Source organism: Mauremys reevesii, linkage group 11, assembly GCF_016161935.1.
Source record: "Mauremys reevesii isolate NIE-2019 linkage group 11, ASM1616193v1, whole genome shotgun sequence".
Classification (NCBI taxonomy): domain Eukaryota; kingdom Metazoa; phylum Chordata; order Testudines; family Geoemydidae; genus Mauremys; species Mauremys reevesii.
In genome coordinates, this window is record NC_052633.1 from 4,718,224 (window position 1) to 4,846,646 (window position 128,423).

General features: G+C 53.0%; 1 protein-coding gene across 2 annotated transcripts; it reads right to left on the reverse strand.

Moving 5' to 3' along the window:
- Window positions 1-51,210: 51,210 nt before the first annotated feature.
- COL6A2 (collagen type VI alpha 2 chain) lies at window positions 51,211-101,672 on the reverse strand. Of its 2 annotated transcripts, none has more exons than XM_039494683.1 (28): window positions 101,473-101,672; window positions 97,081-97,224; window positions 91,926-92,524; window positions 88,100-88,120; window positions 85,685-85,750; window positions 84,886-84,939; window positions 84,735-84,779; window positions 83,580-83,606; window positions 82,806-82,832; window positions 82,670-82,714; window positions 82,032-82,085; window positions 81,616-81,678; window positions 79,151-79,213; window positions 78,004-78,093; window positions 76,102-76,164; window positions 75,358-75,420; window positions 74,249-74,311; window positions 73,656-73,718; window positions 73,072-73,122; window positions 71,872-71,907; window positions 71,072-71,134; window positions 70,471-70,533; window positions 70,190-70,225; window positions 69,839-69,884; window positions 68,861-69,013; window positions 67,255-67,707; window positions 66,909-66,947; window positions 51,211-53,062 (listed from the first exon to the last, which is right to left on the reverse strand). In XM_039494683.1, the coding sequence occupies exons 2-28, from the start codon at window positions 97,193-97,195 to the stop codon at window positions 52,455-52,457; spliced, it is 3,069 nt and encodes a 1,022-aa protein (XP_039350617.1). In that variant the 5' UTR covers window positions 97,196-97,224; window positions 101,473-101,672; the 3' UTR covers window positions 51,211-52,454. The 2 variants fall into 2 exon arrangements, with proteins under 2 accessions (XP_039350617.1, XP_039350618.1); XM_039494684.1 differs by lacking the exon at window positions 51,211-53,062 and adding an exon at window positions 56,709-57,611.
- Between the last annotated feature and the right edge of the window lie 26,751 nt (window positions 101,673-128,423).

A 128,423-nucleotide genomic window follows, 5' to 3' on the forward strand; every position in this document is an offset into this window, starting at 1 on the left:
TGTCCTCCCCCTCCTTAGGCTGGGCCAGGATGCACTTATTAAAGCTCCGCGCAGTCCTGCCCCCCCCACTCACCGCAGCCGGGGGCCCGCTGCCCCTCAGCCTCGCCAGTTCCAGCTCATGATGACGCAGTCTCTCTTTCTCCTCCCGGTCATGTTCCCTCTGTCTCTTACGATCCTCCAGCTCTCTCAGTTTTAGCTCTCTCTCCCATTCCAGCCGCATGCGCTCCACGGATGCCGAGCGTTGCCGGGAGGATCCCCTGCTGGCGGGTGAGCTTTGCTGGGAGGATCCCCTGCTGGCCGGGGGGGTCACGGTGCCCTCGGTATTCGGTGGGCTCCTCCCCGCCCTTCCCCTAGACATAGGAATGGGGGGTCTCGGGAAGCCCTCAGCCGGCTGACCACTCCCATCGGGGACAGATACTGGTGCCTGTGCTGCATCTGCCAGGCTGCTTCCCTCAGAGACAGGGATCAGTTCACTCAAGCGATCTCCCTCCTTCAGCTGGGCAATGAGCTGGTCTTTGGTGAGCCTCCCTCTGCGCAGCCCCCTCTGCTTGCACAGCTCCACCAGGTCGCTCTTAAGCCGCTTGGCAAACCTCTTCCTGCTGGCCACTCACAGGCCTGGGTGCTCACCGCTCCCCATGGTTTCCAGGGAGACCCCTAGCGTGCCAGTCCTTGAGGTCACCACCTCTCTGCCAGGGTCGAGCTGCAGACTCCTCCGCCCCTGGGACCAGTCGCTGCAATCCCCCGGGGACCCTGTTACTGCAAAGTCCTTCGCTCTGGTCACACACTCCCAGGGGTTAATCACCCCTAATATCGTCCCTTCGTTTTACTGCTCCCCAGTCACTTACTGCAGGAAGCGCCGTCCACGGGGTGCAGTAGCTCCCGCCGCTGCCACCAGTTGTCACAGAGTGTGGGGGAGTCCGACTCTGCACCCCTCTTTCTGGGACCCACAGTGACTCTCAGCCAGCCAGTAAAACAGAAGGTTTATTGGACAACAGGAACGAAGGCTACAGCAGAGCTTGTGGGCACAGCCAGGACCCCTCAATCGAGTCCTTCTGGGGGTCAGGAAGCTTAGTCCACAGCTTGGGATTCCCTGAATTCCAACCACCCAGCCCCAAACCGAAACTAAACTAACTAACCCCTCCAGCCGGCCCCTTCCTTTGTCCAGCTTCCCTGGCAAAGGTGCTGACATACCTCCCTCCTCCATGGCTCAGGTTTCAGGCTGAGCACCTGTCCCTCACCGAAAGTCCTCCCCAGTTCTTCCCTCCCCCACACAGACAGTCCCTACTCCATCACAAATGGTAACATAGCTGTTGAATAATAACATGTTTTTTTATTTTAAAACAAAATAGTTGGCCAACTTAGCACATGATATTGTGTTTTTGATTTTTTTTCTTAGTTGTAAAGTCTGAATGTTTATGCTGTGTAAGTAAAGACCGAGCCCAGCACGCTACTAATTAGAAAAGGTCATATATTATAAATAAAAATATAAAGTAACATCCAGACCAGGAGTCTTCCTAATGGCACAGATGTGCCTGCTTCTCCTTGCACCTTTTTTTCCATCTGGGGACATATGTTAGCAAGATTCAGCCTGCTCTCATCTTCAATTTTCAGCCAGGTCAGGGTGGGGGTAGCTAGGGGCTGTGTGTCTCTGATATCCTGGGACCGACATGGCTACAACAACACTGCCTACATTTTGTTGCCCAGTCACCCAGGTTAATGAGCTCCCTTTGTAGCTCTGCACAGTCAGTTTTGGACTTAACTCTCTTGGGTAGTTTTGTATCATCTTCAAACTTTGCCACCCCACTGCTTACCCCTTTCCCAGATGATTTATGAATATGTTGAATAGGACTGGGCCAAGTCCAGACCCCTGGGGACAGGGCCGGCTCCAGCTTTTTTGCCACCCCAAGCGGCGAAGCAGGAAAAAAAAAAAAAGATAAAGCTGCGATCAGCGGCACTTCGGCGGCAGCTCAACCGTGCCGCTTCATTCTTCAGCAGCAATTCGGTGGCACGTCCTTCATTCCCAGAGGGACTGAGGCACCCGCCGCTGAATTGCCGCTGAAGACCCAGATGTGCTGCCTCTTTCCATTGGCCGCCTCAAGCACTTGCTTCCTTTGCTGATCCCTGGAGCTGACTCTGCTTGGGGGACACCATTATTTACCTCTCTCCATTCTGAAAACTGACCATTTATTCCTACCCTTTGTTTCCTATCTTTTAACCAGTTACTGGTCCTGGAGAGAACCTTCCCTCTTATACCATGACAGCTTATTTTGCTTAAGAGCCTTTGGTGAGGGACCTTGTCAAAGTCTTTCTGAAAGTCCAAGTACACAATATCCACTGGCTCACCCTTGTCCACATTTGTTGGCCCCCTCAAAGAATTCTAATAGCTTGGTGAGAGATGATTTCCCTTGACAGAACACCAGGTGAGGCCTTGGCGGGCCAAAGAGATGGGACTGGACATGATCACCTATGTGTGAAGAAACATGTGTTTATCCACGTGTCTGATAATTTTGTTCTTTACTATAGTTTCAGCCAATTTGTCTGGTACTGAAGTTATTCTTACTGGCCTTTAATTGTCGGGATCGCCTCTGGAGCCTTTTTAAAAAATTGGCATCACATTAGCTATCCTTAAGTCACCTGGTACAGAAGCTGATTTAAGGTTACATACCACAGTTAGTAGTTCTGCAATGTCACATTTGCATTCCTTCAGAATTCTTGGGTGAAGCCCATCTGGTCCAGGTGACTTTTCACTGTTTAATGTATCAGTTGTTCCCAAACCTCCTTTACTGATATCTTAGTATGGGACAGTTCCTCAGATTTGTCACCTGAAAAGAATGGCTCAGGTGTGGGAATCTGCCTCACATACTCTGCAATGAAGACTAATGCAAAGACATCATTTAACTTCTCTGCAATGGCCTTATCTTCCTTAAATGTTTCTTTAGCACCTCTATCGACCAGTGGCCTCACTGATTGTTTGACAGGCTTCCTGCTTCAGATGTACTTAATTTTTTTTCTTTTGTTAGGTTTTGTTTCTTTGTCTAATTGCTCTTTAAATTCTTTTCTGGCCTGCCTAATTATACTTTTATTCTTGAATTGCCAGAGTTTATGTTCTTTTCTATTTTCCTTTGACTTACAGTTATTAAAAGATGCCTTTTTTGCTTCTAACCACGTCTTTTATTTTCTTGTTCAGCCATGATGGCGTTTTTGGCCATTTTACTAATTTTTTTTAAATTTGGGGTATGCAGTTAATTTGAGCCTCTATGATGGTGTTTTTAAAAAGTTTCCATGCAGCTTGCAGGCATTTCACTCCTGTGATTGTTCCTTTTCATTTCCATTTATCTAGTTTCCTTGCTTTTGTGTAGCTCCCCTTTTTGAAATTAAATGCTACTGTGCTGAGCTTCTTTTGCATCCCCCTCCTCCACCCCAGGGTGTTAAATTTAATTACATTATGGGTGCTATTGCCAAGTGGTTCGGCTATATTCACCTCTTGGACCAGACCCTGTGCTCCACTTAGGACTAGATCAATAATTGCCCCTCCCCTTGTGGATTCCTGAACTAGCTGCTCTCAGAAGCTGTCATTTAAGGTGTCTAGAAATTGTATCTCTGCATCGCAGCCTGAGGTGACATGTACCCAGTCAATATGGGGTTAGTGGTAATCGCCCATTATTGTTGAGGTTTCTATTTTTATAACCCTGCTAACCTCACTGAACATTTCACAGTCACTATCACCATCCTGGTCAGGTGGTGGGTATATTCCTACTTCTAGTCTCTCATTATTCGAGCATGGAATTACTAGCCATAGAGATTCTGTGGTACAGTTTGAGTAACTTAAGATTTTTGACTATATTTCCTCTATGCTTTCTTTTATATACAGTGCCACTTCCCCACCAGCATGACCTAATCTGTCATTCCAGTATATTTTGTATCCTGGTATTACTGTCTCCCACTGATTGTGAATTACTATGTCTCACTGATTATCAGTATATTTTGTGACAGACCCAGACCAGTGGGGTACAGGAGTCTGGTAGAGGGCAAATATACTGCTCACTGGGTGAGTAGTTTTCTGTTCCCTGAGTGACCAGAGCAGGGGCTGCACTAGAGTAATCAGGAACCCACTAGAACCAATTAAGACAGACAGGCTGATTAGATCACCTGCAGCCAATCAAGGCAGGCTAATCAGGGCACCTGGCTTTAAAAAGGAGCTCACTTCAGTTTGTGGCGCACATGTGAAGAGCTGGGAGCAAGAGGTGCAAGGAGCTGAGAGTGTGCTGCTGGAGGACTAAGGAGTACAAGCATTATCAGACACCAAGAGGAAGGTCCTGTGGTGAGGATACAGAAGGTGTTTGGAGGAGGCCATGGGGAAGTAGCTGTCATGCAGCTGTTACAGGAGGCACTATAGACAGCTGCAATCCACAGGGCCCTGGGCTGGAACCCGGAGTAGAGGGTAGGCCCGGGTTCCCCCCAAACCTCCCAACTCCTGATCAGACACAGGAGGAATTGACCCAGACTGTGGATTCCACCAGAGGGGAAGATCACTGAGGTGAGCAAACCTGCCAATAAGCGCAGGACCCACCAAGGTAGAGGAGGAACTTTGTCACAGTTTTCACAATGTTGTGTTTGAGTAGAGGTGAGCACTAAACATTGAAGACTTCAAGATTGGTAGGTTTTTTTATACATTTTCTTCAGAAATCTCCTAACTCAAAAATAGTTTGTCAGACACCCCCCCGAATCCACTGGCTGGCCTTGAATAAGCAGGTGAAGGGTCATGCAGAAAAGGGCTTGAATCAGAAAGTTGGTGGCTTGTCATGGAAACTTTTGCAAAACTTTAGAATGGGTTGACTCTGGCTGGAGATTGTCAGCCATTTTACTGCTATATACCGCCAGGCATTAGAACACCGTCTGCCCAGCTGGCACCTCTGAACTCCACCTGACCTTCAGGAGGACCCATGCAGGAGTGATTCTGCACTGCTGTTTCCAGGCAATGATCTCAACCACAGCAGTTAGGCACCGAGCCTCTGTCTGATTGGTGGGATGTTTGAAAATCCATTTTATATTGCAGCTGAAAAATCAGTTTCATTCCCTTCCTGCTCTGATAAAAGATTATTGTATAACCTGGGCTAACACAATTTATTATAGAAAACCAGAGGGTGTGTTGTACTGTAGTGACCCCAGGTAACAGTAGTTTGTACATATTTGCCAGCTGTAACTGGCTAGAATCACTCTGGCAGGGTAGATCAGTGGGTGTGTGTGACGAAGTGCAGCTGTTCTTAATGTTTCCTCTGAATACTGTGTGGGTGCCTCAGTTTCTGGCTGACACTGTCTCCATGGCAACTAATGGCCTAGGCCCTCCTCCCCTGCAGGGGGATGCTAAAGATGTGAGAGAACAAAGAGATCGGGTGACCTCCTGGCCTGGGAAAGAGACAAAGTCCAGAAAGGAGGAGGTGGAGGGGGTTTCAGTTGGGGCTGGCTGGGGTCGAGGAGTGAGGGCAGACGTGGGGGTCTGCCTCACTGGGCCCCAGAATGGACCTGGCTGAAGGGTCCTATTCTCTGTACCTACAAGCTCTGTTTTAGACCATGTTCCTGTCATCTAATAAACCTCTGTTTTACTGGCTGGCTGAGAGTCACGTCTGACTGCAAAGTGGGGGGGCAGGACCCGCTGGCTTCCCCAGGACCCCGCCTGGGCGGACTCGCTGTGCGAAGCGCATGGAGGGGCAGAGGATGCTGAATGCTCCCAGGAGAGACCCAGGAAGGTGAAGCCGTATGAGCTTGTGGAAGCAGGGAAAGCTTCAATAAGGATTTGAAGCGGATTTTAATGCGTGTCAGTCAGTTAGCAAGAGTCAGGCCATACTGTAACCCTAATGACGTGAGACTTGTAGGAGCAAAGATAGTGCGAGGCGACAGGACAGGAACTGTGTACAAAGTTATTATGACCTTGCAATCACTAACCAAAATGCAGGCTTGCTTTTCTTAGGAGTGAGACAATAAGATAAGCCTTTCTGCTATGTATAAACAAATGTATTTGTTGCTTTTTACTGTCTCCATTATTGCTAGAAATTGTCTGTAACAAAGGTATAAAGGCTTAATGTAATTGTTTACCAGTTGAGAGACCTGTCCAGGACTGGGGCGACCCTGTGTCCTATGGCACTCTCTCCCTCCATTGTAATTACTGGAGAAATAATAAAGTATTTGATTTTGCTGCACCCAAACAAAAAGCAAGAACTGAGTTTTTCTTCGACAATTTGGGGGCTCGTCCGGGATGGCAACGCCCACGGACCCACAGACAGCTACTACGGATCATTCCCCTTCGAACCCCATGGCGCCACATGAGAGGTATGAGACCTTTTGAAATCTCTATTGGAGTATCGGAGGAGGACTTTCCGTGAGGACGTCTGTCTCTGTTGGGCTCACGCCATCTGAACTTATTGACTGTGCAGCAGGATCAAATGCAGAGTGGTATTGGGGAGAGGCCCCAATAAGGTTAGTTTATAGCAGTACTGGGAACTGCTGAGTTGGCCAACAGGTAAATGCATAGGTAATGCATAAGGTAATGCATAGGTAAATGCATTAGAATGCACCGGTGCTGAGGGGTTTTTACCGCCTCAAGAGGGGTTGTCATACCGCCTCATGGTATTGGTCCGGACCAGATAAAGATGCATCGTGGTTTAAAAAAAAAAAAAATTAAAAAGAAATAAAAAGGTTAAAGGGTTAACAAAAAAGGAAGAAAAGAGGCCTTGGTGTGTGTGTGTGTACACCAGTGTGAGTGATCGTTATCGGAAGACGCCCAGAGTACCCTGTGAAGCGGAAGCTAATGATCAGGACTGCTCTAAGGCAAGCCCGGTAACTAGTGGATCTTTAGGAGATCTGACCCACGGTGGGCTGACTCAGCCTGGCATAGTCTTTGGGTACCAAAGCCGATTTAAAGGACAGGTTACAAACCGTAGTTAATAGTTCCGCAACTTCACATTTGAGTTCTTTCAGAACTCTTGGGTGAATGCCATCTGGTCCCGGTGACTTGTTAATGTTGAGTTTATCAATTAATTCCAAAACTTCCTCTAGTGACACTTCAATCTGTGACAGTTCCTCAGATTTGTCACCTACAAAAGCCAGCTCAGGTTTGGGAATCTCCCTAACATCCTCAGCCGTGAAGACTGAAGCAAAGAATCCATTTAGTTTCTTCGCAATGACTTGATCGTCTTTAAGCGCTCCTTTTGCATTTCGATCGTCAAGGGGCCCCATTGGTTGTTTAGCAGGCTTCCTGCTTCTGATGTACTTAAAAAACATTTTGTTATTACCTTTGGAGTTTTTGGCTAGCCGTTCTTCAAACTCCTCTTTGGCTTTTCTTATTACACTCTTGCACTTAAGTTGGCAGTGTTTATGCTCCTTTCTATTTGCCTCACTAGGATTTGACTTCCACTTTTTAAAGGAAGTCTTTTTATCTCTCACTGCTTCTTTAACATGGTTGTTAAGCCACGGTGGCTCTTTTTCAATTCTTTTACTGTTTTTCTTAATTTGGGGTATACATTAAAGTTGGGCCTCTATTATGGTGTCTTTAAAAAGGGCCCATGCAGCTTGCAGGGATTTCACTTTAGTCACTGTACCTTTTAACTTTTGTTTAACTAACCCCCTCATTTTTGTATAGTGCCCCCTTTTGAAATTAAAGGCCACAGTGTTGGGCTGTTGAGGTGTTCTTCCCACCACAGGGATGTTGAATGCTATTGTATTATGGTCACTATTTCCAAGCGGTCCTGCTATAGTTACCTCTTGGACCAGCTCCTGCGCTCCACTCAGGATTAAATCTAGAGTTGCCTCTCCCCTTGTGGGTTCCCGTACCAGCTGCTCCATGAAGCAGTAATTTAAAGTATCGAGAAATTTTATCTCTGCATTTCGTCCTGAAGTGAAATGTTCCCAGTCAATATGGGGATAATTGAAATCCCCCACTATTATTGGGTTCTTAATTTTGATAGCCTCTCTAATTTCCCTCAGCATTTCATCATCACTATTACTGTCCTGGTCAGGTGGTCGATAATAGATCCCTAATGTTATATTTTTACTAGAGCATGACATTTCTATCCATAGAGATTCTATGGAACATGTGGATTCGCTTAAGATTTTTACTTTGTTTGAATCTACACTTTCTTTCACATATAGTGCCACTCCTCCCCCTGCACGACCTGTTCTGTCCTTCCGATATATTTTGTACCCCGGAATGAGTGTGTCTCATTGATTGCTCTCAGTCCACCAGGTTTCTGTGATGCCTATTATATCAATATCCTCCTTTATCACAAGGCACTCTAGTTCACCCATCTTATTATTTAGACTTCTAGCATTTGTGTACAAGCACTTTAAAAACTTGTCCCTGTTTATTAGTCTGCCTTTTTCTGATGTGCCAGATTCTTTTTTATGTGATTGTTTATCATCTGATCTGGCCCTTACATTATCCTCTTCTGTCCTCTGCTCCTGACTATAACCTGGAGATTCTCTATCATCAGACTCTCCCCTAAGAAAAGTCTCTGTCCGATCCACATGCTCCTCTGCAGCAGTCGACTTTCCCCCATCTCCTAGTTTAAAAACTGCTCTACAACCTTTTTAATGTTAAGTGCCAGCAGTCTAGTTTCACTTTGGTTTAGGTGGAGCCCATCTCTCCTGTATAGGCTCCCTCCATCCCAAACGTTTCCCCAGTTCCTAATGAACGTGAACCCCTCCTCTCTACACCATCGTCTCATCCACGCGTTGAGACTCTGAAGCTCTGCCTGCCTACCTGGCCCTGCGCGTGGAACTGGGAGCATTTCTGAGAATGCCACCATAGAGGTCCTGGATTTCAGTCTCTTCCCTAGCAGCCTAAATTTGGCTTCCAGGACCTCTCTCCTACCCTTCCCTATGTTATTGGTACCTACATGTACCACGACCACCAGCTCCTCCCCAGCACTCCACATAAGTCTGTCTAGATGCCTCGAGAGATCTGCAATCTTCGCACCAGGCAGGCAAGTCACCATACGGTTCTCCCGGTCATCACAAACCCAGCTATCTACATTTCTAATAATCGAATCTCCCATTACTAACACCTGCCTTTTCCTAGAAACTGGAGTTCCCTCCCCCGGAGAGGCAACCTCAGTGCGAGAGGCAACCCCAGCACCCTCCGGAAGGAGGGTCCCAACTACGGGAAGGTTTCCCTCTGCTCCCATTGACTGCTCTGCTTTCCTGGGCCATTCTTCCTCCTCAACAGCACAGGGGCTGTCTGAGTGGAGGTGGGACAATTCTACAGTGTCCCAGAAAGCCTCATCAACATACCTCTCTGCCTCTCTTAGCTCCTCCAGTTCCTCCACCCTGGCCTCCAAAGTCCGTACATGGTATCTGAGGGCCAGGAGCTCCTTGCACTGACTGCACACATACGCCACCTGCCCACAGGGCAGGTAATCATACATGCAACACTCAGTGCAATACACTGGATAGCCCCCACTCTGCTGCTGTGCTTCTGCCTGCATTGTCTCCTAGTTAATGGAAGGGTGGTTTACAGAACGAGGTTATGGAATGTGGTTTGGTTTATCGGTTGTAAGGGGACTACAGAGACAGGGTTAGGGCCTACAAGGGACTCCCACTCCCTTCCCACTCCCCTTCTAAACTCCCTTGCGAAACTCCCTGTTAGCAGCCCCTGGTCGCTTGTGCGCGGCTTTATAAAGCCCTGGCCTGAGTGAATGCCCCGCCCACTGATTAAGGCTCAGCCAATTACCAGAGGCTTCGAGCTTTCAAACCTTCCTTTGAAGCTCACGGCCTCCAACTGCCAGCCACAGCACACGGTCCTTCAGACAACCAAACAGACAGACAAACACAAGCTCAGCACACAGCAAGTAACCCCCAAACACAAACAAACACACACTACAGACAGTCACTTACCCCACAGATGCTGTATTTGCTCCTCCTTCACCTGGAGAACTCCCTTGCGAAACTCCCTGTTAGCAGCCCCTGTTCGCAAAGCAGGAACAGGAAGAGAGATGTGAAATGGTAAAGCAGTTACATACATACAAAGACTTCAGAGTCCATCTGTAACCATTCTGTCCCTCTAAGTTGGGAGCAACACGGGCCGGGTTCAGTATCCAGGGGCTCCATTTCAATAATACAGTGCAAAACCGGCTTGAGCCCCCACCCATTGACCTGGGACAATTACATACCACCCCCCGGGCACCTCTAGGAGGCAATACTTTTCCTCTCACAAGCACGGAGTCTGAGTGTAGCAAAATCCTTTTAATAAAGGAGGGAAACAATGCGGCATTATGTTGGGGAAACACCACAAACAGGATTCATAACACAAAGAATGAGCAAAGGACCCACCCCAAGTAAGTTTAGCACTATCCTTTTTCCCTCAGGGTCTTAAGTACAACACCCCAAAGTCCAACACCCCCAAAGTCTCTGTCCCTGGTCAGTGCCACCCCTGAGTTCAAAATTTCATCTGCAGAGTGTTACCCCCCTCCCCCAGCCTGGGTGGAAATGGGGGGGCACACAGGGTGTAAAGGGGCACCTTATCTGGGCCGAGGCTGACTGCCCCGCCTCTCCTTGGACCTCTGCTGCAGCCTTCACCACAAACGGCTCTGCTCTGCTCCTCCAGCCATCCCCGCAAATTGCTCCACTCTGCTCCACTCACTGTTCTGTGGGCCGCTCCATCTGTCCCACATGCTGCTCCACCCCACCAGCCACGCCATGAACCACTCCAGCTGCCCCCCACAGACTGCTCAGCTCCCCTCTGCTGTGCTCACCACTCCAACCATCCTACAAACTGCTCTGCCAGTGGCTTAGCAATAGATCTTCTGGCTCCCCTACTAGTTAACACAGCGCTCAGTGATCGCAGCTCAGTGATTTCAGTATGGGAACCCCAGTGCTGGTGCACCCTTGGCCCAAAGTGAATTCAGATCAGCAGCCTCCAGCTAGACTCCTAATAGAATCAAAACTAGCTCTGCTATTTAACAGCAGAAAGAGAGACCACAACACAATTCATATAGCAGTACATCAAAAGGGGCCCATACCATCAACTACACACACCTATCCCCAATCTCTCTCAATTCCCATGGGTTTTGGAACTCATGTATCTTGTCTAGCGAATGGTACTTAGTTCATGGTGAGACCCTCTGTCATTAAAACAGTTTCCTAGTTCCTCATTCACATAATCAGGGTAATAACACTTTATTCCTCCTGCCCCAATGACAAAGAAATTGGAGATCCCACAGCTGTCAAAGTAACCATTTTGGGCTGCCATGGTCTATACTAGGTGGGGTGGGTGTGCCTATGCAAACACAATCAGCCCCTGAACCTGGACGGCTGCCTTTGCTACTAATGAGACTGTGGCTCTTGGGCAGTTTGATCGGAGCCTGCGCTCCGGGTTATCTGGCCAGAGCCAGTGCAGCTGCAGAGCGAGTACATGCACAGCCAACATCTGACACAGCAGGCGTGGCAGGGAGAGGAGACTCGAGCCTGAGTGTCCGTTCTGCCCAAGCTGTGCTCAGTGCAGGGCTGGCAGGTGGCTTGCACATGCCTTCATGTGGCTGTGATTGCACTGGCTGCTGGCATGATTAGAGCAGCCTCAGGGCTGCTGTAACCTATGCTCACCTCAGGGGCATGGCAGCAACGAGGAACAGCAAGAGCACAGCAACCTCGGGCCACACCCATCCTCTGCCCAAATAGTGGGCCTGGAAGGGGCCAGTCTAGGGCCATCCTGCCTGTGCTCAGCCTCCTGAGGAAACCCCTGTGCTGGAGTGCTCAATGGGGCATGGGCCTGCTGGATTTACCAGCCCTTCATGCCAGGTTAGGGGGCCAGAGCAGAAAGGAGAGCCTGCCCCCAAGGTCCAGGCCTATGCCCATGGCAGTCATGGGGGCTGGCACTGATGGCAGCGAGGGCACGGGAAAGGCCCATGCCCAAGAGCAATCGCAATAAGTCTGACTCATGTCACTCAGCTGATCGTTAATCACAGCTGAACTGTGAGAGGAAGGCACCGCCCCACCCCTCCAGCCTCTGTGCCAAGCCCAAGGTGACCGTCGCACTTCACCTGGGTGTGCAGTTCATGTTTGTACACAGCGCCAGGGCCTGGCAACAAGGGAGGCAAGAGGTGAGAAGCCAGTTACGCAGCTTTATTGCACTCAGCCCGGCCCACAGCATCTCCGCTGCTCTGCCCCCCGCCTGCTCACTGGCTCAGCCGACGATGAGAGGAGGCGGAGCGTATTTAAGGGCCTTGTGGTCTGTTCTGTCAGTACCTTTAAGCCGAACCGGAGAGAGCGGCCACAAGGAGCAGCGTCTGTGTCACCGTCTCGTGCTGGTAACGTAGGCAGTTTTGTTTAGTAGCTATAGGCTGCTTGCTAGGCTTGAAATAGTATTGCTCCTTGCAGCACTTTCCCCAACCGTGCTGTGACTGTGTGTGTCTGGGGGTGTGGTTTTGTGTGGGAGTCTGTGGGTGGGTGTGGGGGTATGTGGGGGTATGTGTGAGGGTGCAGGCACCTGATCCAATGATATAATGTAAAGCTTCAGACAGAGAAGGCAGTAACGTGCTAATTGTACCGGGAGTTTAGAATTTGGAAGTTGCTGTTTTTAGCAAAGAGCGGGGGTGAGGGTGGGGGGGATTTTTTTTATTTTGGGGCAAATAAAATAGTTGTGTTTGATTTCGGGGTGTTTTTAATAAACGCAAAGGAAATTGGGACGGGGGGGCACCTAGATGCCATTCATGCCGCCGAGGCGTTGGCGCTGCCCCCTTTGTGTCCCCAGCCCCGTGGTTGGGGTCCCCAGCTGGGAGCCCTGCATTTGTTGTGGGTTTGTACCAGGTCTCTCCCCTCCCAGGTGGGGCACTACCCCAGGCACTACTGGGCACAAGGGGACACCACCCACCTCATGTTGCTGACCAGCACCTCGTTCCCCTTGTCAATGCAGATCAACGGAGCTTTTGTTTGGCGCAGGGCCCAATGAACCGTCTCGACATTTCCAAAATACTATTTTAATTGGGAACAATTAGTCGGAATCGACAAATTCACCAATGTTTCCATCAACTGGAATCTGCATTTTTCAATGGAAAAACAGTTTCGGCTGAAACACGTTGCTGAGCTCTAGGCCAGATCCGTACGTGCCACAGCTACTGAGATCAAAGGCAGCTGCACGCACAGAGGGGCTTAAACAAAAACTGGTGGAACTCACGTGACATCTGCCACCTTCCCTTTCTTCCCTCAGCTCATATGTTCGATCCCTTTGGAGCCAATGGCAGTTTTGCCAGGGGAGGGGGCCATGGGCGCAGCTGGCCCTGTGGGTTTTGTGTGGGTTTGCAGCTGGCCCTGTGGGTTCCTGTTCCTTGCGCTGTGTAGTCCAGCAGCCCCTCGAGGCCCCAGCTGAGCTGAGGAGTCCCTGGTGCTGGGTGCTGCACACGCACCGGGACAGGCCGTGCTCTAAGAGCGGCTGCCAAGGCAGACCAAGGTGGCAGGGGAAGTGCCCAAGGTCACCCAGCAGCTTGTGGCAGAGACAGGACGGGAGCCCAGGCTGGCAGCCTGCTGGAGCAGGGCGTGTGTGTGCGGTGCCATCGCACACTGGCAGCACCTCCCCTCGTCGTGCAGGTGGGGGGAGCTGGAGTGCACTGGTGCCTGCCCAGCCCCATGCGGGAGGGACAGCGCAGCTGGGCGGAGCCCCGAGGAGCTGCTCTAACCCTTGGCTGGGCACCCACTGGCCAAGAGGAGACAGGCAATAGCCTGGGCAGGGCCCTGCTGCTGGCTCTGTGCCCTGCACCTGCCTCCTCTGGCCACGGCTTGGCTCTCTGGGAGGGCGTGGGCAAGGGCCAGCAGAACCGGAGCCCCTCCCCTGTGCTGGGGGGGCAGGGCCCGCTCACTCCCTACTGCCCAGGGATGGGGCAGTGCAGGGGGCGCAGGCTGCAGGTCGGGACTGTTCTGCCTCCCTGCTGATGGCGCTTTTCCGCGGTTTGCTGCACTGGTGCAGAGAGCGGCTGCAGGGGCGTGAGGCAGGTGAATGGGGGGCAGGGGGAGAAACCGTCTGACCAGGACTCTCCTTCCCTTGCAGGTGCTGATGAACCCCCCCGGCATGTGGTGTCCGAATGCAGGTGAGACCCCGGCTCAGCACAGGCCGGCCTGCTGGGGGGAGCCGGGACGGGCTGTTTCCAGCTGCTTTGCTTAAAGCTGGGGAACTCGAGGGCTGTTTCCTGGGCCTCAGGCTAAGGCCAGTTCCTCTGTTCTACGGGGACCCAGACGGGTTTCAGGGCTCTCTGTGTGGGGCTATGGCTAAAGCGGGGATTGGCTGGGAGCCAGACAGCAGGGCTGTCTCTGGGAGATTTGCCCGTGTAAGGACTGCAGCACCCAGCCCTCCCGGAGCGTGACGTGTGGACATGTACGTGTGTAGTGTCCATGGCCTGGTTACTGGCCCCATTCTGCCTCCTCGCCTCCCCCAGGCCCCTTACTCTGGAGCTGGCAGGCCACTGAAATCAGGCAATGCCCTACTCAGCGCGAGCCGTCTGGCTGAATCGACTGCAGCATGGACTGGGTCATTGTACCCTGCCTTCCTGGGGGCATTTCCCTTCGAATACACCGTGCCAGGGGGTGTCACCTTGGGGGTTCCCTGCTGCTAATGTAACACTGAAAGACCCCGGTCAGCGGTGAGCAGGATCGATCCTGGGACCTCTGGAGCTAAATGCATGAACATCTACTGCATGAGCTAAAAGCTGACTGGCTCTTAACTAAGGCTGTAGAACAGACTCATTTAACTCTGTCTAAGTGATCTCAGTGCAACTAGCTGGAGGGAACACCACAGCCAGGGGTGGCTCTAGGAATTCCACCACCCCAAGCACGGCGGCATGCCGCAGGGGGCGCGCTGGCGGTCGCCGGTCCCGTGTCTCTGGGGGACCTCTTGCAGACGTGTCTGCGGAGGGTCCGCTGGTCCCGCGGTTCCGGTGGAGCATCCGCAGGCACGTCTGCGGGAGGTCCACCAGAGCTGCGGGACCAGCGCACCCGCCGCAGTCATGTCTGCGGGAGTTCCACCGGAGCCACCTGCCACCCTCCCGGCAAAATGCCGTCCCAAGCGCGCGCTTGGCGCGCTGGGGTCTGGAGCCGGCCCCGACCACACCCAGAAGGTGTGTGGGTTACACAAGTGTCAGCATTGCCCGCACATCAGGGAACCCCTGGGAGGCGGATGGGTGAAGGGGCCTTGCCATGGGCTCTAACATGTCGCCTCTGCTTTCCCTTTGTCTGGCAGGAGCACCTTGTGGGACACCACCACTGAATGCAGGGCATTGCTACCCTCCCCCCAGACCAGCTCACCCTGGGCCTTGCATGCGTCCTTGCAACACTGGTGTCTGTCCTCCTCCCCCTCACTATCTCATCAGACCTCACCCTCATGCACACTACCGTCATGGACACCCGCATGGGCCCCACCCGCATGGACACCCACATGGACCTGGATGCCCTCCGCCTCCGGGGTGTTATCATCACAAGCATTAGAAGCATGGCCATGGTCACCATGGAAACGAGGTATGGAGCCCTGGTCACTGCAGTGTGGGGGCCACATTGCAGAAGATGCACCATTAGCGTCAGCTCTGTGCTGGGACGCTGCGCAGTGCCCACAGCCCAAGGCCTAGCTGGGCTAGGGACTGCTCTGCTCCCAACCCATACGTGGGGCTGTGGGGACATGAGAACCCACCTTCTCCGCTCCCTGTAGCCAGGGGACATTACACCAGTCCCTGGAAACTGTGATACAGCATGGCCAGAGGGCAGCAGGAGAGGGTTAGAAGGGAGCCTTATTCTGCAGTCAGTCACCTGATAAAAAACCCTGCTTCAATCAGACAGTGTGGGACTTGGAGCAGAGAGGATTGGTGTTGGAGCAGAGAACAGTTTGAAGGAGTTGGAGCAGAGAGGATTGGTGCTGGAGCAGAGAACAGTTGGGAGGAGTTGGAGCAGAGAGGATTGGTGTTGGAGCAGAGAACAGTTTGAAGGGAAGCAGAGGACAGTTTGGAGAAGTGCTGTGGTGGGCTAAGAAGTCCAAGACCCTAGGTAAAGGGGCACCTGGCTTGTGCAGAGGGAGAGCAGGAAGCCCCCCCACAAGCTGAAGGGCAGGAGAGGGAAGTGGCCCAGGGGAAGGAAGTGTCAGTTCAAGTGGGTTACCACTATCCTCAGGGCCCCTGGGCTGGGACCAGGTCCCTCCCTCTCCACTCCCCTCCTCTAGGACACTAGTGGGGCAGTTAATATTCCAATTCAGGGGCAAGAAATGGCGCCCTGAACCCCCCTCAAAGAAGAGACAGCGCGAGACCCATCATAATAATGCCGGCAATTTGCCACAAAATATTTTCCTTTCCCTTAAGAGTCGGCTGTTTTCACCGGGTCCCTGGATTCCGGATTAGGGTTTGTATTGGCCAGGGCATCACTGGTTCCTGTATTCAAACCCCAAACCAAACCCACCTGCAGCTACAGGCTACTGCATCGCACCTTGTGCAGCCAAAGCAGTGCAGGACCGGCCCAGCTCTGCTGGGAACCCAGGTGTTCCTACAGTCAGCATCAGAGGGAGCAGGACTAGCACGAGCCACAGCTCAGGGCATTGAGGTGGGATGGAAAACTCAGCTCAGCACAGAATGTCAGAGCCGTGACGTGGCAACTCGACACACCTCACAAGGCAGCCTGGGTTCTGTCAAAGTTAGACTCAGGACTCACAGTTTGTCAGACCACTCTGTTTTATTAGCACAGCGCTCTGCTAATAACACCCAGATAATGTGAGCACCATGCAAGACACAAAGTATCTTATTTATACAGATAAAAGGGTGAGAACTTAACAAGATAACAAAGGAAGCAGAATCTGATAAGTTTACCTGGGCTAGACATGCATATCTTATCTCCTTACTAACTATTACCAATCTTCTGTTAATGTTTCACCATTAGCACCATTGTTTATGCCTAATGTTTCTTTTCCTGACACCTGTATTTCAACATTTCTTATTTCTTCTTAAAGGTACATACAACATTTCTTTAATCCATTCTTATTTTTACAATATAATTCGTTCTACTTTCATAGTTCCCAGGGTCACCCAGCAGCTTTGCGGCAGAAACCTGACCAGGACTCTCCTTCCTTTGCAGGTGCTGACGGACACCCCTGGCATGTGGACTCTGAATGCAGGTGAGACCCCAGCTCAGCACAGGCCGGCCTGCTGGGGGGAGCCAGGACAGGCTGTTTCCGGCTGCTTTGCTTATGTAACCCTTCTGCCCCTCTAAGTTGGCAGCAACAAGGGCCGGGTTCAGTATCCAGGGGTTCCGTTTCAATAACACAATGCAAAACCGGCTCGAGCCCCCACCCAGTGACCTGGGACAATTACCTACCACCCCCCCGGGCGCCTCTAGGAGGCAATACTTCCCCTCTCACAAGCACGAAGTCTGAGTGTAGCAAATTCCTTTTAATAAAGGAGGGAAACAATGCGGCATCACGTTGGAGAGACACCACAAACAGGACTATACACAAACCATAAGCAAAAACCCACCTCCAAGTACATTTGGCACTTCCTTAGGGTCTTAAGCCCAATCACCCCAAAGTCCAACAACCCAAAAGTCTCAGTCTCTGGTCAGTGCCACCCCAGAGTTCAAAAGTTTATCTGCAGAGTTCCCTCCCCCCCAGCCTGGGTGGAAATGGGGGGGGGGGGCACACACAGGGTGCTAAGGGACACCTTACGTGGGCCAGGGCCGACTGCCCCACTTCTCCGTGGAGTTCTGCTGCAGCCTTCACCACGACTGGCTCCACTCCACAAGCTGTGCCGCTCCTCCAGCCAACCCATGAACCGCATCAGCCGTCCCCGCGAACCGCTCCACACTGCTCACTGTTCCACGGGCTGCGCCAACGTGCTGCAGACTGCTCCGCTCTGCCAGCTGCTTAGCAATCAATCTTCAGGCTTCCCCACTCAGTGATCTCAGCTCAGTAAGCTTAGCTCTTTTAGTGATTTCAGCTCTTAGTGATTTTAACTTGTAGTAGGGGAGCCCCAGTGCCACATGGCCCAACATGAATTCAGGTCAGTAGCCTCCAGATGGACTCCTAAAGGATTCAAAATTAGCTCTGCTCTTTAACAGTGGAGAGAGGAGGAAGTGCAATTGGTGTTCCAGGCCCTCAAAGGGGACCCATACAATCAGGTACACACACCAGTCCCCAACCTCTCTCCATTCACTGGGAGTTGGAACCCATGTCCCTTGTCTAGCAAGTACTATTTAATGTAGGTTGAGTCATTTCTGTCATAAAGCAGTCTCATAGTTTCTCATTCACATAATTAAGGTAACAGCACTTTTTTTCCTTCCTGCCCCAATAACAAAGAAATTGAGGATCCCACAGCTGTGAAAATAACCATTCCAGGCTTCTGTGTGTTATGCTAAGTGGAGTGGGTTTACCAATGCAAATGTGCATTCCTGAAATTCCTTTGCCCACTCCTCATAATTTACCACCAGATGTCAGGGTAGGGCTCATCCTGACTCTGCTTACACTTAGAGCCCGGCGCTGGGAGCCCTAGCAGGGCCTGACTCCCTGCTTGAGGCCCCGAGTCCACACAGACACGTGCACATGCTCAGCCTTAGCTTGTAAGCAGCACCTGGAAATCAGCGCTGCTAAGGCCGAGGGACAGTCAGGCATGTGCACACGTCTTCGCAGGGCGGGGCCTTAGCGTCCTGCTGGGGACAGGGTCCCACACGTGCTGCCGCAGCCCCGGGGGTCCTGGGGTGCAGTTAGTGGCTATTCTACTTGGCTGGGCTCAGGCGCGGGGACTGGCCCCTAGAATCACCTGGCGGGTGTAGAGAAGCCCAGCAGCATGGGGGGGTGCAGAGGTTCGGGGCTGAGAACTGGACTCAGAGCTCAGCCTCCCCCCTGCAGTGTCAGGGGTTGCAGGTCGGGCTGTTTCAGTGTCTCCCTGCACAACCTGTCTCTGCCGGAGCGATTCCTTTCCAAGGGGAAGCAGCCTCCTGGCTGGTAACAAATAGTGTGCAGTGGGCTCATTGTTTAGTGTTGTGAGGTGCCCGTCTGCCCGCTGGGCCTGGCCACTGCTTTCTCTGTGCCCAGGGCCTTCTCATCACACTGGGCATGCTCGGGGGCCAGGGCTCCTTCCTGCTGGCTAGGCCTGGCCGGGAGTGTCCCCAAGCCTGCCAGGGCTGTTCCTGAAAGGGAGCTCGTGGGCTTGTGCTTCTCTCAAAGGTCGGACCTTCCACCTTCACACCCCTGCCCATTCCTCAGTGCCTGAGCAGTCCTGCCCCCCCCCACCCCATGCCTGCTGCCGGCCTGGCTAGGAGAGCTGGCATCAGACTCCCTAGCGCTGTCTGCTACGGGCGACCAGAGAAACCAGTTACTAGCCCCGGCCGTCCCTCCGAGGAGCCACCGGAAAATGATGCCAAAGTCTGGGTCAGGAAGTGGAGGGCACCACGTACAGGTGACACGGGAGCAGCCAGAGTGTAACTGGCCCGGCAGCAGGGCCAGCTCCCGTCTTCTGAGACAGGCTGTGGGACGGTAACTGCTGTGAATGCAGACAGCTGTGGGAGAGGGCTATTCTCACGGTATCTAATACACCCCAATCCTTGTCCCTTTCAGCATGGAAGTGGAGCGAGCAGCAGTTCTGACTCGGATTAAGAAAGCACCTCCCACTGGCCTGGCTCACATCTGTGGCACAGCAGCAGCAGAAACCAAATACAATTTAAGAACATCTGTTAGTTCTCTCCAGTTCACTCTTCTGCTGCCCTTTGCTTCCTCTTCTAAATGAACCTCATGTAACTGTGTGACTAGTGATTCTCTTCTGTTTGGTTTGTTCAGTTTCTGTCTGGAAGCATTTTAAGCTCATGACCTGGCTCGTTTCCCCTCTGTCATTGAAGAGATTTCCCCTCTTATGTAGCCCCTCTGCCAGGTGATAGCAGCAGTCACCAGGGCCATGTTGGGGGGTTCCTCTTCACAATGCTCACCAGAACTGGCGTGAGCTCTGTGACGACCTGGGACTGTTCTTAATGTGTTCTTTGAATACTGGCTGGGGAGTATTGACCTGGGAAGGTTGCAGAGGAGTTTTGCTGGGACTGTCTGCATTGGGGGATGGGAGAGTTTCCTTGAGGGAGGATACCTGAGCACACAACATAAGAACCCAGGAAGGGGGTTGGAGGCCAGGTGACACCTCTGCCCGGGAAACTGGACAAAGGGTGGGGGAGGAGCCGGGGGGAGGCTGAGTGAGATGGCTGGAGGGAGTTTCAGTTTGGAGCTGGCTGAGGAAATGGAGGGGAGCCCAGATGGGGCTCTGGCCTCCCTGCACACACCCCCCACCCCCAAGGGGGACCTAACTGAGGGGTCCTGTTGTCTGTATCTGCAAGACCTGTCTTGGACTGTGTTCCTGTCGTCTAAATAAACCTTCTGCTTTACTGGCTGGCTGAGAGTCATGCTGAATCACAGGAAGCCAGGGGTGCAGGTTCTTGTCTCCCCCACACTCTGTGATAAGCCCCAAGCCAGAAATCTGGGAAAACTACACATCACCAGTTCTCTGGCTCCCAATCACCACCTAGGTCCAGTATAGTGAGAAGTTATTTAAAAACTCTACTCACTATACAAAATATTCTCCTGACCCCAAAGGGTCAGCCATGTTACCAGCTCAATATTAGGTTAGAACTTACCCAAAATACCACGCTGCCAGACAGTCCGTTAGCATCTAAACCTAAAGGTTTATTATAAGGACAAAAGCAAGAACAGGAAGAGAGATGTGAAATGGTAAAGCAGTTACATACATACAAAGACTTCATATGTAACCCTTCTGCCCCTCTCAGTTGGCAGCAACCAGGGCCGGGTTCAGTATCCAGGGGCTCCGTTTCAATAATGCAATGCAAAACCAGCTCGAGCCCCCACCCAGTGACCTGGGACAATTACCTACCCCCCCCCGGGCACCTCTAGGAGGCAACACTTCCCCTCTCACAAGCACGGAGTCTGAGTGTAGCAAAATCCTTTTAATGAAGGAGGGAAACAATGCGGCATTATGTTGGGGAATCACCACAAACAGGATTCATAACACAAAGCATGAGCAAAAGACTCACCCCAAGTAAGTTTAGCACTATCCACCCCGCAGCCTGGGTGGAAATGGAGGGGCACACAGGGTGTAAAGGGGCACCTTATGTGGGCGAGGCCGACTGCCCCGCCTCTTCGTGGACCCCTGCTGCAACCTTCACCACAAACGGCTCTGCTCCGCTCCTCCAGCCGTCCCCGCAAATTGCTCCACTCTGCTCCACTCACTGATCCGTGGGCCGCTCCATCCATCCCACATGCTGCTCCACCCCACCAGCCACGCCATGAACCACTCCAGCTGCCCCCCACAAACTGCTCAGCTCCCCTCTGCTGTGCTTACCCCTCCAACCACCCTACAAAATGCTCTGCCAGAGGCTTAGCAATAGATCTTCTGGCTCCCCCACTAGTTAACACAGCGCTCAGTGATCGCAGCTCAGTGATTTCAGTATGGGAACCCCAGTGCTGGTGCACCCTTGGCACAAAGTGAATTCAGATCAGCAGCCTCCAGCTAGATTCCTAATACAATCAAAACTAGCTCTGCTATTTAACAGCAGAAAGAGAGAACACAATTCATATGGCAATCCATTAAAAAAAACCCATACTATCAACTACACCTTTTTTTTTTCTTTTTTTTTCTTCTTCTCCCCATCTTTCCCAATTGACATGGGTTTTGGAACCCATGTCTCTTGTCTAGCGAATGGTACTTAGTTCATGGTGAGACCCTCTGTCATAAAACAGTCTCATAGTTCCTCATTCACATAATCAGGGTAACAACACTTTATTCCTCCTGCCCCAATGACAAAGAAATTGGAGATCCCACAGCTGTCAAAGTAACCATTTTGGGCTGCCATGGCCTATGCTAGGCGGGGTCGGTGTGCCTATGCAACCACAATCAGCCCCTGAACCTGGACGGCTGCCTTTGCTACTAATGAGACTGTGGCTCTTGGGCAGTTCGATCAGAGCCTGCGCTCCGGGTTATCTGGCCAGAGCCAGTGCAGCCGCAGAGCGAGTACATGCGCAGCCAACATCTGACACAGCAGGCGTGGCAGGGAGAGGAGACTCGAGCCTGAGTGTCCGTTCTGCCCAAGCTGTGCTCAGTGCAGGGCTGGCAGGTGGCCCAAGGTGGCGTGCACATGCCTTCATGTGGCTGTGATTGCACTGGCTGCTGGCATGATTAGAGCAGCCTCAGGGCGGCTGTAACCTATGCTCACCTCAGGGGCATGGCAGCAACGAGGAACAGCAAGAGCACAGCAACCTCGGGCCACACCCATCCCCTGCCGAAATAGTGGGCCTGGAAGGGGCCAGTCTAGGGCCATCCTGCCTGTGCTCAGCCTCCTGAGGAAGCCCCTGTGCTGGAGTGCTCAATGGGGCATGGGCCTGCTGGATTTACCAGCCCTTCATGCCAGGTTAGGGGGCCAGAGCAGAAAGGAGAGCCTGCCCCCAAGGTCCAGGCCTATGCCCATGGCAGTCATGGGGGCTGGCACTGATGGCAGAGGGGGCACGGGAAAGGCCTATGCCCAAGAGCAATCGCAATAAGTCTGACTCATGTCACTCAGCTGATCGTTAATCACAGCTGAACTGTGAAAGGAAGGAACAGCCCCACCCCTCCAGCCTCTGTGCCAAGCCCAAGGTGACCGTCGCACTTCACCTGGGTGTGCAGTTCATGTTTGTACACAGCGCCAGGGCCTGGCAACAAGGGAGGCAAGAGGTGAGAAGCCAGTTACGCAGCTTTATTGCACTCAGCCCGGCCCACAGCATCTCCGCTGCTCTGCCCCCCACCTGCTCACTGGCTCAGCCGACGATGGGCGCGGGGGGCGGGGTGGAGCGTATTTAAGGGACTTGTGGTCTGTTCTGTCAGCACCTTTAAGCCGGACCGGAGAGAGCGGCCACAAGGAGCAGCGTCTGTGTCACCGTCTCGTGCTGGTAACGTAGGCAGTTTTGTTTAGTAGCTATAGGCTGCTTGCTAGGCTTGAAATAGTATTGCTCCTTGCAGCACTTTCCCCAACCGTGCTGTGACTGTGTGCGTCTGGGGGTGTGTTTTTGTCTGGGAGTCTGTGAGTGGGTGTGGGGGTATGTGGGGGTATGTGTGAGGGTGCAGGCACCTGATCCAATGATATAATGTAAAGCTTCAGACAAAGAAGGCAGTAACGTGCTAATTGTACCGGGAGTTTGGAATTTGGAAGTTGCTGTTTTTAGCAAAGAGCGGGGGTGAGGGTGGGGGGGATTTTTTTTATTTTGGGGCAAATAAAATAGTTGTGTTTGATTTCGGGGTGTTTTTAATAAACGCAAAGGAAATTGGGACGGGGGGGCACCTAGATGCCATTCATGCCGCCGAGGCGTTGGCGCTGCCCCCTTTGTGTCCCCAGCCCCGTGGTTGGGGTCCCCAGCTGGGAGCCCTGCATTTGTCGTGCGTTTGGACCAGGTCTCTCCCCTCCCAGGTGGGGCCCTACCCCAGGCACTACTGGGCACAAGGCGACACCACCCACCTCATGTTGCTGACCAGCACCTCGTTCCCCTTGTCAATGCAGATCAACGGAGCTTTTGTTTGGCTCAGGGCCCAATGAACCGTCTCGACATTTCCAAAATACTATTTTAATTGGGAACAATTAGTCGGAATCGACAAATTCACCAATGTTTCCATCAACTGGAATCTGCATTTTTCAATGGAAAAACAGTTTTTGCTGAAACACTTTGCTGAGCTCTAGGCCAGATCCGTACGTGCCACAGCTACTGAGATCAAAGGCAGCTGCACGCACAGAGGGGCTTAAAAGAAATGAAAACTGATGGAATTTACATGACATTTGTCACCTTCCCTTTATTTCCTCAGCTCATATGTTCGATCCCTTTCTCCCAGCCTTTGGCTGTCTAGTCTGTTTAGATCCTAAACTCTTTGGGGCAAACACTGTCTCTTAGACAGGTGCAGAGCCTGGCACGGGGGGCGGGGGGGCACTCTTGGTTGGTCCCTGGGCACTGCCACAATGCCAATCATATCTCACCTACTCCACGTCTACGGCCGCAGAGCCATTTCTGCCAGGCCAGCCACACAGTGACATTTCTGAGACTAGCGCTGGTGCTTTGGGATTCTGACTGTTCCTGGCCCAAGGAGAAGCCAAGGGGCTACCTGCTGTGGGCTATAGTTATCCCGAGGGTGCTGGTCCCTTTGCAGGAAGTTGTAGCTGTGTTGCCTCTGCAGTTACATTACGCAGAGGGCCCAACTGGAGCTTATATATGAATAGAGCCAGCGGCGCTACCCCTGGGCTGACTAACGCCCAGTTAGGCGAGGGTGACCAGAGGGCAAGTGTGAAAAAGTGGGGTGGGGGGTAATAGGCACCTATATAAGAAAAAGACCCCAAAATCAGGACTGTCCCTATAAAATCGGGACATCTGGTCCCCCTAAGCTAGGCTAAGAGGACAGGAGAAGAGCACTGGACTTTCAAGCTGTCCTAAAGGCTGCTCTGTGATCTGGAGCTGAGTAGCCACAACCACAGAGCTCGGGGGAGGCTCTGGTTTGAAATGAGGAGTTTATTTCACGCTCTAAGGGCAAACTCTGTAGCCCCAAAACCGGCCTTTAGATGCTGCTGGCTCGTTCCTGAGGCCGGAGTAGTGAATCCGTGCAGAGGAGGTTGGCACTTTACCCTGGTGTGGGCCAGCAGCCAGTTACTAACTTGGGGAGCAGGGAGCGAGTGTGACTCAGAGGGGCGTTGGCGTGACAGTGGCCCTCGGGCGGTGCCACGTATGCACCAGCCAGCGCCCAGGGCTGTTCGCAAACCACAATCTAGCCCAGAGCTGCTGGCTGTGGAGACGCTGGGCTGGAGCCAGCAGGGCTGCTAGCTGCTGTGCTGTAAGGAGCCTGGGGCACACGCTGCAACGGGCGGCAGGAATGCCAGGCTGGCAGAGTGCGGTGGGCATTGCATGCCAGCAGGGCCAGGCTGCACGGGAGTGGCAGCAGGGGCATTCACTGCCTGACACCAGGAGAGCGGGACACACGGTGCTGCTCCGGTGGCTCCGGGCTGGTAGCTCAGAGCCAATCCCCCGTTCCCGTTCCACGGCCCTGCTCCTGGGCGTTCCCGCTGCCGCAGTGTGAGTGGGCACAGCACACGGCAGCATGGGGCCCCACCCCACTGCAGACAGACACGTGCTGTCCAAGCTGCCCCTGCCCCTTTGGAGACAAGGGCGGTTTTGCGGGGGGAGGGGGCAGCTGGCCCTGTGGGTTTGCTGCTCCTGTTCCTGGCGCTGTGTAGTCCAGCAGCCCCTCGAAGCCCCAGCTGAGCTGAGGAGTCCCTGGTGCTGGGTGCTGCACACGCACCGGGACAGGCCGTGCTCTAAGAGCGGCTGCCAAGGCAGACCAAGGTGGCAGGGGAAGTGCCCAAGGTCACCCAGCAGCTTGTGGCAGAGACAGGACGGGAGCCCAGGCTGGCAGCCTGCTGGAGCAGGGCGTGTGTGTGCGGTGCCATCGCACACTGGCAGCACCTCCCCTCGTCGTGCGGGTGGGGGGAGCTGGAGTGCACTGGTGCCTGCCCAGCCCCATGCGGGAGGGACAGTGCAGCCGGGCAGAGCCCCGAGAAGCTGCCCCAACCCTTGGCTGGGCGCCCACTGGCCAAGAGGAGACGGGCAATAGCCTGGGCAGGGCCCTGCTGCTGGCTCTGTGCCCTGCACCTGCCTCCTCTGGCCACGGCTTGGCTCTCTGGGAGGGCGTGGGCAAGGGCCAGCAGAACCAGAGCCCCTCCCCTGTGCTGGGGGGGCAGGGCCCGCTCACTCCCTACTGCCCAGGGATGGGGCAGTGCAGGGGGCGCAGGCTGCAGGTCGGGACTGTTCTGCCTCCCTGCTGATGGCGCTTTTCCGCGGTTTGCTGCACTGGTGCAGAGAGCGGCTGCAGGGGCGTGAGGCAGGTGAATGGAGGGCGGGGGGAGAAACCGTCTGACCAGGACTCTCCTTCCCTTGCAGGTGCTGAGGAACCCCCCCGGCATGTGGTGTCCGAATGCAGGTGAGACCCCGGCTCAGCACAGGCCGGCCTGCTGGGGGGAGCCGGGACGGGCTGTTTCCAGCTGCTTTGCTTAAAGCTGGGGAACTCGAGGGCTGTTTCCTGGGCCTCAGGCTAAGGCCAGTTCCTCTGTTCTACGGGGACCCAGACGGGTTTCAGGGCTCTCTGTGTGGGGCTATGGCTAAAGCGGGGATTGGCTGGGAGCCAGACAGCAGGGCTGTCTCTGGGAGATTTGCCCGTGTAAGGACTGCAGCACCCAGCCCTCCCGGAGCGTGACGTGTGGACATGTACGTGTGTAGTGTCCATGGCCTGGTTACTGGCCCCATTCTGCCTCCTCGCCTCACCCAGGCCCCTTATTCTGGAGCTGGCAGGCCACTGAAATCAGGCAATGCCCTACTCAGCGCGAGCCGTCTTGTTGCCGGCCCAAAGGGCCCGAGGGGGGAAACAGCGGGGTTCGTCGCACTAATTAACACACCAGGGTGGAGAAGCAAACCAAGTTTATTTGAGCCCAAATAAGGTGCAAGGGAGAAATAGCCATCTCAAATCCTGCACACCCGCACGCAGGCGGGGTCCCAGTATTTATATCTTAAGCTGTTTGTGTAAGCCTTTTGTTTTGTTTTCCCCCTCACCCCTCCCTTCCCAACAGCAGTTACTTTAAGCATTACATTTTAGTGTGTTAGAAAAGTTCCCGTCCGCATGCTTATCTTTGGCCTTGTCGGCCCAGGCGCATGTAGACTTTCCCCCTTCCTATCACTACCGCTTTTGCTACTTTGAGCAAAGCTACAGCTGTTAGCTGTTTGCTAGAAAAGCTGACGGTGACATATTCTGCTTTTAGGCTGTTAGCATTTAGGTTGGTTAAAGTTCACAAGATGGAGTTGCTTTGGCTCACTTAGACCCAGAGCAGCGGGGCTTCATCGACACTCGTGGTCTTCCACCCCCCCGAGTTACCTGGTAGCTATGCCTAGTGAGGGAGGCCGAATCAACTGCAGCATGGACTGGGTCATTGTGAGGATGGGTGAAGGGCCCTGGCCCTTCTCTAACGCATCTCCTCTTCTTTCCTTTGGTCTTGCAGGAGTGCCTGGTGGGATGCCCCCACCAAATGCACCATATTGTCCCCCTCCCCCTGGACCATGCCCTGGGCCTGGCATGAATCCATGCCCTCCTGTTGTCTGTCCTCCTCCCCCTCCTGCATGCCCTGGGCCTGGTGGGCCCCACCCGCATGGACACCCGCATGGACACCACCCACATGGACACCCGCATGGACACCACCCGCATGGACACCCGCATGGACACCACCCGCATGGACCCCCGATGCCCGGTGGACCTGGATGCCCTCCTGGATGCCCTCCTCCTCCTGGGTGTCATCCCCCAGGTGGCCCTCACGGGCACCATAAAAAGCACAAGCATAAGAAGCATGGCCATGGTCACCATGGACACAAGGTATGGAGCCCTGGTCACTGGGGCTTGGGGGCCATGGTGCAGAAGATGCACCATTAGCATCAGCTCTGTGCTGGGACGCTGTGCAGGGCCCACAGCCCAAGGCCTAGCTGGGCTGGGGACTGCTCTGCTCCCAACCCATACGTGGGGCTGTGGAGACATGAGAACCCACCCTCTCCGCTCCCTGCAGCCAGGGGACATTACACCAGTCCCTGGAAACATTTTCCTTTCCCTTAAGAGTCAGCTGTTTTCAGCAGGTCCCTGGATTCCATATTAGGGTTTGTATTGGCCAGGGCATCACTGGTTCCTGTATTCATACCCCAAACCAAACCCGCCTGTCGCCTACAGGCTACTGCATCGCACCTTGTGCAGCCAAAGCAGTGCAGGACCGGTCCAGCTCTGCTGGGAACCCAGGTGTTCCTACAGTCAGCATCAGAGGGAGCAGGCCTAGCACGAGCCACAGCTCAGGGCACTCGGGTGGGACGGAGAACTCAGCTCAGCACTAGTGTTGCCAACCCTCCCGGACTGGCTGGGAGTCTCCCGGAGTCGGCCTCCACCTCCCAGATGCTATTGAAAGGAATCGGGGAGATTTGAATAGGCCAAAAGTTCAGTTGGTGGCCCAGTGGGGCTAAGGCAGGCTCGCTACCTGCCCTGGCTCTGTGTGGCTCCCGGAAGTGGCGGCATGTCCCCGTGACTCCTAGGCAGGGGCGGCTCTAGGATTTGCGCCGCCCCAAGCAAGGCGGCACGCCGCGGGGCGCGCTCTGGCGGTCGCCGGTCCCACGGCTCCGGTGGACCTCCCGCAGGCATGCCTACGGATGCTCCACTGGAGCCGCGGGACCAGCAGACCCTCCGCAGGCACGTCTGCGGGAGGTCCACCGGAGCTGCCTGCCACCCTCCGCGGGATGCTGCCCCAAGCGCGCGCTTGGCACGCTGGGGTCTAGAGCCGGCCCTGCTCCTAGGTTCAGGCAGGGGTGGCCAGAGAGTCTCTGTGCGCTCCCTCTGACCCGAGCACTGACTCCGCAGCTCCCATTGGCCGGAAACCATGGCCAATGGCAGCTGCAAAGGCATGGCGCCACTTTTGGGAGCCACCGGAGGTAAGAACTGCCTGGAGGCCGCATGCCTCACTCTCTCATGCACCCCAACCCCCAGCCCAGAGCCCCCTCCCTCACCCAAACTCCCTCCCACGGCTTGCACCCTGCACCCCCCCTCCTGAGCCCCAGCCCCAGCCTGGAGCCCCCTCCCACTCCCAAACTCCCTCCCAGAGCCTTCACCCTGCAACCCCTCCTGAACCCCAGCCCCAGCCCTAGCCCTGAGCCCCCTCCTGCACCCAAACTCCCTCCCAGAGCCTGCACCTCCTCTCGTACCCCAACCCCCTGCCTGAGACTGGAGCTCCCTCCCACAGTCTGCATTCATCGGCCCCACCCCCCAGCCCAGAACCCACACTCCCTCCCACACCCCAACCCCCTGCCCCAGCCCGGTGAAAGTGAGTGGCAGGGGAGAGTGAGCAATAGAGGGACAGGGGATGGAGTGAGTGGGGGGCAGGGCCCCAGAGAAGGGGCAGGTCACAGGTGTGGCTGTGGGTCAGGAAGCAGGGTAAGGGTGCGATTAGACAGCTGGCAATCCTACTCAGCACAGAGTGTCAGAGCCGCGCCGTGGCACCTCGCCACACCTCACAAGGCAGCCGGGATCCCAGCACCTTGCCCAGCGCCGCGCCCAGCCTGCAGCCTGTGGCCAGCCTCACTCATGTACCGGGACACGTGGCTGCAACAAACCAACCCAGCTTGCTGGGCGCGATGCCTTTGTAAACACCCGTCATCCAGCCGGAATATCCCTCTGCCTCAGAGCCCGGCGCTGGGAGCCCTAGCAGGGCCTGACTCCCTGCCTGAGGCCCCGAGTCCGCACAGACACGTGCACATGCTCAGCCTTAGCTTGTAAGCAGTACCTGGAAATCAGCGCTGCTAAGGCCGAGGGACCGTCAGGCATGTGCACACGTCTTCGCAGGGCGGGGCCTTAGCATCCTGCTGGGGACGGGGTCCCGCACGTGCTGCCGCAGCCCCGGGGGTCCTGGGGTGCAGTTAGTGGCTATTCTACTTGGCTGGGCTCTGGCGCGGGGACTGGCCCCTAGAATCACGTGGCGAGTGTAGAGAAGCCCAGCAGCATGGGGGGGTGCAGAGGTTCGGGGCTGAGAACTGGATTCAAAGCCCAGCCTCCCCCCCGCAGTGTCAGGGGTTGCAGGTCGGGCTGTTTCAGTGTCTCCCTGCACAACCTGTCTCTGCCGGAGCGATTCCTTTCCAAGGGGAAGCAGCCTCCTGGCTGGTAACAAATAGTGTGCAGTGGGCTCATTGTTTAGTGTTGTGAGGTGCCCGTCTGCCAACTGGGCCTGGCCACTGCTTTCTCTGTGCCCAGGGCCTTCTCATCACACTGGGCATGCTCGGGGGCCAGGGCTGCAGCCCTCCTGCCTCCTTCCTGCTGGCTAGGCCTGGCCGGGAGTGTCCCCAAGCCTGCCAGGGCTGTTCCTGAAGGGGAGCTCGTGGGCTTGTGCTTCTCTCAAAGGTCGGACCTTCCACCTTCACACCCCTGCCCATTCCTCAGTGCCTCAGCAGTCCTGCCCCCCCCACCCCATGCCTGCTGCAGGCCTGGCTAGGAGAGCTGGCATCAGACTCCCTAGCGCTGTCTGCTACGGGCGAGCAGAGAAACCAGTTACTAGCCCCGGACGTCCCTCTGAAGAGCCACCGGAAAATGATGCCAAAGTCTGGGTCAGGAAGTGGAGGGCACCACGTACAGGTGACACGGGAGCAGCCGGAGTGTAACTGGCCCGGCAGCAGGGCCAGCTCCCGTCTTCTGAGACAGGCTGTGGGACAGTAACTACTGTGAATGCAGACAGCCGTTGGAGAGGGCTATTCTCACGGTATCTAATACACCTCAATCCTTGTCCCTTTCAGCATGGAAGTGGATCCAGCAGCAGTTCTGACTCGGATTAAGAAAGCGCCTCCCACTGACCTGGCTCACATCTGTGGCACAGCAGCTGCAGAAACCAAATACAATTTAAGAACATCTGTTAGTTCTCTCCAGTTCACTCTTCTGCTGCCCTTTGCTTCCTCTTCTAAATGAACCTCATGTAACCGTGTGACTAGTGATTCTCTTCTGTTTGGTTGGTTCAGTTTCCGTCTGGAAGCATTTTAAGCTCATGACCTGGCTCGTTTCCCCTCTGTCATTGAAGAGATTTCCCCTCTTATGTAGCCCCTCTGCCAGGTGATAGCAGCAGTCACCAGGGCCATGTTGGGGGGTTCCTCTTCACAATGCTCATCAGAACCGGCGTGAGCTCTGTGACGACCTGGGACTGTTCTTAATGTGTTCTTTGAATACTGGGTGGGAGTATTGACTGGGAAGGTTGCAGAGGAGTTTTGCTGGGACTGTCTGCATTGGGGGATGGGAGAGTTTCCTTGAGGGAGGATACCTGAGCACATAACATAAGAACCCAGGAAGGGGGTTGGAGGCCAGGTGACACCTCTGCCCGGGAAACTGGACAAAGGGTGGGGGAGGAGCTGGGGGAAGGCTGAGTGAGATAGCTGGAAGGAGTTTCAGTTAGGAACTGGCTGAGGAAATGGAGGGGAGCCCAAACGGGGCTCTGGCCTCCCTTCACACACACCCCACCCCCAAGAGGGACCTAACTGAGGGATCCTGTTGTCTGTACCTGCAAGACCTGTCTTGGACTGTGTTTCTGTCGTCTAAATAAACCTTCTGCTTTACTGGCTGGCTGAGAGTCATGGTGAATTGCAGGAAGCCAGGGGTGCAGGGTCTTGTCTCCCCCACACTCCGTGATAAGCCCTAAGCCAGAAATCTGGGAAAACTACACATCACCAGGTCTCTGGCTCCCAGTCACCACCTAGGTCCAGTATAGTGAGAAGTTATTTAAAAACTCTGCTCGCCATACAAAATGTTCTCCTGACCCCAAAGGGTCAGCCATGTTACCAGATCAATATTAGGTTTAAACTTACCCAAAATACCACGCTGCCGGACAGTCCGTTAGCATCTAAACCTAAAGGTTTATTATAAAGACAACATAAGAATATATGAAGGGCCGTACCGGGTCAGACCAAAGGTCCATCTAGCCCAGTATCTGTTTACCGACAGTGGCCAGTGCCAGGTGCTCCAGAGGGAGTGAACCTAACAGGCAATGATCAAGTGATCTCTCTCCTGCCATCCAACTCCATCCTCTGACAAACAGAGGCTAGGGACACCATTCTTACCCATCCTAGCTAATAGCCATTTATGGACTTAGCCACCATGAATTTATCCAGTTCCCTTTTAAACATTGTTATAGTCCTAGCCTTCACAACCTCCTCAGGTAAGGAGTTCCACAAGTTGACTGTGCGCTGCGTGAAGAAGAACTTCCTTTTATTTGTTTTAAACCTGCTGCCTATTAATTTCATTTGGTGACCCCTAGTTCTTGTATTATGGGAATAAGTAAATAACTTTTCCTTATCCACTTTCTCAACATCACTCATGATTTTATAATACCTCTATCATATCCCCCCTTAGTCTTCTCTTTTCCAAGCTGAAGAGTCCTAGCCTCTTTAATCTTTCCTCGTATGGGACCCTCTCCAAACCCCTAATCATTTTAGTTGCCCTTTTCTGAACCTTTTCTAGTGCTAGAATATCTTTTTTGAGATGAGGAGAGCACATCTGTACACAGTATTCGAGGTGTGGGCGTACCATGGATTTATATAAGGGCAATAATATATTCTCAGTCTTATTCTCTATCCCCTTTTTAATGATTCTTAACATCCTGTTTGCTTTTTTGACCGCCTCTGCACACTGCGTGGACATCTTCAGAGAACTATCCACGATGACTCCAAGATCTTTTTCCTGACTCGTTGTAGCTAAATTAGCCCCCATCATATTGTATGTATAGTTGAGGTTATTTTTTCCAATGTGCATTACTTTACATTTATCCACATTAAATTTCATTTGCCATTTTGTTGCCCAATCACTTAGTTTTGTGAGATCTTTTTGAAGTTCTTCACAATCTGCTTTGGTCTTAACTATCTTGAGCAGCTTAGTATCATCTGCAAACTTTGCCACCTCACTGTTTACCCCTTTCTCCAGATCATTTATGAATAAATTGAATAGGATTGGTCCTAGGACTGACCCTTGGGGAACACCACTAGTTATCCCTCTCCATTCTGAGAATTTACCATTAATTCCTACCCTTTGTTCCCTGTCCTTTAACCAGTTCTCAATCCATGAAAGGACCTTCCCTTTTATCCCATGACAGCTTAATTTACGTAAGAGCCTTTGGTGAGGGACCTTGTCAAAGGCTTTCTGGAAATCTAAGTACACTATGTCCACCGGATCCCCCTTGTCCACATGTTTGTTGACCCCTTCAAAGAACTCTAATAGATTAGTAAGACACGATTTCCCTTTACAGAAACCATGTTGACTATTGCTCAAGAGTTTATGTTTTTCTATGTGTCTGACAATTTTATTCTTAACTATTGTTTCGACTAATTTGCCCGGTACCAACGTTAGACTTACCGGTCTGTAATTGCCGGGATCACCCCTAGAGCCCTTTTTAAATATTGGCGTTACATTAGCTAACTTCCAGTCTTTGGGTACCGAAGCCGATTTAAAGGACAGGTTACAAACCTTGGTTAATAGTTCCGCAACTTCACATTTGAGTTCTTTCAGAACTCTTGGGTGAATGCCATCTGGTCCCGGTGACTTGTTAATGTTGAGTTTATCAATTAATTCCAAAACCTCCTCTAGTGACACTTCAATCTGTGACAGTTCCTCAGATTTGTCACCTACAAAAGCCAGCTCAGGTTTGGGAATCTCCCTAACATCCTCAGCCGTGAAGACTGAAGCAAAGAATCCATTTAGTTTCTCCACAATGACTTTATCGTCTTTAAGCGCTCCTTTTGTATCTCGATCGTCAAGGGGCTCCACTGGTTGTTTAGCAGGCTTCCTGCTTCTGATGTACTTAAAAAACATTTTGTTATTACCTTTGGAGTTTTTGGCTAGCCGTTCTTCAAACTCCTCTTTGGCTTTTCTTATTACACTCTTGCACTTAAGTTGGCAGTGTTTGTGCTCCTTTCTATTTGCCTCACTAGGATTTGACTTCCACTTTTTAAAGGAAGTCTTTTTATCTCTCACTGCTTCTTTTACATGGTTGTTAAGCCACGGTGGCTCTTTTTTAGTTCTTTTACTGTTTTTCTTAATTTGGGGTATACATTGAAGTTGGGCCTCTATTATGGTGTCTTTAAAAAGGGCCCATGCAGCTTGCAGGGATTTCACTTTAGTTCCTGTACCTTTTAACTTCTGTTTAACTAACCCCCTCATTTTTGTATAGTTTCCCCTTTTGAAATTAAATGCCACAGTGTTGGGCTGTTGAGGTGTTCTTCCCACCGCAGGGATGTTGAATGTTATTGTATTATGGTAACTATTTCCAAGCAGTCCTGCTATAGTTACCTCTTGGACCAGCTCCTGCGCTCCACTCAGGATTAAATCTAGAGTTGCCTCTCCCCTTGTGGGTTCCCGTACCAGCTGCTCCATGAAGCAGTCATTTAAAGTATTGAGAAATTTTATCTCTGCATTTCGTCCTGAAGTGAAATGTTCCCAGTCAATATGGGGATAATTGAAATCCCCCACTATTATTGGGTTCTTAATTTTGATAGCCTCTCTAATTTCCCTCAGCATTTCATCATCACTATTACTGTCCTGGTCAGGTGGTCGATAATAGATCCCTAACGTTATATTTTTACTAGAGCATGAAATTTCTATCCATAGAGATTCTATGGAACATGTGGATTCGCTTAAGATTTTTACTTCGTTTGAATCTACACTTTCTTTAACATATAGTGCCACTCCTCCCCCCGCACAACCTGTTCTGTCCTTCCGATATATTTTCTACCCCGGAATGAGTGTGTCCCATTGATTGCGCTCAGTCCACCAGGTTTCTGTGATGCCTATTATATCAATATCCTCCTTTATCACAAGGCACTCTAGTTCACCCATCTTATTATTTAGACTTCTGGCATTTGTGTAAAAGCACTTTAAAAACGTGTCCCTGTTTATTAGCCTGCCTTTTTCTGATGTGACAGTTTCTTTTTTAAGTGACTGTCTATCATCTGATCCGGCCCTTACATTATCCTCTTCTGTCCTCTGCTCCTGACTATAACCTGGAGATTCTCTATCATCAGACTCTCCCCTAAGAGAAGTCTGTGTCCGATCCACATGCTCCTCTGCAGCAGTCGGCTTTCCCCCATCTCCTAGTTTAAAAACTGCTCTACAACCTTTTTAATGTTAAGTGCCAGCAGTCTAGTTCCACTTTGGTTTAGGTGAAGCCCATCTCTCCTGTATAGGCTCCTCCCATCCCAGAAGTTTCCCCAGTTCCTAATGAACGTGAGCCCCTCCTCTCTACACCATCGTCTCATCCACGCGTTGAGACTCTGAAGCTCTGCCTGCCTACCTGGCCCTGCGCATGGAACTGGGAGCATTTCTGAGAATGCCACCATAGAGGTCCTGGATTTCAGTCTCTTCCCTAGCAGCCTAAATTTGGCTTCCAGGACCTCTCTCCTACCCTTCCCTATGTTATTGGTACCTACATGTACCACGACCACCAGCTCCTCCCCAGCACTACACATAAGTCTGTCTAGATGCCTCGAGAGATCTGCAATCTTCGCACCAGGCAGGCAAGTCACCATACGGTTCTCCCAGTCATCACAAACCCAGCTATCTACATTTCTAATAATCGAATCTCCCATTACTAACACCTGCCTTTTCCTAGAAACTGGAGTTCCCTCCCCCAGAGAGGCAACCTCAGTGCGAGAGGCAACCCCAGCACCCTCTGGAAGGAGAGTCCCAACTACGGGAAGGTTTCCCTCTGCTCCCATTGACTGCTCTGCTTCCCTGGGCCTTTTTTCCTCCTCAACAGCGCAGGGGCTGTCTGAGTGGAGGTGGGACAATTCTACAGTGTCCCGGAAAGCCTCATCAACATACCTCTCTGCCTCTCTGAGCTCCTCCAGTTCCTCCACCCTGGCTTCCAAAGTCCGTACATGGTCTCTGAGGGCCAGGAGCTCCTTGCACCGAATGCACACATATGCCACCCACCCACAGGGCAGGTAATCATACATGCAACACTCAGTGCAATACACTGGATAGCCCCCACTCTGCTGCTGGGCTTCTGCCTGCACTGTCTCCTAGTTAATGGAAGGGTGGTTTACAGAACGAGGTTATGGGATGTGGTTTGGTTTATAGGTTTTAAGGGGACTATAGGGACAGGGTTAGGGCCGACAAGGGACTCCCACTCCCTTCCCACTGCCCTTCTAAACTCCCTTGTGAAACTCCCTGTTAGCAGCCGCTGGTCGCTTGTGCGCGGCTTTATAAAGCCCTGACCTGAGTGAATGCCCCGCCCACTGTTTAAGGCTCAGCCAATTACCAGAGGCTTCGAGCTTTCAAACCTTCCTTTGAAGCTCAAGGCCTCCAACTGCCAGCCACAGCACACGGTCCTTCAGACAACCAAACAAACAAACAGACTGACAAACACAAGCTCAGCTCACAGCAAGTAACCCCCAAACACAAACAAACACACACTACAGACAGTCACTTACCCCACAGATGCTGTATTTGCTCCTCCTTCACCTGGAGAACTCCCTTGCGAAACTCCCTGTTAGCAGCCCCTGTTCGCAAAGCAAGAACAGGAAGAGAGATGTGAAATGGTGAAGCAGTTACATACATACAAAGATTTCAGAGTCCATATGTAACCCTTCTGCCCCTCTAAGTTGGGAGCAACAAGGGCCGGGTTCAGTATCCAGGGGCTCTGTTTCAATAATACAGTGCAAAACCGGCTCGAGCCCCCACCCAGTGACCTGGGACAATTACATACCACTCCCCCCCCCCCCCCCGGGGACCTCTAGGAGGCAATACTTTTCCTCTCGCAAGCACAGAGTCTGAGTGTAGCAAAATCCTTTTAATAAAGGAGGGAAACAATGCGGCATTATGTTGGGGAAACACCACAAACAGGATTTATAACACAAAGCATGAGCAAAAGACCCACCCCAAGTAAGTTTAGCACTATCCTTTTTTCCTCAGGGTCTTAAGTCCAACACCCCAAAGTCTCTGTCCCTGGTCAGTGCCACCCCAGAGTTTAAAAGTTCATCTGCAGAGTGTTACCCCCCCCCCAGCCTGGGTGGAAATGGGGGGGCACACAGGGTGTAAAGGGGCACCTTATGTGGGCTGAGGCCAAATGCCCCACCTTTCTGTGGACCTCTGCGGCAGCCTTCACCACGAACGGCTCTGCTCCGCTCCTCCAGCCGTCCCCGCAAATTGCTCCACTCTGCTCTGCTCACTGTTCCGTGGGCTGCTCCATCCGTCCCACATGCTGCTCCACCCCACCAGCCACGCCATGAACCACTCCAGCTGCCCCCCACAAACTGCTCAGCTCCCCTCTGCTGTGCTCACCATGCCAACCATCCTACAAACTGCTCTGCCAGCGGCGTAGCAATATATCTTCTGGCTCCCCCACTAGTTAACACAGCACTCAGTGATCACAGCTCAGTGATTTTAGTATAGGAACCCCAGTGCTGGTGCACCATTGGCCCAAAGTGAATTCAGATCAGCAGCCTGCAGCTAGACTCCTAATAGAATCAAAACTAGCTCTGCTATTTAACAGCAGAAAGAGAGACCACAACACAATTCATATAGCAGTACATCAAAAGGGACCCATACCATCAACTACACACACCTATCCCCAATCTCTCTCAATTCACATGGGTTTTGGATCCCATGTCTCTTGTCTAGTGAGTGGTACTTAGTCCATGGTGAGACCCTCTGTCATAAAACAGTTTCATAGTTCCTCATTCACATAATCAGGGTAACAACACTTTATTCCTCCTGCCCCAATGACAAAGAAATTGGAGATCCCACAGCTGTCAAAGTAACCATTTTAGGCTGCCATGGCCTATGCTAGGCAGGGTGGGTGTGCCTATGCAAACACAATCAGCCCCTGAACCTGGACGGCTGCCTTTGCTACTAATGAGACTGTGGCTCTTGGGCACTTTGATCGGAGCCTGCGCTCCGGGTTATCTGGCCAGAGCCAGTGCAGCTGCAGAGCGAGTACATGCACAGCCAACATCTGACACAGCAGGCGTGGCAGGGAGAGGAGACTCCAGCCTGAGTGTCCGTTCTGCCCAAGCTATGCTCAGTGCAGGGCTGGCAGGTGGCTTGCACATGCCTTCATGTGGCTGTGATTGCACTGGCTGCTGGCATGATTAGAGCAGCCTCAGGGCTGCTGTAACCTATGCTCACCTCAGGGGCATGGCAGCAACGAGGAACAGCAAGAGCACAGCAACCTCGGGCCACACCCATCCTCTGCCCAAATAGTGGGCCTGGAAGGGGCCAGTCTAGGGCCATCCTGCCTGTGCTCAGCCTCCTGAGGAAACCCCTGTGCTGGAGTGCTCAATGGGGCATGGGCCTGCTGGATTTACCAGCCCTTCATGCCAGGTTAGGGGGCCAGAGCAGAAAGGAGAGCCTGCCCCCAAGGTCCAGGCCTATGGCCATGGCAGTCATGGGGGCTGGCACTGATGGCAGCGAGGGCACGGGAAAGGCCCATACCCAAGAGCAATCACAATAAGTCTGACTCATTTCACTCAGCTGATCATTAATCACAGCTGAACTGTGAGAGGAAGGAACCACCCCACCCCTCCAGCCTCTGCGCCAAGCCCAAGGTGACCGTCGCACTTCACCTGGGTGTGCAGTTCATGTTTGTACACAGCGCCAGGGCCTGGCAACAAGGGAGGCAAGAGGTGAGAAGCCAGTTACGCAGCTTTATTGCACTCAGCCCGGCCCACAGCATTTCCGCTGCTCTGCCCCCCGCCTGCTCACTGGCTCAGCCGACGATGGGAGGAGGCGGAGCGTATTTAAGGGACTTGTGGTCTGTTCTGTCAGTACCTTTAAGCCGGACCGGAGAGAGCGGCCACAAGGAGCAGCGTCTGTGTCACCGTCTCGTGCTGGTAACGTAGGCAGTTTTGTTTAGTAGCTATAGGCTGCTTGCTAGGCTTGAAATAGTATTGCTCCTTGCAGCACTTTCCCCAACCGTGCTGTGACTGTGTGTGTCTGGGGGTGTGGTTTTGTGTGGGAGTCTGTGAGTGGGTGTGGGGGTATGTGGGGGTATGTGTGAGGGTGCAGGCACCTGATCCAGTGATATAATGTAAAGCTTCAGACAAAGAAGGCAGTAACATGCTAATTGTACCGGGAGTTTGGAATTTGGAAGTTGCTGTTTTTAGCAAAGGGCGGGGGTGGGGGGGATTTTTTTATTTTGGGGCAAATAAAATAGTTGTGTTTGATTTCAGGGTGTTTTTAATAAAAGCAAAGGAAATTGGGACAGGGGGGCACCTAGATGCCATTCATGCCGCCGAGGCGTTGGCGCTGCCCCCTTTGTGTCCCCAGCCCCGTGGTTGGGGTCCCCAGCTGGGAGCCCTGCATTTGTCGTGCGTTTGGACCAGGTCTCTCCCCTCCCAGGTGGGGCCCTACCCCAGGCACTACTGGGCACAAGGGGACACCACCCACCTCATGTTGCTGACCAGCACCTCCTTCCCCTGGTCAATGCAGATCAACGGAGCTTTTGTTTGGCGCAGGGCCCAATGAACCGTCTCGACATTTCCACACTACTATTTTAATTGGGAACAATTAGTCGGAATCGACAGATTCACCAATGGTTCCATCAACTGGAATCTGCATTTTTCAATGGAAAAACAGTTTTGGCTGAAACACTTTGCTGAGCTCTAGGCCAGATCCGTACGTGCCACAGCTACTGAGATCAAAGGCAGCTGCACGCACAGAGGGGCTTAAAAGAAATGAAAACTGATGGAATTTACATGACATTTGTCACCTTCCCTTTCTTCCCTCAGCTCATATGTTCGATCCCTTTCTCCCAGCCTTTGGCTGTCTAGTCTGTTTAGATCCTAAACTCTTTGGGGCAAACACTGTCTCTTAGACAGGTGCAGAGCCTGGCACGGGGGGCGGGGGGGCACTTTTGGTTGGTCCCTGGGCACTGCCACAATGCCAATCATATCTCACCTACTCCCTGTCTACGGCTGCAGAGCCATTTCTGCCAGGCCAGCCACGCAGTGAGATTTCTGAGACTAGCGCTGGTGCTTTGGGATTCTGACTGTTCCTGGCCCAAGGAGAAGCCAAGGGGCTACCTGCTGTGGGCTATAGGTATCCCGAGGGTGCTGGTCCCTTTGCAGGAAGTTGTAGCTGTGTTGCCTCTGCAGTTACATTATGCAGAGGGCCCAACTGGAGCTTATATATGAATAGAGCCAGCGGCGCTACCCCTGGGCTGACTAAAGCCCAGTTAGGCAAGGGTGACCAGAGGGCAAGTGTGAAAAAGTGAGATGGGGGTGGGGGTGGGGGGTAATAGGCGCCTATATAAGAAAAAGACCCCAAAATCAGGACTGTCCCTATAAAATCGGGACATCTGGTCCCCCTAAGCTAGGCTAAGAGGACAGGAGAAGAGCACTGGACTTTCAAGCTGTCCTAAAGGCTGCTCTGTGACCTGGAGCTGAGTAGCCATAACCACAGAGCTCGGGGGAGGCTCTGGTTTGAAATGAGGAGTTTATTTCACGCTCTAAGGGCAAACTCTGTAGCCCCAAAACCGGCCTTTAGATGCTGCTGGCTCGTTCCTGAGGCCGGAGTAGTGAATCCGTGCAGAGGAGGTTGGCACTTTACCTTGGTGTGGGCCAGCAGCCAGATACTAACTTGGGGAGCAGGGAGCGAGTGTGACTCAGAGGGGCGTTGGCGTGACAGTGGCCCTCGGGCGGTGCCACGTATGCACCAGCCAGCGCCCAGGGCTGTTTGCAAGCCACAATCTAGCCCAGAGCTGCTGGCTGTGGAGACGCTGGGCTGGAGCCAGCAGGGCTGCTAGCTGCTGTGCTGTAAGGAGCCTGGGGCACACGCTGCAACGGGCGGCAGGAATGCCAGGCTGGCAGAGTGCGGTGGGCATTGCGTGCCAGCAGGGCCAGGCTGCACGGGAGTGGCAGCAGGGGCATTCACTGCATGACACCAGGAGAGCGGGACACACGGTGCTGCTCCGGTGGCTCCGGGCTGGTAGCTCAGAGCCAATCCCCCGTTCCCGTTCCACGGCCCTGCTCCTGGGCGTTCCCGCTGCCGCAGTGTGAGTGGGCACAGCACACGGCAGCATGGGGCCCCACCCCACTGCAGACAGACACGTGCTGTCCAAGCTGCCCCTGCCCCTTTGGAGACAAGGGTGGGTTTGCGGGGGGAGGGGGCAGCTGGCCCTGTGGGTTTGCTGCTCCTGTTCCTTGCGCTGTGTAGTCAAGCAGCCCCTCGAGGCCCCAGCTGAGCTGAGGAGTCCCTGGTGCTGGGTGCTGCACACGCACCGGGACAGGCCGTGCTCTAAGAGCGGCTGCCAAGGCAGACCAAGGTGGCAGGGGAAGTGCCCAAGGTCACCCAGCAGCTTGTGGCAGAGACAGGACGGGAGCCCAGGCTGGCAGCCTGCTGGAGCAGGGCGTGTGTGTGCGGTGCCATCGCACACTGGCAGCACCTCCCCTCGTCGTGCGGGTGGGGGGAGCTGGAGTGCACTGGTGCCTGCCCAGCCCCATGCGGGAGGGACAGCGCAGCTGGGCAGAACCCCGAGGAGCCGCCCCAACCCTTGGCTGGGCACCCACTGGCCAAGAGGAGACAGGCAATAGCCTGGGCAGGGCCCTGCTGCTGGCTCTGTGCCCTGCACCTGCCTCCTCTGGCCACGGCTTGGCTCTCTGGGAGGGCGTGGGCAAGGGCCAGCAGAACCGGAGCCCCTCCCCTGTGCTGGGGGGGCAGGGCCCGCTCACTCCCTACTGCCCAGGGATGGGGCAGTGCAGGGGGCGCAGGCTGCAGGTCGGGACTGTTCTGCCTCCCTGCTGATGGCGCTTTTCCGCGGTTTGCTGCACTGGTGCAGAGAGCGGCTGCAGGGGCGTGAGGGAGGTGAATGGAGGGCGGGGGGAGAAACCGTCTGACCAGGACTCTCCTTCCCTTGCAGGTGCTGAGGAACCCCCCCGGCATGTGGTGTCCGAATGCAGGTGAGACCCCGGCTCAGCACAGGCCGGCCTGCTGGGAGGAGCCGGGACGGGCTGTTTCCTGCTGCTTTGCTTAAAGCTGGGGAACTCGAGGGCTGTTTCCTGGGCCTCAGGCTAAGGCCAGTTCCTCTGTTCTACGGGGACCCAGACGGGTTTCAGGGCTCTCTGTGTGGGGCTATGGCTAAAGCGGGGATTGGCTGGGAGCCAGACAGCAGGGCTGTCTCTGGGAGATTTGCCCGTGTAAGGACTGCAGCACCCAGCCCTCCCGGAGCGTGACGTGTGGACATGTATGTGTGTAATGTCCATGGCCTGGTTACTGGCCCCATTCTGCCTCCTCACCTCCCCCAGGCCCCTTACTCTGGAGCTGGCAGGCCACTGAAATCAGGCAATGCCCTACTCAGCGCGAGCCGTCTTGTTGCCGGCCCAAAGGGCCCGAGGGGGGGCAACAGCGGGGTTCGTTGCCCGGTGTGCGTCGCACTAATTAACACACCAGGGTGGAGAAGCAAACCAAGTTTATTTGCGCCCAAATAAGGTGCAAGGGAGAAATAGCCATCTCAAATCCTGCACACCCGCACGCAGGCGGGGTCCCAGTATTTATATCTTAAGCTGTTTGTGTAAGCCTTTTGTTTTGTTTTCCCCCTCACCCCTCCCTTCCCAACAGCAGTTACTTTAAGCATTACATTTTAGTGTGTTAGAAAAGTTCCCGTCCGCATGCTTATCTTTGGCCTTGTCGGCCCAGGCGCATGTAGACTTTCCCCCTTCCTATCACTACCGCTTTTGCTACTTTGAGCAAAGCTACAGCTGTTAGCTGTTTGCTAGAAAAGCTGACTATTACACATTTTGATTTTAGGCTGTTAACATTTAGGTTGGTTAAAGTTCACAAGATGGAGTTGCTTTGGCGCATGTAGACCCAGAGCAGGGGGCTTCATCGACACTCGTGGTCCTCCACCCCCCCCCCGAGTTACCTGGTAGCTATGCCTAGTGACACCAACAGGCTGGCCGAAGCAACTGCAGCATGGACTGGGTCATTGTGAGGATGGGTGAAGGGCCCTGGCCCTTCTCTAACGCATCTCCTCTTCTTTCCTTTGGTCTGGCAGGAGCGCCTGGTGGGATGCCCCCACCAAATGCACCATATTGTCCCCCTCCCCCTGGACCATGCCCTGGGCCTGGCATGAATCCATGCCCTCCTGTTGTCTGTCCTCCTCCCCCTCCTGCATGCCCTGGGCCTGGTGGGCCCCACCTGCATGGACACCCGCATGGACACCACCCACATGGACACCCGCATGGACACCACCCGCATGGACACCCGCATGGACCCCACCCGCATGGACCCCCGATGCCCGGTGGACCTGGATGCCCTCCTGGATGCCCTCCTCCTCCTGGGTGTCATCCCCCAGGTGGCCCTCACGGGCACCATAAAAAGCACAAGCATAAGAAGCATGGCCATGGTCACCATGGACACAAGGTACGGAGCCCTGGTCACTGGGGTTTGGGGGCCACGGTGCAGAAGATGCACCATTAGCGTCAGCTCTGTGCTGGGACGCCGCGCAGGGCCCACAGCCCAAGGCCTAGCTGGGCTAGGGACTGCTCTGCTCCCAACCCCTACGTGGGGCTGTGGAGACATGAGAACCCACCCTCTCCGCTCCCTGCAGCCAGGGGACATTACACCAGTCCCTGGAAACATTTTCCTTTCCCTTAAGAGTCGGCTGTTTTCACCAGGTCCCTGGATTCCAGATTAGGGTTTGTATTGGCCAGGGCATCACTGGTTCCTGTATTCATACCCCAAACCAAACCTGCCTGCAGCTACAGGCTACTGCATCGCACCTTGTGCAGCCAAAGCAGTGCAGGACCGGCCCAGCTCTGCTGGGAACCCAGGTGTTCCTACAGTCAGCATCAGAGGGAGCAGGCCTAGCACGAGCCACAGCTCAGGGCACTCGGGTGGGACGGAGAACTCAGCTCAGCACTAGTGTTGCCAACCCTCCCGGACTGGCTGGGAGTCTCCCGGAGTCGGCCTCCACCTCCCAGATGCTATTGAAAGGAATCGGGGAGATTTGAATAGGCCAAAAGTCCAGTTGGGGGCCCAGTGGGGCTAAGGCAGGCTCGCTACCTGCCCTGGCTCTGTGTGGCTCCCGGAAGTGGCGGCATGTCCCCGTGACTCCTAGGCAGGGGCAGCTCTAGGATTTGCGCTGCCCCAAGCAAGGCGGCACGCCGCGGGGCGCGCTCTGGCGGTCGCCGGTCCCACGGCTCCGGTGGACCTCCCGCAGGTATGCCTACGGATGCTCCACTGGAGCCGCGGGACCAGCAGACCCTCCGCAGGCACGTCTGCGGGAGGTCCACCGGAGCCGCCTGCCGCCCTCCGCGGGATGCTGCCCCAAGTGCGCGCTTGGCGCGCTGGGGTCTAGAGCCGGCCCTGCTCCTAGGTTCAGGCAGGGGTGGCCAGAGAGTCTCTGTGCGCTGCCTCTGACCTGAGCACTGACTCCGCAGCTCCCATTGGCCGGAAAGCATGGCCAATGGCAGCTGCAAAGGCATGGCGCCGCCTTTGGGAGCCACCGGAGGTAAGAACTGCCTGGAGGCCGCATGCCTCACTCTCTCATGCACCCCAGCCCCAGCCCAGAGCCCCATCCCTCACCCAAACTCCCTCCCATGGCTTGCACCCTGCACCCCCTCCTGAACCCCAACCCCAGCCTGGAGCCCCCTCCCACTCCCAAACTCCCTCCCAGAGCCTTCAGCCTGCACCCCCTCCTGAACCCCAGCCCCAGCCCTAGCCCTGAGCCCCCTCCTGCACCCAAACTCCTTCCCAGAGCCTGCACCTCCTCTCGCACCCCAACCCCCTGCCTGAGACTGGAGCTCCCTCCCACAGTCTGCATTCATCGGCCCCACCCCCCAGCCGAGAACCCACACTCCCTCCCACACCCCAACCCCCTGCCCCAGCCCGGTGAAAGTGAGTGGCAGGGGAGAGTGAGCAATAGAGGGACGGGAGATGGAGTGAGTGGGGGGCAGGGCCCCAGAGAAGGGGCAGGGCACAGGTGTGGCTGTGGGTCAGGAAGCAGGGTAAGGTGCGATCAGACAGCTGGCAGTCCTACTCAGCACAGAGTGTCAGAGCCGCGACGTGGCACCTCGCCACACCTCACAAGGCAGCCGGGATCCCAGCACGTTGCCCAGCGCCACGCCCAGCCTGCAGCCTGTGGCCAGCCTCACTCATGTACCGGGACACGTGGCTGCAACAAACCAACCCAGCTTGCTGGGCGCGATGCCTTTGTAAACACCCGTCATCCAGCCGGAATATCCCTCTGCCTCGGAGCCCGGTGCTGGGAGCCCTAGCAGGGCCTGACTCCCTGCCTGAGGCCCCGAGTCCGCACAGACACGTGCACATGCTCAGCCTTAGCTTGTAAGCAGCACCTGGAAATCAGCGCTGCTAAGGCCGAGGGACCGTCAGGCATGTGCACACGTCTTCGCAGGGCAGGGCCTTAGCCTCCTGCTGGGGACAGGGTCCCGCACGTGCTGCCGCAGCCCCAGGGGTCCTGGGGTGCAGTTAGTGGCTATTCTACTTGGCTGGGCTCAGGCGCGGGGACTGGCCCCTAGAATCACGTGGCGGATGTAGAGAAGCCCAGCAGCATGGGGGGGTGCAGAGGTTCGGGGCTGAGAACTGGACTCAAAGCCCAGCCTCCCCCCCCCGCAGTGCCAGGGGTTGCAGGTCGGGCTGTTTCAGTGTCTCCCTGCACAACCTGTCTCTGCCGGAGCGATTCCTTTCCAAGGGGAAGCAGCCTCCTGGCTGGTAACAAATAGTGTGCAGTGGGCTCATTGTTTAGTGTTGTGAGGTGTCCGTCTGCCAACTGGGCCTGGCCACTGCTTTCTCTGTGCCCAGGGCCTTCTCATCACACTGGGCATGCTCGGGGGCCAGGGCTGCAGCCCTCCTGCCTCCTTCCTGCTGGCAAGGCCTGGCCGGGAGTGTCCCCAAGCCTGCCAGGGCTGTTCCTGAAGGGGAGCTCGTGGGCTTGTGCTTCTCTCAAAGGTCGGACCTTCCACCTTCGCACCCCTGCCCATTCCTCAGTGCCTGAGCAGTCCTGCCCCCCCCACCCCATGCCTGCCGCAGGCCTGGCTAGGAGAGCTGGCATCAGACTCCCTAGCGCTGTCTGCTACGGGCGAGCAGAGAAACCAGTTACTAGCCCCGGCCGTCCCTCCGAGGAGCCACCGGAAAATGATGCCGAAGTGGAGGGCACCACGACAGGTGACACGGGAGCAGCCAGAGTGTAACTGGCCCGGCAGCAGGGCCAGCTCCCGTCTTCTGAGACAGGCTGTGGGATGGTAACTGCTGTGAATGCAGACAGCCGTGGGAGAGGGCTATTCTCACAGTATCTAATACACCTCAATCCTTGTCCCTTTCAGCATGGAAGTGGATCGAGCAGCAGTTCTGACTCAGATTAAGAAAGCGCCTCCCACTGGCCTGGCTCACATCTGTGGCACAGCAGCAGCAGAAACCAAATACAATTTAAGAACATCTGTTAGTTCTCTCCAGTTCACTCTTCTGCTGCCCTTTGCTTCCTCTTCTAAATGAACCTCATGTAACCATGTGACTAGTGATTCTCTTCTGTTTGGTTTGTTCAGTTTCTGTCTGGAAGCATTTTAAGCTCATGACCTGGCTCATTTCCCCTCTGTCACTGAAGAGATTTCCCCTCTTTTGGAGCCCCTCTGCCGGGTAGTATCAGCAGCCACTAGGGCTATGGTCGATACCTGGGGGTTCCTCTTCACATTGCTCACCAGAACCGGCGTGATCCCCGAGCCAGATATCTGGGAAAACTGCACACCGCCCCAGTCGCCTCTGCAAGGCAGTTCTTCCCCATGCACAAGCCCGAGTCTGGCACAACAAACAGTGATTTAAGCGGGGTGGGGGCCTCACTGCTGCTGTGTCTGCTCCCCAGTGCTCCCGCCCCTCCCAAGGTCTAAGGCTCAGTGATTTCAATTTTAGTGGTCACTGAGAAGGGACATGGACTCTCTGTTGGGTCTATGCAGCTTCATCTTTAATCGCTGGAGGGGGAGGATCAAATGAAATCTAGGACCCTTAAACAAAGTCCTTCCTCCTCTTGCCCCAGAAACACCTGACTCCACCCTATCTGCCCATGACTTGGGAGTTACTTCACTACCCCTCGCTTAGCGAGGAGGGTGGCCTGTCAATCAGGCTTACTCCTGGGGGGATTCTGCACCAAAAAATTAAAATTTCTGCACGATATCTTAAAATTCTGCAAATTTTTATTTGTCAAAATAACTTTACATAATCACGCCAGTTTCAATTATTTTGGTAATTTATTTCAAAATACCTGTCAGCAGGTATGTCTGTAACAATGCAGACACACACAAATATTCCCCAGGAGTAGAGAGTTAAAGAAACCCCAACAGCCCAGTTCCTGTTTCTCCGCCCCCTTCCCCACCAGAGTCCAGCCACAGTCACTCTCCCTCCTTCCCAGAGCCCAGCCACAGCCCCCCGCCCCCAAGCCCAGACACTCCCCCCAATACCAGTCAGCTCTGTGTTCTTGGGGAACCAGGATGCAGTATCCAGCCTGACTCATGAAAGACACCCCTCCCCCACAGCCTCTGCTTAAACCAAAACCCATGGGAGGAAAAAACTTGCAGAGAGCAGTGAAGGGTGTTGGGAGACACACCTAGACCCCTCCTGACAAGGGTGACAAGATTAAGACCTCTCCATTAGCATACAGAATGGAGAGCAGAGACGACTCCCCTAGCCTCACCTGCATGAAAGATGGGTCAGGGAGACATCTCAATTTGCATACAGAATGGAGAACACACAGGGGCGGCTCTAGGTATTTTGCCGCCCCAAGCACGGCAGGCAGGCTGCCTTCTGCGGCTTGCCTGCGGGAGGTCCCCGTCATCACCAAAGGCAGCCTGGGAGGAGGGGAGGTCGCCCAGGGACCGGACTGACCCTCCTTCTGCAGGCAAGCCGCCGGCTGCCTGCCTGCTGCCCCTGGCGGCAGCACCCCCCCCGTGGCTTGCCACTTGCCACCACCGCTGGTGCGTGGGGCCTGGGCTGCCCTGCAGAACAGAGAACCGCACTGAACTCTAGGACCAGAAAGCAGGGACACACTGCATCATGGGAATCTGCTCAGATCTTAATGTGGAACCTACACCTGCCACACACCTGCCCACCCAGCAGTTCAGCAACCCATGTATCATTCTAGTAATGAATGACCAAAATATATCCAAAATACTTGAGTGGTGAGCTCCTGGAAACATGACCACCCACCATACCCACCATACATCAGTAGAGTGATAGCTAAAATTGTCTAGCCTAAAGAATCAGAGTCAGTCATCACCCTACCCTCAAAACAAATACCATGTTCTTTTCTCACAAAAATCCCCTTTCCTCTCAAAAAATCCTTACCACCCTCCAGTCAGTTCTTCTGCATCTGTATCCAAACTGCCTCTGAGTTGGCAGCAACAGCGCCCTCTGATTCAGCAGCAAGCGCTTTCACAGCAACAATGGCTCCCGCTTCAACACCACAATGCAAAACCAGGCCGAGCCCCCACCCAGTGACCTGGCACCACCTATCACCCCTCCCCGGCAACTCTAGGCACCACGTCCGTCAAGTCTAGACACGGAGTCTGAAAAAAAAAATTCTTTTAATAAAGGAGAAACACAAACACGATCATTGGGAAAAAACAATAAAAAAAAAATTATACAGAAACTCTAAGCAAAAATTTTCCCCTTTTCCCCCTTTGGTCTTGTCCTTAAAGTCCAGGTCTTAAGTCCAATCAAAGTGAAAACTCAAAAGCCCAAGCTCTCTCTCCCAGAGTTCAAATCCCAGAGTTCAAAATCTGCCCCTGGTGGGGTTGGGAGGGGGGTGGAGGGTGGGGGGGGCAGGGGCACAGGGGGTGGCCAGGCCGCTCGCAGGCCCAACTGCTCCGCCTTGCTCCCCTCCACCACAGCCAGCTCCACTACACCAGCTCCAGCCACTCTCCCACTGCCTCCAGCCCTCCCAGCCAGCCGCCTCCCTGCTCCCCCAGCCAACCTGCCCCGCCATCCTGCAAACTGCCCTCCTCTCTCCATAAGCTGCTCCACTTCTCACAGCCCATGCCACTAGTTAACACAGGCTAACACAGTAGTCTCTCCTCTCACCAGTTAAAAAGTGATCTCAGCTTGCAAGCTTTCAGTTAGTCAGCTGCACTTCAGTGAGGCCAGCCACAAGTCAGCCACAGGAGCTCTGAAAATGCTGCTTAATGGAATCAAAATTAGCTCTGCTCTTCAACAGTGGAGAGAGGAGGCCATGCAATTGGTGTTCCAGGCCCTCAAAGGGGACCCCATACCAGGGGCAGACAAGCACACCAAACCCCAACCTCTCTCATTTCACTGGGTTTTGGCGCCCATGTCCCTTGTCTAGCAAGTGCTACTTAATTGATGTTGAGACATCTCTGGCATAAAGCAGTCTCATACTTCCTCATTCACATAATCAGGGTGACAACATTTTATTCCTCCTGCCCCAATAACAAAAAAATTGGGGATCCCAGAGCTGTCAAAATAATAATCCCAGGCTGCCATGGTCTATACTAGGCAGGGTGGGTGTGCCAATGCAAATACCTGAAATTCCTTTCCACACTCTCCATAATTCACCACCAGATGTCAGGGTAGAGCTCATCCTGACTCTGCTTACACATCAGTTCCACTGGGACTCCATATTCTCCTGACTGATTGTGCTGGGGGCTTTGCCTGTCTCCTGCCCTCAGGACCCTGAGCTACCACCATCACGTGGGAACCCCAACTAGTTCAAGCTTCAGGGAACGGTGAGATCCCCCTTCTCTCTCTCTCTCTCTTTTCCTTTCTATCTTAGGTATTAACCTGTAATAATGTAGGTTATATTGGTCTAGCCCTCCTTATGTAGTTATCACTATTATTTAATAAATAACTTTTATGGTTAAGTTGGTTGCTTCTCTCTCTCTTGCTGAACTTTACTCTTTTGTGTTTTTACTTCCCCCCATTCACTCTACAGCAACGCTTCTTTTACCTAAGCTACAGATCCCTGCAGCACCCACAATACTGTGGGGTTTGCTCACCAGGTAGGTTACTGCCAGTACAATTGTGATGTGAGATTGGGGATAGGGACGTGCTGAATCTGGGACGCATAAGGGTAACAGCTTGAAAGTGCTGCTTGACCCAGTCCATGGAGCCCAGGGGCAGATAAGGAGACGTAGCTTGGAAGTGCTGCTTCATCCAGCCCAGTGAGTCCCCAGAGCTCAGCCACGGCCCCCATAGCCCAGACACTCACAACTCCCTTCCCCCTAGCCCAGCTCAGCCACGGCCCCCATAGCCCGCTGGCCTAGACACACACCAGACCCCAGAGAGCCACAGGGAGAAACAGCCTGAAGCTGGATTTCCTGTTCACCGCCCTCTCCTTCCTTCAGGGTGTGCTGGAAACTGCAGCTCCTGGGAACCCTCCAGTTCCCTCCCCATCCCCCCGGCTTTGTCCTGTATTTGTGAGATGGGCTCTGAGGGTCCAATGGCCCCTAGTGGCAGCCAACTTCTCTGCAGCCCATTTCTGTGGGGGGGAAAGGAAATTCTGCTCATCCAACATTAATTTCTGCAAAATTCTGCACTGCGCAGTGGCGCAGAATTCCCATAGAAGTAATCAGGATATGCTACGTTCTGCTGCACGTGACTCATACAATAAGGAGAACAACATTTCATCACCCACCTCCAAGAATTACATGACATTTAACCCAAAACAGCCAAACTTGATCACATTGACAAAGCAGGGCTGTCTGCTGAGCACACTGGAAAAATAGGCATGTCTATGGAAATGTAGTCTGTGCCTCAGCTCCCCTAGTCTATACATAGGTGGCTGGGCATTCAGGGTCACTATGGAATGAGGTAGCCAATCCCCATGAGGTGCTGGGTGGGCAGAGTCATGGAATGACATAGTCAGTCCCTTCAATTCTCTGCAAGTACAATAATCTCCTAGGTTGGTGGAGAGTGTCCCCAGTGAAATCCCTGCCGCTTTTGACTCTGTCCAGCCAGGACTAACATGCTATAATGGCTAGGGAGGGGTCACTGACATTATCTTCCTTATTGGTCTCCCCACAGCACAAAGGTCCTATGGAACAGAGGCTTCTTAGAAAGTAAGTATGCCCAGTGGTCTGTGATGGGATGTTAGATGGGTTGGGATCTGAGTTGCTATAGAGAACTCTTTCCTGGGTGCTGGCTGGTGAGTCTTGCCCACATGCTCAGGATTTAACTGATTGCCATATTTGGGGTTGGGAAGGAATTTTCCTCCAGGGCAGATTGGCAGAGGCATGCTGGGAACTGCAGCTCCTGGGAACCCTCCAGTTCCCTCCCCAGCCTTCCTCTGCAGCATGGGGCACAGGTCACTTGCTGGGGGATTCTCTGCAGCTTGAGGTCTTCAAATCACAATTTGAGGACTTCAATAACTCAGACATAGATTAGGGGTTTGTTACAGGAGTGGGTAGGTGAGATTCTGTGGCCTGCGTTGTGCAGGAGGTCAGACTAGATGATCATAATGGTCCCTTCTGACCTTAAAGTCTATGAATCTATAACCCTCGCCCCCTAGTGCTGCTGGGACTCACTCAGGAATTATAGGGCATGGGACTTCAGTTGTGTGATGGTGATTTGCATCAGCATGGGGGATCTGGCCCTTTGACTCCACTTGAGATGCCCCAATTGACACCAGGTAGAACCTGAGTTCATTTCCCAGGTGCACCAAACACACACACACCACACAATAGTTTTAGGGTGGGGTAGTTTATTTATTGATTTATTTTGCAGAGCACAAGCTGAGTCCAGGGCTGGATGTCATTCAGGCGACCCCAGTCGCATGTGTGCTCTAAGCTGCAATTTCCTGGTTTCACATGCACACCCTTGGGTGCGCTCCAGCTCAGACCACCCCGTCAGGAGCCTGGCTGGGTGCTGCCACCCAGCCTGCACGCTGGTCCTCCCCATGAGGACTCTAATGGAGGTGATAAATGCACAGGCACTCAGGAGAGATGGGTGATGGTAGCAGAAAGAAGCAAGACAAGGAGAGTTGCACAACAGTCTGGATGCAGGAGGCCAGTGAAATGCAAGGCAGATGTAGTGGTGAATGGGTCATATGGGAGCATAAGGAATGGTTCAGAACTTGGGCTAACAGACCAACCCATCATTGCTAAGGAGGGGGACAGGTAACCCCCTGGTATGAACAGGTAACAATGCAATGGAAGTGCACTTTGCTGGTCACATCGAGACATACCATGATGTACCAGAGGCAATGTACCCCCGAAGCCGCTCAGCAAGGGCAGGGGGAGAGGTGAGCGGGAAGAGAAGGTGCTCACCCATGGAACACGTCAAAGCCTGGGAATGCCACTAGGACAATGAAGGATCCAATTATTTTTCTTCTACTCTTTTTAACTATGAATAAACCTGAGGTCCAAGCTCAGTGCACAGGCCCACTTAGAAGCCATTGAGCTTGATCCTGTCAGCAACAGCAGTGGGGATGTACTGCCCCCAGCACGATGCAAGCTCCGCCTAGGAATGCTTGGGAAGGTGGGGGGAGAGGGGCTGTGGGGCGGGTGGCTGGACACATTCTTGGATGCCAGAGATGATTCTTCTTCCTGCTGAATTGGAAAGCTTTGCTGCCCCGCTGTTTAGCACCCATAGGATCACAGCACACACCCTAACGGAGCGTTTAGTTTGCTTAGGGCATGACAAATGACATGGTATGGCTCTGAATACTTCTTTGATCTTGGTTATAATTAGCACCATTAACGTGAGTGACATTGTTGTTCATCATGAAAATAATAAAAAAAAAATCAGCTTCAAACTTTGGTTAAAAAAGAGACAGTCCAGAGGGCAGTTTGTACCCACCACTCTGGGCCTGCTTACAGCCATAGAGTGGCAAGAGAACAAAACAAACCAAGGAATATCATGGGTGTGTGTATTGGCGACGGAGAACGTGCACATTCTCCTGAACTAACATATCCACCTAATGAACCTGTCGAAGAAGCCGGGTTGGGAGAGGCTGACATAGTCCTTCTCCCGGAAGATGGCAGCTCGGTCCCCTAGGCCAATCTTCAGCAGGACATCCATGTTCACATCACTCCCCAGGGCCACCACTGTGGGCATGACATCCTGCTTCTTCATGGAGTTGATGGCCTCATTGAGATTCTTGCTGCCCGTGATGCCGTCGGTGATGAAGACGAAGGAGAGCTCGGCGTTGCGCCGGGCAGCCCTCTGCTGGTTCTGCGGGTTGATGACGATGTTGTTGATGGCATGGATGATGGCCGAGCCGATGTTGGAGGAGGAGTCCAGGTACTTGATATTGGACAGGGCCTCTGAGATGTAGGTCATGTTGTATGTCAGGGGGAAGATCACCTCCTGCTCTCTTTCGCTGCCATACTGCAGGAGGGCGATCCGCGCATTCATGTTGTCGTTGTCACCCCTGGCCAGCGTGAGGCGGTTGGACACCTCCTCCACAAAGTGGTGGGCCCTGCGGAAGTTCACCTCGCCCGTTCGTTCCGAGCCATCCAGCAGGAAGACGATGTCGACAGGGCGCTGTGTGCACTGAGCCACCGCCAGCTCTGTGGGCAGAGGGAAAACAGTCACATCGAGCCTGGGGAAAAGGAGCCAGAGGAGGGCTCCACCATTTCCTCACACTGCCTAGGTTGGATGAGAGTAGTGTGTTTGTGGGGGCAACCCCCGCTGCTTCCCTGGAGCCCCAACCCTCTCCTCTGGGACTCCAATGCAATGGTGCAGTGGGAGGCCACTGGCTCTGCAGCCACCCCAGCCTCTCTGGTGGCAGCCCCTGGCGTGGGGGACAGGCCAGCACACAGGCTGGCAGACAAAGGCCAGGAAGCCCTCTCCTTGCCAAGGTCCAGTGGAAGGAGAAGCCCCAATCAGTGTCAGAACAGGCGAAGAGGGGACTGACTCTCTGCCCTTGCCCGGTCCGCTGCTCCCCGGCAGCTGTCTTGTGAACCCAGTGGTCTGGCCATTCCCTGGGGCACTGCGCTACCTGGGGGAACAGCTGTTCTGCCGGGGGTGTCTTCGCTGAGCTCCTCTCAGAGAGCCCCAGCACCCTCAGGCCGGGGCTGTTGGAAGGGGGAGAGTATAACAAAGCCTTGTAGGGTTTCCCTGACCGCTCCCCCCTGCCAAGCCCCTCTGTCCCAGGGCTGAGAGCTGCCACCAGTCAGTTCCAGCAGGGATCCTGCCCCAGAGCAGTAAGACCAGGAGAGCTGCAGGCACCTACCGATCGTAGGCGCAAGGGATGAAGCCATGGGGGAAAAGGCTGTTTAGACTCTGCCTGGCCTGTCCTCAACAAGTGGGTTTTCCATTGTGCCAGGCCAGGCCCCTGAGCCCAGCTGCTGGCTGAGCAGGGCACAGAGCGCTCGGTCCCAGGGGTGGGGCTAGGGCCAGCGTCAGAAAGGGGCTCACCCGTCACTCACCTCAGCCCCGTGCTGTAACCCGCAGCAGAGAGGTCAGCCTGAGCCTCCTGCCACCCCGTTCAATGGCCGGGCGCCCTCAGAGCCGGTTGGAACATGGGCGTGCTCCCTGCCTGGCATGGAGGGGCACATCTGCGGGCTTCAGGCCCATTCACATCACACCCCCACACCGGCTCCACTCTCAGGGCAGCCGTGGGTGCGGCTGCCCTTTCAGTCAGGGGGATCATGCACCTGCCTGTGTGGGGATGAGCTGCCTCCGAGATCCCTGCTTGGCATGGCCTGATTTCAGGTGCGGGAGGGAAGGGCCCCCCTAGGCAGGAGGCTCCCCCAAGGTGGGGCAGGGGAAGCAGATCTAGACAAGCTCCTCCTCAGCGTTAGTGGTCCCTGGCGTCACGCTGCCACCCATCATTTGTCTTCCCAGCTGCCAGCCAGGCTGAGGGTGCAGCCAGAGGTCGGGCCGACGTTCCTCCTCCCCCGTGAAGGATGGGGGCTGCTACCATCCACTACCCCGCTGGGACTGACAGGAGGGCTGCCAATAAGCTCTGCAAATCTGCCACCCCCACACTGGGAAAGGAGCATCCCTGAGGCCTGCAATAGCCAGCCCCAGGCCGGCAGCCTGTGCTCTTCACAGCCTGCTGCAACTGCAGTACGGGTCCGTCCCCTGCAGCGTACAGAGCGAGGAGGCTACGGCTGCTCCAGGAGCGAGGCGCTGGGCAGCGTGTGATGCAGGTCGAAAGGAGACAGGGGTAAAGCAGATCAACTGAACAAGCACCACCAGTGCTTTGCTGCGGATAACCCGGCCTGTGCCACGCACACTGACACACCCCTAACACCTGATTTTACAGACGGGGAATTCCGAGCTCTGACAGAACCACCCACTGCCCTGTTCGCAATTCCATCCATGTCTTTTTATTGTTTCCCTTCAATGAAGAGCCCCCGCAGCCAGGGAATCCCTTTGCCATTTCAGGGTGGGCAATCTCACGGCAACCTCCTACCCTTCCCCCGCTTGCAACCCCCTCCCCCCCGAGATCATCTGTCCCCTCAATCCCCCCACCTGTCCGCTGTGCCGCGAGACAGAGGGAAAGACGTGGATTCCACGTCAGAGCCTGCCTGGGGGCTGCTAGGGTTCTCCAGGCGCCATCCCCACTCACTGGCTCAGAACTGCGCAGAGATCCTGAGACTGCCCTCGGAGATACTGTTCTCGTGTTCTGGGGACTTAGATTTCTGCTGATTTGTTTTAATCCTTTTCTGGACGAGCTCTGCCAAGGAAACCAAACAACTAGCCGCAACCTGAGGGGGAGGAGGATAAACTCACCTGGCTAAAACAAACTAAACTGTATTGACTTAGGAGCCGGTTCAGCAAAACACGTCAGGCCTCAGGCAGCCCTGCAGAGCCAGACGGGATTCCTCCTGTGCCAACACTTATGTGTCGTTGGCTCAGGCCAAAGCAGCAACAATGCTCTGAGTTTAGTGCTTCTCAGCTGCACCCCAGCAAGCGAAAGCCACAGGCTCTCTTTGCTGTCGCACGCCAAAATGGGGGTGGTGGTGTGAGGGGTTGTTCACTTCACCCCACCGTACTACGCTGATTAGAGCTACAGCCGAACAAATGGAGTCAGCTGCTGGTAGGACCTCGCCCTGCTCCCAACCCTTGCCCAAAGCTCAAGCCAAGCCAAGCCATTCGAAAGCCTGGCCGAGTGCTGTCAGCCCTTTGCTCAATGTTTGCCAGCCCTGGGATTCTCTGAGCTCCCTCCCACTGGGCAGGCTGGCAGCAAAAGCAGAAAATGGCAGATGCCAGCTGAGGATGCCTATTGCCATGCAGTGCTCAGTCTGGTTTCACTGGCCTCAGAGCTCTGGCTCGTTCTAGCCAGAATTTGGGGTGCAGAGTCACAAAACATTTCTGAGGTTTGCAGATTCCCAGTTCCAGCTCCTGGCCCAGTCTAGCGCTCTGGCAAATGTACCCGCTTCAGGCCCTCGAAAGCAGACAGCATTATAGCCCAAACATCATTGCACGATGGGAGGCTGAGTCCAGTTCTGTGTATTTTCATCTGCATAGTAACTAATGACATGCACAAGACAGCTGAAGTCATCGCAATGAAGCAAACTCAATGTCAGGGGGCTAGCAGAATTCACCCACCGGAACCTAATAAGTACGGAGCCCCCGTACTCTTTGGTCTGCTCTTCTGTAGCTATGGGGGAGAATTTTGGAAGCACAGGTAGCAGCATGGTGCCCAACTCTCTTTCAAAGTCAATGGGAGTTAGGTGCCTTTGAAACTCTCCCCATGTGGTCCCTTGGAGCGGGTTATAATGACCATGGCTCACATGATGGGACTGTAATGTCTCTGAATCGCGTACAGAGCTGGTTAGAAACTTCCCAGGCACAGAACTACAGCATATTTACACCTATTGCCTTACACGTGTATGGTACATTATTATACTTCAGAACGGCACGGGCACTGGGTAACAGCTTTTAGCTCCTTGTTCCGACATGTGCTGTATTTTCCTGCCTAGGACTATGCATGTGGCTTGTAGGACAGCGAGAAGAGCAAGTCCAGTATGACACGACATGCAGGCAGAATGACAATCAGACAAAGACACATGGCACGTGTTGAGACTAGGGCGTTTTCCAGCAAAGGCCAAGGGAGACACAAAGGGGGCCCACCCCGAACTGCTCGCACTGCTGTCTTTTCTTTAATAGCACAGGTTACAGCGCAAGTTGAGTGATTAAACATTGTGATTATAGCAAAGGGGGTAGCGTGCTGGGGCTTCTTGTTTGGGAGCCTGGCCTCTCTCGGGGCTGGCATAACCCCAGGAAAGCCCGGTTAGTTAACACAAAAAGAGAACACAGGCACAGGAGAAAATTCGAGGACTATCAGAACAAAAGCTACGTAGGAAAAGACACATGTTAGCACACATCCCTACACCCATCGCTGAGAAAGGGCTCGCTCTGGCCCTCAGGTACACATCAGCAAGCAGCTTCCCTGCTTCCGCCACGGAGCCCAGGGGAGCTATTTGACACGCTAGCCTGTCATTGCGGGCTTGGCATGTTTAGAAGGCCAGAATAAGAGTGTCTCTTCAGGACAGGACAGCTCCTCTGCAAGCACCCAATGTTCCCTTAAAAAGTGCTGCAGAGATAGTGGGTGAAGCAGGAGCATCTCTCCTGGTTTCTGGGAAGATGCACATGGTGCTCTGGCAGCCACGCTGGAGAGAATCACCCCTGCCACTGGCTGGGAGCCACCAAGCTTCTCTGGGCTCCTCCTAAGCTCAATGCGTCCATCATGGGACCCAGCCCTCAGGGGAATTCTCCAGAGGCACTGTTTACAGGGAACATCGCTTTTCCCAAGAGCGCCTGCTCCAGCTCAGCAGCCATTCCTTGTACAGTGTCCCTAGTGCAAAGCTCAGCAGAGCCCCAGCACGGTTTCTGGATCCCCCACAATTTCACTGTGCACTATTTTAAAAGTGTCAATGAACAGGTCAATCCACTCCTGCCGCTCATGTCCAGTGGCAAACTTGGCGTTCTCGGCGGTATAGGCCAAAGTGGCCACCAGCTGGCTGTACATGCCGGGGTCCTGGATTTCCCGCGTAGAGTTTAGGAACTGGGCGATTGACTCTTTGGTGTAGGGGAAATGTATCTTGACCTCCTCTTCCATGGGGCGGAAAATAAGTGGGTTTGCATTCCCAGGGTTCCTGCCATCTGCAAGTGAGCGTCAAAAGAATATTTTCAGGGCTCGCTAGCACCGCTGCTCAGTTCTCTTACGTACCCTGCACTGTAGGAACAACAGCCAGCACGGGAGGGAGAAGCAAAGACCAAAGCCTGGAAGCTCCGCTGCAGCCCAGTCTCACAAAGTGAAGGGAGAGCTGCTCGTTGCCTCCCATGGGGTTTGGATTGGGCCTTTAGACAGTACTCGGAAGAGGATTTGCTGTAAATGTATGAAGCTTCTATACAGCTATTGATGCATGTCTCCTCCTGCACCTCCCGCTATGGGGAGGGCTGCTGAAGAAGGAAACTGTCCGACCTCCCTCCGAGCAAGGGGTCAGCTGGCCAGGTTGTTTCTGGGCAGCTGTCAGAGCATTTCCAGGGCCAACCCATGCAGAACTCAACTGAGTGCATTGGGGCACAGCCATGGGCAGCTAACGAGGCTTTCATGAGAAACCACCCCATGAACACAGGCCACATTCCTGCACTGCACCGAGCCTGCTCCCTGAAACTTCAAGCAGCGCTCGTCTGAAGTGGCCGGTTGCCTGGGTTAGAAGGGGCCCCCCAGACTCACAGAGTTTAACATGGTTTCCACCCCAGCCTTTACCTCAGCTCAGGTGGGCTCTGTGCTCAGCCCCACATGCTGAGCAGGGGCCCCAAAGCAATAAATACATTGTTCTCCAGCAAGCGCAGCCCTGTGCAGGGCCACCCGGGGGGGGGGGCAAGTGGGGCAATTTGCCCCAGGCCCTGGGCCCCGCAGGGGCCCCGCGAGCCACTCCGGGTTTTCAGCGGCACTTCGGTGGCGGGCACCACCCGGTGAGTACAAGCGCCAAAGCTCTACTGCCACCACTTCATTCTTTGGCAGCGGGTCCTTCCCTCCGAGAGGGACCCGCTGCCGAAGACCCGGCCCTGCCCCAGACCCCCTGAATCCTCTGGGCGGCCCTGGCTGGTTCCATGGGCTGCCTCCTCTGGGTGATGTACCCTGAGGGCAGTATGTGGCTAGGCTCCCTACAGGGCTGGCTCCGCAATGCCGAGGGGCTGTGCGCAGGCCGGCCTACCACTTTGGAGACCTGAGTGTAGAGACATGTTTGTGGAAGATTATAATTTCGAGACACTCCCTCATAGGGGACAGTAGGATGAATACAGGAATTTAGAGAGGTGCCCTGGAAGTGGGGGTGGAGAACCCAAGTGTAGGTGTGCCCAGACCTCTCCAGTTTGTTTGATTGAAAGTTTTATTCCTCTCTCATTCCCTGGCTGGTTGTTTAATGAACCCTAGGATCATTACAGGGCGTGAGAAGTGCCCTCACTGCCAGGTTAACTCCTGTGTTTGAAACGGAAAGCAGAGGCAAGGGGAGCAGGTGGAGGAGCAAACAGTGAAGAACCAAGGCCTGTGTATGTATTTTATGAGCACAACAATAGCTCGACTAGCTTAAGAAGGGGATAAGAAGCCAGAAATGGATATGTTGCAACCTCCATCTAGTCTGTCATTGTCCAGCAAAGTTGCAGAGAACGGGAAAAAATTCAGACAGAGATTCAGGCAGTTGAGAAAAGTGATAAAGTGAAATCATCAATCTTTCTGCATGTTGCTGGAGAGGAAGCGTTGGATAGTTATAACGACTTTAAGTTTGGAGACGGTGGAAGTATGAGGTTAAGTAAAATACTGACTACATTTGAGGAACGGTGCAAGCCAAAAAGGAATGAGACCTCTGAGAGAGACATTTTTACATACATGCCAAAACACCCAAACGAAACCAAACCAAACAAACGAAAAAGCCCATGAGGACACTAATAGCCATATGTCACAGAATTAAGGAAACTTTGTTATCTCTGACCAGAGACTGTCTGCTCACCACATTGTCTTTAATGCCCCCAATGATTCTAAGAGAGAGACTTCTCTGTGAAGGAGACTTAACTTTGGAAAAACCTCTCCAGATATACAGGGCAGCAGAAACTGTGAAAGCACAAGCCAGAGAGCTGAATTCACCAGAAGGGGTTCCCCATGTACTATCCAAGTACAAAGGCAGCTAGCCAGAATAGGTCCAATCGAAGAGTGGAACCACTTGCTATGAAAACCACTTCTATCTGAAGGCTGGGTACAGACGGTCACGTGGAAGTTGTGGATCACAGAATGGCCCCAGACAGTTGGGAAACTGTCATAAATGTGGGGAAAATAGTCATTTTGAAAAATGCTGCAGATCCCAACTGCACAAAAGTCAAGTGCATTCAGTTAAAGACAAGCTGGCTGAGGAGTTTTTCCACAGGCATGCTGGGATCTAGCAAGCCTGATGAGAGGGACTGGATACTGACTATGACAGTGAATGGAGCAATTATTCCACTGAAACAGGACCCAGGAGCTCAGGTTAATATTCTGTCCGGACAATATTATGAGAGACTAAAAATAAGACCAGAACTGGGACCAACAAAAATAAAAGTCACTGGTTATTCTGGAACAAATATACCAGTGAAGGGGATGTGAACTGATAGCATCAACCATAAAAACAACATCTACAGGCTCCCTTTCGTTGTAGTGCCAAAGGAGGAGACACCAACTTTAGGCCTGGCTGCTTGTGAGAAACTCAGTCTGTAAAACTACCAGATCAGTAGTTCTCTCTCTACAAGATCACACTGAATTTGATGATGAGGCATTCGTTCGGGAATATTGTGACTTGTTTCAAGGGCTGGATTGCTTGCAAGGTGAACACAGAATCCCAGACAAACATGCAGATCCCTCCAGTTGTCCATCCATGCAGAAAGGCGCCATTTGTACTCTGTGATAAACTCAAGGCTGAGCTTGCAAGGATGGAAGCAATGAAAGTAATACAAAAAATTGAGGAGCCAGCAGAATGGGTGAGCTCCCTAGTCATTGTGGAGAAAAAGTAACAGCCTGTTCTGCATATGCTTAGATCCCAGAGACCTCAACAAGGCTATAAAAAGAGAACATGTCAAACTACCAACCAGAGAAGAGATTATGGCTCAATTTGCAAATGCTCAATATTTTAGTATATTGGATGCATCCTCAGGATTTTGGCAGCTAAAATTAACTAATAAAGCTCAAAACTATGCACATTAAATACCCCAGTTGGAAGATACAGATTCTTATGCTTACCCTTCGGCTTGGCTTCAGCACCAGAAGTGTACCACAAGACCATACAGATGATCTATGGAAACAATGTCATTGACACCTCAATGGACGACATCATCTAGGACTCAACTAGGGAGGAACATGATTATAGACTTCAGGATGTCCTAGATGCAACTAGAGCTGCAAACCTCAAACTAAATAAGGAGAAATGTGTTCTAGGGGTTACAGAACTGACTTTTGTTGGGGATATTATTTCCAGTGAAGGTGTAAAAACTGATCAGAGGAAGATTTCAGCCATTGAAATGATGCCACGTCCCCACACAAAGAAAGATGTCCAATGGTTCCTGGGAATGGTTAATTGTCTTGGAAAATTCATACCTAATCTATCTCCCAAAGTAGCAGCTTTGAGAAAACTCCTAGAGATAAAAATCAGGGTGCAGAACAGGAGGAATCATGGGAAGGTTTAAAAACAAACAAACAAACAAACGATACAAGAGCCGGTGTTGAAGTTCTATGCACCAGGATGACCTATTAAAATTTGAGCAAACGCTTCATAGTCTGGGTTAGGTGCAGTGATTCTATAGAAGCATGAGGAATATTGTTGGGAACCAGCGGCATATTCAGCCAAATCACTGACTGAGGTAGAAACCAGATACACACAGATCCAGAAGGAGCTTTTAGGAATATTGTTTGCCGGTGAGAGATTCAATCAGTATATTTATGGCCAGGCAGCAGAAGTTGAAATGGACCACAAGCCCAGGATAGTGTTATTTAGCAAACTGTTAAATGACTGCACCTTAACGATTCAAAGCATGATGATAAAGCTGCAAAAGTATGATTTGGTTGTGACCTACACTCCCAGTAAATTCATGTTCACTGCAGATGCACTTTCCAGAGCAGTGGCTCCCGCGAAACCAGAGAAGACTTCAGAGATAGAAATGCAAGCCTATGTAGATTTGATTGTGAAGTCAATTCCAATGGCTATCAGGAAACTGCAACAAACAAGAGGGAAAATGGAGAAAGATGAATAATTGGGGATCCTTAAAGACGTGATAATTAAAGCATGGCCTGAAGAAATAAGCGGTTGCTGTCCAAGTATAAGAGACTATTGGAAGTGCAGACATGAACTTTCTGTGATAGATGGGGTGGTTTTCAAGGGCAGTAAGGCTGTAATTCCAGTGAGCTTCTGAAAAGAAATGCCGGAGAAGATCCACGAGGGTCATTTAGGAATTGAGAAGTGCAACACTGAGCACGAGGGGTGCTGTATTGGCTGCGGATCAACCATGACATTACTAATGTGGTAGGAAGCTGCTTTTCATGCTTGAAGAAGCCAAGCCAACAGGCAGAGCCACTGAGACCTCACCCAGTTCCACAAAGGCCTCATGAGAAGGTTCGCGCTGACTTATTTACCTGGCAATCAAAGGATTATTTAATGGTCACAGATTAGTCTCTATTGCCAGAAATGTGCATGCTGCACAGTACTAATAGTAAATCAGTGATAGACGGCATGAAGGTGTCACGGAGTCCCCGGGCGATGCTCTGGAACTGCTCCCCACAAAGCCAGTCAGGACTTTGGGGAGCCCCCTCTCCCTTGGAGCAGACTGTCTTCAGGGCAATAAGCTCATACGGCTTCACCTCCTGGGTCTCTCCTTGGAGCATTCAGCATATGCCCCTCCGTGCGCTTCCCACAGCGAGTCCACCCAGGCAGGGTCCTGGGGAAGCCAAAGGGTCCTGCCCCCCAACTTCGCAGTCAGATGTGACTCTCAGCCAGCCAGTAAAACAGAGGTTTATTAGATGACAGGAACATGGTCTAAAACAGAGCTTGTAGGTACTGAGAATAGGACCCCATCAGCCGGGTCCATTCTGGGGCCCACTGAGGCAGACCCCCACGTCTGCCCTCACTTCCCATCCCCAGCCAGCTCCAAACTGAAACCACCTCCAGCCCCTCCTTTCTGGCCTTTGTCTCTTTCCCAGGCCAGGAGGTCACCTGACCTCTTTGTTCACCTTTAGCTATTCCCTTGCAGGGGGGGAAGGACCCAAGCATTTGTTGTCAGGATACAGAGTGTCGGCCATTTATGCACACTGGAGACTTAAGAAATGCATAGGGGAAACTGAGGCACCCACACAGTATTCAGAGGAAACATTAAGAACATTCCCATTTTGTCACAGAAGGGAATCTTCTCCAGACATGGAATTCCAGATGAAGTCTTTAGTGATAATGAGCTGCAGATTTTAGACAATTTGCCCTAGATTAGGATTTTCATCACAAAACATCAAGTCCGAATTACCCCCAATCAAATGGACTTGTGGAAAAGTCTCTACAAACAGTAAAGGATCTTATGAAAAAGATTTTTGCCAGTGGGATGATTGGTGTAAAGTGTTATTGGTTTACCGAAGTGCACCTCTGGAGAATGACTTTCCTCCAGCTGAGCTGTTAATGGGAAGAAGGCTAAGATCTAATGTACCAACCACTGATAACTTGCTAAAATCTCATATCAATGAAACCATATGAAAATGAAAGAAAAGCAGAAGTGGAAGCAGAAATCTAATTTTGACAAAAGGGCCAGTGAACTCCCATCTCTTAACCCAGGTGATAGCGTGTGCCTGAGGAATCACATCTCTGATACTTGGAGCCAAAGGAGTTCCATTAACGAACAACTGTGTCCAAGGTCTTATGTAGCCTTATGTAGTCGGATAGCCAGGGGGACACATTTTGGCATAACTGAAGGGATCTACGAGTAATCCCAGAAAGTTCCACCACACTGACAGCTAAGGTGGACTCTGGCATTTCCCATCTGACTGATCCTTTATTATTAACAGAGAAAGGAGAAACTGTCAAGGAACAAGAGAACAACTCAGACTCTAGTGAAAGAAAAGACTGATATTGAGAAGATTGGAGAGGGAGTCCTGAAAGACTCAGACATGCTAACCTGCCTGGAGAAGGGGTAGTTGAGAAGAGTGAGTGGTGAAGACTCACTCCAGAGTGGTGTGCTGGTAACCGCTCCTCTCTAGGGAGAGGACACATTGGATTTATGGAAACATACTAGATGGGTTGAGAATTTAATGTATGTGTTACTAGATAGTTGTTAGCTGTTAATAGATATGTATATAAAGAGTTAATTTTTGTTTTCCGTTAAGAGGGACGATATAGAGACATGTTTGTGGAAGATTATAATTTAGAGATGCTCCATCCTAAGGGACAGTATGATAAATACAGGAATTTAGAGAGGTGCCCGGGAGGCTGGGGTGGAGAACCCAGTGTAGCTGTGCCCAGTACATCACCTCAGACGCTCTTTAGTTTGTTTTATTAGAAGTTTTATTTCTCTCTCATTCCCTGGCTGGATGTTTAATGAACCCCAAGATCGTTACACTGAGGCCAATTCCCACCCTGCCACAGACCTGCCTGTGTGACCCTGGGCAAGACACGCGGCCTCTCAGTGCCAGCCCCCACCTGCCCAGGGTCTGCCAGCCCTGCCCTGCCCTGCCCTGGAGCAGGGGGGAAGCCATTAGAGAGTGGGAGTGCGTTGAGGCCTGCTGCTGACATGTGCTCTGTAAGACCCAGGGGTTGGTATTAGTGAGGCCCCGGGCCAGGCCTGTCTGCATTTGGCTCCAGGCCCTGGCTGGCCACTGACTCGTCCGAGGGGCGGGTGGCACATACACATCTCACATACCCCAGGTAACATGCGGCTCCTCAGACCTCAGCACAGACACAGCTTTCAGCTACACGGCAGAGAGGTCAGAGGGGAGCAGAGCCCACCGCATCATTGCAGCCACGTACTACCAAGCCCTCAGCTCGCCTACGCTGCCCGTCGCTGGGCTCCTCTAGCACAGCCTGGCTCCTGCCAGCTTGGCTACGGCCCAGCTTCCCAGGCCAAACCCGGCTGGACATTGCCAGATGTCACACGCAGCCTGGCAGTGAGCCAGCACAGTGCTGGGGGGGCACCTGGGCGCCCCCTAAATCCCACTCACTCCCCAGCCCAGTGGGAATTCCACCCACCCAGAGCAAAGCGACACCACTCGTCACTGCCAGGCCTACGCCTTCTCTGCCACCACTCCCGGGGGAAGTCGTTCTACAGCTGCCGTGTTCTGTGGGTGCAGGCTGAGCCCTGCCCGGGCTAAGGCTGGGTGGGGGAATTCCGCTTTTAGAGTCCCCTGACTCCCCCCAGGCCTCCCCAGGGGGTTTCTGATCCAGCCCTATGCAGCGAAGGAAAAGGGAAGCGGTTCTAAGCGGTGCCATACCTGGCATGGGCAATGAGAATGGCCAAGAGCTGCTGTGTGACGAAGGCCACGTTCGCCTGGGCCTGGGGTCTCCTGATGGACGCTTGGCAGAGACTGAGCAGAACCCGAACATGCTGCTGTTCCAAGCGCCAGTGACGCTGCCCTGCACGGTTCCTCCTTACAAATCAATCCTGCACCCATGGCACTGCTCCCACCCCACTGCCAGTCTGACCTCGCAGCTAAGCACAAGCAGGGCTCTGAGCACAGACGCCTGGCGCAGCCTAAGACAAAGCAGTGGCTGGAAGAGCAGGCTGCTGCATCCTTTGAGATCTGTCCAGATCCAAATTCAAAGCAGCTGGGTACGACTTCATCAGACGTGGGGCTGGAGAGCATCGCCCAGAGCCCCTAATTCAGTGGGAAGGTGCCGCATTCGGGGCTAGCTGTGCAGCTCTGCAGCGCAGGGTTAAACCTGAGTCAGTGAAAGGAGTCAATGGGGTTTGCACGGTCCCGACTGGATATTCGTGCACAACACACCGATTGACACGCCTGCCAGGTGCTGCTCAAGACAGGCGAGGCTGCAGCAGCCGGAGCCCTCAGCGCTGACGCACAGCAGCAGATCAGCAGGAGGGCAGGGTGCCCAGCTAGCCCCTTCTCTGGCCCGGGACAGCAGCTTGGCACTTTCATCACAAGGTGCAAAATTCCACTCTCGTCCCTGCTCGAGGCTTTGCCAGCTGCCACCTCTCCCTCCCCCTGGCCGTCCTTGGCCAGCCTGCCCCAGAGAGGGAGGCTGGGCAGACTGGAAGAGGGTTCTCTTTAAAGAAGCTTGCACAGTATTTCCCCCAGGGCAGTAGGGAAGGAGAGCTCCCTACACATGGCTTGTCATAGGGCACAGCACGGAGCTCCCTGCAATCCCTCCTCAGTCTTGCCTCCAGATTCACAAGTCAGGGCCCCCAACGTCATGAGACTGGCTGAAAAATCATGTGCTTTTAAAGAGATAAAACACTGGGATTCCTTTGCTTTTCTTCTGCTTCCTCGGCCTGCAGGGGTCCTGCTTTCCAGCCTTGCTCTACAGATTGATTTTTAAACAAGTCACTTTCCAGTCCATGTAAGTTGAGATCCCCCAGTCACCTGACTTGTGGAGCTGGAGCTTTCGGAAAACAACACGGCGAGACTCACGACTAAATCGCAAGTATTGGCAACTCTGCGTGACCCGCTGTAACCTGCACGACTCGCCGATCGCCAAACACTGGGACTAGGATTAGATCGACAGAGAGGGAGTGAGAGGTAATATCTGTTATTGGGCCAACTTCTGTTGGGGAAAGAGAAGCTTCCAAGCTGCCCAGGGCTCACTGGCAGGTCTGCAGACAGCCACGTTGCACTTTCTGTGCTAGCAATAGTAGCTGAGGCTGGAGTTTTAACACTTCACAAGCAGAACGTGCTCCAAGTACTGGGATCTGCAGCAAGCAGCATCTGCCTCTCACCCCACAGGGTGGTCCCGCCCCATCACACGGCTTCTTTGCACCCTACTCTCCAACTCGGTGTTACTCGTTCATTTCAGTACAGCCAGTGTGAGCCAAGTCTCCACGGGAAGCCGTACAGTTCCGCTGTACTGCCCGCCCAGTCCCAGGGAATGCCCAGTGCCACCGGGCAGGATTTCCGAAGGGTGGGGAGTTTGGCTCTGGGGGGTCGGCTCGTGAGCAGTTCGTTCCTGGATTTGGATTCCAAGCCCTGCCAGGTCCCGTGGGGGTTTAGGATCCAGGGTTTAGGTTCGGTGCCATCTCCACTGGGATGAGGAGAAGGGAGAGAGGCTGAGCATGGCTGTACTGCACACACGTACCTGCCTGTGGAGAGCCCTCAGCCAGACAGGCAAAGTGCGGGGGGGATGGAAATTGGGGCACAGCCCCTTTCTCTGCCCCCGCCGGGGTATTGCTGTTCCCCACCCACCTACTACCGTGCGGCGCGCAAGGTATGGAGCCGTTTGGTGTTATTTTTACCTGTTTGGCAGGGCAGTTCCGGGCAGACGATCTGTGGATCTGAAACGAGAACAAAGGAGCAGCTAGTGAGATGGAGCCGCCCCGACTCAGCAGCAGGCCAGGCCTCTTGCTCTGTGGTGGGCGAGGACACACACGGGGGTGGGTGCTGCCCATGGGGATCTGCTCTCCGGTTGGGGAAGAGCCAGCTGTGCTGATCTGCATTAGGGACATGTGCTCTCCACTGTAACTGACCCAACTTCATGCATTGTCACCCAGTGGTACCGCACTGTGTGCTGCATACAACCGACCAACTCGCACCCCAGCCCCAGCCTCGCGCAGTGACTGAGCCAGGGTGGCAGGTGCAGACCTGGGCAGAGGACGTCCTCCATCTTGTCAATGAATTCCTCAGCCACCAGCTCCGAGAAGAGCTTCATTTTCTGGACGTGCTGCTGGTCGTTGCATGCAATGGAGTGCAGGGTCTCATCCTGGTCTGGCTGGTTGAACATGTCTCCGATGCCGATGGCGTTGACGATCACGTCTCCCTGGCAGAAGGCCCGGAGGTTGTTGTCATCGTCTCGCGGATCGTGGCGCCCGTCTGTGATCACCACGGCAAACACACGGGCTTTCTCTCGCTTACTCTCCTTGATGAGCTTGTTGTAGGCAAACTGTAGGGCGGAGGGTGTCCAGGTGCCCCCGGCGATCCACTCCAGACGCTTCACCGCCTCCTTGAAGTTGGACAGCGAGTTGATGCGCTCATCGTTGAGCTGGATGGCCTCGAACGTCCCCTCGTGGCTGTACTGCACCACCCCGACCCGGGCACCTGCAGGGAGACAGATGGTCACACCCCACCATCCTCACTCCCCTGGCGCCCTCTCCCAGCTACACACATTGGCACCATACTATACATGCCAAACTGTCTGGGGAGGGCACCATCACTCAGGACCGCTGCATGGCAGCATCACATGTGACATCATGACACTGCCACGCTGCATCATGCATGCCAATGTCTTGCACCAGTGACAAGCACTGAAAGACAGAATCGTTTCACATGGTCAAAGTGCTGACACGGTGTTACAAAACAGCACACAATTCCAGTTCTCTCAGGCTCTGAACAATAGAAAACAACCCATTTTTTTGTATAGAACAATCCCTAATACAATAATAATCTAACCCCTCTATCCCTTATTGCTGTTCTAAAACACAAATCTCTAATACGAAGCTCGGAGCACCCCAAATCATATTGCCTTACAGACTGAAATGCTCCTAAGGAGCTGCGCTCTGTGACAGCTGACCCGTCTCTCCCAGGTTGCTGATCGCAAGTGGTAACACTTCCTTAAATCTTACATGTAAACATTCCCTTTACAATCAACACACACACATTCATCTTCATTCACCTATGCGCGCACACACACACTCCCACCGCCCTCCGCGACGTGCTAGTGTGGTCTGGCAGATTTACTCCACTTGCTGACTCGTTCTCTCTCTCTGCCTCCCTCTGCTGCTGATGTCAATGGGCCACCCAGCAAGCTTCTTTCTTCTCTCCTGTCAGCGCCCAGCCTCCCGACGCCTTTGGCTGCCCACTGCCACGCTGACTTTTCTACTCTCCTGTCAGAACTGTCTAGGCACCTTTGCCAATCTCCCTCCTGCGCGTGCCAACAGTCCTAGCAGTCCCACCAATTTCCATCACCTCAGAGTTAGGAGCCGCTGACCTTTCCCCTCATTTGGTTTTCCCACCGATTGTACTGTGACCTTTAACCTACATGTAATGGTGGAGTGACTCCTGCTCATTTAACATGGGAGCCAGGGGCACAGAATGGGGTGCCGCCCCTTGAAAAGGGCTGCCCCAAGCACATGCTTGGAACACTGGTGCCTAGAGCCGGCCCTGCTTAGGGCAGGTGGTTAAGAGGTGGGGGTCCAAGGGCCTCATCTGTCTCTCCCTCAGCCCCCCACCATTGCTCACCCGCACCCCTCACCTGTCTCTGACTTGGGGTCCTTGGCGATGGAGCCCAGGCGGCTGACCACGTTGATGACAAAGTTCTTCTCCAGGGAGAAGTTGGTGTAGCCGATGCTTTCGGAGCTGTCTATGACAAACACGATGTCCAGGGCACCACAGCGCTTCTCGCAGTCTGGGGATGGGAGAGAGGAGCGGATCACAGGGGGACAAGGCCAGCAGGGCCTGCCCAGATCGCAAGGAGGGTCTCCACCACATGGGAGGCCGTCCGCAGGAAGATCCCACATCAGGTCCCTGCCCTCTCACCCGAAGGAAAGTGAAGCCATCCACAGGCAGCTGGGCACCTCTGGGAGGAAACTAAGCTGATGCTCTGTGGCACGTGGCTGGATGCTCATTAGCCTTATCTGAGTTTGCAGAGCTGAGTGATTTATCCAGCCCTTTACCCATCCAGCTCAGCAGGGACTCAGTCCCTGTCCCTGGCAGGGGAAGGCTGTGACTGGCTGCGACCCACCATTCCCTGATGTCTGTCTGTGGCACCTCTGCTGGGCTGTCTCACACCACCTGGGCAGCTTCACTGCCGCGATGGCGGAGCATGCAGGGCAGCGAGCAGCGGACGGCCAGGCCCAGCAGGGGTGTCGTTATTTCCCTGGGTCTGAGCAGCGGGTTCTGTGTTCTGCTGGCAATTCCATCGCCCCAACGGGCAGGGCATGCTCAGCACAGACGGTGCCAACGGGCAGCAGCTGTGCGTGTGGACGATACTGTCTGAGCAAACCCATGAGAGTCCTGCTCTGCCCCAACTCTGAGGCCGTCAGTGGCACACGGGGGAGAGCTGGCCCTCTCCTCGGGGCAAGGGCTGCCACGTACGACTTCCTGCTAACACCACAGGCGCGGAGGGGGATGACTGGGGAGGGACCCCCAAGGGACACGCCACATGCTCCGGGTTCAGAGCCGAGCTGCTCAGCACTGACCGAGCCCCCAAAGAGAAGAGCATGGGACTGACCGCAGCAGCCGCAGGTTTCTCTCACGTAGGTCATCACATCGCATTCCTGCCAGCAAAACACACGGAGCAGAGCGCTGGTGAGTGCCAGCCTGCCTGGAGGGTGGGAGTGCCCTCACCATTCCCGGCCTGCAACACAGCTTCCCTTCCGCATTCCCTCCCTCAGACCCACACCGCTCTCCTGCTGCTCTGTGCTACGGGGTGAGTCCAGCCAGAGCTGCACCCTGGCACCAAGAGCAGGATCTGCCTCAGTCCCACTCAGCATGCTGCAGGGGAACCCTCCCTGGGTGGGCGTCCTCCCCCCGCCCCCCAGCTGTATCCGTGGGAGGTAATTAGGAGCCTGTCTCTACTTACGGTCAGGCCAGGATCTCCAGGTGGGCCCGGGTCCCCCTGTAAGAAGAACACAGCTGTGTCATGCCCTTTCCTGGACTCACCTTTGGGATCTAGTCACAGCTGCCTGCTGGGGCTGGAGTCACGCAGGCGCTGGCAGGCAGGGGAATGGTAACAGCCCCAGAGCGGGCCCACAAGGGAACAGGTGAGGAGATTCCTCAGCCTAGCTGTGCAAGCACGCGTAAGATGGAGGGAGAAAGGGAGCAGCTGGGCGCAACCGATCTGACAGTGCCGCGGTACGGTACCTCGTCGCCCTTTTTGCCTGATTCACCTCTGGGGCCGGGTTGGCCGGGTTGGGGGAGGTCGCCCTGGCAGGAAGAGAAAAGGAATGAGTTTGACAGGCATGATATGGGTGATACTGCTGAAGTAAGAGCCCCCCTCCCCCCTCCCACTTGCCCTGGCCAGCAACACCCCAGCTGAGTCCCCCAAGAGCATTGCCTCTCCTGCTGGACACTAGCTCCTAGCCACGGGAGCCGCTGTGCTGTACTCAGGCAGATCTCACTGCAAATACTGTGTTCCTGGTATGGGGGCCACATAGGCAACCCATCCAGCATCCAGCCACATGCAAGTCTTGCAAGTGGCATGGCCCATAAGCTTCCAGTTTGTCCCCCAGCCAGAAATCTGAACCAGACTGTGATCCCAGCTACACTCCCAGTGTAAAGAGACTGGCATTGCCCCGGCTGGGGAGCAGTAGCAATGCCAGGTGGGAGCTCTATGGACCTTTCACCTGGCTCTCACACCCAGGCGCCCCAGAGGCTAGACGTGCAGAACAGCAGGGTCCGTATGTCGGCCCCACGGCAGGAAAGCAGGGCCTGGATATGGGAGCGGCACTGACAGTGTACTTACAACTTCCCCTTTGTCTCCTTTCCTCCCGGGATCGCCTTTCGGTCCCGGGTCACCCCGTCCACCCTGTTCAAAGGAGGGAGAGAGATGTGATAGCAGCCCAGAGCGTGTGCCGGGAAAGCTGCCCTGCCCTTAGACAGGCTGATCGCCTGTCCCAGAAACACAGTCTGCGCACAGGTCACCTGTCGTCAAGGAGCCCCGGGCATGGGGAAGAGGAAGTGGGATTTCTGCAGCCGTCTGGCTTTCCCAGCCATTTATTTCAGAGCGGGGAGGCTTTACGAAACATCAGGTTACTACTCTGAAAACATGTGCCTGGAAGAGCTCCAGGGCCAGGTGTGTCAACGGGAGAGCTTGGCGATCCTGTGCACGGGACTAACTACTACTGGAAGTTAGACAGCTTTGTGCCAGGGCAATGCTAGGGTTGGAAGACAGTTATTTCTCAGCATCCTCCCTGGACTGCGTGTGCTGAGAGAGGGCAGCGCACACAGCGACACTAACCCCTGTGTCTGTGTGTACACACATTGCTAAATCCAACCAAATGGATCAGGGTCCTGCACACCCTCCCCAGGTGAGTGACCCCTGGGACCAATGGGGCTGCTTGTAGGACACAGGTCACCAGACCCCCAGGTTAGTGCCCCCTGGGATCAACAGAGCTGCTGGCAGGTCACAGGTCGGCCATGCCCATCAGTGCAGGGTTCCTCTGTCACTCATTGACAGGCCAGGAACTAACTGCTTAGCTCAGTGGTTAATTTGATAACCTCATAAGTACAGCGCCCCCCCACCCCCACACACACACCCCGTACCTCTGGACCACGAGGCCCGGTCTCGCCTTTGTCGCCCTGGGAACAGACAGGAGTTAGCTTCAGTTTTGTGCTGGACTGAAATTTACTGCACATGTGCCCAGAGACAACGGTGATGGGCACACTTCACAATAATACCCCAATATACTTGTGGCCTGGTTTTAGGAGGGGGTTGAGCCCCTGCAACTCCCATGGACTTCTGTGGGGACCGCAGGTCCCCAGCACCTCTGACAGCCCAGCCAGAAGAGCCCACTGGAGTCAGTGGGAGGCTTTCCACAGTCGCAAGGGCTCTGGCTCTGGCCCTGGCGCCCCACAAAGGAGCGGCTGGCTGCTGTAAGCAGAGGGTAAGATTCCCCGGCCGAATTGTGGTGGGAACACATATCACTGCACTGCTCCACACCCCGCACAGCTGGCTCAGGCTGGGATAATCCGCAGGCAGCTATTTAACACACAGACCAGTCAGTCTCCTATTCAATGCAGCAGGGGTGTTCAGAGCAGGCAGCTCTGGTACCAGACCTGCATTCCTCACACCACCTTTATCCATCAGGGAGAAGTGGATACGTAGCACGCAAACCCTGGTTTATTACACTGAATTCAAAGGGGTGTGAGGGAACCTGAGCCTCCAACAGGACTATTATGCTCCTACTTATTCAGGGGAGCAATAATGCTTCATCCTGACAATGGAACCCTCCTGCCAGCCTCTCACCGCTCCTTCCGTGCCAGCCCCTCTGCTGCAGGGGAACGATTCCCCACTGGTTTCATCTGTGCTATCGCTGGGACAGCAGCTTTTCCCTTTCTCCAGATATGGCTCCAACAAGGCTTCCTCCCAAAACCTCCCTCCTCTGCTTCTCTCAAACGGCTCAGCCGGGAGAGCTGGGATTTCCCCTGCACAGCCGGCTGCAGCCATAGCAGCTAGTGTGCCGGACATGAATGTGCTTAGCCACCGGGCCCATAGCCAGGGGTCCTGGCCAATTTGGGGCCCCCAGAAAAATGGGCGCTCCTGTGCCCCAACCCGCTCCACCTGCCTGGCGCTCCTGCCAGACAGCAGGGGAAGCCCCTGCGACCCAACCTCGTTTCCCCAGCAGGAGTGCGGAGGGGAGCCTGGGAGGGACTGCAAGCAGAAGGGGTGGGGAGGGGCCCCCCACTTGCTCTGAACCAGGGCCCCACAAAAGCTTAATTTGCCTCTGCCTGAGCCATACGTACCCCAAGTCCTCTGGGGCCAGGGTAGCTGAAGCCAGGTCTGCCTCGGTCTCCCTTTGGGGGAAGAGAGAACGGTTCAGTGAAGCCGGAACGTTAAAACGCAGCGCGTGCTGAGCTAGCGACGTCAGTGAGTCGGCGAGTTTCTCTTCTCTAGAAGACATACCCGCAATCTCTGCGTTTGGGTCACTGGCTTAGCTAGCTGCTGCTGGGTGCTGGAGCGCTCTAGAAGGAGCATCCTGGTTTGTAAGGCAGAGGAATGGGGCTAAGCGAAGCCATGGACAGCAATGACTTCAGCACAGGACTCTGCACCAACAGCACCAGCCTTCCAGAAACAGCGGGGCTGCCTGACGGGAGGACAGTTTGGACAGGGAGGCGGCGTGGGCCTGGACACTTCCCCCAGGTGTGACCAGCGTGGCTTTGGCCAGGGGAAGGACTAAGCTGCCACGGCTGGAGGGGGCAGGTGGGAACTCAGACTGGGTCTTAGAGGTGCAGACTGAGGTGGGGGCGTTCACTGCCCCCATGGAGTACACAGGTGAAGCCGCTGGTTCCCCCCTTTCTATTGCACTGGACGTACGTCTAGACTTTACCTTTGGTCCTGGGGGCCCTGAGTTTCCCCTTGGGCCCATGTCGCCTGGGTCCCCACGAGATCCCTGCAAGACAGCGTAGGAGAGAGCAGGATAAGCAGAGGACACTGATCGCACACCGGGCCAGGGGATGGTGCTGTGGATGGCTTGGAGGATACGGGGGGTTAAAGTAACACAGAACAATTCCACATTTCAATTGCTGCTCGTGTCCCCGCAGGGCCCATGCACCTAACTCTTCTGGCATTAATGGGCTCCAGGGGGAAACCACCCCTGCCACCAAGTGACGCTGGGATTAACCACAAACTAAACCAGGGTGCAAAGGGGCAGCTCTGGCCAAGTGACCAGAAAGTCAGGCCTGAGAGAGGCAGTGCAGCCTAGTGGACCGAGCAGAGCAGCAGGAGCCACTGAACAGGCCCTGGATTCTGACCCTGGCTTTGACACCAATTTGTGGGGCAAGTCCCTGTGCCCATCTGTAAAACATGCTGGCCCCACTGCTGGGAGGTGGGAAGGGTGAGCAGACGTTCATATCATTCTTTGTAAATCCTGGGGGCTGTTATCAAAGTCACTCACTAGTCCGCAATCACCGGGAAACTTACAGGCCTGCCTGGCTCTCCCACGACACCCTGCGGGCCTCGGGGCCCCGGCAGTCCTCGGTCGCCCTTGGGGAACAAAGCAAGGAGACAGGTCACCACACTGTGAGCAGACAGGCACACACCAGCTCTCAGCATCTAATGGGCAGTGCAGAGCGTACGCAGCACCTTCAGGGCAGGTGCCACTGGCAGCAGGGCACTGGATGGGGGGGGTCAACCAGGGCACCCGGGCAGTCCTAGGCTCCCATCTGGGCACCTCAGAGTGGGGAACTCTTTGCGGGTAGGGTCCCCCCTCCCAGGGGAAGCCTCTTGCTGGTGCAGATTGCCCGAGAGATGCTCCCCTGGCACTGGACTATCTCACGGCAGAGCCGTCTGCCTGAGCACTCAGTGCGATGTTCCCTTCCCCGGCCGACACTGCAGGAGCGGGACAAGTGCTCAGCATTCGAACTCTGCTCCCCGGGCAGGGCTATGATACCGGGGAAGGCCTAGCTCAGCGTTCCTGCCAGGTGCGGTGCCAGTGGGCCTCTTCCCCACTTCCTCTGCTTCAGGCCACCCCCTGGCTGGCTCTCTGGGGGCTCCTTCCCAGCTGACACCTCCCGGGCAGCCACAAGCAGCTGCCTCTCCATGCTGGGGCCAAGCACAGGAGGGGCAGCAGGTGGCCAGGTGTTCTCATGTTTGTGGCATCGTGGAAAGGGAGAGAAGGGTTAAAGAAACCTCTCCCCAGCACCCAGATTACAGGGACGTGGCTGTGGGTATGGGGGAGAGGGAAATGTGGCTTCCCACACCAGGCTCTGATCTCCTCAGGGCTGGGAGACCTGCCTGCATGACTGTGCACGGCATCTGGACGGATTCCTGCCCTGTGGGCAGCCCTCCTGTGTGATGGAGGTCGGCACGAGGGGACACATAGCAGGCAGGTTCAGCTCTCGCCCAGCCATGGGGTTGGCGAGATGGGCCTGCTGGGGGCTCGGAGGAAGGGCACATGCGCTGCAGTCAGAACTGGGGGGCGGATATTCCTCACGCTTCGTGGAGACAGCTCAAGGGGCGATCCGGGGCTGGGGAGAGCGACAATGGCCATTCCCTCTGCTGCCTGCCTCGAGCCTGTAATCCGTGCTTACCCTTGCTCCTTTGCTGCCGACTTCTCCAGCCAGGCCCCGGGGGCCTTCAGGGCCGGGGTCTCCCTGTTGGCAGAAAAAGGTCGTAAGATACACTCACCGTCCGGCGCTGCCCTTGGGCCGTGTCTCAGCTGCCGAGGGCCCCCAGCCTCAGGAGAGGCCACACCCAGTCCCTTTCTTTGGGGTGGGTGTTGCAAGGGCAAGGTGTCCTCAGCCGCCCTCACAGCCTGGAGCGTCCATCACTGCCCTCTCTCCGTCCCCTCAGCTCCGGGTCAGGCCCCCAGACTCCAGGTGGAGCAGGACCCCCTCGCCAGCTGCTCCTGCGTCTGCTAGCGGGGTCGCTAGAATGGTATGGGCATTCCTCTACCAGAGCCCACCACAGACCCCCTCCACGACTGCAGGGGCCAGGGCCTGTGTGGGGGTGGACGGACGGCTCTGTCTCTCAGGGTATGGATCCGAAAGCAGCCCACATCCACGCCTCCCTCCTGAGCTGCCCCTTTCTCTGAGCTGAGCTTGGAGAGCCCGGCTCAGCCCCTGCACTCAGCCCCCTCGCCTCCCGACTGTCCGACTGGCAGGAGCAAGCGTGTCCCAGCCAAGCCCGGCCTGCCTTGGCTGCCCCCCGGGGCCGCAGGAGGGGAGACTGGGGCCATAGGTGGCTTGGTAGCATTGTGGGGAGGCAGCATCTCGCTCTCAGCCCGGCTGCTGTGCACGTCATCCCCTGCTGTACTCTGGTGCCCCTGCACTCACCTTCTCTCCCTTGGTCCCAGTGGATCCTGGGCTGCCTTTTGTCCCGGGGTCCCCGCGACGACCCTGCGCACACACACACCAAGCAGAGAGACGGGACTCAGTTAACATGCTGCGGCTTTGTCCCCCCTGCAATTCACTTCTCCTTCCTCTCCCTGGGCAGCGCGTGGCCCCGGGACGGGAGCACAGAGCACTCAAGGCCTCGTTGTGCTGCGCTGCCCCATGGGGGGAAGCGCTTGGGTGTGTTGTTAAGCAAGAGCCGAACATTTTCTTAGGAGAGTCATCACAGCGCAGCTCCCACAGGGATACAAACGGTTAATTCCCTTCTGCTAAAAACAGGGCTTTAGTTCAAGCTTGACTTTGTCTCGCGTCAGCTTCCAGCCATTGGAACTCGTCTACTGACTCCACCAGATTGACTCCGATTTACTCCCCGCCGGGGAGCTGTGCCGATTTACCCCCTGCCGGGGAGCCGGCCTGGCGGCCCCAAAGGGAGCTGTGCCGATTTACCCCCCCGCCGGGGAGCCGGCCTGGCGTCTCCAAAGGGAGCTGTGCCGATTTACCTCCGCCGGGGAGCCGGCCTGGCGGCCCCAAAGGGAGCTGTGCCGATTTACCCCCTGCCAGGGAGCCGGCCTGGCATCTCCAAAGGGAGCTGTGCCGATTTACCCCCTGCCGGGGAGCCGGCCTGGCGGCCCCAAAGGGAGCTGTGCCGATTTACCCCCTGCCAGGGAGCCGGCCTGGCATCTCCAAAGGGAGCTGTGCCGATTTACCTCCGCCGGGGAGCCGGCCTGGCGGCCCCAAAGGGAGCTGTGCCGATTTACCTCCGCCGGGGAGCCGGCCTGGCGGCCCCAAAGGGAACTGTGCCGATTTACCTCCGCCGGGGAGCCGGCCTGGCGTCTCCAAAGGGAGCTGTGCCGATTTATCCCCCGCCAGGGAGCCGGCCTGGCGTCTCCAAAGGGAGCTGTGCCGATTTACCTCCGCCGGGGAGCCGGCCTGGCGTCCCCAAAGGGAGCTGTGCCGATTTATCCCCCGCCGGGGAACCGGCCTGGCGTCCCCAAAGGGAGCTGTGCCGATTTACCCCCCGCCAGGGAACCGGCCTGGCGTCTCCAAAGGGAGCTGTGCCGATTTACCCCCCGCTGGGGAGCCGGCCTGGTGTCCCCAAAGGGAGCTGTGCCGATTTACCTCCGCCGGGGAACCGGCCTGGCAGCCCCAAAGGGAGCTGTGCCGATTTACCCCCCGCCGGGGAACCGGCCTGGCAGCCCCAAAGGGAGCTCTGCCGATTTACCCCCCGCCGGGGAGCTGGCCTGGTGGCCCCTAAGGAGCTGTGCCGATTTACCCCCCGCCGGGGAGCTGTCTTGCACTGTCCATTTCTGCTCTTAGTATCTTAGTATCGTGTCGCCCGCAAGCACAGCTTTGGGGGAGCTGGGGAGGGGGCAGCTGAGGAGAGAGGTGATTTGGGCCTGGGGGTAGCACACTAGCTGGGTGTTTGTGTTAAAATGATCAGAAGGAATTAGTTAACAATGTGGACTTTAACTGGTGGTCTTTGGGTTTGCAGAATCAATGCAGGCGAATGCGACCAGTCCCACATGCCTCTGACCTATTGTTTCAGGCTGGCTGCAGACTCAGGCAGACCTCTCTTCAGGTTTCCAAGGTTTCCTTTGCAATCAAGATGGCTAAAGAAAGTGTCTTACATCCCAGTTCTCACTGCGACAGACAAGGGCCTGTGGGGGGCCCCTAGGGGTGCTGCGAGCGGGGCCGGCAGGGGATGCCAGGCCTTGCCAGCTCCCTGCAGGAATGCAGTTTTGCTGCCTTTCCTGTGGGGACAGTGAGTGAGCCTGCCGGGTGCCGGGATCACCCACTGCCAGGTGTGTGCAGCGTGCCGGGATGGGGGACCCCTCAGGATCTCACCGGCTCTCCTTTGGGTCCAACAGGTCCCGGGCGGCCTTTGCTTCCCTTGGCACCAGGGCTCCCGGGGGCTCCGTTGTTTCCTATAGCTCCCTTTGCAAAGAAAGGAAACAGTCAGCAGGGGTCCCCCTGCCTCCCCGCTCCCCCACACATCCCCAGCCACCCCCTCCCCACCCAGCCCCCGGCTCCCGCCTCAGCACAGCGCAGTGCAGGGGGCTTGGGCTCCTAGAGGCTTGGCTCCCCCTCCTGCCAGACCCTCCTGTCCCTGCCCCTGACCAGGGAGCCCAGGGACTGTGACCGGCCACTGGGGAGGAGCTCCTGGCCCTTTGCCCCCCAGCCCAGGCACCCCTGCAGCAGCTGCGCCCTGTGCAATCCGAGTCGTTCCCTGGAGGAACACTGAGGCACTGACCTGAGGGAGGGGGCAGGACCTCTGCTACTGCTGTGAGCTGTTAGTCCCTACGGTTTGTGAGGCAAAAGCTCCTGCCACAGCTGCCAGTGCCAACCAGTGGTGAGCAGTGGGGTTACTGCTGGGAAGGCTGCATCGGGGGCTGGGAATGAGGAGGACGGATGCAAAGCAAGGGGTTTTCTGGAGAGGCGGATCCTGCATGGTCCCCTGTGCCAGGAAGCAGAGATTCCAGCCCCCCGGCCCATGCCTGGCCACAGGGGCGCAGCCCCCACCTCCCCCAGCCCTGCCATGCACCTGGCCCCAGGCACTCTTTGAAATCCCACCACTCCCCGCTGTAACTTCCAATTCGTTTGTCTAGGGGTTGTGCAGCACAGTCCAGATTTCCCTTTCCACTACAGCAGCACTGCTACCATATCTCCCAGTGACTCGACTAGCCACTGCCACTGCTCCTGCTCCAAGCCACCCGGTGAGTGCAGGAGGTGTCTCCTCAGTGTCACCTGGGGCACTGGCAGGCACGTGCACGTCCCCTGCAATGGTACAGCTCACACCTGCCATGGGGCAGACAGCAGCTCCCGGAGTGGCTGGGCCCGGCCCGTGTGTTTGAGCTGCAGACATGGCAGCAGTGCTGTACGCTGCAGTTGTCCCATGACCACTGGGTCTGTGAGTATTTTTATCTGTGGCCCCAGAGTATCGCAGATGGGTTCCAGAGGGAGGGGCCTGTTCCCAGGTTGGCGGGGAACCTACCTTGTTTCCCTTTTCTCCTGGAGGTCCTGGAGGTCCATTGCGGCCGGGGCGGCCAAGTTCTCCCTGAAACAGCAAGAGAACAATGGTCACAAGCGACATCACCGCCCTGTTCCCCAGGGGTCCCAGCCGCTGCTCGTGGCTGATCTGTGCCAGTGGGGGAGTGAGTAACCTGAACTCCACCCTCCCCGAGAGTGACGTGGGGAGCGCCATCCACCTGCACTTACCCTGGACTGTGAGGCCATCACACTCCAGCCTCCCCGTGGGCACCAACTCGGTGTGCTCACATGAGAGCCTCAGTCAGGGCATCTCTTCGGACCAGTTAATCACGTTAAACAATGATCAGGAATGGGATCAACATTTGGGGAAAGAGATGACATGCTCTCCTGATGAAGAATACGTCCTAAGTACAATTACTGATGCATTGCAATCCTTAAGATTGGGAAAAGTTCCTGACCTAATTAAAGATGAGCAATTGTTAAACTGGTACTGTCCCAACTGTTTTCAAAAGCTGGAAAAGGAACGGTCCATGTGTTTGGAGTCGTGCCAGCTTTTGTCCTTATTTTAGGTGGCCTGCAGTATAAATGCAACAAACCCAAGCCAAAACCTAGGCAGACACCTCGACAGGCACCGCGTGGTGAGGAACATGAATACGTATACATGGTGCCCATTCTAGGTACATACCAAAATCTGCCCAGGTATGAAACTGGCCTTGAAACTGTCCCCACAAATACTAAATCCTATCTATGTGACGGGGTTCAGTGGTGCAAACCACCCCGTCTAAGGGGGACGTGTAGCCCCAAGGATTAACCTGCTTGCTTGCAGAGATCTCTCTTTTCTTATAGGTTTAATATTTGATGTATTGTAATAGGTTTATAGATTTATATTAAAAATAAGTTTGGCTGTAATGCAAGAGACCCACAGGCCAAACACCTGTATGTTAAGTTAAGGCAAAGTTAGCATATCTATATCCTGTGGCCTACGTTTATTACCCAACCAGACAAAGCACCCACGCCTATGGCTAAGACCTTTACCTGAAGGATGGCAGAGGGGGATTTTCAAAGTTGTACCCACAGACTTAACAAGGACACCACACGTGCGCACGTACCTGTCAGCTATACGCACATACATACTAGCCTATGGGGTAAGTGTACTCTGACATTTCTGTGGGGGAGGAATGAAATTTGGGTATAAGAGGAAGGATTTCCAGCATTTATGCCTCTAAAAAGGCAATCCACCTCGCTATTGGGGTCGATCTATCTACTCTGCATTGTCTCCATCTTCAACTACGTACCAATGCGACCCATCTACGATGGCTATTAACTAGTAATAGGCCGCACTTAGTTTCTTTTCAAACTTTAAGGGGGCTAGACTAAGCTTGGTTTCCCTAAAGCTTTATTTTCCGTTTAGTTTTTATTTAGTTAAGTTAGAGAGTAAACAGCTTTGACAGCTCTTCGCATTCGTTTCCTCTGCACAGCCCTGCAAGAGGTGGGAGATCGGAACCGCCAGAGGTGAGGTCCTGTGTCTTCCAACACCAGGTTATCAAAACAGGGTGTGAGTATTGACCAAAGGTTGTAGCACATAATATTTTATTACCATATGTAGGTCTTAAATAACTGTGATACAATTAGAATTTTGTAATTCTGTTTGACCATTTCATTAATTTTAATAAAAAGCCTTTATGACTATATCTGTCTCAGTGTGAGCTTCCTGTCACACCCCGAGGGTCCCTTTATAAACTCTGTGAAGCCTGATTCGGGACAAGAAATTTATCGTCTGATCAAACAGATTGGCGAGCCACAAACCCCTACTATTAATATTTGTAATTAATCAATATTATTAATTACAAATAATTAAATAAAATGAAATTAAGTTGCTACATTAAATCAGCATTAACACACCCCAAATCAGGCTACAGACCTGAGCTAGGCCAGCTCAGAACAGGGGGTGTGTGTGTGTCTGGGGGGGCGGGTGTTTCTTACCACCTCACAGGGACACAGGCAGGACTCCAAACAAGCCACCCCCTCCTGTCTTCTCCAGCTCAGCTGGAGTCTCTCCCATGCGCCATCTAGTGGCTGTGTCACACAACTGCTGCAGCAGCACCGCACTCTCCAACAGCCTTCGGAAACTCGCCATCGATCGCCACAGTTGTACTGCTGTGAACTCCACACTCACACACACGCAACCTCCTATTCGGACAGTTACCCAGAGGGGACAAACAAGGGCTGGGGGAGCACAGGTGCCTTTCACACAGGGTAAAGGAAGCAGTGAAACTGAGCAGCACATTCTTGGGGGAAGTTTCCCACTTTCTCTGCGTTGCTCCATTCCCCACTGGGCTGTGTTCACCACGGGCAGAACTGGGCACTGCTCCGCTGATGGATACAGCTGGGACCCGGGAGGTTTAGCTCTCTCGCTTGGTGCTCGGCCCAGACTCTGCCGCTCTGCTCTCTGCTTTGGACTTCACGTACCTTTACGCCTTCGTCTCCTGGTTCTCCTTGATTTCCCGCATCTCCTGGATAACCATCAGGGCCCTGGGGAGGGAGAGGACAAAGAACTGTCTGCCTGCAGTCATAACAGCGCGTCGCTCTCCGCCTCCCCTAGAAAATCACTTTGCAGTGAGAGCAGCTTCAGATACAAGAATGGCCTCAACTTGCTGCTAGTGGGAACAAAACAGAGGCCAGCTCTCTTCACCTTGCTGCTCCCCTTGTGCGCTGGCAGGAGACCCTGGCGTGCGATCCACGCTGCGCTCTCGGGCACGGCCCAGCACTGGGCAGCGTGACAGCTGGGCAGGGAGACTCACTGCTCCCAATGCAGCTCCACGGCTACAGGTAAGGCCAGGCTAAGCTGCCCTGCTATGGCGAACCGCACCTTGGCTGATTCCTACCTTGTCCCCAGGGTCTCCCTTGCAGCCAGGGGCTCCAATCCGTCCCAGCCGGCCCTGCAGAGGTTACAACAGAAAGAGGGGAGAGAAAACCTGAGAGTCAGGGGGAAAGAATTAGGAGTTTCTGGTCTAGCACAGTAAAGAATTGAACCCCAAAGCTAATCACAAGGCTCTGGCCCAAGGAGGCCAGATAGAGAGGGACTGCAAATACCGACCTTAAACAAAAAACAGAGCACAGCCCGGGGCGTGTTTGGTGAAACGCCTGGCAGGCAGCAGTGACGCCCTGCAGGTGGTGCGGGGAGGCAGCTTCAGCACCCTGGAGGGGGCATGGGAACGATGCCCTGCCGATATATCAAGGCCCTTTTCCACGCTGGGCTCTGTGGGAGCTGAGGCCCCCGCAGTGCCCAGAGGAGGTGTAGAAGGGAGGGCTGAAGGCTGGTCTGGTCTGTGGAAGCAATGAAGGTGTTTTGGCAGGTACGGGAGAGGGACGGATCCTGCCCGCCCCCAGGAAAGAATTCTCTGATATTTTCCTGGATTTCACTTTCATCCATGGCAACAGCTTCTCTCCAGACTCAGGCATCGGGAACCGACCAGAACACTGGAGCTGGACTGGGCACGGCTTGTCCCTTGCGTGGCGTTACCTTCTGTCCATCGGTGCCGTTCCTTCCTGCCAAACCAGTTGCCCCCTGGGACCAAAGGAAAAGAAGTAATTATCTTGCTAGAGACTCTCTGAGGGTCTAAGCTGGGATAGGTGCCACATGAAAGGTGCCTTCTTACCTTCCGGCCGTCGCCTCCAAACTCGCCCTGCGGAGAAAGGGGACAATGCGTAGTCAGCTCTGGGTACACTGCACCGCTCACCCTTCCTAATGACGAACCCTGTGTCCTAGCTGCCCCCTCCCCGCACCTTTCTGCTCATGAAGTGTTTGCAAGCAGATCACCAAGTTCTCAGATTTGTTCATTACGGGCAAGGATTCTGTTACATCCTCGCAGCACCCCCTCCTCGCTCCCGCAGGCACAGACACGGGGCACTTTGTTGTCAATGTGCCACATGCTGGGCCAGATCCTCAGCTGGTGAAAACTGGCATGTCTGCATTGACTTCGTGGGAACTACCCTGGCCTACACCAGTACTGGTCTGGCCACCTGATGCTTAGTTGCATAAATCACATGATACTGTTTCTGCTCCCACATAGGATGATTTATGTAATTTACCAACATACTTCAGTTTCAAATACTGCCTTTGAATATACAACTCTGAGTGCACTGTGGATGAGTGTTCAGTCGTGGGAGTCTGAAATGCACCTTCCATGTAGTAAAGGTAGCACAGTTAAAGCACAGCTGTGTGGGGGAGAGGCTACAAACATGGAGAGACGCCCACAGTCAAGCTCCACTATGAACAAAATCCTTGTAGAATATTCCTCCTCATTTTCCCAGCTACTGCTACCATTGTTCCCAGACCCGCCTCTAAACATGCGCTAGAAACACGCTCCTGTGGAAATGCCTCGCTGGCCCATTGCACAGTGCTCAGACCAGGAGCAGAGGCTCTTTCTTACCTTCTCTCCTTTCAGACCAGGAATACCCTAGGGCAAGAAAAAACACAAAAACCTTTGTTAGTGTCTGTGGGTGGGGGAAGTGAAGGGCTCTGGGCAGGCAGGCAGGCAAGGGGACTCAGAGATGCAGAAGGTAGGAGAGGGCCAGCTAGAGTGAGAGAGAGACAGGCCGAGATCCCCAGCACTCCACACTGCTTGGTGCAGACACAGAACAGCAGTGTCTGGATCCTGACAGAGCTTGCAGCCCGTGGGTGCTGAGGGCCAGCAGCCATCAGACCCGGCCCCTTTGGACATGTGTTCATTCCCACCCAACGAACACGCAGTGCCCTCCAGGACCACGGAGACTCTGCCTGTTTTGTAACGCTCTGCGCTGACAGGCAGTGTCACTCTCCAGGCTGGTCCCTGCCATGCCCCTCCTCGGGGCTAACCTGCGGCACCACTCAAGCATCCCCTGGCGCAGTGGTGGGCGGGACGGACCTGACTGCTGAGTGGAATGGGGGCCAGGAGCACGTAACACTCCTGATGTGCTCCAGGAGCTGCCCTGGCTCCCCATCTGCTTCCAGGTTCCATGCCGGGTGATTGTCCCCCAAGCTCTTCCGGGGTCTTAGGGACCTCCCTTAGGGACCACCCACCGGCTCGAGCGCCCTCAAGCAGCGCGGCGCTGATGTGCAGTGGCTAGAGCCTGGCTTATCTGGCAAAGGGCCCTGGCGGAGGAACGCTCTCTGGCTGGGAGCCTGCCTGCTTGCTGACCTGCAGGAGGCAGTGCAAGGGGCACCCGTTTGGCCAAGCAGCTACTTGAGGCTGCAGCCTCCCTGCATGTCTGCGGTGGGCCGGGGTAGCGCAAGGGCAGGGACCGTCTGTCCTGCCCACGGCAGACAGCCAGCAGGAAGCCCTGTTATAACAGTGTCTTACACCCAGCTGTCACGATGCTGCAGGCCAAAATTCAGCTGAATAGATTCCCTTCAGCAAAAGCCTCCTCTCTCGTGGATGGATCCAGAGTCCCGGGGAGCCATGTGCCCTCCCCCAGCCCCATGGCTTCACAGCGGTGCTGGAAGTCGCGCACTAGGCTGGCAGCTGCACAGCACACGCGCACACCCACTGCTGAATCCGAACCAGAATGCAGGCAGACAGCTCAGCCACCGGCGCAGGATTCGTTACCTTGGGACCAGGGTATCCGATGGGACCTTCAATACCTGGGTCACCCTTCAAGAAAGAAGATATGGGAGTTAGTCCAAAGTCAGTCAGTCTCCAGCTGACCCAACATGGGGCTGCTCGCCAGCAGGCAGAAGGGGGATTTGACACCACTCACCCGTCGCCCTTTGAGCCCAGGACCTCCTGGTTCACCCATGTTCCCCTTTGCACCCTGCAAATAAAGCACACAAAGAAAACCGTGACTTTTCATTCGTGGTCAGCAGAAGGCACCATGTTCTGGCCCCTCTCCCTCAGCAGAGCAGGCCCAGAGTGGAGTGGGCTGTGCTCAGCACCGAGGAGTGCAGGAGATGGACAACCAGAGGGACTGACACACAATATGGACTCAGAGCTCTGCTTTGTGGGGAGGAGACTATGCAGCCCAGCGGGGCGTGTGACAGCTGCCCGTCACTGAGTGTCCTAGCCTAGCTGGCTGGGGCTGCCGTGCCCTGTCCTGGGGAGAACAGCGTGCAGAGGGAGGGGTACTGCCCAGGCACCCCGGCAGTGGGGGAGGGGAAGATGAAAGGGGCACCCGGGCAGAGAGGGAGAATCCGGGTCGACACGGGAGCCTGGCCTGGGGCAGCCTGTGGGTGTGGTTAGGAGTGAGGCTAGAGCCCGGGTGGCAGGTGTGGTTACTGGGATTGGGGAGAGGTCCCCGGTTCCTTCGGTCTCCAGCACAGCAAGAGTGGGGTGGTGCTGGGTTTGCGCCACCACAGGGGACGGGTTTTCCTGCACCTCTCTCTGCTCCAGGCTGTGCATCAGTGTGAGGTGAGGGGAGCCCGGCTGCAGCTGTGGGGTTTGCAGCCTGCAGGTCAGCAAATGCAATGACAGCCTGGGTCATCACCCAGTTCCCAAGCCCAGCCCAGGCTAAGGACTCAACCAGCACGGCCCCTCCTGCCCACCAGGCATGTGTCACTCACCTTCTGCCCCCGGTAGCCCTTGGGCCCAGGTGGGCCTGTGATCTCCAGACAGCTCATCTTGTAGCACTGAAATAAACCAGATTAAACATGAGGCACGTGGCACGACGCGTGGGGAAAGCCAGGTGGAGAACCAGGCCAGGACAACAGAGGTAATGGAAACAACCGGCAGCCTTTAGGGACCTTCAGAAGCCTCATTCTCAGTGCCCAGGAGCTGATCTCGCTGTGCCCACTGGCTCCCCAACCCTGATATTCTATGATTCTACGATTCTAAGGCTGAGACTGCTGCTGCTCTGTGTATGGACCCTGCCCTCTGCAGCCAGCCTGAAGTTTCAGGCTTGAATCATAGAATCTCAGGGTTGGAAGGGACCTCGGGAGGTCATCTAGTCCAACCCCCTGCTCAAAGCAGGACCAAACCCAACTAAATCATTCCAGCCAGGGCTTTGTCAAACCTTAAAAACCTTTAAGGTAACCCATTCCAGTGCTTCACCACCCTCCTAGTGAAATAGTTTTTCCTAATATCTAACCTAAACCTCCCACACTGCCACTTGAGACCATTGCTCCTTGATCTGTCATCTGCTACCACTGAGAACAGTCTAGATCCACCCTCTTTGGAACCCCCTTTCAGGTAATTGAAAGCAGCTATCAAATCCCCCCTCATCCTTCTCTTCTGCAGACTAAACAATCCCACTTCCCTCAGCCTCTCCTCATAAGTCATGTGCTCCAGCCCCCTAATCATTTTTGTTGCCCTCTGCTGGACTCTTTCCAATTTTTCCACATTCTTCTTGTAGTGTGGGGCCCAAAACTGGACACAGTACTCCAGATGAGGCCTCACCAATGTCGAATAGAGGGGAATGATCACGTCCCTCGATCTGCTGGCAATGCTCCTACTTATACAGCCCATAATGCCGTTAGCCTTCTTGGTAACAAGGGGCTGGGCTGGGCTGGGCACACACTGCGGGAACATTGAGGCTGGAATGCGGACACTGCCCAGTGTCGGTCTAGCTCCCCTCCCATAGGCCTTGGGGGAATACCCCCATTTGCTCTGATGGGATCAATCAGAGTGGGGCCACCAGGCAGCGTGGTGGAAAATCCCACCCTAGACTTCAGAAGGGGAAACGGCCAGGAGCCCCCAAATCCTGGTCTGGCTGGGGGCAGCCCTGGGGAGCAGGGACGGTTACTGCTTAGCCTTAACGGCGCTCTGGCCTGGTTGGGTTTAAAGAGCATCTCCGTGCAGTTCTTTGGGGCCTAGTGCACCTGGAGCTCTCCTGCCCGTCTGTGTGGGCAGATAAACGGACAACAGGCGTGTAGGTGAGGCTAGACACCAACTGAAACATTCGCTTCCCTCCGAAGTACAGGACGCCGCCGAGACCCCTTTGCACATTTTTGCTCCTTTCTCCTCAGCAGGCTTGGGGACTAATCAACCAACGCTGTAATGGCCGTTGCTGGTGTCTATGGTCTGGGTCTGCTGCTGCCCTCTGCTCTGGGCAGGATATTTGGGGCTATGGTCTCAGCCAGCTCTTCTCATGAAAAACTGCCACAAAGCGCCTGGGGATTTTGCCTGAGGAAGGTGGGCAGGAAAACGCCATGTTCTCCCCTAGAGGTCCAAGGTGACACGAAGTGAATTAATGGAGGGGCTGCACAGCCTGTGTTATTGGAACAAAGATCTCCATGTGCGCAGTTCCAGCTGAGAGCTGGGCTGTCTCTACAGCATGAATGCAGCCACCGATTTGCTCCAGTAGGCCGAAGGGGTCTTTATGAGAGGCATAAAAGCCAGCTAAGGTACTTAAATACTATCCACACCCACAGAGCTGAGCCCCTCGAGAGTTTGATATTAAAGAAGTTGAACAAATAAAGAAGTGAGAAAGATCTTGGTTCGAGTTGGCCTGGGCATTGAATCATTAAGTTCTTTCGCTCCCCAAAGCAGTTCAATAAAACAAACCATTACAGTGGAATAAATGGCCTCATGGGAGCAGTGTCTGCCTCTTCCGTCTGATGGTGATTTTGCAGCCTCCAGGGCAGTGATGCAGGCTGCTAGGTTCTGCTGCTGTTTTCTAACCCAGAATTTCATATCTGTGTATATTTCCTTCCAGCCCAAAGGAGCCAGAAACACTTCACAAAACTTTATATAGGCAGAAATCACTATGCCTAGCACTGTAATGCAGCCACCTCTGGGGACACAGCAGCTGTTTATTTATATTCAGCAAAACTAACCTGGGATTTAGGGCAGGAACTCAGGATCCTGCTGTTTCATCTTAACTAAAAGTCAACATGACCTCGTCCCTGACCCCACACTGAGTTCCACATGGGTGCAGGGTCCAGCTGCCTGGAGCTCAGTGCAGGATCGGGGTTACTCATCTGCGGTACAATCCAATTTCATTGGAGTGAGCAAGCTGCGTGAAGGTGCTGTTCACTCACCTCTCCATAGGCTTCATGTTTCTGTGAGAGAGAGAGAGAGAGAGAGAGATCAGATCATTTAGATAAAAAAGCATGAGGAGACCTGGCCCACCTCCCCCTCCCGGAGCTGGGCAGTCCTGGCCCTCCCCACTGGGAGCAAGGAAAGCGGGAGACAGGAGTTATATGGTTTCAAAGCAACATACAATAACCCAAGTGTGGTGACTTTCAGTCCCAGGTGTGAGATATGGAGATGAGACCACTCCGATCTCTGACACATAGGTTGGGTATCCTGTTGTCCCAGGACAAAGGCCTCGATTCTGTGTATTGTTCTGTATGAGCCCAGGCCTCTGGGTGGGAGCCCAGGCCTGTTGGATGGACTAGCCTGCAGACTGGGGCCAGAGACTGCAGAACTAACTCGCTCTGTCTCCTTTCAGTTTACATGGAGGGTAGCACTGATCACTGGTACACCCTTTGAATCACAGAGAATACAAGAGCGCAGTCCATTTGCCTGCCCCAGCTGGGACCGTAGGGCAGAGACGTGCCCTTGGGTGCAATGTTACGCACTGTGCGTAGCGCTGCTACGGTCCAAGGAATGGCACTCGCTGCCCAAAGCTGAGCACGTGTGTGAGCTTTGCGGAGGCAGGGCCGAGAACTGGATTCTATTGAAAGCTCTGCTCAAGTTTTGCCCCTGTGATTTCAGTGAGTGACAGGGAAAGGCAAGGTCTTGGCCCCTTTCCCCAGTTATTGGTGGTTAGGAACAGAAAGTGTCTGTCACAGCAGCTTTGTCCTTTGAGATGCTCTAGCCCCCGTCACCCCAGGGTCTGGACACCTCACAAGCGGTACTGGATGTCCCCCTCGTGAGCAGGGCAGGGCTCTTTTCCTTATTGTACAGATGGGATCTGAGGCACAGAGAGGGGAAGTTACTTGCCCAGGGTCACACAGCAAATCTATACCAGAGCCAGGAATTGACCCTCCCAGCTCTCCCACATCCTGGGCTAGTTCCCTCACCACAGGGCCATCCTTCCCCTCCATTGCAGTGTGTGATTTCGATGGAGCGACTCCCATGCTGAGCGTTCAGCACGTACATGAGCGTTTGCAGGACAGGCCTTCGAGTGCTATTACGCCGATAAGGCTTTAAAGGATGGACTTATGTCAGACAATGCTTGGATAGAACAGAACATCCGTGAACTTAATTATGTCGTGTTGTGGCAGCCATGTTGGTCCCAGGATATTAGAGAGACAAGGTGGGTGAGGGAATAGCTTTTATTGGACCAACTTCTGGTGGCGAGAGACAAGCTTCTGAGTGCGATATTACCTCACCCACCTTCTCTCTCTCAGAGACTTTGTTTGCCAAGATTTTTTTTAATGTGGTCCTAAACTTTGGCTCCCAATTCATTATGTGGGCATTTGAATAGGTTACCTGATTCTCATCAGTGTCAAGTACCCAGGAGTTTCCACTGAAACTAAGGGCTGTTGGTTTTGTTAGTTATGAGCTGAAGTGGACTGTAAGACTGTAGTTTTAAATGCTAGACTGCACACACTGATCAATCACACCTAGTGCAGTATGCAGCGGCGGCTCCATGGTTTTTGCCGCCCCAAGCAGCACAGTCAGGCAGCCTCGGCGGCGTTTCTGTGGGTGATCTGCCGGCCCCGCGCCTTCGGCATACCCACCGCCGAATTGCCGCCGAAGCTGTGGGACCAGCAGACCTCCCGCAGGCATGCCGCTGAAAGCTGCCTGACTGCTGCCCTCACGGCAACCGGCACGCCGCCCCCTGCAGCTTCCTGCCCCCCGGCACGCGCTTGCTGCGCTGGTGCCTGGAGCCGCCCCTGGCAGTATGGTGCCAAGAGGGAAGAAGAGCTTAACATTTGGGGGAACACTGATTTTGTGCAAATTTGAGCCCAGAACCTTTCAAGTCTGTAGCCTTCCTAGTCAAGTACAAGCGTGTTTGCTGGGTTGGAGAATTGGACACTTCAAACAAAGAAAGAATTAACTAAGCCTTGAACATGAAACCAGTAAGAATCCTAAGGAAGTTTATCAATAATTTTTTTAGTCAGACCCTGAGCCTGCAGACACGCATGCACGTTCCTAACTCCATGCATCTGAGTAGGGGGCCCACTGAACACTTCTTGTGGGTCCATCAGCTGCTGCCATAGCGAAGCTTTCATTGTAAAAACATGCTCCGGTTGTCAAAGATGCTGAGTATCTGCTGTTGTCACTGAAGTCAGATCTGGAGGGAGCTCAGCACCTGAACGTTTCTATCCCTTTATGGCTTTGGAGGAAACCTAACTGTAAATGCTTACAGTGCTCTACCTATCTTGATATTGAGAGTTTGCCTTGCACAAGGTGCCCAGGTCTTCCTGAGCATGCAGAGAGACCGACAACATCTATCCTCCTCAGCTCAGTGTGAACTGACCTTCTCACCCCAAGGGGGCAAGAACTCAGTGAAGCCTGGCTAACTACTCCATTTCACTCCAGCAGAGACATCCTGCTCCCAGAGGTTGTGGGAGGGATTTAGGATTGGGGGTGGAGCTGCTTTTCACCCTGACTCCTATTCCGAATAGAGGGAAACTGACAGCAGTGGAGACTCCACCGTTCCCAGAGTGACAAAATGCAGGTTTCAGGAGCTAACCTTCCTCACCCAGGAGAGCTACTGGTGAACTGCAGATTGACCGTTTACATCCCCTCCTCCCACAAAGAGGTATTGGCACCAATTCTAACATTATGAAGTAAAGTAATTTGCCATAAAACTGGTGGCTCAAGTCTGGCTTACGGGGGGTCTAGGATGTATGGAGGGAACACAGACACGGCGATGATAAAAGGCAATGACTTGGCCCATCATAATCTCTCTCCTTGAGATGAGCTGTCAGGGGAGAGGGGGCTCTGACACAAATTTCCCCCCTAAATATTTACTTACCAGCTTATTAAACTGTGTGCACCAGCTGCTTCAACAGTGCCCAGCTTCCAGGCCAGGCCTGGGCTGCACATGCCTTTTGTACTGATTTACCCATTCTGCTAACAGGTGGGAGGGTTAGAGTGGTACAACTGCTTAGTGTGGACACACTTCTACTGGTATAAAGGTGCTTATACCACAATAGCAGCAAAGAGTCTTGTAGCACCTTATGGACTAACAGACGTTTTGGAGCATGAGCTTTTGTGGGTGAATACCCACTTCGTCGGATGCATGCACCCACGAAAGCTCATGCTCCAAAACGTCTGTTAGTCTATAAGGTGCCACAAGACTCTTTGCTGCTTTTACAAATCCAGACGAACACGGATCCCCCTCTGATACTTTATACCACAATAGCTTATTCTCCTCATTCCCTGTGGAGTAAGGCTTGGTCTGCAATTAAAAGCCATGTCAGCATAGCTACAGGTGTGAAAAACACACCCTGACAGCCGTAGCTATGCCGACAGTGCAGACACAACTATGTCGACGGAATAGTGCTTCTCTCGACGTGGCCAATGTTGTTTGGGGAGGTGGCATTCCTGCACTGACAGAAAAGCTCCTTCTGTTGGTGTAGGTTGTGTCTACACGAGGAGGCTATGCTGGTATGGGCCCCATAGTGTACGCATAGACTAAGCAGTACTGGCATAAGCACTTTAATCCTGGTATAACTGCATCCACTAGGGGTTTTGCTGGCTTATCTGTACCAGTGCAGTCAGAGCAGTACAACTATTGTGTATAGACAAGCCCCTGGATCGGCTGTCCTTAGTCCCCAGTGCCTCTGTCCCAGCAGCCCAGTCCGACAAAATCTCTATTGCATCCCTACCTGTGTCACAATGGCCTGACCCTGCACCCTCTGGCTGCAGCGTTAGGCTGGAGTGGTGTGCACCAATGTCCCTTACCATGACTTGGATAATCCGGTCAATGGTGTTCTCATCCACCTCAATGGCACCTCTCTTGGTGGTGGCATAGTTGTTGCGGTACAGCTCATGGGGGAGGTTGGCGATCTCCCGGAGACCCTGCTCGAAGATGTTCTGGCTGGGGGCCACTGCAAAGAGCTTGATACCTGCATCCCGGGCCTTCTCGGCCTGCATCTTCATCCCGCCACAAGGGCTGCCCGTCACATGGCCGTCTGTGATGACTACAGCAAAGTTTACGCCAGAGACTGCCTGGGTCAGGATCTGATTGGTCATGTTGGAGATCGCGCAGTCTGTGAACGTGCCTCGGCCAATGTACTCGATGCCATTCAGCCTGGTGATGTACATGTCCTTGCTGTTGGTCAAGGTGCTGTAAATCTTCACCACGTCTGAGAAGTGAAGTCCCCCGAAATTCCATGTGATGGAGACTTGGTTCTGGTAGGCCTCGGTCTCCAGTTTATTGATGAAGGCTGGGATGAACTGCTTCATGTGTTCCACCAGGCTCTGGATGGGCACAGTCTGCAGGGCAATGCTCTCCGAGGTGTCAATGACAAAGTACACATTGATGGGGCAGTCTATCTTCTCTGTGTGGAGACAATGGGGCAGATAACATCAGGATGGGACTGAGACGGGGCAGGAACAAACCCCACAGAGCAGTGAGCACACAGTGTGCAGGAGCACACGACACAGACCTACCCTTTCTGCACATGGAACACCCCTGGAGGTGCTTATGGTGATGGCTCATGGAAATGGCTATTGGTTAGAAACCACATCATAAGAACATAAGAATGGCCATACTGGGTCAGACCAAAGGTCCATCTAGCCCAGTATCCTGTCTTCTGGCAGTGGCCAATGCCAGGTGCCCCAGAGGGAATGAACAGAACAGGTAATCATCAAGTGATCCATCCCCTGTCACCCATTCCCAGCTTCTGGCAAACAGAGGCTATGGACACCATCCTGGCTAACAGCCATTGATGGACCTATCCTCCATGAATTTATCTAGTCCTTTTTTTAACCCTGTTATAGTCTTTACCAGAGGATCTTCTGAAGGTCAAGTGTTCCACAGGTTGACTGTGTGTTGTGTGAAGAAATATTTCCTTTCGTTTATTTTAAACCTGCTGCCTATTAATTTCATTTCATGACCCCTAGTTCTTGTGTTATGAGAAGGAATAAACAACACTTCCTTATTAATTTTCTTCATACCAGTCATGAGTTTATAGACCTCTATCATATCCCCCCTTAGTCATCTCTTTTCTAAGCTGAAAAGTCCCAGTCTTATTAATCTCCCCTCATATGGAAGCTGTTCCAGACCCCTAATCATTTTTGTTGCCCTTTTCTGAAACTTTTCTAATTCCAATATATCTTTTTTGAGATGGGGCGACCACATCTGCATTCTGTGTTCAAGATGTGGGTGTACCATGGATTTATATAGAGGCAATATTATATTTTCTGTCTGATTATCTATCCCTTTCTTAATGATTCCCAACATTCTGTTCACTTTTTTGACTGCCACTGCACAGTGAGCGGATGGTTTCAGAGAGCTATCCACAATGACTCCAAGATCGCTTTCTTGAGTGGTAAAAGTCGACAGGTACGGAGGAGCACGTGGTTTGGACAGAGACACCCCTTAGGGGAGGACCTATTAATGGAGATTCTCTAGTAAGGAGGAGAGCATGGAAGATGATAAAATACAGGTAGGATCTGATGAGAAACAGTCAAATGAAAAAAGGTCCTATTCAATTACATCATGTAATGACAGACAGCTAAAAAGTGACAAGTTTTTAAAGTGCTTCTCTACAAATGCTAGAAGTCTAAATAATAAGATGGGTGAACTAGAGTGCCTCATATTAAATGAGGATATTGATATAATAGGCATCACAGAAACTTGGTGGAATGAGGCTAATCAATGGGATACAGTAATACCAGGGTACAAAAATATATCGGAAGGACAGAACAGGTCATGCTGGTGTGGGAGTGGCACTGTATGTGAAAGAAATCGTAGAATCAAATGAAGTGAAAATCTTAAATAAACCAAACTGTACCATGGAGTCTCTCTGGATAGTAATTCCATGCTCGAAAAATAAGAATATAGCAGTAGGGATATATTACAGACCATCCGACCAGGTTGGTGATAGTGACTGTGAAATGCTCAGGGAGAGTAGAGAGGCTATTACAATTAAAAATTCAATAATAATGGGGGATTTCAACTATCCCCATATTGACTGGGTACATGTCACCTCAGGGATGCAGAGATAAAGTTTCTTGACACCTTAAACGACTGCTTCTTGGAGCAGCTAGTCCTGCAACCCACAAGAGGAGAGGCAATTTTTGATTTAGTCCTAAGTGGAGCACAGGATCAGGTCCAAGAGGTGAATATAGCTGGACCGCTTGGTAATAGAGACCATAATATAATTAAATTTAACATCCCTGTGGTGGGGAAAACACCACAGCAGCCCAACACTGTAGCATTTAATTTCAGAAAGGGGGAAGTTAGTTAAACAGAAATTAAAAGATACAGCACATAAAATGAAATCCCTGCAAGCTGCATGGAAACTTTTTAAAGACACCATAACAGAGGCACAACTTCAATGTACACCCCAAATTCAACATAGTAAGAGAACCAAAAAAGGCTAAACAAAGTAAAAGAAGCAGCGAGAGGCAAAATGGCATCCTTTAAAACGTGGAAGTTAGAACCTAGTGAGGAAACTAGAAAGGAGCATAAACTCTGGCAAATGAAGTGTACAAATATAATTAGGAAAGCCAAAAAAGCATTTGAAGAACAGCTAGCCAAAGACTCAAAAAGTAAGAGCAAATTTTTTTTAAGTACATGAGAAGCAGGAAGCCTGCTAAACAACCAGTGGGGCCACTGGACGATGGAGATGCTAAAGGAGCACTCAAGGACGATAAGGCCATTGTAGAAAAACTAAATGAATTCTTTGCATCGGTCTTCATGGCTGAGGACATGAGGGAAATTCCCAAACCTGAGCCGTTCTATTTAGGTGACAAATCTGAGGAACTGTCCCAGATTGAGGTGTCATTACAGGAGGTTTTGGGGAAAAAATGATAATCTAAACAGTAATAAGTCACAGGAATCAGATGGGATTCACCCAAGAGTTCTGAAGGAACTCAAATATGAAATTGCAGAATTACTACCTGTAGCCTGTAACCCATCATTTAAATCAGCTTCTGTACCAGATGACTGGAGGATAGCTAATGTGACCCCATTTTTTAAAAAAAGGCTCCAGAGGCTATGCCAGCAAATACAGGCCGGTAAGCCTGACTTCAGTACAGGGCAATCTGGTAGAAACTATAGTAAAGAACAACATTGTCAGACACGTAGATGAACATAATTTGTTGGGGAAGAGTCAATGTGGTTTTTGTAAAGGGAAATCACGCCTCACCAATCTACTAGAATTCTTTGAGGGGGTCAACAGACATGTGGACAAGGCGATCAAAGCAGACTGCAAAGCAGACAGACAAAGGGGGATCAAAGCAGACTGCAAAGAGCTACAAAAGGATCTCACAAAGCTGGGTGGCTGGGCAACAAAATTGCAGACAAAATTCAGTGCTGATAAATGCTAAGTGATGCACATTGAAAAACATACATATAAAATGATGGGGTTTAAATTAGCTGTTACCATTCAAGAAAGATCTTGGAGTCATTGTGGACATAGGCACCAACTTTTCCTGGCTCCGGTGGGTGCTCGCGCCCCCTGCCCCCGGTCCTGCCCCAATTCCACCCCTGCCCTGCTCCCTCCCTCCCCCATTCCAACTCCTTCCCCAAATCCCTGCCCTGGCCCCGATTCTTCCCCACCTCCTCCCCTGAGTGTGCCACATTCCCGCTCCTCCCCGCTGTTTCGCGGTGGCAAGCGCTGGGAGGAGAAGCAGGGATGGTGCGCTCAGGGGAGGAGGTGGAGGAGGAGGTGAGGCGGGGCGGAGTGGGGACCTGCTGGTGGGTGCAGAACACACACCAATTTGTCCCCGTGGGTGCTCCAGCCCCGGAGCACCCATGGAGTCGGCGCCTATGATTGTGGATAGTTCTCTGAAAACATCCGCTCACTGTGCAGCGGCAGTCAGAAAAGTGAACAGAATGTTGGGGATCATTAAGAAAGGGACAGATAATCAGACAGAAAATATCATACCTCTAGATACATCCATGATACGCCCACATCTTGAATACTGCGTGCAGATGTGGTAACCCCTTCTCAAAAAAGATATATTGGAATTGGAAAGGGTTTAAAAAAGGGCAACAAAAATTATTAGCGATATGGAACGGCTTCTGTATGAGAAGAGATTAATAAAACCGGGACTTTTCAGCTTGTAAAAGACATGACTAAAGGGGGATCTGACAGAGGTCCATACAATCATGCCTGGTGTGGAGAAAGTAAATAAGGAAGTGTTATTTACTCCTTCTCGTAACACAGGATGGGCAGGGATGGTGTCCCTAGTCTCTGTTTGCCATAAACTGGGAATGGGCGACAGGGGATGGATCACTTGATGATTCCCTGTTCTGTTCATTCCCTCTGGGCCACCTGGCATTGGCCACTGTCAGAAGACAGGATACTGGGCTAGATGGACCTTTGGTCTGTGCCAGTGTGGCCGTTCTTATGCTCTTAACAGCTAATTTAGACCCATTTTTATATGTATAGTTGGGATTATGTTTCCCAGTGTGCACTACTTTGCACTTAACATTGAATTTCATCTGCCATTTTGTTGCCCAATCACCCAGCTTTGTCTACACTGGGCTTTGTCTACACGGACTTCTTAGAATGGGTGTGGGAGGGAGGTGCAGGGAGGGTAAGGAATGGTGACACACAACGTACACACAAACTGGGCCCACTGTGCTATCTACAATGACATCCCGCCTCCCCCAGACTGAGCTCCTCATGCCCGGACATCCGCACCCCAGCTCATCCCTCAGGAATGGGAGCTGCATGTGTGCCCTGTCCCACCCCCCAACACAGGGCAAGGAAGCTCCTCGGGGCTTAGTACTGGGCAGCCAGTGCAAAGGAGCAGTGAGCTCTGGCCTGCCATGGAGGGGCCCCTCTGAGCAGCCTTTAGAACTGAACCCAGGGGAGTTGTCAGTGTTAATGCTGAATACAGAGGACAGAGGCGGAGAGACAAGTTATCCTGTTGGTACCTGGGCAGGCAGCTGAGCGAGGACTGAAGGCTATGGACTCGTCCTCATCATACTGAGCCTGGAGGGGAACCAGCGTCATGCAAAGAAGAACGGCAAAAAAGGCTGGTTGGGCCATCGTAGCCACCTCACTTCACATTCAGCTTCCTGCAGGAGAACAAACCAAACCCAGGAGTCAGTCAGGGTAAGTAGCCACTGGAACAACACGGGCTGGAGTCTCCTGACTGGACATTTTAAAATCAGGAGCAGATGTTTCTCTAACAGTGCCCTCGTCCCCTGGCCTGCGCTATGCCGGAGGGCAGACTGGCTGATCACAGTGCTCCCTTCGGGGCCTGGAACCTACAATCCACAGCACACTGCAGCCAGGGCAATGCTAGTAGCGACCCACCAAGCAAAGTGCTCGCTGCGCAGGCCGGAGCGGGGCTCCACCCTCGTTCAGCACAGAGCGGCTGTACCGTGGGGACTTGCAGTTAGGTTTCAGGTCTAACTAATCCAGCTAAGTTATTTTAAACACCCCTCTTCTTGGAGTGTGGCTGGAAGTTGTTTTTAAGCAGCTTTTACCTCATGCCAGATGGGTGGTTGCTTCCCCAGCCCGTGTTGCTCCAAGGGAAGGGGTCTAGTGGCCAGCGCAGCAATGCGAGCGTCAGGCTGTCCTGACTGGTTCCACCAGTGTCACTCCACTGGGTCCAACAAGGCCATTTCGGATTTACAAGGATGTGAGATTAGCACCAGAGCCATTGTCTGGCCTCGTGCCAGCCACTTAACCGCTCTGCCTTTGTTTCCTCCTCTGGGAATCGGGATACCATGCCCATAGCTCCCAACCTGCCAGCAGGGTGCTGATAAAACACGGCCATGTCTGCACAGTGCTTGAGGGGCTCGGATGAGAGTTGTGCCAAGCATTCCAGGACCCCCAATTCCTCAGCCCTGTGGGCCCCGTCCTGAGCCCCAGGACTGTAGCCAGCATTCAGAGGGCATCTGCCTATTAAAGAAACACTTCAGGTGTGCTCGCAAAGCACAATCAGCACCCGTTTGTTTAGCTTGCAGGGAAGCGCGTGGAGGACGATGTTGCTGGGCAGTCTGGGGCCAGTCACTGGAGCACAGGCTGGCTCAGGAATTAGCTGATTATCTCTGCCCGCCCCCCCAGCTGGCCAGAGACCGCCTCTGTGTGACCTATGTGCAATGAGAAGGATCCTGAGTCCAGCTGACAGTAGACCGGGGCTTGCAACAGCAAAGACAGGCATCAGCCCACGTGGCAATTTGCTGCCCCTATTGGAGAAGTGGATGGGCATGGTGAGAGATTGCCTCTCAGCCTTCCAGCAGAGAGCTGGGGTGCACTAGCAGCGTGGGGTGGGAAGCTTTCCCCTGGGACTGGCCTGCTCCCATCAGAGTCACTGTCTGAGCAGCAGTTAAAGCAGCCGGGGTCCTCACCCCATCTCAGCCCCCACCCCACCTCAGTGCACCCCTGCCCCACCTCAGGTGGTACCATTACATCTGCTTCCCCCAGCCTCCCCCGGGGGCAGCGTGTTCACCAGGCCCACATGCCAACAGGACCGCGGGTCACTGGCTGGGCGCTGTCCCCTGCCGTCCCCCTGGATACCGTGGAGGGTTCTCTGCTGAGTCCAGGACCCACGTGGAGGTAGTGAGCAGGTTGGGGAGGCGTGGGTGAGTGGGTGGGGGACACGCACTGACCCTCCCCAGGCAGCCCTGCAGAGAGGTGCCCAGGGAAGGTCATATCGCCTGGGCTGTATTACCTACTCTGGCCCACATAGGGCGCCCAGACAGTCTGGCCTGATGGGGAGTGGCCCTCACTGATCTCACGGGCCTGCAGGGGCTGAGGGAGTGATTTGGCAGAGTCCATCAGGGGACCGTCTCAGAGCTTCCCCCAACCTCTCCTCCTCCAAAGTCTGGGAGTCAGAGATGAGACATCCCTGCCGGTGATAGAGACTGGAGGGAGCAGCCCTGGGACTCGCCAGCCCTGGCTTCATGTCCACGGAGCGGATGTGGAAGGCCCCAGCCTGTGCTGTGACCCTCTCCCTGCATATGGTTCAGGCCTCACCTCAAGCAACCTATGGAGACTTGAGGGGGCACGTGCAGGCGCAGTGCATTGTACAGTGCTGCATGCGAGCCCAGGAGCTCACCCATCCACACCTGTCCTAGGTTGCCCTGTTTGTTTGCAGCGTTCCCTAATGGCCAAGCAGTGGCCTGGCAAGGACGGTGGCTGTGCAGGAGACTGCCGGGTCTGCACTTGCAGGCAGAATGGAAAGACACCTCTCCCTCCCCTGAACTCCTCATGGCAAGAGAGCAGCTCCACCCACCATTTGAGATGATCCCCAACAAGTCTTGTTGCACACGATCACATCATTCAATCACTTGTCCCCACTGCCCTTCCCTACAACAGTGGGGAGACCCTGGCTGGTGGAGCGTGGAGTCCTGTGAAATGTGGCAGTAATTTCACAATGAGGGATACAGATTCCCTCTGCTCACAGACCAGCGGGACACCAGCTAGCAGACATGACAGACCTTCTGTCCCATCCTTGAGAGTGGAGACAGCCGGCAGATCCCTTAGCATGCCAGAAGGGCCAGCTCAGTGCCCCAGAACCTCCATGCATAGCCAGGGTCCCCCATACCACTCTGGTCCACTCAACAACTGTGAGAGCTGAGAGCATCAGCAGGTGAGAATCCCTATCTTGTGTGCCTCCTATACTGAAGATCTACTTGGCATCCCCGAGAGAGGCCTGAGCATCTCACTTGCCTGAGGTGCCCCTAGCAAACCTGAGCAAACCAGTCCCAGCCCCAGTGTCTGGGCTGACACTGTATGGAAGCAGCTGAGTTAATGCCACCAGATGGGTTTCGCTCACAGGAAGATAACTATTCCCATGTGCATCACCCCACCAATGGCAAATGTACAATAACGTTTCACACGCTGTATTCCTGCTTGAAGAACCATCCAGGCCCATGGTTTTCATGGCAGTGGCTATGGGTTGTGTTGAGTGTGTGGAGAAGCAGGATATCTGCACTGGAATAGGTGATCTCGGGGCACAACCCTGACACCTGTGGGCTGTGCCTAGGTCTGCAGTCACATAGGCACCCTCTGTCCAAGGCACTAGGGTTTCTTCTGAAAATCAAGTAAGATAAAACTAGGAGAAATCTGTGCCCTCGTCTGTAACAAATGCCCAGGCAAATGCCTTCCTCCTGCCCTCACGCACACACAGGCTGGGCTCACTCAGTGCGGGTGCCGGTAGTTTCAGTGTGTGTCAAACAATCTGCTTAGATCTTTCCCTTAGTGCTCAGTTGTCGGTTCCCAGGCAGATCCCCTCCATTGCCTGGCACCCAGCTCTACCTCGTCTGTCAAACAGCACAGGACTTCAAACAGCACAGATAGCCTGGGAAGGAGGCAGCAAGAGGCCTGGGAATGTCATTTTGTGAGGGAGGAACAATCTCAGTGTGGGTGCCCTTTTCACTTGTGCAGAAACAGCACCTCTTCCAGGGGATGGCTTATACTGCCGTGTTAACCACACCCATCAGCGAACCGCTGGAATTGCCGTACTAGTGAACCAGCCACATGCACATTTCACTGTGCACAGCAAAAGCAGAGTACACTCCTTAAACCCATCAGCCCGAACAAAGCAAGTTACGCCGCCCGCGTACCCTAGCAATAACACTGAGCCCTGTTCAAACCCTGCCGGTTACCTCTTCGCAGAAAATCGACACGCTTGTGAAATTCAACAGACCAAAACACCCGATTTCTGTGAGGAGCAAAGAGAATCTTGTACTTGTGTGTCATTGAAAGTCAAAGAGACGCCCTTGGGTCTAATAATTCAGGCTTTGTAGCAGCATCAACATTCTGGAACTGCTTCAGTGGGCCAAGTCTGTCCCTCAGGTAATGCCACTGGCTTCAATGGAGTTACACTAGGGATTAATTTGGCCCAACAAGTTTTATAGTGACTGCCTAGCCCCTTGGCCATAATGCCTGAAACTTGAGTTCATATACAAGGGACTGAACTTTCCTTGGGTCTTGTGAGGAGCAGAAGCTGCAGAATCTCTCCCAAAAAGGTTTCCTTCAGAAAGTGGCCTCATTAACAATTATTCTAATCCCAAGAGAGTTTGTTGCCCAAAATATCCACACATGTAAATCTCTGAACTATTGAGCAGCTCAGAGAGATAAGTAAAATATACAGCTGTTTACTGTGTCTAGTCTCTAAAAGCAACATGCCGAGAAAGTCTACTGTATCAACTTGATCAAGCGTTCACAAACAGCAGCACTGGATGAGTTATAGGCACAAACACAACCTGAAGATAAAAAGGTTAGTTTCCCTGTTCACATCTGCAGCAGCTTCAAAAGAAGCAGGAAGGTTTATGGAGATATTAAATGGTGAAGCAAGAGTCTTTGCCTACCTGAAAACAAGATCGAAGTTTCCACCAGAAAGTCAAGTCAGGAAAAGAAGAGAAAAGTCTTGGAATCTTTTTGTCAATAGGGCTTCTGCATCTTCAGTTGGAAGGGTTGGATTTCTTTTCTTAGAGTTTTTGGGGTCTATTTTTGATGAAGAGAAGGGATCAGTTGGGAGTGGCAGAGGCTTCTCCAGCCGAGAGCCTCTGTTCTCTGGCAAAAAAGAAACTGCCTACTTTATAATTCTCCTCCTTCAACTCTGTCTGTGACAGAGGCCAAAGATGTCCTTACTCCAAGTATCCACAGGGTGTCACTGCGGATCCATCGAAGCCCCACTAGGCTAGGCTGGGGAGTGGGAATCACCCTCCAATCACTCCTTTTCCTGGGGGTGTCTGGAGTGGGGCGGGGGGATGCTGTAATGTTGCAGTTAAGAGATTATTTGAAACAAAACGGAAGAGGAAATCATGTTTTTCCAAGCACAGGAGCTCTCTCTGTGCCTGCCACATGGATTTCCACCACTCACTCATATTACTCCTCTTCCCCCCATTTGTAACCTATCTTGAGGAGAATGCATAAAATGGACTGGCACATTTCAAAACAGGAAGGCCTCAGACTTCAGCTTCCCGCAGGCTTCACAAATATTCACCTCTTACTCAGGGACCCTTGCAACCTCCTGGCCAGGAAAATTCAACCCCCATTAACGTCACTAATGCAAAGACAAACACAATAGGGTGAATGGCAGCGCCAGTGTCCCCACATCGTCCTATGCCCTCCCTGCCCATGGACACTGCCTTGAACTGACCTCTCAATCTAGGTGTGGGGGAGCAGGCCACTCTCCAAACCCATTCCGCCCTTGGCCTCTCGGAGGGACCTGCCAGTCGTGGTGCTGGGTTTGTAGCCGGTGCATAGCTCTCACAGGCCGAGCCCTGTTGGGTTCCAAGTACAAGCCAGACCCATCATTTTAATGAATACCCATGTTACTATTTGTTTTCCTAATCTGATTTTTGCTGCTTCCCTGCTATTGTAACTGCCCCATGTCCAGTGTGCCCCATGCATTTCAGTTCATAGCAGTCCTGATTTACTGATGAGTCATTCACTCCGCAGTACTGTACATGGAAAAGCCCCACATGGAAAAAGAGCCCCTGCATGTAATATTCCAATTATTTTCCATATACTTATGTGGTTCTCAAACTGTGATGTAGGGACTACCAAAGGTCACAGAGCCCTTCGTGGTGGTCCACGGAATGGAATATTTGAGAACCAAGCAGTGAGGTGGGCTGCTGGCTCATGATAAGGTCTTTCTTTCCCAGAATGCTCTGCAGAGTGGAAAACTTGGAGAACCCTGGAGGCAGGACTTAGGGTACAGTCATATACAGAGGCGGCTCTAGGAATCCCGCCGCCCCAAGCAGGGCGGCGCGCCGCAGGGCGCGCTCTGGCGGTCGCCGGTCCCGCGGCTCTGGGGGACCTCTGGCAGACATGCCTGCGGAGGTTCCGCTGGTCCCGTGGCTCCGGTGGAGCATCCGCAGTCATGCCTGAGGGAGGTCCACCCGAGCCGCGGGACCAGCGAACCCTCCGCAGTCATGCCTGCGGGAGGTCCACTGGTCCCGCGCCTCCGGTGGACCTCCTGCAGGCATGACTGCGGAAGGTCCGCTGGAGCCGGCTGCCGCCCTGCTGGAAAAATGCCGCCCCAAGCGCGCGCTTGGCGCGCTGGAGTCTGGAGCTGGCCCTGGTCATATATGGGCAGTTTCCTTTTGTGAAACACATATGGTATGAACCTAAGTATGCTTGAAATAATAATAAAAATAAACAAAAACAAACAACAAACAACAACAAGGAATGTGAATTTAGAATATAAACGTGCTACTCTAGCTTTTCCAAAGCTGTAGAAATCTTGAGAAATTACAGAGTCGAAAAAGGGAGGAAAGAAGAAAAGAAAACAAGCAAACCCCAAGATATAATTCGTTCTATGGCGTTCAGTGGTGGAAAACAGAAAGAAGAAAACATAAACATCCAATATTTTCAAAGTTTTCAGTTTTTGAAAATTGCATCAAAATAAAAACTGTTTCAAACTTTTCCAGCAAAAATTGAAAGTTTAAGCCAAAACATTTCATATGAATGAATCTTTCAATCAACTCTAAGATAGATAGATTTTGATGATTCCCTTCCCATCTGGTATTTGACTCATTACATACCATGAAAAATATACTCAATCCACGTGTGTACAATGTAGGCCAAATTCTACTCTTGGGGTATGTCATCAGGATCCTAGCAATGATAGTTGGGACCAAGGGTTAGAGCAGGGTCAAACCTGAGGCTGGAAGTGGCAGAGAAGTTCATAGTCAGGTTCCAGGCCAGGGTCAATACCAAGGATCAATACCAACACACAGTCAACCTGTGAAACTCTTTGCCAGAGGATGTTGTGAAGGCCAAAAGTATAACAAGGGTAAAAAAAGAACTAGATAAGTTCATGGAGGAGACGTTGATCAATGGCTATTAACCAGGTTGGGCAGGGATGGTGTCCCTAGCCTTTGTTTGGAGAAGCTGAGAATGGGTGACAGGGGATGAATCACTTAATGAATACCTGTTCTGTTCATTCCCTCTGAAGCACCTGACATTGGCCACTGTTGGAAGATGGGATACTGGATTAGATTGACCTTCAGTCTGACCCAGTATGGCCATTCTTATCAGAGGTCAAGTCAGGTTTCAGGGTCCAGCTTAGGAGGCAAAGTCCAAATCAAGCCAAAGTCGAAGCCTCGCGCTCAGGAGCAGGAAAGGTCAAGGCAGCTATAGGAGTGCTGTACTGATGTTTGAACACTTCCTGGAACACCCCTTGGGTTTATATAGGGCAGGGAGCCAATGAGGAGACATGAGGCTGCTGCCTGTCAGACCCCTTGAGGCAGGACTTCCTATGGTCTGTGTCCACAGCAGGTCATAGGCAGTGGAGCACAAGCTAGTTACAGCTACTGCAGGGTGGCATCATGGACATGTCTACTACCTAGCAGCTCTACAGGCCCAGGTTCTAGACCTGCTGGCCCTTACATTACCTTACCTACACAGAAAACTACCATCAGGTTAGGACATGGGCTCCTAAGATTCCCCTTTCTAGGACATTGTCCTCCTGGAAGCTGTGACTGATTTTTGATTCCAGTCTCTCCTGGACCTCATACTCATCATGTCCTTGGACCTGTACCAGAGATGGGGGTGGTTGAGCCCAGTGAGCAAAGCCATTGTCAATGTAGGGTTAGCAAGAATACATGAAACACTGGGTGTATTTTGAGGGATATGGGTAACTCAAGTTTCATGGTCACTCGGCTGATTACTTGGCTGACAAAACACATGCTGAGGTATGGAAGGTCCATATTACAACATGGGCTATTTGGTGTGGAGGTTTTGGGCTGAGAATCACCCTTTTTGCCCGATGCTGCAAGCCTGGCCTTCCCAGTGCTGTTGGTCATATACTACTTGTAGTCTTCCTTGGCCTTGTCCAGATGGGTCTTGAGTTCTTCTTGGATCTCCTGGGTCTGTTGCACCCAGTCAGTGGCTGCGGGATTGGTGGAGCAGACAGGTGTGGCCAGGTGGAGATGGGGGTGGAAGTCACAACTGGCACAGAACATTCTCTGCCTGGTGGACACATGGTCGGTGTTGTTCTAAGCAAACTCTGTTTGGGATAGAAGGTTTGATCAGTTGCCCTTGTGAAGCAGCACAAGTACTGTTCTAACTCTTGATTCACCTGTTCGGAGTGACTGTCAGTTGAGACATCTGTATATTACCTTAATACAAATAATATATGATATTATAATCATCTATTGAGTTTACTGCTGCTGAAAAATGCAAATTTGAGATATGAATTGGGGCCTCATGTGAGGGTCCATGTATACCTGTACTGGGTACCAAGCACCCTCCAGATAGTGGCGCCACTCTTCGAAGGTCACTTTGATGGCTAGAAGCTCCTTATTTAGAATTTCATAATTCTGTTCACCTAGAATGAGCTTCCAAGAACAGTAGGTGCAAGGGTGAAGGTGCTGTGTCTTTGAGCGAGTATGATCCCAATTGCCACACTGGAGGCATCTGTCTCAGTGATTAAGGGTCATGTCAGGGCAGGGTGGACTAGGATCAGGGCCCTGATAAAGGGCATCGTGAGCTGGTTGAAAGCTTGTTGGGCCTCCAGAGATCAAGTGAAAGTGATGCTTTCGCGCAGATGTGCTGTGAATGGGGTGATTTGGCTTGAAAACCAAGAGATGAAGTGCCTATAACAATTAGTGAACCCCAAGAAGCATTGTTGTTCCTTGATGTTTGGGCGGGGACGGACACCCAGGTCTGTACTGCCTCCATCTTCTTCGGGTCCATTCAGAGACCATCGGGGGACAGGATGTAGCCCAGGAACTCCATGGAGTGCTGGTTAAAGCTGCACTTTTCCAGTTATGCATCCAGACTGGATGTGTTGAGTGTGTAGCATGAAACCCTCAGAAAACATGAAGATACCATCTAGGTAGAGTACCATGTATCAGTCTTGGATGTCATGGAAGGCCTTGTTTATGAAGTATTGGAATGTTGCAGAGGCATTTGTAAGGCTAAATGGCATTACCAGGTATTGTAATTGCCATAACACATTCGAAAAGCTGTCTTCCACTCATCCCTGCTTCAGAGTCAAACCAGGTTGTAGGCCCCCCCATAGGTCAAGTTTTGTGAATACATGGGCCAATTGTACATGGTCCACTAGTTCCAGGATGAGTGGAAGGTGGTATATATTCCTGATGGCAACCTGATTGAGGGCCCAGTAATCCATGCATAGACTCAAGCTTCCATCTTTCTTTTTAACAGCAGAACTGGGGCCCTGGCAGGAGAGGTAGGTGGCCATATGAAGCCCTTGGCCAGATTATCCTGGAGATAGGAATGCAGGGCAGCCAGCTCAGGTTCTGACATTGCGCAGATACAGCCAAACGGCACCTTGGCACCTGATTGCACTCGACTGGGCAATCATAATCCTGGTGTGGAGGTAGGGTGTCAGCATCCTTTTTCTTGAAGACATCACCATAGTCACTGTACTTGTGGGGCAGTGCTGGAGTCAACTCTGATGGTGTTCCCACCTGACCCACAGCCAGGTCCTGGTGGTGCACATCTTGTTTCTGGGGCTCATCAGATGGTGCGTGCAGACAGACTTGCTGGCAGAACTTGGAGAAAAAGCTAACTTGGTGCTCATGCCAAAGGATGTGTGGATCATGAACCACCAGTCATGAAATTACAAAGATTATGGGGAAGTGCATGGAACGATCTGCTCACAACTAAAAGATATCCTGATGGTCCCAAATGGCAACTTCCAGAGGTGGTATATCCTGTATTCCTGGCACCAATGAAATCTATAATACCCAGACGTTGTGCATTATTGACATTAATGAAGTTGTCCACTGTCCTGTAATCCACCAGTGCCCACTGTGGTGGAATTCGTTAAGGCTCCCCTGGAACACAGAGGCAGACCTGGACTTTAAGATGGAGGGAACATGCCTGGGGCATGCCTTGGTGTGGAGTAGGGGGACATTATCTCAGGACTCCCCCAGGCCAGCTCCCTCAACTGCATCTGGGTGTGGTCATTTCCCAAACTGCATCATGCTAGAGCTCAGGATGGGCAGTTGACAAGAGTATAGACAGATCCTCCACAGTAGAATCATAGCCAGTGGCATCAATGGGTTTTTTTTCCTCAGAGGTCACATGGCAGTGGGCACCAGTTGGAGACCGGTACCAAGGGGAACTGGCTTGATGTTAATATGGACCCCTTCCTTTCCTCATGCCATTTGCTGAGCCTACTGTCATTGTGTATGACAAGGTTGACAAAGGCATCTAGGTTGGGACTCCACATAAACTAGCTCATCCATAATCTCCTCACATAATCCCTGCCCCTGTGAGAGTTTGCACAGGGCCACCTCTGCTGAGTAGGCATGGTGAGGATCATCAAATATGGTGGAAAACACCTGGAGAAAGGCAAGCCAGTTTAATAGCATGAGGCTCACTCATTCAAATAGGGTGAGGCCCAGTCCAATGCATGTACTGTCAGGAGGCCACTTTTGCTTGCTCAGGGGGTAGGACCAGAGACGGCACTGGTTAATAAACACCTTGAATTTTTGGCAGTCCACATTAAAACATTCTGGAAGGGGAACTGGATCGTGCCTGTCGTGCAGTGTTTGCATTCTGCAGCCGGGCTACCTTCTCTTGTAGCAGCTGGTCACCTGCGGCGTGCTGTTCCAGCTGGACCTGCAGCGCCACATTTTCATCACAGAGCTTGGTGGACTGTCTATTCAGAACTTGGTTCTCTGTTGTGAGCTGCGATACTTGGGCTTGGAGCCTGGGGAGCTCCTCCCGGGAGTGGTCAACCCATTCAGGGACCTCCAATACTGCCTGGGGCATCCTGGGTAGGAAATGGACCACTGCCTCCATGTTCCCCCAGGGTAATGTCTTCACCATGGGCCAGGGTGGTCCAGGCAAACTGCCAGGATCCCCACAAGGGCAGTCAGGGCCAAGGGTCAGAGCAGGGTCAAATCTGAGGCTGGGAGTAGCGGAGGAGTTCTTAGGTTCCAGGTCGGGGTCAATACCAAAGGTCAGAGGCCAAGCCAGGTTTCAGGGTCAAGGCTAGGAGCCAAATCAAGGCCAAATCAAGCCAAGGTCAAAGTTGAGGACCAGAAGTGGTCATGACAGCTCCAGGAGATCTGCACTGTTGTCTGGACACTTCCTGGAATGCTCCTTGGGTTTATATCGGGCAGGGAGCCAATCAGGAGCCATGAGGCTGCTGCCTGTCAGACCCCTTGAGGTGGGACTTCCCATGATCTGTGTCGAGAGTGGAGTGCAAGGTGGTTATAGCTACTGCTGGGTGGCAGCTCTGCAGGTCCTAGACCCCACCCCAGGCCTTACAATGCCTATGCTGCAATCACAGCTCTAATTGAGACCGCTTGGGTACTGGGGCAGTGAAGCCACAGCAGCGTGGTCTTCAGTACAGGCGGTAAAAGCCTTCCTGGACCACTGATAATCACTTCAGTAGCTAGCCATGCTGCCGCAGCTTCACAGCTAGCGTGTGGCTGTCTATGGGAGCTGCAGTCGCTCCCCAGGACGTACCCATCGGTGTAAAAGGGAAATAATTTCACTGAGGTAAGTGCCATTACCCCAGATTCACAGCACATGGCCGAGAGTGCAGCTTAGCCTGGTATGTCTGTTCCATCACATCGTATGAGGGATGGCTTTGCCTAGATACATTAGAAAATAAATGATCAGTTACCAGAGACCCTCTCGAGAGCTCTGATCCTCACAGCTTGCCAGCTCTGCTGCATCCTGTCATGCCCCTGGGCTGCTTGAAATTGTATTGGCTCCTAATGGCCCCCAGGGAGCTTCACCCACCCAGTGCTTCACCTGCCAGGATTCCTGCCTGCAGAAAAACTCTGCAGCTGCCCATATAGGGAACCCTCTGGCCCTCAGGGAGTGCAGGGACAGTCTCAGGCATACAGTCATGTGGCTTTGCATGGGAGCAGTGAGATAACTTCGATGCAGACTGTATATTTAAGTTTAGGATAGTATGCAAGTATGCTCACACTGACCCTAGGGGCATAGAATCATAGCACTGGAAGGAACCTCGAGAGGTCATCTAGTCCACTCATGGCAGGATTAACTATTATCAGACCATCCCTGACAGGTGTTTGTCTAGCCTGCTCTTAAAAATCTCCAATGATGGAGATGCCACAAACTCTCTAGGCAATTTATTCCAGTGCCTAACCACCCTGACAGTTAGGAAGTTTTTCCTAATGTCCAACCTAAACCACCCTTGCTGCAATTTAAGCCCATTGCTTCTTGTCCTATCCTCAGAGGTTAAGAAGAACAATTTCTCTCCCTCCTCCTTGTAACAATCTTTTATGTACTTGAAAATTGTTATCATGTCCCCTCTCAGTCGTCTCTTTTTCAGACTAAACAAACCCAGTTTTTTCAATCTTTCCTTATAGGTCATGTTTTCTAGACCTTTAATCATTTTTGTTGCTCTTCTCTGGACTTTCTCCAATTTGTCCACATCTTTCCTGAAATGTGATGCCCAGAACTGGACACAGTACTCCAGCTGAGGCCTAATCAGCAAAGAGCTGAGCGGAATTACTTCTCATGTCTTGCTTACAATACTCCTGCTAATACATCCCAGAATTATGTTTGGTTTTTTGGTAACAGTGTTGACTCATGTTGACTTGTGATCCACTATGACAACCAGATCCCTTTCCACAGTACTCCTTCCTAGGCAGTCATTTCCCATTTTGTATGCGTGGAACTGAATGAAGTACTTCGCATTTTTACTTATTGAATTTCATCCTATTTACTTCAGACCATTTCTCCAGTTTATCCAGATCATTTTGAATTACATTCCTATCCTCCAAAGCACTTGCAACCCCTCCTAGCTTGGTATCATCCACAAACTTCATAAGTGTGCTCTCTATGCCATTCTCTAAGATACTGAAGATATTGAACAGAACTGGACCCAGAACGGATCTCTGAGGGACCCCACTCGATATGCCTTTGCAGCATGAGTGTGAACCACTGATAACTACTCTCTAGGAATGGTTTTCCAACCAGTTTTGCACCCATCTTATAGTAGCTCCGTCTAGGTTGCATTTCCCTAGTTTGTTTATGAGAGAGTCATGTGAGACAGTATCAAAAGCTTTACTAAAATCAAGATATACCACATCTACCGATTCCCCCTATCCACAAGGCTTGTTACCTTGTCAAATAAAGCTATCTGATTGCTTTGCCACGATTTGTTCTTGACAAATCCATGCTGACTGTTACTTATCACCTTATTATCTTCTAGATGTTTGCAAACTGACTGCTTAAAAATCCATCAGCCAAATAACTAGAATTAGTCATGGTCCATTTTCTAAACATTGAAATTCCGGATAAAGACAAAAATGATGCCAGCTGTCTCATCGTCGTAAATCCAATGTGTCATTTGTTGCAATACCCTGCTCAGTGCCAATTCCCTGGGTCATAGAATATATCCCTGATAGATTAACATTGCAGTATAAACTCCAGCTGTGCAGCACAAACAAAACTTTTACAGTCTGGACTGCAGCAGAACAGTTTTCAGTTTACATAGATTGTTTTCTCTAAATATTATCTTAAAAGCAAATTAATTGGGACCAGGAAGATAGAGAGGGATGAAAAAAGGTTGCAGAGAAAACCTTTTTGTTATCTCTGTGCTGCGTATGGAAGGGACATAAACTCCTGAGCCAAACAGACTGCTTCTGAGGTTCTGAAATCTCATTATTGTGGTGGTGCTCCCAGACCCCCCTATGGGACCAGGCCCCTGTTGTGCCAGGCATGGCTCAGACAGATGCTCCCAGCCCCAAAGAGCTCACAGTCTGAGAAATACCTGCCTCCCTGAAGCCTCTACAAGCGCGGTGGAGCACAGCGACCGTTGCACCTCCCTCACCCACGTTCAGGGTTGAGAGAGAAGGAGCGAGGGGTGATCCAGCTGGTAGAGTCCCAAAAGGTTCAGAAGGAGCATCCAGACATGTGGGGCCTGGCTCCTTGTGTAACCCTTCTGCCAGGTGGAGCCGGCAGCAACCAGATTTGGGTTCAGTATCTAGGGGTTCCTTTCCATCAATACAACACAGAACCAGCTTGAACCCTCACCCAGTAACCTAGGAAAATTATATACCACCCCAGGTGCCTGAGAGGCAATCCTTCCCCACTCACAAGCACAGAGTCTGAGTGTAGCAAATAAACTTTTAATAAAAGTAGGGAAATCACCCGACATTAATTAGGGAAAATACCGCAAGCAGGATTCATAAATCTAAAACTTTGACCAGGACACTCACCCCAGAGTGCGTGGGGCAGTGCCTTCCACCTCATGTTCTTGAGTTCTACAACCAAAAGTTCCTTTACCGTGCCGCCCTGTGCTCCCTCACCAGACCCCACTCACAGTGGCTGTCCTTGATCAGTGAGGACCCAGGATTCAGAGGTGCATCTGTGTGACTTCAACTCCAACCCGGGAAAGAAGGCACCTGGCTTGCTCCACCATCTGAGTACTTGCTTTGGAGGGTTGTTCTCGCCGCTCCCATCAGGTGACCTCTGCAGGTCAGTTTCTTAGTGATTGTCAGCTCCTAGTGATGCAAGCTGGGCAGAAATGCTGTCCCACCACAAGTATTTTAAAGAAGCCTTATTGAGGACGCAGGAACAAACCATCCCAAAGTGCAGAAAGAATAGCAAATATGGCAGGCGACCAGCTTGGCTTAACAGTGAAATCTTCGGTGAGCTTAAACTCAAAAAGGAAGCTTACAAGAAGTGGAAATTTGGACAGATGACTAGGGAGGAGTATAAAAATATTGCTACAGCATGCAGGGGTGTAATCAGGAAGGCCAAGGAACAATTGGAGTTACAGCTAGCAAGGGATGTGAAGAGTAACAAGAAGGGTTTCTACAGGTATGTTAGCAACAAGAAGGAGGTCAGGGAAACTGTGGGCCCCTTACTGAATGGGGGAGACAACCTAGTGACAGATGATGTGGAAAAAGCTGAAGTACTCAATGCTTTTTTTGCCTCGGTCTTCACAGACAAGGTCAGCTTCCAGACTGCTGCACTGGGCAACACAGTATGGGGAGGAGGTGAGCAGCCCTCGGTGATGAAAGAACAGGTTAAGGACTATTTAGAAAAGCTGGACATACACAAATCCATAGAATCATAGAATCATAGAATTCAAGATCAGAAGGGACCATTATGATCATCTAGTCTGACCTCCTGCAAGATGCAGGCCACATAAGCCGATCCACCCACTCCTGAACTAATTCTCTCCCTTGACTCTGCTGTTGAATGCTCCAAATCATGATTTAAAGACTTCAAGTAGCAGATAATCCACCAGCAAGCGACCCCTGCCCCATGCTTCAGAGGAAGGCGAAAAACCGCCAGGGCCACTGCCAATCTACCCTGGAGGAAAATTCCTTCCCGACCCCAAATATGGCGATCAGCTGAACCCCAAGCATGTGGGCAAGACTCTCCAGCCAGACCCTCTGGAAAAGGCTAACAATATCCCAACATTGACCCTTTGTACTAATTACCAGTGTGGCACGTTATTGACCTATTGACTAAACCCGTTATCCTATCATACCATCCCCTCCATAAACTTATCCAGCTTAATCTTAAAGTCATGGAGGTCCTTCACCCCCACTGTTTCCCTCGGTAGGCTGTTCCAGAATTGCACTCCTCTGATGGTTAGAAACCTTCATCTAATTTCAAGCCTAAATTTCCTGACTGACAATTTATATCCGTTTGTCCTCGTGTCCACATTAGCACTGAGCTGAAATAATTCCTCTCCTTCCCTGGTATTTATCCCTCTGATATATTTAAAGAGTGCAATCATATCTCCTCTTATCCTTCTTTTGGTTAAGGAAAATAAACCGAGCTCCTCAAGTCTCCTTTCATACGACAGGCTTTCCATTCCTCGGATCATTCTAGTGGCCCTTCTTTGTACCCGTTCCAGTTTGAATTCATCCTTCTTAAACATGGGAGACCAAAACTGCACACAATACTCCAAATGAGGTCTCACCAACGCCTTATATAACGGGACTAGCACCTCCTTATCTCTACTAGAAATACCTCGCCTAATGCATCCCAAGACCGCATTAGCTTTTTTAACGGCCACATCACATTGCCTACTCATAGTCATCCTACGATCAACCAGGACTCCTACGTCCTTCTCCTCCTCCATTACTTCCAGCTGGTGCGTCCCCAGCTTATAACTAAAATTCTTGTTAGTCATCCCTAAATGCATAACCTTACACTTCTCATTATTGAATTTCATCCTGTTACTAATACTCCAGTTTACAAGGTCATCCAAATCTCCCTGGAGGATATCCCAATCCTTTTCCGAATTGGCAATACCTCCCAACTTCGTGTCATCCGCAAACTTTATCAGCCCACTCCTACTTTTGGTTCCGAGGTCAGCGATAAATAGATTAAATAAAATCGGACCCAAAACCGAACCTTGAGGAACTCCACTGGTAACCCCCCTCCAACCCGACAGATCACCCTTCAATACGACCCTCTGCAGTCTCCCCTTTAACCAGCTCCTTATCCACCTCTGGATTTTCATTTCGATCCCCATCTTTTCCAATTTAACCAGTAATTCCTCATGCGGTACCGTATCAAACGTCTTACTGAAATCAAGATATATTAGATCCACCGCATTTCCCTTGTCTAAAAAATCTGTTACTTTCTCAAAGAAGGAGATCAGGTTGGTTTGGCACGATCTACCTTTCATAAAACCATGCTGTAATTTGTCCCAGTTGCCATCGGCCTCAAGGTCCGTAACCATTCTCTCCTTTAAAATTTTTTCCATGACTTTGCATACTACAGATGTTAAACTAACAGGCCTGTAGTTACCTGGGTCACTTTTTTTCCCCTTCTTGAATATAGGAACTATATTAGCTAATCTCCAGTCAAACGGTACAACCCCCGAGTTTAGAGATTTATTAAAAATCATCACTAACGGGCTTGCAATTTCACTCACCAATTCCCTTAATATTCTAGGATGAAGATTATCCGGGCCGCCTGATTTACTTCCGTTAAGCTGTTCAAGTTTGGCTTCTACCTCAGATACCGTAATGTCTACCCCCATATCTTCATTCCCGTCAGTCCCTCTACCACTATTCCTCAGCCCTTCATTAGCCTCATTAAAGACCGAGGCAAAATATTCGTTTAGATATTGTGCCATGCCAAGATTATCCCTAATCTCCACTCCGTTTAAAGTTTTAAGCGGTCCCACTTCTTCCTTCTTGGTTTTCTTCCTATTTATATGGCTAAAAAACCTTTTGCTATTGGTTTTAATCCCCTTCGCTAGGTCCATCTCCACCCGGCTCTTTGCCTTTCTCACTGCTTCCCTACACCCTCTGACCTCAATAAGGTAGGTTTCTTTGCTGATCCCTCCCATTTCCCAGTCCTTGTACGCTTTCTGTTTTTTCTTAATCACCCCTCTGAGACGCTTGCTCATCCAGCTCGGTCTAAAACTGCTACCTACAAACTGTTTTCCCTTTCTCGGGATACAGGCCTCTGACAGCTCCTGCAACTTCAACCTGAAGTAACCCCAGGCGTCTTCCGCCTTTAGATCCCTAAATATGTTAGTCCAATCCACTTCCCTAACTAGTCGCCTTAATTTAGTAAAGTTAGCCCTTTTGAAATCGTAAACCTTAGTCTCAGATGCAATTTTGTTTATCCTTCCATTTATTTTGAAACGAATTAGCTCATGATCACTCGAGCCAAGGTTGTCCCCTACAACTATTTCCTCAACAAGGTCCTCGTTACTCACCAAAATCAGATCTAAAATGGCATCCCCCCTCGTCGGTTCAGCTACTTGATGAAGGAATTCATCAGCTATCACGTCTAGGAAAAGCTGAGCCCCATTATTATTACTAGCATTTGTTTCCCAATCTCTCTCCGGGAAGTTAAAGTCTCCCATGATCATACAGTTCCTATTAGTATTTACCTCCTTAAAAACATTAAAGAGCTCTCTATCCATATCCAGGCTAGATCCCGGCGGTCTATAGCACACCCCAATCACTATCCCAGGGGACGCTCTAGTAGTTTTCTTCCCCAATGTGACCATTGCCCAAACAGACTCCGTATTATCCATTGCATTGCTAGTTATTTCGTTACATTTCACCTCATTATTGACATACAATGCTACTCCCCCACCTTTACCTTTGTTTCGGTCTTTCCTAAACAGCACATACCCTTCCATACCTGTACTCCAGTCATGGCTACCGTTCCACCATGTTTCGGTTATTCCTACGATATCCGGTTTCAATTCTCGGACCAGGAGCTCCAATTCCTCCATTTTGTTACCTAAGCTTCTCGCATTGGTGAACAAACATCCTAATTTTTGCTGTTTGGCTCCTCTCACCCTTTTCACGCAACTTGGTAGGGACACAGTACTACCAGTATGACCTGTCGGTCTAGTATCCGTCCCCCCCGCTCTTCCTTATGCCTAACCCTACCCCTCTGGCTATATCTGTTGTTATCCTGTTGTTCTCACTCTCAATGTATAAATTTGGCGTGGAGAGTACCTGGACCTCTCCCAACCGTCTCCCCCCAATGTCTAGTTTAAAGCTCTTTTAATCAGATGAGCCAGCCTCCCTCCTAGAATTCTACTTCCTTCCCTACTTAGGTGGAGCCCATCCCGTGAGAACAGTTCTCTGTCCCCGAAAGCCTCCCAGTGCCCATACATCCCAAAGCCCTCCTTGTAACACCACTCCCTCAGCCAACTATTTATCGTCACGATCTTGTCACCCCTTTGGCGCCCTTCCCTAGGGACAGGTAGGATCCCACTGAAGATCACCTGAGCCTCAATTTCCTTGAGCGTCTTACCCAACCTGGCATAGTCTCCCTTGATCCTCTCTAGCGAGAATCTAGCCGTGTCATTCGTTCCTACATGAAGGATGATCAACGGGTTCTTACCTGCTCCTCTTAGGATCCTTTTCAACCTCAGGTCCACATCCCGTATTTTAGCACCCGGTAGACAGCACACCCTTCTGTTCTCTGGATCGGCCCTGGTCACACGCCTGTCCAACCTTCTCAGTATGGAATCTCCAATCAGATAGACCTGCCTTTGCCTGGGGACAGTGTGGTCCTCTAACCTATCCCCCGTTCCCCCTGGTTGCAAGCTCCTTCCATTCCTATCCTCCCTTGTGGTTCCCCTTAAGCCATCCTGTATCCTCCCTGGGCCCAAACTTGGTGCTACCTCCATCGACTCCTCCCCTCTTTCTATCGGACTGGCCTGGCTCCTCACCTTTTTCCTTGCCCTCCCACCGTCAGCTACCACCTGCTGTACCCCTTCCTCATTCTCCAAACCTTCAAACCTGTTCCTTAGCTCTATTTCTCCCTCACTGGCTCTCCTTTTCCCCTTCCTGCTTCTCACGGTCACATGCTTCCACTGCCCATATTCCTCATCTGGCAGTCCCCCCTCACTGGCCTTAGCCCCTGCTTCCCCCTGTACTCCTGGGCATTCCCCTTCAGTCACTGCTTGCCATCGCTCCATCAGCTGCTCGAACCCCCTTCTATGCTCTACCAGGGTTTCTACCTGCAGCTCTAGACCCTGGATCTTTTCCTCCAGCAGCTCTATTAGGCGGCACTTCATGCATACATAGTACTGTTCTGGGTCCCCCGCTAGGACCATGTACATACCGCAGCTGCTGCATGCTCTCATCCTCGGTGTATCCTCTGCTGCTTGGCTCATGGCTGCTGCTGTCTCGGCCTCGCTTGGCGTTCCTACCTGGGGAACACAGGGAACACGGTGCCGCCCCCTTCCACCTCCCCCTGTAAACTAACTCCCACTCAAACTCCCCTGTTAGCAGCCCTGTTCGCCGGCTCCCGTGCCGCTGCTCGGGTCCATATCTTAGGTCCATATCTAATGCATCCAAGGGTGCCAATGTGATTGCAGAGCCATTGGCCATTGAAAACAATTGCTTAAAAATCCATCAGCCAAATAACTAGAATTAGTCATGGTCCATTTTCTAAACACTGAAATTCCAGATAAAGACAAAAATGATGCCAGCTGTCTCATCATCGTAAATCCAGTGTGTCATTTGTTGCAATACTCTGCTCAGTGCAGAAAATTTGAAAATTCGTGGTGATTGGAGGAGGTCCTGGATGATTGGAAAAAGGCAAATATAGTGCCCACATATAAAAAAGGGAAGAAAGAGAACCCAGGGAACTACAGACCGGTCAGCCTCACTTCAGTCCCTGGCAAAATCATGGAGCAGGTACTCAAGGAATCCATTATGAAGCACTTGGAGGAGAGGAAGGTGATCAGGAGCAGTCAACATGGATTCACCAAGGGCAAGTCATGCCTGACCAACCTGATTGCCTTCTATGATGAGATAACTGGATCTGTGGATATGGGGAAAGCAGTGGACATGATATACCTTGACTTTAGCAAAGCTTTTGATATGGTCTCTCACAGTATTCTTCCCAGCAAGTTCAAAAAGTATGGATTAGATGAATGCACTATAAGGTGGATAGAAAGCTGGCTAGATTGTCAGGCTCAATGGGTAGTGATCAACAGTTCGATGTCTAGTTGGCAGCCGGTATCAAGCGGAGTGCCCCAAGGGTTGGTCCTAGGGCCAGTTTTGTTCAACATCTTTATTAATGATCTGGATGATGGGATGGATTGCACCCTCAGCAAATTTGCAGATGACACTAATCTGGTGGGAGAGGTAGACATGCTGGAGGGTTGGGATAGGGTCCAGAGTGACCTAGATAAATTGGAAGATTGAGCCAAAAGAAATATGATGAGGTTCAACAAGGACAAGTGCAGAGTCCTGCACTTAGGACGGAAGAATCCCATGCATCACTACAGGCTGGTGTAGTTCTGCAGAACTACAGCAGCAGCAGCAGTTCTGCAGAAAAGGACCTGGGGATTACATTGGATGAGAAGCTGGATATGAGTCAGCAGTGTGCCCTCATTGCCAATGGCATATTGGGCTGTATTAGTAGGGGCATTGCCAGCAGATCGAGGGACGTGATTATTCCCCTCTATTTGACACTGGTGAAGCCACACCTTGAGTATTGCATCCAGTTTTGGGGGCCCCACTACAGAAAGGATGTGGACAAATTGGAGAGAGTCCGGCAGAGGGCAAGTAAAATGATTAGGGGGCTGGAGCACATGACTTATGAGGAGAGGCTGAGGAAACTGGGGTTATTTAGTCTGCAGAAGGGAAGAGTGAGGTGGGATTTGATAACAGCCTTCAACTACCTGAAGGGGGGTTCCAAAGAGGATGGAGCTTGGCTGGTCTCAGTGGTGGCAGATGACAGAACAGGAAGCAGTGGTCTCAAGTTACAGTGGGGGAGGTCTAGGCTGGGGAGGTCTATTTAGCTCTATCTTTGAATAGCAGGGAGGAACAAGCTAAACCAGACCAAGGGCTGTTAGGGAGAGTCCATATCTCTTGATTAGTACACCTGTCCCAACCCTCTTACTTTCACAGGGGTCTGGCATTCAAGCCCCTCGCTTAATTAGGTTCTTTCAGCTGAGGGTAACCCCCTCATTTGGGACAGGTTAAGCACAATTCTGCTCCCCTTTATTCATACAATAAAGACAACATTGCTAACAGCATTTCACTACCCCTGCATTCAGTACTAAAGTGATTTGTAACCCAACACCCACCAAAGTTGGTTACTTTGAGAAACAGCTAAGTATGAATCAACAGTGTGATGCTGTTGCAAAAAAAACAAACATGATTCTGGGATGCATTAACAGGTGTGTTGTGAGCAAGACACGAGAAGTCATTCTTCCGCTCTACTCTGCGCTGGTCAGGCCTCAGCTGGAGTATTGTGTCCAGTTCTGGGCACTACATTTCAAGAAAGATGTGGAGAAATTGGAGAGGGTCCAGAGAAGAGCAACAAAAATGATTAAAGGTCTTGAGAACATGTCCTATGAAGGAGGCTGAAAGAATTGGGTTTGTTTAGTTTGGAAAAGAGAAGACTGAGAGGGGACATGAGAGCAGTTTTCAGGTATCTAAAAGGGTGTCATCAGGAGGAGGGAGAAAACTTGTTCACCTTCCCCTCTATGGATAGAACAAGAAGCAATGGGCTTAAACTGCAGCAAGGGAGGTTTAGGTTGGGCATTAGGAAAAAGTTCCCAACTGTCAGGGTGGTTAAACACTGGAATAAATTGCCTAGGGAGGTTGTGGAATCTCCATCTCTGGAGATATTTAAGAGCAGGTTAGATAAATGTCTATCCGGGATGGTCTAGACAGTATTTGGTCCTGCCATGAGGGCAGGGGACTGGACTCGATGACCTCTCGAGGTCCCTTCCAGTCCTAGAGTCTATGAATCTGCTAGATTTCTAGGCAGAGTAGGTGTGTTCATGTAAATACAGTTTGCTCCTGAAGTCTCTCCCCCTCCCAGATAGCTGCCAGGGGAGAGCTCGTTCATACCCTGCCTACATTTGCATTGGCATGCCCCCCATCTTGCTTTCTCATAGACTCATAGACTCATAGACTTTAAGGTCAGAAGAGACCATTATGATCATCTAGTCTGACCTCCTGCACAACGCAGGCCACAGAATCTCACCCATCCACTTCTATAACAAACCCCTAACCTACGTCTGAGTTATTGAAGTCCCCAAATTGCGGTATGAAGACCTCAAGCTGCAGAGAATCCTCCAGCAAGTGACCTGTGCCCCATGCTGCAGAGGAAGGCGAAAAACCTCCAGGGCCTCTGTCAATCTGCCCTGGAGGAAAATTCCTTCCCGACCCCATATATGGCGATCAGTTAAACCCTGAGCATGTGGGCAAGACTCTGACACAGGCAGACAGCTGGCAGTGTCATCTTTGGGAGGATGCTGCAGCCAATCTGCTTTTGGAGTCAGAGCAGGGCTGTAAAGTCTAAACCAGAACTCCACTAGTCCCATGACAAGAGGCCCTGGCAGTCCCGGAGCATGCAGACCTTGAATGTGCCCACCTCATAGGGGAGACCCTCAAGGTGTGAGACCCCCCTGGGGATTATGCATGGCTAATTTTAAAGAGACAGTACCATGATGTACTACACCCTTTAAGGAGAGTGACTGCAAATGACTACACTGGTTAGAAATTCATGCCCTTGGATTCACATCCAAACCTGGCCTCTGCCCCTTTCTCTATTGTTCCATGCATGGCGTGCTGGGCCAGAACAGGAGAGGCCTCCCTTCTTATTAACCTAAACTGGCTCTTTAGTCAACCAGCTATTCCTGGAGCTGCTCCAGTGATTCCTTAGCACTCTAGCCATGTGCACACAGACTGACCTCCGCATGCCTCCTCCATCCCTGTCCCTCCTGTGCCCAACCCTCCCCCCCCCCCAGGTTTCTGATTCTAACATGGCAGGTGCATAGAATATCAGGGTTGGAAGGGACCTCAGGAGGTCATTGAGTCCAACCCCCTACTCAAAGCAGGACCAATCCCCAGACAGATTTTTACTCCAGTTCCCAAAATGCCCCCCTCAAGGATTGAACGCACAACCCTGGGTTTAGCAGGCCAATGCTCAAACTACTGAGCTATTATCAGCGTGTTTCCAGGAACCCACAGTGCACCTGGTGTTTCCCAGCCCACGAGGCAGACATGTCGCCTGTCTATCTCTGGCACTTACATGGCCCCCATTGCCACCGGATCTGAGCCCCTCCTAGTGTCTAAAGCACTGGGCCTGACACAACCCCGGGCAGGAGGGCAAGGCTATTTCCCCATTTCACAAACGGGAGCTGAGGCACCCAGGGGCTGGCGCAAAGTCACCCAAGCAGTCTGTGGCAGAGCAGAGACTTGAATTCAGTTCTCCCAAGTCGCAGGCTAGTGCCAGAACCCCTGGGCCTGTGGTGTCACCATCGCTCCTTGACCAGAAGTGATGTCATGGAGACCCCCTGCTCTTTATGATAATGTGCTGCATCTCCCTTGGGGATGTTGCCAGCCCCCAGGTATGACATCATCAGCACACACCCATATCAACTTATGATGATGTCATCATGCTGGGGTGTGATGGTGGGTTCTGCCTCAGGATCCTCCTGGGGTCTCACCTGCCTGTGGCTCCAAGTCTCTTGGATTCCAGCCTCCCCTGCCCCAAAGGCCTTGCCATCCAAAGTTAGACACACCAAACCAAGGCACGGGAGGGGCGGGCGAGAGAAAGGACGGGGGAGGGATACACAGTCAAAACACGCTGCTGCTGCATTTACCTATGCATGAGTCTGCGAGTGCTTCCCCTCTCCTCTCTCCTGCATCCCTGGGCAGTCCCCTGTGCCCAGCATTCCTTCCACGGGTGCCCTCTGCTGGGCCAGGGAGATGCAGCTCGCAGCCAGCGTGGTCACCCCCAAGCCAGCTGTGGCTCACTACAGCTCTCCAGTGCCCCAGTGTTGTGCATTTTAGTGTGTGCTCTGTCCAGATCTCTCTGGACTTTCTGAGGTCCCTTTGTATAGCAGATTTTGAGTTTAGACCATGTTCCCTTGGAAGATGTCCCCTGGGGCTAGTCATATGGCATTACTTTTTTATTCTTTCTATTCCAGTACAGGTTCCAACTGAGATCATAGCCCCGTTGTGCCAGGCACTGTACAGACATAATGAAAAGTAGGCTCTGGCCCTGCTTATGGTTCCAGCCAATCAACAAATCCTGGGCAGCTACAAGCAACTCCATTAAACCTGAGCCTCGCCCCCAGGCTCACAATGAGATCTCACCATGGGCGAACAGAATTCTTTCCACCCAAACCCCGTGGAATTTCAGGGCCTAGAAGAAACCAGCCCTTCTGACACTAAGCACTAGAGAATCCTGTGGCACCTTATAGACTAACAGACATTTTGTAGCATGAGCTTTCGTGGGTGAATACCTACTTCGTCAGATGCAAGTAGTGGAAATTTCCAGGGGCAGGTTTATATATGCAAGCAAGAAGCAAGCTAGAGATAACGAGGTTAGTTCAATCAGGGAGGATGAGGCCCTGTTCTAGCAGTTGAGGTGTGAAAACCAAGGGAGGAGAAACTGGTTCTGTAGTTGGCAAGTCATTCACAGTCTTTGTTTAATCCTGAGCTGATGGTGTTAAATTTGCAGATGAACTGAAGCTCAGCAGTTTCTCTTTGAAGTCTGGTCCTGAAGTTTTTTTGCTGCAGGATGGCCACCTTAAGATCTGCTATTGTGTGGCCAGGGAGGTTGAAGTGTTCTCCTACAGGTTTTTGTATATTGCCATTCCTAATATCTGATTTGTGTCCATTTATCCTTTTCCTTAGAGACTGTCCAGTTTGGCCGATGTACATAGCAGAGGGGCATTGCTGGCATATGATGGCATATATTACATTGGTGGACGTGCAGGTGAATGAACCGGTGATGGTGTGGCTGATCTGGTTAGGTCCTGTGATGGTGTTGCTGGTGTAGATATGTGGACAGAGTTGGCATTGAGGTTTGTTGCATGGATTGGTTCCTGAGCTAGAGTTACTATGGTGCGGTGTGCAGTTACTGGTGAGAATATGCTTCAGGTTGGCAGGTTGTCTGTGGGCGAGGACTGGCCTGCCACCCAAGGCCTGTGAAAGTGAGGGATCATTGTCCAGGATGGGTTGTAGATCCCTGATGATGCGTTGGAGGGGTTTGAGCTGGGGACTGTATGTGATGGCCAGTGGAGTCCTGTTGGTTTCTTTCTTGGGTTTGTCTTGCAGTAGGAGGCGTCTGGCTCTGTTGATCTGTTTCCTTATTTCCTCGTGTGGGTACTTTAGTTTTGAGAATGCTTGGTGGAGATTTTGTAGGTGTTGGTCTCTGTCTGCGGGGTTAGAGCAGATGCGGTTGTACCTCAGTTAATTGTATCTAATTTGAATATTAATTCGAGTTTAGCAGTCTCTCTTTGGAGTCTGTTTTTGAAGCTTTTTTGTTGCAAAATTGCCACCTTCAAGTCTGTCAAGTGGTCAGAGAGGCTGAAGTGTTCTCCCACTGGTTTTTGAATGTTACGATTCCTGATGTCAGATTTGTGTCCATTTATTCTTTTGCGTCGAGACTGTCCGGTTTGGCCAATGCACATGATAATTCTGGTTTTTTTTCACTATACTTTCAATCAGTTTGCCTGGAAATGAAGTCAGGCTCACTGGCCTGTAATTGCTGGGATTGTCTCTGGAGCCTTTTTTAAAAATCGGCATTACGCTAGCCATCTGATACAGAAGCTGCTTTAAGCCGGGCCGCCCAGAGGATTCAGGGGGCCTGGGGTCTTGGGCGGCGGGGGGCCCCCGCTTCGGCAGTAATTCAGCGGCAGGGGGTCCTTCGACCCTGGGGAGGAAGGACCCTCCCCCACCGAAGACCCGGAGCGGAAGAAGATCCGGGGCCCCCAGAGCAAGTGAAGAACCCCGCTCCAAGGGCCCCGAAAAACTCTTGTGGGGGCCCCTGCGAGGCCTGGGGCAAATTGCCCCACGTGCCCCCCCGCCCCAGCGGCCCTGGCTTTAAGGACAGTTAACAGTTAATCTAACATGACTGTTAGAGGCTGGCTCCATGGTTTCCCCCTCTGTCCCTGAACTGGAGACGTTACTAATGCTTTGTGAGGGGCACTATAGTTATCTAATGTAGCTTTTGAATCAGCTTTTATTTTTGTAAATCAAGTTTCTTGCTCTTTGGTACTTGACTGGGCTGACTTTTCTGCTAACACCTTTGACTCTGCATAGGGTGGGCTTGACCCAAACAAGTCACAGCTGTTAGCTGTTAGCAGTTCATCTGCATTCCCATGATCAGTAACATGTGATTTATGAAGCATTATTATGTTGTTACTCAATAGGCTGGGTTAGTGCTCAGTTTTTTCTTAAAATTGAGCAGCAGCCCCGCAGTACAAATTAATCTTTCCTGTTTAATTCAAACAGGTCTGCCCCAGGGATGGTGACCAGGCATCTCATGTGGTCTCAGTGGTTCCATTGCACATACTGTGGTTACTCTGCACTCTACTTCAGTAGCCATCTACCGGGAAATTCACCATGCGTTGGTGCATTTTCAATAGCATGCACTGATCAGTTGCAGAGCCGTGCTTGATAAATGTATATTAAGAGACCCAACAAAAGGTGTAGTCTTTGCATTATCAGATCATTCTCCCCCGCCTATATGCCTAAGATTGGAGTTTGCTTTCATTTTTTTTTTTTGCAGTTGTCTGAAATCCCTGTTGTTTCCAGGTCAACCTGGAAACACTGCAACCACCTCTCCTAACTCCCCTCACGCATTCTGGGGAATTTTCTCTAATATATTTATAAATTCTATGCATGCCTCAGTTTCCCTCTGCATTGTCTTGCGGCAGTGCAAGACATGGGGCATGGGTATCGCCTTGCTCTCTGGGCACAGTGAAAAAGGTCATTAAGGAATTGGCTAGAACGTGCTGAAAATGACCCCGTATCAACAAGGAAGCCCAAAGAGACACCGGAAAAGCCCAAATGACCAAAACATTGACACCTAGGGTGCTAGGACCCTAGGGGGTTGGGCTAGATACCTCCTGAGGTCTCTTCCAACCCTGAGAGTCTATGATTTTAGGATTCTAAGGATGAAGAGGACGGATGTTCCCCCGACCTCTCAGAAGGGAAGCTGAGCAGAGACCCCAGCTCCAGAGCAAAGGACTGAGACATGACCAGTGTGGAATTTGACTGCTCTCCCCTGGGACTGACTGGGAGGGGTCAGAAAGAGACAGAGCGTGAAATGGAGTCATGACAGCTTGGCTGCTGAATAGTGCTGGATTGGCCAGAATGGACTATGCTTGAACTTTTATTTTTCTGTGCTAAGCTACGGACTGCCAGGGCTGACTAATAAACCCTGCTCGGTTTTAAAAACACTGCGACTGCAACTACTGGTGTCAAGGCAAATGCTGGCTGAGGTGCATTGGGCCTGACAAGCGTACAAGTCTCTATCAGAGCCTCGCTCAGCGGCACTCGCTGGGCACAGCTCACGGTGCGAAGCAGGCCTGCTGGAGCCCAGAGGCTCGGTCTAGGAAGCGGTGAGACTGCATGGCCTACCCTGAAAGAAGAGTGGGACCCCTTGAGGCTCTGGCACACTAGTGGGGTTCCTCCAAGAGACTGTTAAAAGCTGGGGTGTAGCAGAGCTCCTGTGGATCCGAGACAGGTCCCCTTTCAGGCAGAGGGATTCAGGTGGTTTCATTTGCTCCAGGCTGCCCAAGATTTAGTTTGCCCCGGAGACCACGCAGGAAGGGGTCAGTGTGCACATACTCCGACAGCGACTGTTTCAACGGTAATAACAAACCTTGGCCTGACAGCGCTTTTCAGCGGCAGGTTCCCAAGTGCTCCGAAGTAGGTCTGTCACAGGGTCCACTTGCTGCTCGTGGTGCCTCCTCCTGTCTGTCCTGGGGGTGAGCAGCTGTGGCTAGGGGTTGTGCATTCCTCCAGCAGTGTCTCTCCCATCACCCTCTCGCTGGTTGCTGCTCCAGGGGCTCCCTCTTCAAGGCGTGACCCTCCAGCCCGGCCACCACAGGTGTTTCCCCTTCATAGGGGGCATCAAAATCTCTCCAGTTACAGCTCAGAGTGTGCCACCCTCCAGGGCTGGGGCTGGCAGGGGGACCTGGGCCTGCCCTCTCCTCCAGGTTCCAGCTCAGGAGCCCCCCAGGCTCCAGCCACTGCCTGTGTCGGGGGGCTCTTAGCCCCTCACTGACACTGATTGGGGTGTTTTAGTCAGGCCTCTCCCAGTACCAAAAGAAAGGGGAATGACCAATGACAAATCAATCTCCTGAGACTGACAGTTGCCAGGACCAATGGGGAGAGCCCAATAACCCAATCAGCCTGATTGACAGGGTGGGCAGGCCAATGAGGGAATCAGGAGTGTGAGGTCCCATCCTCTGTGTGAGCTGCAGCTGCTGAGCTGCAGCAGGGCAGAGTTAAGGGGAGAGCAGCAGCCTGAGCTAGATGGGCCAGAGCTGGACTTGGGGAAAGCAGCAGCCACCAGAGCTAGAGAAGCAGCCCTGAAGGCAGAGCTGGGCCGGAGGAGCCAGGGCTGGCCTGGGAGCAGGGCTGGAGGAGCCAGGCCGGAGCTGGGCCGGGGGCAGGGCCGGAGGAGCCAGGATGGGCCTGGGGCACAGCTGGGCCGGAGGAGCCAGGGCCGGGCTGGGGCAGAGCTGGCCTGGGGGCAGGGCCGGAGAAGCCAGGGCTGGCCTGGGGCAGAGGGCTGGCCTGGGGCAGAGCCGGGCTGGGGGCAGAGCAGCAGTGCGGTGCCAGGGGAGGCAGAGCGGAGCTGGAACCAGGACGGGGAGCTGGAACTGGAGCTGGGGCACTGCAGACCAGCTGCACAGACAAAGAACCAGGGCCGAGCTGCAGTGTGGAGCTGTGGGCCCAGAGCTGGGGAGCAGAACCCGCTGTGCCACCAGTGACACTGCAGCCGTGGTGAGTGGCTGAGAGAGCGAGGGGGGCCTGGGCAGAGGATCTAGCACTGGGAGATGTCTCTAGACAAGGGATCTTGCAGTGGGCCCAGGAGGCATCTGGTGCAGAGAGAGCACCTGGAGTGGGGACGCCCTAGCCCCGGCATAAGAGACCATGATAAGACTGTAGGTCGAGCCCCCCAGGACTCTCGGGCCCAGCCTTGTTGGGGTTACGAGGACTCTGCCCCCCAGGAGAGTGGAAGGGGAGCCCTCGAGGGCAGGCAGACCTCTGGGTAAAGGGAGTGGGAGCGAGGACTCAGATCCTTTCACTAGCCCATGTCACCAGGGTAGTGCAGAAGCAGGGAAAGTTTCCCACAATAGCAGGACCAATCCGCTGCTTACACCTGCACTGCCCTACCTTGCTGCTTCCCTCCTAAGCCCTTTCCTGCCTTCCTGGCTTCCTCCCAATTCCCTCCTCCGACGAAGTGGGTATTCACCCACGAAAGCTCATGCTCCAAAATGTCTGTTAGTCTATAAGGTGCCACAGGACTCTTTGCTGCTTTTACAGATCCAGACTAACACGACTCCCCCTCTGATACTCCTCCCAGGGAGTGACTGCAGCCTGCTTCCCTGCAGCCTTCTCCACTCTCAGCTTTACACAGCTCTCCTCTGCCCAGCTGAGCTGCAAACCTCTGCTCCCTGGCTCCTCTTCCAGGTGCAGCCTGGGGAGTTAACTGGCCGTGACGGACACCTTAAGCCTTTCAAGCCCGGGGTGGGGTGGACACCCCATCACAAGGGTGAATAGCATTGTGCGCACGAGGTATGTGAGGCACACCGCAAAGAGAAGTGAATTGCCCGTGGGCAGCCAGCAGCTGAGGTGGAAGAAAAACGGATGTCTTCAGTTGTCCAGTCTAGTGTCCTACACATCGGACCATGCCACCTCCCTGCTCACCATGCCAAGCCATGCTGTGCAGGATGCAGGGAACCGCCAAAGGCCCCAGATACATTGTTCCTGCCTGGCCACTAGACACTGTGGAAGCCCTTTCAGATGGGGGGCTCTGTGGGCACGGGCTGGGCTGGAGTCGGAGCTCAGCCAAGCGTGTCTGAGTGGAAATCTGTATGGAAGTTCCTGCTGGGCGTGCCCCAGAGGGAGGGTCCTGGACCAGGGTCACCAAGAACAGTGCAGAGTCACTGGGGGGTTGCCTGGATGCTCCTGACCCTAGATGAAGGCGAGGCCTCCTGCCAGTTTGGGGTGGGGGCACAGAATCCCCCCTCTCTGGCAGAATGATTCAGGGCACATCTGCCAAGAAAGTGCATGGAGTCACCTGCCTGGTTGGGGGGATTATGGGGGTGCAGGGTTGGAGTTCCCACCTTCACTGTGTGGCTGTGAAACTGGGGACTGTGGGGAAAGCAGAGCTGACCCAGTGCACAGATCAGTTAGTCCAGTCATGAGAAGCAGCTGTCAGCAGAGCCGGGCCCAGGGCCTTTGCCAGGGAGTAGTCACACAATTTCAACAAAAACTTTCTATCACTCCTTCTCCCTCAGTAGCTCACCTCCATTCCCAGTTACTCCTTATCTGCAAAGAAAGCACCTGTAGTAACACAAGATATTCTCCACAATCTCACCTAGCAGAGGAGCTCATTCAGAAATGGAGGCTTTAAACATAGACCTGGATTCTGGTTCCCCACCTTGAGCCTCCCAAATTCAGGAGGCAGCCAGACAGTCCTCACTGTAAGCTAGAGTAGCCCTGGGGCTGCTCTAACCTCTGCCGCCTGCACAGCTTCCTATGTCGCTGACAAGCAGCCCAGAATAGCTGGAGTGTGGTGTGCTGTGGCCACACCTTCCCCTCGCTTTTTCATCTATGCCCTGGGCTTCTGAAGGAGGCTGGCATAGGTCTGTTGTGCCAATTTACACCACTAGAGAACTTCCCTTTGCTGTGGTTACTCCTGATTCTGTAGCTTCTGTACACCCAGAGCTACCATCTGTGGGCTGCAGAAGAGCCCTTAACCTTTCTAATATACTGATACGTCAGCTGTTACTTGAATGCTGACACAAGTGTTAAGAGGGTTGGCTGGGCCTCAGTCAGAGTCCTGGGTCAGTTCCCTGCTCTGCCACGGACTTTCTGTGTGTCCCTGGGCCAGT

Coding starts and splice junctions, on each gene's coding strand:
- COL6A2 (XM_039494683.1), bottom strand. CDS start 97,195: ATGGCCCAACCAGCCTTTTTTGCCGTTCTTCTTTGCATGACGCTGGTT. Junction 83,607..84,734: donor TCGGATACCCTGGTCCCAAG/GTAACGAATCCT, acceptor TTCTTGCCCTAG/GGTATTCCTGGTCTGAAAGG. Junction 67,708..68,860: donor GGACCCCAAGTCAGAGACAG/GTGAGGGGTGCG, acceptor GTCTCCCTGCAG/GTGCCCGGGTCGGGGTGGTG.